The sequence below is a fragment of the Canis aureus genome, chromosome 31 (genome assembly GCF_053574225.1).
Source record: "Canis aureus isolate CA01 chromosome 31, VMU_Caureus_v.1.0, whole genome shotgun sequence".
Classification (NCBI taxonomy): domain Eukaryota; kingdom Metazoa; phylum Chordata; class Mammalia; order Carnivora; family Canidae; genus Canis; species Canis aureus.
The window spans coordinates 13,342,390-13,486,568 of NC_135641.1; the positions used below are offsets into that span (position 1 = coordinate 13,342,390).

Sequence of the window (144,179 nt, forward strand, 5' to 3'; positions counted from 1 at the left end):
CTTCCCTTCATGTTGCCATACTTGTAGTCAAGAAGTTGGGAGCAGCTTGTAAGTGATGTGGTCTTTATATTTGAAGGTTCACATATTTTTCTGCATAGCTTTTAAAGTTTAACAATTGTATTAAAGGTTGTTTTAGAATTGATATTTCTGGTTCAAACTTTCCAAGTCTATGATAGGCAACTTAATATGTAGATTCAAGTTTTCTTTGATGCCAGGAAGTGGTGTGTGCGTGTGTGTGTGTGTGTGTGTGTGTGTGCATGTACTCATAATAGTTTTAAATTTAATTCAGTCCCATTTTGGGTTTTTTGTTTGTTTGTTTTTGTTTGGGTCTTCAGGAGGGGGGATAGTTTAATTAATTATACATCTATTGGATCCTCTTTGCATGTCTTCAACAGGTGTTTCTGTTTCATTTGATAACATTCTTGATTCTGTTTGATTTTCTTAGCATTTTAATTTATATTCTCTATTTTTAATACTGTAGTTCCAGTTTTACATGCCCTACCCTTGCCACATTGTAATTCAATCTTAATTTCTGACACACATTTCTCTTTTCCTCCAACAGCTTTCCTAGGGAAATAAGCTACCACTTTACATTTTCCCTAACTTTTGTCCAGTACCATAATAAGATTTAAAATTTTTGCTTTAAGATGATTTCTGCCTTTGTATAAATAATGACTATATTTTAATTTTTACATGATCTATTGTTAAGTCTTCCTCTGCTCCATGGCATGCAGTGTGTGTGTGTGTGTGTGTGTGTGTGTGTGTGAGAAATCTCACATTCTAAAAAGTACTAGGTTTCACTACCTTTTTCTTTTTTTTTTTAAGTTCTAGTTTCCTCTTCTCTTGCTGTGACTTAGGGCCATTTTAAGATGGATGGGCACAGTAATGTGTGTATTTTCTAATTCTTTGTTATTATAATTTCTTCAGGTGCTCTATTATTTCTCTTCATTGCCAAGCTTAAAGCAAAGTATCACTAGGGGCCAGAACTTACTTTATATATTGGTAAAGAACAATTGATTTGAATACAGAAAAATTTTCAACACTGATATAATTACAAGTATAACTTTCAAATTTTGAATTGAACAGAGATTAATGAAAAAATAAATCTTAAGTAATACTTTAAAAATGGAAGTTGAAAGGAAATATAAGAAACATATAAAAGATGTAAATAACAGTCTCAATAAGCTGTATCTAAAAAGATATAGAAAATTATATTCAGTAACTAAAAGATTCACATCTTTGTATATTTTTTAAGGTAGACCATGAATCAGAGAACAAAAGGAGAATCATTGCATTCTAAATGATCAGCATCATATCGGATCCTTCACTGCAAAGCCAAAACAAATGTCTTTGCATGTTTGGAAAGCATTAAACCAATTACTAACTAAGCCTGGACTTAAAGAAAAAGTAACAGAGCCATTATGAAAACATCATAGCAAAACAACAAACAACCTTGGTTGTGAGGATACGTTTTAAAAAGAAGTTCGAGACACATGTTGAATTTTGAATAAACTTTTGAGGAAAAAAATAGAGGTTTAATGAAAGAGCTAAGCATATATTTGAAAATCCAGAGAAACAAAAAAGTAAACAAATAAAAAAATAATTTTAAAGGTCATAAGCAATTTTAAAGAACAGATAATAAAGGATTATAATGAAAACAATTACTTTTAATGTTTGATATAATAGTAGTACTAGTTAAGAGCATTTGTAAAAAAAAAAAAAAAAAGAACAATTATAAAAGTAAATTAAATATTTAGTTTTTAAAAGGTATGGCCAGAGATGTAGAATGTAGAATAGATGAGGGAGTTTTGTCCTAAAATAGCAGAAAGATAGTGGCTTCTTCTCTTTTCAGCAATCCCCCAAAACTATCAAGATAAATAGAAAAACAAAGCAAAAAAAAAAAAAACACACACACAATAAGGATAAAAGAATGAAATAAAACAAATTAGTCTTGTGTAATATTTCACTCTCTTCAAACAATCTCCTGTGTATGGTTTTCCTTCCCCTGTAGATGAGCTGGCAGGAAGAGAACACAGCAAAGTAGAAATAGTGCTATTGAGGAAGGGTAAGCTAGGGTTAGTTTTAATTTTTGTTTTTTAAAGCCTTTGTTTCTTAGACACATTTGGGTTCATAGCAAAATTAAGAAGAAAGTTCATACATTCCCTAACGTCACATATGCACAGCACCCCCCATGATCAACATCCCTCACAGGTGATACATTTGCCATGATTATCCTTCATAGACTCACCATCATCGCCAAAGTCTGTGGCTCCCATCAGGGTTCACTCTTGATATTGTACAGTCTATGGGTTTGGAGAAATGTATTGTGACATGAACCTACCATTATAGTAGCATGTAGAGTATTTTCTCTGCTGTATTTCTATTATGTAGGCAAATGTCCTTTTTTGGTAGAAGATATTGAAGTAAGTACTCATGTGTGATGGGGCATCTGTTCAGCAAGTTCCTCTCAGATGTTTCAATAATAAAAGTGATATGAACCATGTTTCTAACATTTCTCTAGGTTTTTAATTATTTTAATGTTAAAAAAATAGTACTGGTATTCTTTTCCTAGTAATTTAAAATGATTTCTACATTAGCTGCTCTCTCAGAATTTCCTAGCATGTTTGAGGTGGTAAGGGACTGTTTTTATTTGTTAGGTGGATAAAGTGGTCCATGCATTTGGTCCTCAGTATAACCTCCTCATAACTGAGAATTTTTACAATTCTTCATATTTTCAATAAAGTACTGAATAGGATTAGATGCCAACCGGCTGTAAAATCAAATTGTATTTCCTTGACTCTAAACACATTGAAGAAACACCTGCTGAGAGAGGACGAGCTTGTGGGATAAGGACGTAATGGAAGGGTCCATGAGTTTCCAGAAGGGGTGAGCGTTCACAGTTCTCTTGAGAACGTTAGGGCTGGATAAGCACACCGCTTACTAATTGTCCATTCTAAGGAAACACCGAAAATGCCGGGATGTAATTATTGCTTACAGCCTACCTGCTGTGAAAGCATCATTTGAGTGACTCTGTTTGTTGTTGATACCTGAGAGAGCACCCTCCAAAGAATGCGAGGCACATAATTACCAGCCTTTAGTGCAAACCCTTTTGGAGAAATTCTCAGTTAAACCCACTCTTTAGAGACAAATAGCAAAGGGGCTTGTAATTAGATGAGCTGCTCTTTAGACATGAACCAACATAGATAATGCTAGATAATTAGTAGATAATTTTCTAGGTATTCCTGGCACTGAATGCTAAAAGCAAAATTAAGTCAGGCAAAGCACTCTGAGAATTGCCTGTGGCCAGCGAGTTGTCAGTGTTAACTGGGAAGAGAGTGGAGGGGATTTTTACTCTGGAATCTGAATTCCTCTTTTCCATTGTCCAGTTAACGCACAGCCTGGTGATGGCCGACAGCCGGGGTAATTTGGTAATTGAAAGATGGTCTGTGACGAGAGTTATTTATGAAAAACACTTAGCTTTAATCACTGGCTTGAATAATATTTGCATTGTGGGTCGGAGGAGGGGGCGGTGAGGGGAATTTTAAGAAGCTTTTTAAACAACCACACACGTGTGTTATAGTTTTCAGCAGCAAACTTCATCCAGTGAACTGCTAATTGGCATATCCGTGTCCAGGTTCCGAGAAAACAATTTTGTTAGGGTGGTACCCAAACACATAGTGGTTGGGGGGTCTTTTGCATGTCTGTTTTCAGGAATTAAATCATTACCTCAAGATTCCTCCCAACATGTCACCAATAAGATGACTTAATGATGTATCTGTAATTTAAAAAACGCATAAAGACAGAAGTGGGTCAAGTTAGGAAAAGTGAAAAAAAAAAAAAACCACAAAACTCATGAGAGAAGATCAGAGGAAAGCAATTTAAGATTTTCATTTATTGAGATTTCTAAATAGGCCCATCCATTTCATTAGCAACATCCCGCTAAAGATAGAGGGTTCTGGCGAGGCTGGTGGATTGGAGCCCATCCCCATCCCACATAACATATATGTATGTTGTGAAAAGAGCATTTATGGGGCTGGTAGCTAGGACTTTGGTTCCAAGTCCAGGTTTGGCACATATTCTCTGCATGAGCAGCTATATAATTATCTTTCCTTACTCCTTTGCATCCTCATCCACAAAAAATGAATAATAGCCACGTCTGCATAAGGCATCATTCGAAGGATCAAAACAAGATTGGGTCTTCAGTGTTGAAACTTCAGAATGTTATTATGCAAATGTTGTTATTTTTTCCATTACTACCGTAGTTTAGGGAAGGGATGGGATGAGAAAATTGAATAGAAATCAACCCAGTCAGGAGAAATTACAATAAATGCATAAAGTCTTTTGAAATGCATCATCAGTTAAAAACCAAGGACAACTTTTCCCATTTTAAGAATCATTTATCCCTGTGGACCTAGTATCATCTTCAGCACCTTCCTGCTCCAACTGCAATGTCCTTGTCTCCCCTGCTCTCTCCCTGTGTCCTTTGTCCTTTGAGGAACCCGCTGCACTTCCTGGGCAGGATGTCCTGCAGTCACTACCCCCACCCTTCCCAGTCTTTGTTTGTGACTTCTCCCTTTGAGGGCCACCAGCGGTCCCTGCTGAGCTGGCCTGTCCTCCCTGCAACATTTCAAGAGGTTCACCACCTGGTTTAATTATGAAATTCCACATAATCTGAATACTGAACTTAAAATAATTGGGCCTGTGAGTTTGTGCTTGATTTGATATGAACTTGCATTTCATACCAACACAGATAATTTAGGCACCAAACAAAGATTTTTAAAAAAATATTTTATTTATTTATTCATGAGAGACAGAGAGAGAGAGAGGCAGAGGGAGAAGCAGGGTCCTCACAGGGAGCCCGGTGTAAGACTCAATCCCAGGATCCCAGGATCATGGCCTGAGCCAAAGGCAGATGCTCAATTACTGAGCCACCCAGATGCCCCCAAACAAAGATTTTAAATTATGAACAATTTCAGAATGGGACACATGGATTGCACAGGGGGCTTCAGTATGTGGGGCCCCGGGCCGCAGCTAGGGCAGGATCCGTGCTCACAGGGAGCCCACAATGAGAACCGTGGCTTGGGGGACACCCACTTCCAATCCCACTGTTGATGCCTCTTTCCATTTGGCCTCCCCATGCAGAGCTGTCTGGTGGGGCTTGTGGTCCCAGGGCTGGGGCTTCAGGAGTGCTGCAGGTGCAGACAGCCAGCCCGCAGCACGTTCACCCTGCGTGTGCATCCTTGCCCCCTACCCTGATGCCTGTGCATGGTGGGGGAGGGCGGGGATGGCTTCGGGGGTGGGCAGACTCTGGGGTCGAAGGTGGCCGCACTCACCCACTAGAGCCCTGGCAGGGCCAGGTGAGAGCATCAGCCAGTTAGGGTGGTTTATTTGAAGTGATAATCACCCTTTGTGCTTCTGAAGACATTCCCACCTCAGTTAAATTGAGAGATTAAAATGAGTTTTTAAGGTATTCCCCTCGCCCCCGCCCCATCGAAATGAAACAAAATACTTCTGTCATCATTTGTAGGTGAACTTGAGCCCCGTGGGTTTTACCAGAGCAATTCAGCGTCTGCAGAGATTATCCTGCCAGGGAAAGAAGATCCTTCTTAAGGGGGAGGTCAGGTTTGCACGCTCCTTCCCCGGGCATCCCAAACCCAGAGCTGGGCAGTTTGTTTCCAGTTACAAGGCTTGATCCATTTGCTTCCAATTATATCCTAGATTATTTGGAGGCCATGCTCACTTATCCTTAGTATTTAGCACCTTCAGGCTGGTTCAAGATCAAGGGGTCGGCTGAGTCTCCTTCCCCCAAATTCACACGCTGAAGTTCTAACCCCTGTGGAGCTGGAATTAGAGGGTGGAGCATGTGGGGGTGATGGGGTACAAATGCCATCATGAGGCTGGGGCCCTAATGATGGGATTAGTGCCCTCATCAGGGGAAGAAGAAAAACCAGTGTCCCCCTTCTTTCTCTCCAGGGGGTGAGGAGACACTGGGGAAGGGGGGCGGCTGTTTCCAAGCCAGGTAGGAGGCCTGCCTTCAGGAACCCACATCATCCTGGCATCTTGACCTGCTACCCAGCAGAACTGGGAGAAATATATATGAGTTGTTGCAGCCACCGGGAATTGTTAAACACTGTCAGTCTGCTCCAGCCACCGTAACAGAAAGCCACAGACGGGGGCATTTACTGCCCACGGCTCTGGAGGCTGGGAGTCCGAGGTCGGGGGAGGCTGACCGGGTGTCTGCGGAGGACTGGCTTCCAGGCTCACAGACAGCTACCCTGTCCCTGTGAGCTCACGTGGCTGAGACGAGGCTGATTCCTCCTCCTGTCCCTAAAGGGACGCTAAGGCCTCACAGGAGCTCCACCTTCGTAAACTCATCAGAACCTGACCACCTCCCTATGGCCTCCCTGCCTCGTGATACCATCGCACTGGGAGTGAGGGCTTCAGCACATGAATTTTGGGAGAGGGGATGCCCCAATTCAGGCCCCTATTTTAAAAATATGATTTTTGTTATCTGCAAAGACAATTTGTTAATGAGAAGCCAGTACTATTGGAGAGGCTGCTAAGGCCCTGCCTTCCACTTGCCAAGAGAGTTGGGGGAGTTGTAGGGAGTCAAGGGGATGATCACCTGGAGGATGACAGGGATGGGGTGTACTTGAGGTTGGGGAATGTGCTGCAGGGGGCCAGGGGTCCGTGACTTGTGAGCTCCCACTAGGGTGGAAATCCTAGTAGTGCTGACTGTGGCCTTCCCCACGGATGGCCTTCAGCAAGGGCTCTGGTCAGGATCTGCAGAAGATGGATCACCTGTGATCTCAGGTGAAGGGCCTGTCGGCAGCTCCACCCCTGGGCCTCCTCTCCGGAACAGCCCGCAGGTGATTGATGTCTGCTGACCTCACGGGGTTCAAGAGGAATCCGCCAGGAGGCTCCTGGTTGCCGAGGGCCTGGACTGTTCTCTCTGCTGCTGGACCCATTTCACTCAGAAGGTTAAGAGCAAGTCACACAGGAAAACAATTCTGCTGGTTTGTTGTTCTAGACGGAAAGACTGGAACCACATTTTTCAGTTGTGTCAACTTTGGAAAGCCAGACTGTTTTCTCCTTTTTTTTTTTTTTTTGTTCTTTTTTCTTTTTTTTTCTTTTCTACCTTCTTCTATCTAGTTTCTTTATTCTTTCTTTCTTCTTTCTTTCTTCTTTCTTCTTTCTTTCTTTCTTTTTTTAAGATTTTATTTATTTATTCATGAGACACAGAGAGAGAGGCAGAGACACAGGCAGAGGGAGAAGTAGGCTCCCTTCAGGGAGCCCGATGCAAGACTCGATCCCAGGACCCTGGGATCACACCTTGAGCCGAAGGCAGATGCTCAACCACTGAGCCACCCAGATGCCCCTCGTTTCTTTATTTTTAAAGCAACTGTTTTTCTTTCTGGAGTTGCCTCTTGGCTAAGCAATTTGACCAATGGCCTTCTGTGCTCCACATGCATGGACTCAGCTCTGTGACTTTGTCTGGGCCAGGCCCATGCTGTTCGGAGGGTGATCCACGATCTTTGCCCCTCCTCCCCAGTCTCTGCTGGTGGCCCTGTGTCCATGGGTTCCAGACCATGGCTCCCACACAGCTTCCTGCAGTGCGTCCAGGCCCTGGTGAGCTCCCTGACCTCTTCTGGAAGAAAGGATTTTAATAAGCCTGGTCTTTCTCATGCACACTATTTGACACAAACTGGATTCATTCGTAAAAACAGCAGATCTGCAGGTTGATCTCTGAAAATTTTGGAGCATCTGTGGAACTCTTATGGACTGAAACACAATAAAATGAAAAGGTTGTCTAGAAGCTGCTTTTCCCAGCCTTAGTTCTTAGGAGTCAACAGGTGGATCACATCTCCATGCCCCAGCCTGCCTACCAGTTGTGAGGGTGACAGCTCCTCCCAACACCCGTAACCAGGCCCTAGTTCCCAGGTTTCTGAATCCTGCAGCAGGAAAGCATCAGTGGCACTTGAAAGATAACTCTTGCTTTACTTGTTGTGTGTGCCTGTATGAAGCTCTGGACGCCACGTTGGTGATATCTGACAGTTCTTGGGTGTCCACAGTCAGTTAAAGAATGACTGGGGACATCAGAAAGAAAGGGTTGGGGGGCACAAGCCTGTGCTCTGCTGGTATCATATCCAAAGTCATCTGGTTGCTGCTCAGACACACACTGAGGACTTGAGGTCCCTATGCCTCCTCTAAAGTGGGTCTGCCCCCACCCAGCACTCACTCTGTTCTCTGCATCCTTCCCTCCAGACCCTACAGTTTACACATGCACATGTTTACTGGCCCATGCCTGGGCCCCCTTTAGGCACCCTGGGTGAGGGCAGGACTATCCCCTCAGCACCCACAGGGCTGTGGCTGTGGTCACTGGTACATGATATCATGGGGATCATGAGGGGCCAGGCAAGGATGACAAAGACAGGCATTGTCTGTGGAGTGGAATGTACCAGAACACAGTGCTGAGAACTCTTTTTCACACACCCAAAACATTTATAAACCTTTTTTTTTAAGATGCCAGTAAGTTGAGGTGCCTGAGTGGCTCAGTCGGTTGAGCATCTGACTCTTGATTTAGGTTCAGGTCATGATCTCAAGGTCATGACATTGATCCCCGTGTCTGTGCTTGGCAGGGAGTCTGATTGAAATTCTCTCTCTCTCTCCCTCTCTCTGCCCCCCCCAAATAAATAAATACTTATTTTTAAATGTGCCAATAAATTAAGATGATAGACCTAATGTTGTCAGTAAAAGCAGTGAAACCACAAATAACCAATATGCATTGAGCACAAACTATGGTCCAACGTGTGTGCTAAGCATTACATGTGCACTAACTCATGTAAGCTTCACCCTAGCTGATCGGGTAAATCCTATTTTATGCTGAGTTGTGTATGGGGAAACTGAGGCACAGAACATTTAAGTAATTAGCCCAAGCTAGTATATCTAATAAGAGCAATTCAGGCGGGACCGTCCCAGAGCCCGTGTGCCTGACCATCCCACCAGGCGACTGCCGCAATATTGAAGGTCCAAGCCAACAGTGGTAGGTGTCCATCCTTGTACTGCTGTAGTGAAAGAAGCACATAGGATTCTAGCAGGCCCTTTCCTAAGTCCGCACGCCCCTCTATCCTGTCTGTAACTATATTTATTTATTTGTTTGTTTTTTTATTTGTTTTTATTGAAGTTCAATTTGTAAGTATTTTTAGAGTCAGCAACACGGAAAAGCTCCTGAGAGGAGGAGGTGGGCGGGGGTGGGCAGTGTTGGGTTTACTGCATTGAAGTGCAGGTTCCAGGCATTCATCATTGCTTCTGGGACAGTCACGGGACACGCATGTTGGAGATGACCTACGACCCATGTCAGCACTTACATGTCAGGATGGGAATCGACCCTGCAATGCTTTCCTTTCTTCTCCGTGAATTATTCAAATATGCAAGGATGTCTCTTCCTCATCAACTGGAACCTCAATAAGAAAATTCACATAAGTAAGAAGGTCCTTCCCTGAGAACGTTCGTGTTAAGAAAAGAGTTAATGCATTTTGCATACTCATAAATGATGCTAAATGTTATTCTTAGCTGCAGGTAATTAATTTTTTGCTATTTAAAGTTAAGCATCAATATAGTCGAGTTAATTATTAATTATTAATTAAAATTAAAGTTACATGATTAATTCATTAATGTTGAGAAGCTGAAAATGATAAGAGGGACATGCACTTCAGGATCAGTTGCTTTACAGACAGAGCCCCTTCCACTGCAGCTCCGCGTGACTCAGGGAGGCGTGACGCCTGAGGGAGCAGGAAAGTTGAATGTGAGGATGAATCATCAGAGCCACAGAAGATGAAAAGTAACCCACCTACTTTGCACGCAGCGCCCATAGAACTTCCACGTGAGGGGACATTCCCGAGCTACTGCACCTGTACAAACACTGCATCTCCTTTGCTGCCCAAGTAGAAAGGCATCCATCCCTCTTAACAGTTCTGCTCCCTAGGGAGGGTCACAGTCCCTGCCCACCAAGTTTGGGGCCACCTGAGCACTCAAACTGGCTGGTGACACAGGAACAAAGGACCCGAGTCATCTTCAGGCAAGAGCACCAACAACCAGTGATGGCTCCAACAGGCTCTCTTCCCTTTGCCAAGGCAATGGGCAGAGGCCCCCTTACCAGCTGCTCCATCATTTTGTGTCCTGGGATGGTAATGACAATGACTCAGGAAGAAGAACCCCATGCTGGTGGTGGAGTGTGTATGGAAAATCAGCCCTGGTGGCATAGCCACCGGGATTCTGTGTGGTGGTTGTTGCTACTGCAACATGATTTTGCCTGTTGTGGCTGATATGATCATCAATTTTCTCTGATACTGCAGGTTCCCCTCCTCGAGTGAAATCTCCTCTTCCCCCTTGGCCTCAAAGTAGAATTCTTTCTTCCCAGCCAAGTCTTGATTTTTCTAGGCTCTCTCCCCAGCAGACTCACTTTATGGTGTAAATCAAAGTACCCTTGCTGGCTCAGCCCTCACCCCAGCCCTTCCTCTGCCTGCTTCCCCCCTGAACCCCTTCTCTTGAACCCAAGTGCCCAAATACCCAGGCACTGCTGGTTATCACTGGGCTCTCATCAAGGGAGAAGCTATATGTGCAAAATGACCTTCTCTCTGAGAGGTGATGGTAAACTCCTGCTTACTAATTGTCTGCATGTTTAAACTGCAAGCATATCAACATATGTGTCTGAGTGATAGAACAGTAAAATATGTTGTATGCTCCTAAAATGAAAATTAAAGTCTGTTTCTCTTTTGCAGGAAAAGCTCCCTATAAGTTGGCATGACACATGTGGCCCAGTAAGTGGTGGTCGCAGTCTCTGGACTAGCATCGCTGGCCTCAGGACCTCCTCATGATTCCCTTGTCAGCAAGGGACACCCCATCCATTCATTGTGGGGTCCCAGACCTTCAGGGCCACTCAACACCCAGCTCCTACCTCCACATTTTGTCTGTCCTTCTGTCTCAAGGACTCTTCCTCTGGAATATGGTTTCTCTGTGTCACCTGCCAACCCCCCAGCACCCACATACTGTCTTTTTCTCATGGTGACCATCATTCTTTTCATGGCAGCATCGCAAGATAGTCATGGGATATTCATTGCCTGAACTGGCCCCAGATGGCTGCACCGCCCACAAGGCCCATTCTGGGTAGAAAGAGCACAGGACATCAGAGCACTGTAACAGTATATGACAATAAATGACAATGCATGGTTCAGCTGAGAGTAGAAAGTCTTCCCTGAAGAACAACCATTAGAAACCTGTGGGTTGAGGATAACCTTCTTGACGACTTGTCAGTAATTAATCTGGGAAATGCCACTAGAAGGTCATTGTGTCCTGGGATACCAGCAAGCAGCGAGAAGCCCTCCAGCTGAGTTAGCACAGAGCACAGAGGCACCAGGTCAAGAATGGATGACATAGAGCCTCAGGGATGAGATGAAACCTCTTGAGTTGCTATTATGTTTTAAATTGTTATTGTGACTTGAACAATGAAGTGTTTGGATGTGTGTGGGGGTGACTAAACAACCTTTAGAGTTTTCCAGGAGCTTCTATAACCAATTTAATTGGTTAATTCTATAACCAATTTTGGTTATAACCAAAATAACCAATTTTCCCAGAAAAATGGACCCAGATTGGATTATCAAGTGGAGTCACTGCAGTAACTAAACTGCCTGAATTAAATAACTATCCAAAGTTACTTATATCAGCATGTTAAAAATAGCTCACATACAAAATGTGTAAGTGAGCCTTCCCTCCTTTTCTGGTTTCTGTTGGAAGCACCTCCATTGGAGCACATCGCTGGGACCGTGCTGTGCCTGTTAATGTCAAAGCCATCCCGATGTGCTGTTTAGAACCCCTTGTGACTACGTTTTTCCCTGGAAACTCAGGGCCCATGAGACTCACTAATCTCCCACGTTTCTGGAAGCACTTCCTCCTATATATGAAACCCACCCATGGTAATCCGGGCTTGTGAAAGGAGATCACCCCTCCCCTGATTTACTCTCTTATTTCCAGGTATTCTAATCTCCAGGGACATTGAGATTTAGAGCATCAGGGGTACAGTGAACCACCTCCTTTTTGGGTTGGACCACATTTCCCCAAAACCCAACCCAAAGCTGCCTCTGGATTTTGACCCCCTTGCACTGCACTTGGGTCATATACACACATGCCCATGTGTCCTTGTGGGTGGCAGCCTATCGTTCCTCTTGAATTGTATGAGTTTACCCACTCAGTAATAGATCCTGTGCACCCCTTAGAACCTAGCATCCTGCTGTGATAGGAAAGCAAGTCTTGAACACACAGCAGTGCAGAGACAGTGAAGTGCAGAGACCCAAAGATACGGCAAGGTCACATCCTGCCCCCCCCCCCCCAAACACCTGGAAATAGCAGCATTTCTCTTTTCTGTTGCCATCAACAGCTACTTTTACCTACCACATAAGTCCAGAATATGAATTGGAAAGAACTGATAAGAGAGCCTGAAAATGAACAGTGAAGCTAATGCATGAAGGGGAGCCAAGCACAGTTGTCCACCGCTAGTAAACATTTAACTCGTCCAAGTACGTTGACTCCTGCTCCAGTGACTTTCCTATTGAAAAGAAGAATCCAGATGGATGTCAGTATGCGAGGGCCTTGTGGGGGCTTCTCCACCTGCAGAAGTGGATGAACGACAATAAAGCTCACGACGGTGCTTGCTAATAAGATGAGTTTTCTCGTAGACAAGACAAGAAAGGGCGATGGTTATTATCCAGGATGGTAGAGCGCTGGTCTTCAGAAAGTACTCGAGTCTTAGGTTTTTCAGAAAGGAAGACGGAGGGAGGAGGGGAGGCATGGAGGGCAAACTACTCCCTCCTGGCCACCAGCACATGAAAAACAAAATGTCCACTCCCAGCGAGTTCTTTAAAACAAAGGGTGCCCTGATTTCAGCAGCACCTCTCAAAGAAAGGAGAGGCACAGCATTTGTTGGCATTTCCTACTCACTGTCACCACCCAGGCCTGCACTTTCGGGTGAGCGTCTTGGCCCGACCCCAGGAAGATGCTTCCAGAGAGGTTGTGACAGCCGTTGACTGATGGTTTGTTTTGCTAGCCTGTCAGAGTAATCCAATAGCTTGCTAATTTAAGGCAAGGTCTTTATTTGAAAACATCAAATGTGTTTTATTGTACACATCTGTGTCAGGGACTACCCGGCCAACATATAAGCTTTTGCTCATTTCAATAAATCAGCCATGTGAGTATCAAGAGGAAAATATGCTTGAGGGTTTGGGGAGCGGCGGGTTCCCTAACATGCAGGGGCACGGGAGAGGCTCAGGGCACTACCCGGCATTCCTGGGAGGTGTTAATGACTGTAAGCCTGTGAAGAATGTCTCCAGTTTATACAGAAAAGACAATTCATGGGGTTGATAAAAAGGTGTAACATTTCCTACAGGTGAGCTTCACTGATCAAGAGATAAAAAGGCCTTTGGTTGCCACTTTGGAAAGATGCATTGTCCATTTAGCCAGTGCTTTTGATGTGAGCTTTGAAGGCTTCCAGAGGCTTGGGGCGGGGGTGTCATGTGTTGTTGGAGGCCCGGCTGCTCTTTACTGAGGAGATGACAGAGTCCTGCGCGTTGACACAACACGTTCATTAAAATGTCAGAGAGAAGAGTAGCACAGGGCTTCCAGGGGTCAACATAGGCCAAGAAAGCTCCAGAGCGATCATTCATCTTCTCCCCTCTACACCGTACCAACAACAGAATCTAAACTCTTTATGAAGAAGCCCATTGAATCTAGGAGCACTTTGCAAAGGGAGCAACACGATATTTACGGAGGCCTGGCACTTGGCATCTGCTTTAGGGGCCAATCCAGGGCACCCCACACTTCACATGTGGGATTTGACGATGAAATCTTTCAGAACCTTCTTAGAAATACCAACTTATCCCAAGAGAGATCATGGCATCACTGCTGCACGGTAGCACTTTTTCCTCATCTGGGGCACCCGGGAAGGTGAGAATTGAGAAGTGGGGTGGAGAAGTCAGAAGACAAAGCTCTCCTCTTCATTTATCTGGGATATTGATGATGAGCTCCTCTCCCCATTCCTGCCGACAACCCCCCCCACCCAGCTCCTTCCCCAGTCACAAACTCCAGACCCCATTCTGCTGGTCGTGGGTGGCTAACTTCATATTATCAAAAGATTTTATCCCCTCGCAGAATGATACAGGTGCTGTGCCTTCCTAATGTCAGCTCGGGGTGATCTGTCTTAAACAGAAGGCTTGCACTGTGCTTGTTTCTCTTTCGTTTTAATTTCCCACAAGTTAAGCAAGAAAGTTACCAGATTTGGAGTCCTATTCGGTGTCACAAATCACTGCATAGCATTTTGAGAAAGTAGGAAGCCGTGAACAGGGCTGGCTGTTCAAAGATCTACGGCCTGAGCAGTGGCCGTGCTTTTTTTAGAACAGATGTTGGTTCAGTACAATAGAGGCAGCGAGGAGGTCACATGGACACCACATTGTGGGAAATTCACAGAAATTGGAACAGGAAACAGACAAATTATGTATTACAATACATCCAGGCATTTCCATCTTTTAAAATGCACCATTAACTAGAAGGCCGTATAGGGTTTCCTCCAAGGGCACTATATCATCAGCAATATGTAAATGTTGTCTTTGTCAGTTTATTTTTCCAGGTGAAAACCCTTCCTGTCTGTGAAAGAAGCCTTTTGTGGCCACAGCTCCCTAGTTTGCCATAAAGTCAGAAGGGATCCTGTTCTTGTGGAAAATGTGCTGTCTTAACTTTAAATCTAAAATCAAGTCATCAGAACACTGGGCGACACACAGACGCGTGTGTTCTTACTGGATTCTAGTAAGGGATGGTCAGGTGGCCATCCCCTGAGAGCAGGGTCGAAGCTGAGAGAATGTTCCTCTGTCTGCTAACGTGAGCCTGTGCTCCTTCGTTGGAAGGCAAACACAGACTCCTGATTTGGAGTAAAGAGGACAGTTTTGTTTCTCTCTTGCAAAAATTATATTTATGGCGATACTCTCCCATCAAGCCAGCCACAATCTTTCCAGCGGATCCCTTTCTATCAGAGTTAATTTTTTTATTGGAGGATACCAAAATGGGGGGGGGGAACCTTCCGATGGCATTTCACAGACACCCTGGCCACACAGTGTCACAGAGCAGAGCTTTGCTGGAGGAAGTGCATTCTGAGAAATAGTGACAAAACAGAGTTTATGGCCAGATGGCCTCTCTCGTTGGACATGTTTTAACTGTATTATTTTAGATAAGTCAGCATCTAGGAAAAAGGCTCTGAGGCTGATGTCACATGCTTGCTTTGTGGGACATGTTGGCGATGCATGGACCCCTGAAGCATGTACTCCTCCTGCACGCCTGTTGTTTAGGCCTCAATGACTGTGAGCTGAGGACACAACAGCCTTTGACAGAGGGGAATGAGAATACATGGTAATCAAATGCAGGTTTTCAGCTTAAAAAGAATGTCAGAGGGTAGATAATGAGTGATAGAAGGCTTGAGCTTCCACTTGCACTGTTTTGTATAGAAAGAGTCAAAAGTGCCTTTTACGGGGCTGCCCACATAGAATTTATTATAACATTCTATACTATAATATTTTGAAACTACAGTCATGGGGCATGCACAACAGGCTGTGCCTGAGCATGAGATGCACAAGGGCTTGTTCTTTAACCTCACAAAACTCTGTGAGATTATTGTCAGAAGCTTCCAGATGGAGTTGAAATTTAAATAATTTGCTCCAAGTCTCCCTAATAGCAAATGAAGCGCTGGGATGGGAGCTGCAAAGGTGAGCAAACCCTTAGCCTGGACTCTGGAGCTGTGTGTGCAGAGAGATACGTGGGGTTCCCACACTCCTCTGGCTGAGGATGCTACACCCTGAAGCCCATTTTATTTTATTTAAAAATTGTTATTTAGGGCAGCCCCGGTGGCTTAGCGGTTTAGCATTGCCTTCGGCCTGGGGTATGATCTTGGAGACCCGGGATCTAGTCCCACGTCGGGCTCCCAGCGTGGAGTCTGCTTCTCCCTCTACCTCTCTCTCTCTCTCTCTGATAAATAAATAAAAAAAAAATCTTTAAAAAAATAAATAAAAAATAAAACTTGTTATTTAAATTCAATTCAATTAACATACAGTGTATTATCAGTTTCACGGGTAGAGTTTAGTGACTCATCAGTTGTGTACAACACCCAGTGCTCGTCCCACCATGTGCCCTCCTTCATGCCTGTCACCCAGGTACCCCAAGCCCCAACCCCCCTCCCCTCCAGCGACCCTCAGTGTGTTTCCTAGAGTTTAAAGTCTCTGATTTTTTTTTTTTTAAATCAAACACATGCTCCAGCTCAGCTGAAATGGGGGTCGGTGTGGGTTTGAGCAGAGGCTCAGCAACAGACAGCCTGGGGCCAGATCCTGGCCCTCTGCTGCTCAGTGTGACTTCCAGGGACCTTCCTCCTCTCCTCATACTTTCACTTCCTCCACCATCAGCTGTGGATTAATCAAAATCCCCACCATGGAGCTTTGTGCTCCTGGGAAGAGAACATGGACAACTCTGGCTGAGCCTGGTCAGCACTCAGAAGACTCAGCCATGATCACATCTACATGATCACATCTACAATACAGTGGCACAGCCACATGGTGCTTTGTTATGTAGAAAATACCTCTAGTCAACTGTATGGGTCCACATACTACTTTCAATTTTAAGAATCATTGTGCAAATTACATCAAGGGTCCACCTAATGATCCATGTACATTTACTCAGTGCTTAGGCTTTATGCTGGGATTAGGACAGTAAGTCCAGTTTTCTGTTAAAAGCGATGTTCAGAGAGTGTGTGAAAGTAGACTAGCCACCGCCGAGTTTGGTGAGTCTAGGGTGGAGGCATAAAGCACAGAGGCATAAAGCACAACCTGGAGTGGTCCACTGAGCTCTGAGCCTGGTGGTTGAGGTGGAAACACAGAGAGACTTTCTGGGGGGAGGACTCCACGCTGTGTCCTGTGGTGTTAGAGGAGCCAGACAGGTCACCACTGCAGCAGCTGGGTTATCTGGAGGCAGACATGGAGATGGACCTTGAGCTAGATGTTCATGGGGTCAACATCTGTGAGAAGTGGGAAGAGGGAGGGTTGGTCAAAGACAGAAGTCAACCTGGGGTGCAGACTCCCAAATCCCCATCAACTCAGGGATCTCTGGGAGCACATTTCTCATCAGAGACTCTGGTATGGGGATGGAATCCTACATCGCTTGAGGAGAAGATGAAGGCTACCCAGGGAGCAAGGGCATGACCTCTCAGCTGAGGAGACCCTGAAGCTGTTGACACCATGTCTCAGCAACATATTCTTCCCTGCAGGAGTATCTGAGAAGTCAGCACTTCTCTGAGTTGACCACAGTCCACCCAATACATGTACCTGGGGCCACATGCACCTGCTCTAGCCAGTGTACTGTATCTGATAGCATAACCAGATTTTGGTTAACTGCTTGGTTGGGCTTGTGGCAGTTTGTGTCATTCTTGAGATCCACCCATTTTTCTACATAGATCAGACTGGTCAATCAAATGGGTATACACAAGGGAACTACCACCCTTATGCCCTTTTGGTCCTTAATGTTGGCACTGCTTTCCATCATGATGTCTGGAATGGAAATATTTGTGATTTCCTACCAAGATCAGGGTTGGTGAGGAGTGGTTTTTGCTATGATAGTGCTTATACTGCACAAAATGAGGGCCTTTTTGAGGGTTGTCCAACTGCCATGTTTGTCAATCCAACTATACGTTTGGTCACCAGGGAAAGGAGCACCAAGTGAGTTCATTGGCCTAACAGATTTATTGTAAGTTGAACTTTGGACAGGACTCCATATTATTATGGTGTCTACCACACATACCCAGCCTTATGTAGGGGAAACATAGTGACCCTTCGGATCTCTTCATCTCAGGTGATCTCAGACACTGGATCCAACCATTTCCAAAAAGCTCGATCTTTCCCTTTCCTTAAAATAGTTACCCAGGTAAATGATTGTCGGTTTCTTGAGAAAAAACAGGGAGAATTATTATAAGCAGGTCTTCACTCCTGGAACTTGATCACTTCTGCAGTCACTGGGCTCTGGGTCTGACTCTGGCTCAGGTGTGGAATGTGGGCAAGGGATTAGGACTTTTTTTTTGCGTTATTTTTAGTCTTCCGATCATGTCTCCCTGTACATTCTGCTGTTACAACCTGATCAGCTAGGGAAGCTGTGTTCCATTGACTGGCTCAATAACACTCCTGGGTCAGTCTTGTAGGATACCACTTCATCGGCTACTCAGTAAGCAAAGTGCTACCCCTTGGCAGCAGTGCCTGGACCCTGTTGTTTCAGGGTCCTATCATCTTCATCACCATTGCCATCCTCCCTGTCATTACATCACATCCCTGTAGATGAAAGGTACCACCAAACATTTTAGTGATATTTGTTTATTCTCACCAGAACATTCCTTATAGCTCTGGGAAACGGCGAGTCCTCTGGGCCTTCTTGGAAAAGGCGGTGGGCCCTCTGGCATCTGTAGTAGAGCTGTTCCAACATGCCCCCTTCTCAAACTTTCCACAACACCTCCATAGTCACCATAGCAATTCAGGCATCTCAGCTAATTGCAGACTGGTCCATCCTCCTGCCCCGGTTTCAGTGATTCTTTCTAGCCGTAGGCAGGCCCCATCCAGTGGGGTCCTTGCAAAGGTGGCAAATTCTGTGTGTAGGAAGAGCGCTCAAGCCAATATACTCTTCCCCATCAGCTGTATGTTACAACATCCCCTTGATCAGGCATCTTCAAAATCCAATCCTATATGTACTTGCTGTGCTTGCTGGTACAAGCTGCTGAGATTTTGAAGATCCCTGGGGGGTTAATCTCTCTCTTCCTGTATTGGTTTCCTGTGGCTGCTGTAACAAATTTCCACAAATTGGACAGTTTAAAGCAACAGAGATCATTCTGTCACAGTTCCGGTGGTTAGAAGTCTGAGATCAAGATGTCAGGAGGGCCATGCTCCCTGGGAGATGCCAAGAAGACCCTTCCTTGCCTTTTTTCAGGTTCTGATGATGGCCATAAGCAGTATTGGTGATTCTCAGCTTGCACTGCAGCTCTGCAACCCCTGCCTGTGTGCATACGTGGCTTTCTCCCTGTGGGTCCTTGTTTCATTTGGTGTTTTCTCTTCTTATCAGGACATGGATCATATTGGCTTGGGGATTATCCTAATGGCTTTGCTTTAACTTTTTGTATCTGCAGAGATTCTATTTCCAAATAAGGTCAGGTCCACAGGCATGGGGGTTAAGATCCCAGCCTATCTTTCTGTGGGACACAGTTGAACCCATGGCTCCTCCTTTAAACATCCCCGGCTGAGTTATGTTGCAACTTAACTGAGTCACAGACCTAGATGGAGTGTACAGTGGAGGCAGGTCCTGAGGGAGCACCATTCACCTTTCAGGGGAGATACTTCTGCATTGTTCTCCAGCAAAGGGAGATGTCCTGCCTCATGTTTGGGAAAGAAGGGACAAGTCTACAGATTTTTAAGTTTCTGAGGCATCTGAGGACTCAAAGTGTTTGGGAGTATTTTCCAAGGTACATCCAGCCCATGGGTCAGTGTCGTGGACTGAGTGCTTATGCCCCCTCCCATTCATCTGTCAAAGCCTGAGCCCCCAATATGACAGAATTTGGAGATGCAGCCTTGACAAGGTGAAAAAATTTAGGAATAGTTATGAGGATGGGGCCCCCATGATGAGATTAGGGTCCTTTTGAAAAGAGGGAGGCACCAGAACTAGCTCTCCCTCTTAATCCCCATTTACACTCACACCGAGGAAAGATCCCGTGATGACATAGCAAGAAGGTGGCTGACTGATGCTGGGGAGAGAGTCCTCACCAGCTACCAAATAGGCCAGCACCTTGATCTGGACAGCCAGCCTCCAGATCCATGAGAAAGAAATGTGAGTTGTTTTGGTCACCCAGGCTGTGGCGTTTTGCTCCTCCAGGAAACGATAGATTCATTGTATGTGACCAGAGTCTGTCCCTTTTCTCCCAGCACCCCATCCTGGGCACTTGGCCATGGTGTCCCAATCCCATATGCTTGCACCTAGTGATTCCACCACACCTCACTAGTGCCTAAGCTGCATGGGCAAGTTGACTTCCTCCACGGGCACATCCTCCAACTCATATCAGTGCCAGTGTAACAATTAGACTCCACCTGCAGTGAAGGTGGGTATTGTCGGCATAGGGGTTATATCACTTCAGTAACAATCTTGTCTTACACATTTTGCACTCTTAGCTGACTTCATATGAAATCAAATATTCAGTACCATTCTATGCTAGTCATTCATCAAGGATGAATTACTGCATGAGCAATTCAAATGCAGAGCTTAATTTTTAAGCATTACTGAAAATGTCTTTTTCTGTCTTAAACATGCTCTAATATTAAATTAATACCTGATACCCAAGGAGTCAGCTTCTTTGCCCAACCTCTCAAATTCAATGTGTAGATTATCTCTTCATTCAACTACTGAAGAACTTGTCTCACCAGCTTTGGGAATCCAAGAGTGAAAGAATCGACTCTTCGTGTCTGAGACTTTTAACCGAGGGAATTACCCCAGTGGATGTCTGCCATCTGGTAAACGAGGCAAGTGTGGAGATCTTCGTATGAGTTTTCAGTGATTTTAAGGGATGGAGGCTCCTAACCTTTTGAAAAGGATAATTACCTTCAAAGGAGAAATAAATACTCACCCAAGGATAAATAGCATTCGTGCTTTCCCTCTGTGGGGAGATTTGCTTGGAAATTTGGAGGCGCCAAAACTATTCCAGAGGAGCCTGGGGAATTCCCAGAGAAAGCTGGGATGTGGCTGGAGGCTGTGCTATTACTAAAGCAGCTACACCCTCCTGCAAGCTGGAACTGAACTTGACCGCTCTGTGTTTCTGAAGGGTATTGGCTCTTTTTGATGAATCCTGGCAAATGTTCTCCCTCTCAGTTCACATTTAAAGTCTCTTCAGCAGACAGGAAAGAGCAGAGTAAAAGAATTGATGAAATTCATCCTTGTAGTTTTGAGTAGTGACCCCCATAACCTCCAGATTGAGTGTGTGTATATGGTTATAAGCGTGCGCACACACATACACGTTCCCTTACTGTATGACAGATGTTGTGGGGAGAAGGGGGGGGGAATTTAGAAGGGGAATGTCTAAGAGTGGTGGTCTTATAATCCATTCTAGAGCCAGGAGAGAGCCAATCAAGTGACTGAGCTCACCACTCAGCTGTGATTCTTCTGCTCACACGTTTCTTCACTTGCTATAAGGTGCCCCAACAATACCCTAAAAGATTTGGGTCTGAGAAGATGGAGAAAGCAGGAAGAATTTCTCTTGCAGGGGATTTTCTGTAGGGTTGTGCATCACTCTAAGTAGAATGACACTCGTAGTACAGACCTGAATCACACAGGAGCCCAGGTGCTTCACACCTATCAGCCTGGGCTCGGTAGATACTGCCCCACTACCATTATGCAGAAGAAAGAAGAGAGTGCAATGAGGTGATGGATTAGCCCCAAATTCCAAGGCCTCTGACTGCTGGAGGAAGGATCCACATAGAAGCCAGGGAGAGGTCACCGAATGCTTTCCGTACCCACATACCCAGAGGACACCCTCTGGGTGGAGGAGGCACCTGCACACATCAAATCCAAGTGGATGTGCTCCCCAACACTAGTGTCTCTTGAGATGCAGTCCGCCCTCCCTCTCTCCTGGCCAAGGCATGAGGACCTTTCTGTGTGAGGACAGCAAGGCGATGTATGCAGACCAGCCCCTGACCCAGGCATGGCAGGTGAAGCCTGGATATGCCAGGAGCTGGGCCCAGGAACTGGGGGACAACCTGTTCTCACAGCCTTGCTCAAAGAAAGCCCACTCCCTCCCTGGCTTCTGTTCTGAGCTAGAAGATTCCAAGACCCATTACGCATTTTGTTCTCCATCAGCACCACTCCCAAGTAGCTGTCCCAGAGCATGTGCTCCATTCCTTGAAGCACTGATGCTTCAAGGTGGGGAGATTGGAGCAGCACTGATTCTGGGGAGCACTCACCTGGTGGCTGGGTGACCGGTAACCAGGACAGGGCGAACCAATTCCTTCTAGCAGTTCTCCTGAGGGAGTCTTCAATAAAGGAAAGGGAAGAATTTTGAAGTTGCTTTCTCTGCCCCTACCTGTGAACTACCAGGAGCTTCCAGAAAGATCCCCTGTTGTCTTTCTTAGAGAGAGAGTGGAAGCTCAGGCTGTCTCCTTTCCTCTGGGCTCCGTGTGAATTCAGGGCTCGTCCAGCCCCTTCTCATTGCAGGACAACTCTTACATCCCTCCAGGAGGTGCTCCCCTTCCCGACTGAACCAGACTGCCGTGGCTCTTCATGTCTGGACCATGTGGCTTCCTTTTGGGTTTAAAGCCACAGTTTTCACTTTGCTCACAGTGAGCCCTCATAGTAACAGAAGAGAGGAGGGCATCATCCAGAGTTGGATTCCAAGGAGGGACGTACTGCTCCTATAACAATGGAAATGGACCAGACGGTGGGGAGAAGAGTAGATTTTGTGTAAGGCATTGCATTATTGTGTGCATGTTTGAGAGAGACCCCACACTATGTGGGGTCAAAGCCTGGATGGTTATGCTGGTGACTAGGTACAGGTTTGTTGTAAGGGCAAGGCTGCACGTGCGCGCACACACACACACAAACCAAATCAACGCTAGTGGACACCTAAGAACAAAACAGCTGGCTGGTTTTAATGTTTACATAAACCTCATGGTCAGAATACATTTTCCTGATTATCTATTTTCTTGATGAGATGATTGTTTAGTGTCTAAATGTTAGCGTCACACTAGTAATGTCTTTGATGTAACCTGTTATTCTCAGAGTTTGGTACCATTTTGATATTTGCTATCACATTTAGAGGACCTCCTTTCGGAACTATTCATTTTCAGTGTATCTTAAAAATAGATTACAAAATGATTTCTTTAAATATATTTTCTCCCCCTTTTCTTTGCCTTTTTCTTCTTTTTTTTCCTCAACCTTCTAAAAGTGGCCAATTGAGCCTCCCAATAGAAATCAAATGCATCTCTGAACATCTAAATTTACTTTACACCGACTCTGCAGAAGGAAGGTCTCCATAACCCTTATAGAAGCAATATTCCACTGCTTTTTTTTTTTGATTCCTTAAAAGTGCTTATCAAGATGAATGAGAACAGTGGTGTGTAATTTCAAAGATGAAATTGCTTTTCTCTCCAGCTTTCCCTCAGCGTTTCAAGGTCACCCGTAAAAGGCAAGTCAGCCTATAGTGGCGACCTCCTCCTGGGTCCGTGTGGCACGTTACCCTCTCTGCAAAGGAGCATGCCTTTAGATGCTCTGTTTTATTTTTCCTCTCCAAAAAGGGTGTGAAATTCCGACTCATTCACACATTGTTGGGTAAGCTGAAGTGTTAAGAAGAGTAAATCACATTCTCTGTCCCCTGTCTGCAACACTGTTTTCATGGCACCAATACTCACCCGCTGTCCTCTGAAACCGAGAGAAGCCTGCAACGTGCATCCCAACGATGAGTCTCCTCGAAAGAGTGACAGTGTACAGATGGGTAACGCTAGATGGGGCACAGAAATCACACCAGGACTGTGCCTCTTTTGATTTAATGTCTAACAAAATATCAAAACAACGTGTTCTGCTTTCTTCTCTCCAATCCCCGGAAGCTCACCACTACTTGAAGCTTTAATCTGACAATACACTGATGCCCAAATATTCTCAAGCATCCAGGATGGCTAGCAGCTCAAAAATTACCGAGAGATCCTGTTCCTTTATAGAAAAATATGCCTTGGTGACCACTTGTATTGGGGAGATCTGTAACTCAACACTTGATTTTTCTTGGATTAAAATGATGACTGTATTCTTACAGGTAATGTGGCCTTAAAAAACTTTAAAGCTATCTAAAATATCTTAAGAAGTATTATCTGTCGAATAGTAATTGTATAAAAATTAGGAGAACTATAGCTCAGATTGACAATTATTTTGCTTATGTCTATAAAACGCCCATTTCTACAGGAAAGTAACAAGACTTATGAAAGTTTAAAGGACAATCATCAACAATGAGGGGACTGAAATAAAAACACTCTGAATACTTGAACCCAAAACAAGAAAGAGCCCTTTAGGGACACCCCAGGGAATGACATCACAGTAGAGGATACTGCCCAGTGGTCAGTCTGCTATAAGGCGACACAGGCACAGCATTTGGCAGGACTTCCCCAGTGCTCAGATTCCTGGGCCCCAGAGGTGGTTTCAATCTCACAAAGTTCTGTCAAGGGTGAAAAGCATGATGCGAGTAACTGCCAGGCCATGCCCTCTTGGTAGTAAGTACCTGCTTTATTAACAATAGTCAATATTATGATGAGAGCACTTAGGAGAACTACCTAAGTAGTCCCTTGATGATAAAACAAGCACCTTAAAGGGAAAGACAAACCCTAATACATAGTTTAGCAGCATCTGCCTTGGGTCTGGTTGTACGTAATTTTTTTCACAGTGTGACTTGGTTCGATTTTTTTGACTCCTATTCCCATCCCCCAAATTTTCGATAAGTTTTGGGACATCGAGGAGAAATGTCATTTAGCACGAAACCCAAAAATGAGAAGCACATCAAGACACAACCTAGGATGTGGGGTGTGGCTTTCTATCAAGGTCCAGCCGTCACAGGGGAGGCTCTAGCAGTAGCCTTCCCTCCTCTGTGCCCTCTGGTGATCTAGCAAATCGCCACTGGGAAGCCCAGGAGGATTTGACCAGAATCTTGCCTGCAGTTACATTTTTTGGAGCAAGGTAGTCAAGAGCTGTGGTTTAGTAATTATCTCTTTAAAAAGGTTAATGCCACTTTAGATGACAACATGCTTTTACCTATAATAGTTACCGTTTAAGGAAGTTCGTCAGACTTGTCATCTCTGCACGCCCTCCCCACTGTCCCTAAGGTAAACAGTATGACAATAATAGTAACAATAATTACAATAAGAGTAACTATTATTATTATGACGACTATTATTGTTTTATTGATAAGAAAACTGAAGAATGAACAGTCTAAGTGATATGCAGGGAGAAGTTAAATAACTTGCTCCAGAACAAGAGTCTACCATGTGATCCGAAGCAGGAGCAACGAAGGGCGTGTGAGGTAGCACGTGTGCACTTACTCCCACCTGGTGCCTTGCACACTGAGGTTTGGGACCTCTGAAGCATCTAATCCATGAGTCTATTACATTATTTAAATGAACCTGAGTATAATCGTGAATAAATTTACAATCTAGAAATGTTATATAGTAAAAAGAACACCAATTTAAAACAGGAATCTGATCTGAAGGTAATTGCAAAGCATTTAAGATGCCCTGTTGCTCTTCCCAAGTTCATGATATGGCTTCTAAGTGCTGTAATCTGTTTTTATACGAATATGTTTCCTAACGTGATTCCATGTGCTCATCAAATTCCTATTTCAAATATGCCAGCAACCTAAGTTAGTTTCTCTTCTGCTTCTCATCAGTGGCTTCTCATTAGTGGACACTTTCTAACTTGTCACTAAGGTTTGTTTCTGTGAAGCGGCGACTGTGTGAGCACCTGTGGCTGAGATCAGGGTCCATGCAGAAATCTCTCCCAGAAGCTCCTCTTCATGGAACTCTCTCGCATATGCCTCAGTTCCTGAGTGAGAGTCTCAGATGAGGACAGGTGGACCCAACCCAGTTCTCATGGCATATCTTACAGTCAATTATAGAGACTGGAAGATTCTCCCAAGTGGAAAAATATCTTCTTTCTATCCTCAAACCTTCTACCTCAAGACTTCCGTGCGACTGTGCTCTGCCTTCCAGAGTTCAGGATATTTTTTTTTCTCCCAGATTTGAAAACTTACATTCAGAAGATTAGAAGAAGGTAATTTTAATCAGAATGGAATTCTGCTCCCCTTGGGAAGGCTGGCATTACACAGTCCAAGGAGGATGTTTGGGTCCCACCTACAGACCCCCACGTGCCCCCACCCACACCCTCAGGAGTGTGGGATACACACACACACACACACACACACACACACACACACAGGACTGTAATGAGCTTATCCTGACAAAGCCAAGCTACTGAAAGGAAAACTTCACTTTCTGACTTTCTTATTTTGTGTCTTCTAAGTGAAAGCATGTTGTTCTTATCTGTGACGTTCCTGTTTCCCTGTTCAAGATTAGGGGAAGTCCAGCAAGGTCTGTTATTAACGTCAGTTGCATGTTCCACTGAATGGTTTATCGACACTGACACCCACCTAGAGGGCTGTGCCAACCATGCTCCTTTCTAACAAATTCATTTCTTTATAATGCAGCACATGTTATCTTTCTTTCAATGGTTAAAAACAAAACTTTGACTTCGTTGCATTTTAAGAACGTCACCTAATTCAATTTAGCTAACAAATCACTTACGGATACATAATCATCATGATTACCATTCTTTCCTTTTTTTTTTTTTTTTTTTACTTTCTTCTTTTATTTTTTATATTTTAACTAATGTTGTGACAAAATTTCTTGTGTACATTTTGTGAGAATACATTCCCCAAAGGTCACTTCCTCAGGGCTAGGTAGTCCATACTTGAGATCTCTGAAACTTGGTTTCAGAAGCTTCCACAGACATGTGACCCTGCAGGGAATGCACAAGTGCTCATTTCCAATGGAAGAGCAGTTTTCACAGGTATCTTTAGCAGTATCCAACACATATTGACATTTAATAAATTCCTTTGGATGAATGAATTTATTTTTAACATTACTAATGTGGTGTTCACCATTTTTTAACCTTTGCTAACATGAGATGTAAAACATATTTCTTTGTTTTCATTTGCATTTGTTCGATTACTTCTGGGGCCAGATGTATTTCCACCAAGGCCTTGTCTGTTGGCGCGTTTACTTGCTCTCTCGTGAATTATTTTAGGGTGTCCTCTCTCATTTTCTTCTGATGTTATTGACACATTGGTTTCTTCGCATTGAAATCAAGGAGAATAATTCAGAAACTTGTCAGTAAGTCTTTGTTGGTGGTGCTTCAAATCTCTTTTCAGCTACCTGCTTGTCTCTTAACTTTGGTTGAGTTGTTTTTACCATACATACATATTGTGTTTTCCCATGTATGTTTATTTTTTCAAAGGAGAAAATAATTCTGGGTCTTTACCAGAGTATTTACCCCTATTCTATGAGCATGTTTTTGAAATTATTCCAACAAACATTGATGGAGCTATAATATGTGCCTGACTCATAATTTTCAGAATATAGGACATAAAATTTTAGAATACCATATACAAAGTTTGCATGTTTTCATTTGGAATTTGTTTTCCATGCAAGGGATGGGGAGCTTTCTAAATTTCCTTCTTTTTAAAAATACTTGTCAGCTGAATGAACACCATTCATTCAAAGTTCAACGTTTCCCCAGAGTTGAAAGGCCATCTCTGTCAAATATTAGATTTGCATATAAAACTGGATCTATTTTTAGACTCTCAATTCTGTTCCTCTAATCTCGCCCATAAATCGCTATGCCCATACTATTCCATCACATTTCAATTATTTAGCTGAAAACTGCATTTTATTATCTGGGATATCATGTGGTGGTCTTTGCACTTCCTTTCATAATTCCCAACCTTATTTGTGCATATTTACTTCCTGGATTAGCTTTAGAATTATTTCTGTTGTGTTCTTAAAATTCCAGTGGAATTCTCTTAGGATGCCATTACATGTGCCAATTAGATTGGGAAGACTTGCTGTCTTCATGAAATGTAACCTTCATGCCCAAGAAGCCGGCTTGTTTTTCAATATATACATCATATGTTTATGTACGTAACATAACTTTTAAATTCTATTTTAGCAACATATAGCACAATAAACATGATATATAAATCTATTTTCCATGAATAGAAAAATAAGGTCATCTAGGTTCAGCCCAGACACGAGCCTCTCTGCATCCCCTGGAATGTTAAGTTGTAAAATCGAACAAAGGACTCAGAGACTCCCTTCTTTTCTCTTAAGAATATTCCATTTTAACCCATCATTTACGAATTAATGGAATGAATTGCCACATTTTCTGATCTTGAGAGTTTGGAACCCTGAAAACCTCTTGGGAAGCATGGAGTTTAATCTACCTATTGCCTGCTGGTCACAGTGGCGTTTCTTTTCATTTGTTGGAAAATAGTCTTTCTTGCTTCAAGGGCTGCCCTTGCTCACTGGCGTTCCTTTATCCTCTTGTCTCTTAGCATCATCATTGTGTGGCTTTGATGATATCATGTCTCAGTCATTACATTTAATATAAAAGATCCCTAATATATTGAGCTTGGACTCATGTACAACCTTGCCATTTGATTCTCCTGTGGACCAGCAGCTTTATGTCTTGGGTAGTGCCATTGTCTGCCATTTACAAAGGAAGACTTGAGGCGGTTAAATGACAGAGTTTCCATCCCACAGTATCTGCAACGGAGCCTAGAAGCAAACCCAGGTGGCAGGACCCAGAAGCCTCCCCACCCCCACCCCCACCCCGTGTAACTCCTCATCCTGAAGTCTATAGTATTTCATTTTCTGTCCACTGACAGAAGAGCCCACCAAGCCTAGACATCACGTGTGGAAGGTGAGTCGTTCCTGCATCACTGCTTAGAACATAGCTGCTGCCAGTTGAATTTTGGAGTTGAATTGAAAAAGAATCTTTTATTGTGTTTGGCCCATCATACATTTTGGGTTTATTACATCATCTAGTTGTAATATACTTAGCAAGCCCTGTTAAATATATGGTTAAAAAATACATCCTTACTGCATGTTTAAATAAATTTCAATAATTGAGCAACTATAAGGAGGATAACATTAGGGAATAGGATGAAACTAGAAATGAGGTTAATTCTCAATATGAAGAACATGAAAGCCCTTCTTCTGTCTCAGGGGATAAGTTTGGTTCTAGGGCAGAAGCTGGAAAAAAGGAAAAGAAACAGAATACATGACTGAGGAGAAACACAAGTGTTGGTAATGCCAATGACGGTGTTCTTTCTGCCAATCAGACTGAAGCATTTATCCATGTGAGGGAAAAAATTAGGAATCCATCTGCAATTAAAATATTGATGTAGGTGTCCATGTACATATAGATGATATGTAGATATGCAGATGTACATGTAGATGATATGTAGATATAGACATACATGCAACATATAGATATAGAGGTACATGCAGATGATACGTAGGTATATGTGTACATGTAGATGATATGTAGATGTACATGTAGGTGATATGTGGATGCAGATGTAGACATATGTGTAGATGATACACAACTGTAGACGTACATGTAGATCTAGGCATAGGTACACATGATGTTGATATAGACCAGACATCAGTGATGCAGGTATGATTTTAAGCATAGGCACAGACTTAGGTAGAGATTATAAATGCTTTTATCTCTCATTCACTTGTCCATCTCCAGCAGTTCATGGACTGTTCAATCAGTGACTTGTTTGGAGTACTCTATGACCTCTTCTTACTCCTTCACTCATCTGGCTTCTCAGCTGCCTTTGATATGGTCAGCCATTCCTTACTTCTTCAAACATCTTCTTCCCTTCTTCTCTGTGACTGTCTTGTGCCTCAGATTAGTTCAACCGATACAGCCGCTGCCTTGAGTGCCTGCTGCTCTGATTCCTGCTGTCCTATGAAAGTCCATGTCCCTCAGGTCCTGCCCTGGGTGGCCCCTGTTTCCTACTCCCACACTGTTTCTGAGTGTGCCTACTCACCTCTATGGCTTCAACTCCTTCCTTTGATGCTTCCTCACTAACCTCTGTCACTACCCCAGGCCCTCCTTATATAGCCCACATCCTGCACTGCCCCCAGTGATGCCTGCCTGACCTGATAACCTGATGAGTCCCATGCCCAGAACCAAAGCTATCCCCTTCTCCAAATCTCACCACTGGGGTTTCCTGCATTGTCCTGCCTCATGGGGGCAGCTGCCCAAACCAGAGATTTATGATCTATCTCCCCTTCCCGTAGATTCCTTACACTCCCCACTCATCTCCATCACAACCCCAGTAGTGATGGATGTCAACCATTACTTTGTACACTGAAACTAATAGAATGCTGTATGCCAGTATATCTCAATAAAATAAAAGTGTGAGTCAAGGATTTCAAGGTTTTTTATTTTAAAGATTTATTTATTTATTTGAGAGAGGGAGGGCGAGGGAGGGAGAGGATGTGAGTGGGGGGAAGGGTAGAGGGAGAGGGAGAGAGAGAATCTCAAGCAGACCCCTGCTGAGCAGGGACCCCCCCCCCCAATATTGGGCTTGATCACACAACCCTGAGATCATGACCTGAGCTGAAATCAAGAGTCAGAGGCTCAACTGACTGAGCCATCCAAGTACCCCAAGGATTTCAGTTCTAAACTTCCTAGAACTTGAGAAATTTTGTAGTCAAAAAATTTTTTGAGTATTCTAGTAGGGGTCAAGCTTCATCCAACTAAAACAAAATTTTGGAAAAATAAGAGATAATGAGTACTGAATGGCTTTAATTGGAAAATCAAAAAATTTTCCAATTAAAATTTGGAAAACTTTGGCAAAATAAGAGATAATGAGAATTGAATGGCTTTAATTATAAATCTAAGATTAAAATAAGCATAATAAACCTTTAAGGACATTATCTAACAAAGTAGAAATACAACTCAAAATGGGAGTGAAAGAGAAATGCAGACCCAGTTTAATGATCACGGCAAAGGTTGTAGGTGGGAGTGAGAGACACCAGTGAAACTAGCAAACCAAAGTCTCACAGATGTAGGTGGTAAGGAAAACAGGAGTTATGAGCTGAGAGCCTTAGTTATTGAAGGACACACTACCTAATTTGCCCATGTTGAGGGCTTCCCCTGAGGCTCCTTCACCTCTGACCCTTGTGGTATCTTCTAAATACTTCAAAAAAAAAGGGGGCACCTAGCGGGCTCAGTCGGTGCAGTGTGCAACTCTTGATCTCAGGATTCTAAGTTCGAGTCCATGTTGGGTGTGGACATTACTCAAAAATAAAATCTTTAAAAAATATTATTTTTAAAAATGCTAGGAGAGAAAGAAGACCACGTAAAAACGGGTCTCAGTCAACACAGGGATATATATTTTGTGACATTTTGCAAATATATGAACATTTAAGACTATTTTTTATTCATTAATAGCCATGAAGTTGCACATAATGTATTAAAGCAGAAGTACATAGCTTTGTAAGATTATGAAAGAGAACACTGTGAAAACACCTCATTTATGAATTTTTAATTCTCATGAACAGGAATTCAAGCTTTATGAATTGGCACTTCTATTGAAGATTTATAAAGTATTATTAATCTGTAAATTTTATCATTTTAAAATCTCAATGATTATCTTGACTGATTTTCATTCTATTTAGATGTTTAAAAATTAGATAACAAGCTCAGATAAGTTCAATGATCTACTTCAATCTGAATATTAATATAGAAATAACCAGCACATTTTTCTCATTCTATTCACACCAAACACATATATAAAACTATATTTACACATCTTAGTCATCTATCTAAATATGTTTTGTGTTTGGACATAGTCACAGAAATACAGGAACTAAAATTATTTTGTTGTTACATAACAAAAATATATAATTCTTTGGAGAAAATTTAAAAATTATAGAACAGTTTAATGAAAAAAATTACCCATAATTCTAGAAGAATTACCCATAATATCTAGAGGAAACTTCTGTAACTATTTTGAGATTTTTTTATGCCAGACTTTTATTTTTAATATCTTATTGTAATGACATTTTTGCAATTCAAATCCAAATTTTTCACTTAATGCTATGGTAAACATTTCCCAGTATATTAAATATTGTTTGTAAACCAAATTTTGATGGTTATATATTATTCCACCACATGAACACCTGGTTATTTCATTAACAAATTCTATATCATTTTAAATGTGCATCAAAGTTCATAAGAGTTATTGTTGCTATTATATTTAACTTCCTTAGGATCAATTCATGAAGTGGAAGCATGAGGTCAAAGTTCCTAAATATTTTGAGTTTTTTTGTCCAGATGTCCAATGACTTCCCTACATAATTGTACCAATTTATATGAGCAAGGTTTCAGAGGACTCTTAAGCCACGCCTTCAGTGGAATATATTTCACATGTTCTAAAATGTTATTTTGGCAAAATAAAATATAGGTTAACTATCATCCATACCCTAAGTCCTGGTTATTGCTTTGTTTTTGTTTTGTTGGGTTTTGTTTAATCAGTTTTAGTAAATGATATGGAATATTTTGGAAAGAAATTATAATCCAAAACATGAGCTTCTGATTACCGAGGTGTTGGGGCAACAGGCTCCAAGGTCTCTCTTCTCCCTCCTCTTTACTAAGATAAAAGAAAAACCTATTTTTATTCAGACAAGTTTTCGAATACTCAAACACATGTGGTTCCATATTGATGATAAAACCTGCTTAGGGCCAGCTACCAACTGATTTTTTATACTTCCTATTTTCGGAGATGTTCAAATTCAAGATTAAGGATTCAAGAAATTATTACTAATTTTCTGTCTCTCCCTTTTTAAGGTTAGAATGTTGAGCATCTTCAGAACTAAAGTATCATAATATTACCCTGCCACCTAGGGGTATTGCCAAAGAAATTTATACATGCACAGTAGACAGAAAGGTGTAGTATGTTGGTCAATATACAAAAATTCTGTTAATACTATAAATAATTTAGGCATTAAATTCTGTCACTAATACAAATAGCATCCACCTTATGCTTTTATGTTTTAACTCTTCCAAAATAATCTATGTCATTAAAACCATAGTGAAATGGAAATGATTAAGATGCTCCTTATGTCTGCCATAGTCTTCATGGAAATGTAAAAGTCAACACAATGAAGACTGCACATTGATATGTCCTGGCCCCATAAATAACATATATGTTTTCCCCAAGCCCTCCATGTCCTTTATTATTCCTCATTTAAGGCAGTGCTGTGTGCTTGGGAGACAAATCTCTGTTTGGGGCTTGGCCAGTTGTCCACTGCCATGGAGGTGAGCAGGGGCCCCAGATCATAGTGTGAACATACAGTCTGGCTGGCTAAACCCTTCATACCACCAAAGGCAATGAAAAACCATCATCCAAACTGTTGGTTTCCTATGGCTGTCCTCCGACAATGCCTAACAACATTTTCTAATCCCCTGAAAATAAGCTTTCCCTGATGAAATTTACTGAAGTGAGAAATCTAAATATTCAAGCTTAATAGCAGTCACTGCCTCCTCTGTGCAGAGGGGATGTCTACCCCGAGGGACCTAAGAACCCACACGCATTTGGGGAGATAGCGAGCGTCCGGACGTGCAGGCCAGATAGCGGAATCCTTCACGAAGCACACTTGGCCACTATTTAAAATTAATGGAGCATGTAAACAGAACTTCATTTTGGAAACTCACACATTCTGACCTACAGCAGGGTTGTCTGGCTCTGCAAACTGAGGAAGTGACGAGAAGCTCTGCAGAGTGGCCCCAGCCGCCCTCCGTCGCTGGCGTGGCCTGTCCCCTCTGTGCCTTGGGGTCGAGATGCCCAAACCCAGGGCACCTCCCCAGCCCATACTCTTCAGTCTGATCCTCAGGATCCCGAAGGAATGAGCAAGATGAAGGGAAACAGAGTCTGTGTCGTGTGTTAGCCTTGTCATTTCAATAGTGATGCTATTTGTCCCAGGGACTGGTGACTAGTTCCCTGACCTCAAACCTCTGTAATTAATCCCTGCAATAATATCAGCCCAGAGGGAACCTCCTCTCCTTAATATTAGGAAAATCCTCAAACCTCACCCCCATACCTGTTTTCTTATATTTCCCTCTTTCAAGGCAGGGGGATGGAAATGAAAGATGTAGGTGGCCGGGGTTCTGCTTAGCTTGGGGCTCTTCTTCATCGTGACAGGCCTTTGTTCCTGCACAGAGAGAGCTCTAATTACACCCTCTCCAAGTCAGGGCTCCATGTCGGGGCCATGCAAATGCCAGGCGCCTTTTCTCTCCTCATTATGACCTGTCTCTTCCCAGGCACATCACTTTCTCCAAGGGTGGGGGCTCTTCCTTCTGAGTTACAAACACACTTTCTTCATCTCCATCTTCTGCTTACCGGTTTTGCTCCAAATCTCCTTCCTGTGTAGAGGACTGGGAAAAAAATGCTGGTTTGGATCATTTACCATATGTGCCAGTTTTTGTACTAAGAGAGCAGCGACAATGGTGTCAGATTGCCCTTGCATTCCCTCATGCGGGCTGCGGTCCAAGCTCACGCCAAGGCCCCAGGAGTGTGGTTGGGCCTGCCACCCCCTGTATGACCACCACAAGGCCACCTTGGGCCAGTGTAATGACATCATTTAAAATGCAATCTATGCACTCCAGGATTCCAAAACCCATCTGAAAGACACTCAAAGTAGCTGAGCCCGGGCTCCACTTGCACTTGGTAAAGGGGTCTGATTTGTGCTTTTTAATTAGGAGGTTACTCAAATACCCTTGAAATGCAAACTCAGACAATAACCAGACTAGGTCTTAGTATAATGGTAATTGTTGGGCTTTTAGGAAAAAATATTGAAAGGAGTCCATAATATTTTGGCGTAATAGAAGGATCTTTACAAGCTCATCTCAATTTCATAGTTTCTACTGTTATTGTTGGCCATGTCTTTATTTCAAAGGATTGCAATTGCTCTTCCAAGTTTAAAAATCAAGTCAATACCTGATGGAACAACATGAATAGCAATTCTTTTGGTTTTATTTACATTTCTTAGCACAATTTTAAAATTCAACACCAAAAAGAATTGACATAAATTTGAAAATTTTTGTTTTGTGCAATAGTATCTTCATCTGGTAAATAAGTCTTAGTAAGAAATGCTCACTAACTTTACAGAGATAAAATGTTCCAATTATATAAAATTAATAGGAGTTATTAACTCTGCTATAATTTGATATTTGCTGGTACAGAAAAAGGTTTCCTCTTCTCAGCATCCATTTAGATAATAGATAATTCAGTACATATTTTATAAACAGTATTTAAATTATTTATGAAAATAAGATCCTGTATATTTTTACATATACATATACACAGGTTTTTGAGGAAATAACATTGAGCTATAAATTGTCAAATTATGCTATCATATGTATAACATGTGTTATTTAATATACTTAATTCCTTTTATTATACATTATATTGAAAACACTGATGTTAATTGGGCTGCTCTTGACTTTGCAGACTTTATTTTCTTGACTTGTGTTTTAACAACTAAATTATTCCTTTTTATTAGCAGTCACATCTCTAAAATATTCCTAAATGATAAAATCAAATAATTTTCCTATTACTATTATAGATAATTTCTGTATGTCTTTAAATAAATTACCACTGTTGAGTTTAAGCATTTTCATTAACAGGCGATTCTATCCCCTGCTTGAACTATCCTAATTAATTTTCCAGCTTTGATGTGAGATACTAAGATCACCTCATATAAGTAAAACGTACAGAGAGAATAGTGAGATCCTTGAATTCTTCAAATAATTGTTCAAGATTGTTTCTCATTGATAAGTATCAGATTACCTTTATATATAATTGATACCAATATATATTTTGCAGGAAGTGATTGCCTGAGCCAAAGATTTTTAGATACACAGATGCAGAATGATAATGTTTCCAATGGTATGATTTTGAACATTTGTCTGTTTCATGAAGTCACATCCAACTGCATAGTATTTATGAAAGATAGAAAAGTGTTCTCTGGTTTCCTGTTTGTAAAATTTGTGGGGCATCGTTGACAAAATCATGGGTGCTGCAAGGAATGCCTTGCAGAACCAAGGTCTGTTGGAGACACAAGTTCGTCCCCTGCACCCTCCGAGCCTGGTGCTGGTTCCCCAACATGGGCCATGCAGCCCCCAGAGCTCTGAGTGACTAACTCTGCAGGACACATGTCCCACGCTGCCCCCACGGCAAATTACTCTGAGATTTTTTTCAAAACAGATGCTTTTATTGGCCTGTTTGCCTTCATTCATGATCAGGTAAATTAGATTTTCTTCTTGAAAATCTATTCTAAAAATAATTGGGGTCATTTTAGCCATTTTTTTAAAGCAACATGAGTATTTTGGAAATCAATTGCTTTTTACTACCATCAAAATCTGGACTAGATTTGAAGATTTTCACTGCCTCACTGAATCCCTGCATGATAAAAACAGCTCCCAAAAATGAAAAATACAGCAAATGATCTACTTGGATCACTTCGATCTTAAAATTTTGTGGTTCCTCCCACTCCAGAAGGCATATGAATCGATTAAGTGAAAACTAGTGAAATAAAGAGCATATTTGTCAGTAAACTCTGGGGCTGTCAGAGGTGAATAATTATGCTCTTTGCCAATTCAAAAGAAAAAGAAGGAAGGGACAATAGCAGCAAGACGGAGCTACTAAACTAGGTTGACCAAGACAAGGATTAATTTATTGAATTCTCACCACCAACCTCTGCAGCATGAGGAAACTGAAACAGAGAGGTTGCACAACTTGCCCGATGTCACCCAGCAATCAAGTTGTGGAGCCCAGAATGGAAACTTGGGCATCTTGCTCCCAAATCTTACCCACTAACTGCTAGGAGTGGCTATGGCCTGGCCACCTCCCCCGGGTTACCCTCAGTGCTTTCTTATGTAAATAGGGGATTACAATACCTGGCTGGGGCAGGAATTAAATGAGGCAATTGTTATTGTCAAATCTCTTGGCCAGTTTGCAGAAAGGGCAGGAACCGTGCATGGGTGTACACGGATGTATGTGTTGCTCATATGTCCCTAACCCTAGAACTTTATCTCCCATCAAGGAGAAGTTCAATAAATGCTGGGAGAATAAATAAATGTATGTATAGTATAATATAGTATATGTATGTAACTGAATATTAAAAATGTTTTTAAAAGTGTTCTTGGAAAATTAGTTTTAATCTTTTTTTTTTTTTTTTTTTTTTACTTTGTCTTATACATTATGGCTTTTACTACTGTTACCTGTGAACTGATTGTTCGCTCCTCCCCTTACCAGACAGTGAGGTTATTTAGTTCAGGGGCCAAGACTTGCCAGTTTTTATACTCACACATAGTGGGCACAAAATAAATATTGGCCGAATACAATTAGGTTTGCTTTTACTCCAGGGCACTGTAATTCTTTGTCAGTTTGAAAGTGGCAATGAAGGGAAGATTTGCTTTGCAGGCTTGATATTAACAAGAATTCTGGCCTATGTGTTGTGATCCATTTAATTCATGTTCAAAATGCATTTTTCCCCAAGTGCTATATACATAACAGAGGAACAGCCAAACCCAGCTGGACATCCCTGACTGGCACTGGCCTGGTGCCCACAGGCAGGAGAAGCCAGGTTAGGTGTTGCAGAGGGGCGTGGCTAAATCTTCAGGCTTTCCTTAGAAAGGAGGGGTAAACAAAACAAAACAAAGCAAAGGAAAGAAAGAAAGAAAGAAGGAAAGAAAGAAGAAAGCAAGAAAGCAAGAAAGCAAGAAAGCAAGAAAGCAAGAAAGCAAGAAAGAAAGAAAGAAAGAAAAGAAAAAAGGGATAAACTTTGAAGGACAAGTTGTGACTTCAGGGATGAAAGAGAAATCCGAAGCAAATGTAGATGACAAAACAGGGAAAAGCATCCATTAAGAGTTTCAGTCTCACTGACTAACCTCCTCCTGCAATTGGAGTGCAGGGAACAGGTGTAAAATGTCTTACTTTCACTCTGCAGTTTTCTTGGATGCATTAGTGCACAGATTAAAATCTTCCATGTTCGCTTTCACCGTGTCAATGCTTAAGGACATAAACACAAGGAAACAGCATCTTGTCCTGTGATGTCAAAGCCTGCTATTAACTAGATAAAGCCGGTTTCAGACCTCATTAGTCCAGTCTTGTCTCTTGGTGAGCCTCCTCCCTCAGCATGAGAACACCTGACCTCGTCTCCTCTCTCTTTGATTTCCAAGCCAAGCAGGTTTGTGTGTAAAAGCCCTCTGGCAGGAAGCTACAGTGTCGAGGCCTCTCTCCCTACGGAGAGTTAAAACAAGACCTGCCTTTAAACTGATCTGCTGGGATGGGTGCATGGGTGCACGCAGGGGTGTGTGTGTGTGTGTGTGTGTGTGTGTGGCTGTGAATCCCCACATGGGGGTCCTGTGTCGTGAGGTTGCAGGGTCCCCAGAGTCTATCACCCAGATAGACCCATGCGGAGGCCGCGTGCCACATCATCAAAGTGATGTTGACAAACTCAAAAGCAAAGAAGAGAAGCAAAAATGATAAAGCAGGTGAGAGGACTGATTTATGAGGAAGAATACAAAGAACTCCAGATAAAAGTGAATTGGATTTTGTCTTTCTTGTGGAGCACTTTGGGGGAATTCTAAATAGGAAGTCAGAGGAAACATATCTGGAAAACAAAAGTGTGGAGATTCGGGGAGAAACCAAAAGGAGATAAATTAAGAAAAACAGCATTTGGTTAGCTAAAATGGGGACACACTTTGTTTGGGATCATGATCCAGAAAATAACACATTGCCGAATGAATTCATGTTAAAATGAGTGAACACCGTATATTGACGTTGCAAAAGCTGACTTAAAAACAAAAACAAAAACAGCGTTTATGTAAATGCTGGCACATATTGGAATGTAAATTATCTGAGGACTTAAAATCTTCACACATTAAATCTGATAGATGAGCTCACAGCGGACAGGCCAGGAGGGGTGTGAGGTGTCCTGGCCTGGGAAGGAATGTCAGTAGCATCTTCCTTTTCCATACACTTGGCTCCATACTTTACTCTGGAGGAGAACTATTTGACAGTCTGACCCCTGGGAATAAAGTCAATATCAATCAGGGCTTGAGATCTGCTGGCATCAGGGAACAAAGAAAAACCCTATTTATCTATGGAAGTGCAATGCCACATGAGCATAAGTGTTTATATTAAATGAAAAGTTTATGATGCTTTGCAGCAATTTATTATGATTTTCCTCCAAACAGCTGTGCCTTCACCATCTTCCCAGAACCTTTCCTAGGAGTTGAGTTGGGTGCACACTCTCCCCCCCATGAGTACTCACTGATTCTAATGGTGACTCAGGCAGTGACCAGCTCCTAACAGCAAATGGAAGGTGTTTCTGGACTGTTCCTGCAGCAACACAGAGCTATCGATTTCCAGCTAAATGCCTCAACTGCGGTTATCGTTACATTAGATTTCATGTGTTTTTGTAGTTAAAATGCATGATTAGCAGCGTGCAAAAGCATGTGTTGGGGGTCTCACATTTTTTAGAGCAGGAGAATATGGAGCTCATGTTACAACTCAGAGACTGGAGATGGGCCTAATTTTCAGAGATTAATCGTATTTTGACACACCTAATAAAATGCAAAATATCAGAGCATGATAAAGAAGACTTAGGAAAGTGTATTTTGTTCTCATGGCTAACAAACACGATCAGCAAACTTTTATCAGTTTTTTTTTTCAGGTAATAATTAAATGTTTGATTTAGAAGAAATGCAATGAATGTGAGATGCTCCCAATCAGTATCAAGTGTCCTTTTTGTACGATAGACACTTATTTATTTACGTAACTCCTTCCAGAGAGCTCATTTTCACTAGAAGCCAAACTAAAATTTCATACTTTGAAATGTCTTTTGGAAGCCGGTTTCCTAGGAGTCTTTTCTTCGCTGGACGTGAGGCTGAGCTGGCTGCGGGGCAGGCTTGGAGCCCGTGAGACACACTCACTCTCCCTGGATTATAAGGTTTCTTAGCAATTGCTTTACTTGGGTTTTTCTATTTCTTTTTTCCCCCTATTTAATATTACAAAAGTGATTACAAATATCTGCTCTGCTTTTCCATTTCCTTCACTGGGATTTCCTTATTCTTCCTTCAGAAGTCAAGTGGGGAGCCTTCCTTCCCTCTGCCCATGCTAATGTTTCCAGAATGTTCTCTTCTCCTTGCTGGTCACTGGTTCCTGCTTCAGCCTGTCCACCCACACTATCCATCCCTTGGTGTTTTCCTCACTGACAGGCCTATAACCCTGACATTAGTTCCTAAATTCACCTCTTAGGGAGCATGAGGCCATTTCCAAAATCGTGAATTTGGAAGACTATTCAAGTATTCATCTTTTACTCATCAAGTGCAAAGGGTAACCCCTTATTTTTTTCTTTACCGAGGAACAACAAAAAGAAAATATTTGAGAATCTCTTTCTAGCAGGATTCAAAAAAAAAAAAAAAAAGGCACAAAATAACCAAAGAGCATCATCCATCAGAGGAATCTGATTTTGCTGGTAGCAATTGTGTATGTTGAAGAACAAGGTGACAATGAGACAGACACTGGGCACTGGGAGTGACCCTGTGGACTTTGGGGAAAGGGGTGCCTGTGCCCCAGGAGGTGAGGAGGACACTGCAGGGGGCCCACTGCTGCGGAGGCTCAGGAGCACTAAGCCACCGGGCTTCTGTGCTCATCTGTGGGGCTCCTTCTGGCGGAAAACACACGTACGCAGTGCCCCAGTCCCTATGGCCACATTTCCTCATCGTGACCTTCCCTGGAGTGCTGCCACCATGCAGAGGGCATGCCAGAGGCCTGGTGTTTTGTTTCCAGCACATTGTGGGATCACTCTGGGGCAGAGCACAGGCTGTAGGACATGCAGCCGGGGAGCAGAAGCACACATAGCACCACAAGCCTGTCAGACCCCAACCTACCTTTGGGAGTGATGCAGATGTCTAAGGAGTGTGTGTCACGTTGGCCCCTACTGTGTGTCTGCTTCTCACCCGAGCTGGTGCACCTGCACCGAGTAGGGCTTGTCTCCAAGGGGGGCCCAGGCCACCGGCACAGAGAGCTCTGAGTTGGGCCTGGAGAAGGGCAGGGAAAAGGAAACCCAGGAAGCAGCCCGAACAAAAGGCCTGCTCTCCCAGCACCGGCTCCGAGGACGGTGCTCCTGAGCCACTCGCACCCGAGGAGCCAGGCAGCAGCAGGTGGCAGCATTGTCACAGGCCTGGCGGCCAGGCCAAGCGGGCAGGGACACTTGCGTCCTGCAGGAAGTTTCGCATGTGGAGAGGACATGGACCTTTCAAGAATTTATTGCCACCTCCTGACTGCTCCATTGTTTGCCTGTGACTGAAGCGAGTAATTAGGCACCAGCACTCGAAGCTCAAGTTATCTGAACTCTTCCCTCCACTTGCTGTTTTTCCTGTGTGACACCAACCTGCGTTCCCTCACCTGGTTTACCCGTGGGAGAGATAGCACCAATCTATCTCTTGCTAAAGAAGAACAAAACCGAACCAGAAACAACTGGCAGAGGGGGCAGGATGGGGGGCATAGGCGGTAGGAGCAGGATGGAGGGGGCATAGGCGGTAGGGGCAGGATGGAGGGGGCATTGGCAGTAGGGGCAGGATGGGGGGCATAGGCGGTAGGGGCAGGATGGGGGGCATAGGCGGTAGGAGCAGGATGGAGGGGGACATAGGCGGTAGAGGCAGGATTGAGGGGGCATAGGTGGTAGGACCAGGATGGGGGGGCATAGGTAGTAGGGGCAGGATGGGGGACATAGGCGGTAGGACCAGGATGGGGGGGCATAGGCAGTAGGGGCAGGATGGGGGGCATAGGCGGTAGGACCAGGATGGGGGGGCATAGGCAGTAGGGGCAGGATGGGGGGCATAAGCGGTAGGAAGGAATGCGGTCTCACCTTCACGTTGAAGGTGGGCTACATCCCTGGGTACGACCCTTCTTTTTTCTCGAAGTGGTGATGGAGATGAGTGACAGCTGGCCCATCCTTGTCATCGGAGTCTGCGGAGCGCTGGAAGGGACAGTCACAATGGGGAGCGGCGGGTCACAATGGGGGAGGCGCCGCCAGGACGCAGCCGGCCGGGCCTGCACTTTCCCGGGAAGGGCAACCCCGGTGCCTGTCCCCGAGCAGCCCAGCAGCCCAGCAGCCCGGCCCTTGGTCGGAGGAGCAAAGCCGGGAGAGCGGCCGAGGGCGACGCGCTGGAAGCGGGCACTCACCGGTGGGTCACGGGGCGGCGGGAGGCGGGAGGCGGCGGCAGGTGGCAGGTGGCAGGTGGCAGGTGGCAGGAGGCAGGTGGCAGGTGGCAGGTGGCAGGAGGCGGCGGCCTTGCCTCCGCGGCCCAGGCGCCCTGCTGTCCGGCCGCCGTGGTTGGGTCTCGGCTTTGCTCGGGTGCTGGTGCCCGCGCGGGGCGCCCAGGCCTGGAGCAGCGTCCCGGGAGTTAGTAAAACTCCTCCGGTGAGAAGTCCGTGGAGCTGCCACGCCGAGGCCGGGTCTGACACGGCGGAGCCGTCGATGCAAGTTGCGTGTAAATGATGCCAGAGTGAAGCGCCAGGATTCATTAAACCGGGCAGAGTTTCTCATTAAACGTGTAGATTGACAGTCGGAACTAACTGTCATTTGCGGCTTCCTGAGAGTCCCCCCTACCCAATAATAGGTATATATACATTTGCAAAGCTGATATTATATTTAGAATAAAATAGCGAAATTGGGACTATTTGGTGGCTGGTAGATGCCTGCTTTGTATAAAGACGGCAGTGCTCTTTCCTCCTCTGTCACCTCTCCGGAGGAAGCACAAACCCAGGCGGGAGGCTAGTCACCAACATTTCCAGTTTACGTCAAAATGAAAGATAAAATGGACCCGTGCTTCCTAGAATATATTTAAATATTAACCATAAACTCAAGAAACTCACAGCTTGGGCTTTCCGTTTTCTCGCCATTTAATTCATGCATTATTTCACTTTAACTACAGCCAATAAATCCTTTATGGGAAATTCCTCCTAATATGACTACGGAGGAACGGTCAAAAATTAACATCTCTTCATGCTTGGAAAAGTGACTTGATGAAGGAAAAGCACACACTCATTACAGAAATATAATTTTTCCTCAAAGATCTGAGGCCCCTAGGTGACACTGTTTTGCATCTTAACATAAAATATGTAATGCAGAACCTTCTGGTATTAACAGATAGCGCCAGAGTACTCTGCCCTGGGCAGTTTGCAAAGATGCGAGATAGTCATGCCTTGAGGTACGAAAAGAAAATATTTCTTCCATAAATGCGGGATCCCGATCATCAATGAGCAGATATTCCGGAAGGCGCTGTCAATATGAAATGTCATCTAGGGGCAAAGATGCTTTCCTGATCTTAAAAAAAAAAAAAAAAAAAAAAAAAATGAGAGAGAGAGAGAGACAATCAGTATATGCGTCTATGTTCATGTAGTTACATATTCAAAACTGTATGAGAATGATAGAAGAAGCTTTGGGGAAGAGTCTTCAAAAAAATAAATGCAATTTTCCAGAGAACAACTGGAAGGACCATGTCATTACTTGGAGATCTTTTACTAAGAATTGTCTTCCAGGAACGTAGGCTCTGTTTCTGCTCCCTCCCAATTTATTCACGTCCTTAAATGCACTTCTAGTGAGGAAAAAAAAAAAAAGTTAGGAGAAGTACACTCCTGTCTGTGAAAAGCTTCTTCCTTTTTACACCTATGTTCTAGAAGGAGCATTTCAATTGACGGTAATGTGACTTTTAGCCCACAGTCTCATTTCTTCATTCTGTCAGGAGCTGGGATCTCCCTCTTCAGGTAGACTCTCTAAAGGCCCCCTGAGCTACGACGAATTTGAAAGCATTTTCTCGGGAAAGCTTTTTCTCATTCTCTTTTCTCAGTCTTTCACAGTGAGAATTTATTTCAGAAGGTGGCTTTGTACTCTTTGTATACAGATCTAGACAGAAGTGGATATAGATATAGATGGGACAGATACGGATGCAGGTACAGGATCTCAGGGCTCAATGCTCTTCGTGTCACCTTCTGATTTGCATGCCTGCCTCTTGTCTCGCTGGTCCCCTAGGGCGAGAAGTATTCTTGTGCTTTTTTGTGCATCACTGACTACCCTTGTCAGGTGCTTTAAAAAATAAATTATCAGAAATTTTTGAAAAAAAAAAATCTTCACCTTTGTCCTTGGAGCTGAAAGTATTACTTGAACATTCTTTCTGAGGATAGCGCAAATTATAGTAACATGTGCCATCTTAAATCAACGGTATCTTCATGATCTTGACATTCATAATTCTGCAAGTCAAGCCCAGATTGAAAACAATACCCTCCTTTAATTACATAAAAGCTTTTGAATTCATATTGCAGGAAAGAGCCCAGAATATCTAAAAGTGTGCTAGAAAAGTGAACTTGGCAAAGATAAAATAATTATTTACAAGGATGTGACTAAATTCCTGAAAAATTTTTAAGCTTTATTTAAAAGAATACTGGAAAAATAACCATCCACAGAATTTCTCATAGTTTTGTGCCATAAAGATTTTCTTTGGACTATAATTCACATGCAAAAGCTAAGATACAAATTACTTTTTTTTTTCAGAGCAACATTAAACACTGCAAAATTTTTAATTTGGCAAAGATGCAGAAAATTAAGGTATATGGTAATGTTCACATTTTAAATTAGTGGAAAAAACAGAATGTTCACCAAATAGCATTAAGAAAACTAGTTGCCATCTAAAAATAAATTAACCTGACCTCAAAAAATTTAAAATAGTTGAAATTGTGCAGCATGTGTTCTTTGACTACAAGGAATCAATCTAAATCAAGATCAGGCATCTGGACAATCCTCCCCATCCAAATTTGGAAAATAAACATCACACTTCTAAATAACCTATGATACAAGGAAGCAATCACATGAAAATTTGAAATATATTTTTAAAAAAGGTACAACTAAAATACATCATATAAAAACTTGTGGGATCTTGGGTACCAGTGACTGAGTCTCTTAAGCATGTGACTCTTGATCTGAGCTCCGGTCTTGATCTCAGGGTCATGAGTTCAAGCCCTGCTTTGGGCTCCATGCTAGGTTTGGAGCCTACTTTAAAAAAAAAATGTGGGATGTAGATAAAGAAGTTCTTTGAGGGACGTTTATAGCACTAAAGGTTAAATTAAAAAAAATGTTACAAATCATTTGATAAAACTTCCACATTTAGAAATTAGAGAGGAGGAAAAGTTAAATGTAAATGAATCATAAAAAGGAAAATAAAAAAATATAACAGCAGAAATCAGTGGAATTAAAAACAGAAGGGAAAAAAAACCCAGCAAAATCAATGGAATCAAAGCAGGTTAATTTTAAAAGATCAGTGAAATTGATAAAACTTTAGCCAGACTGATCAGAAATAAAAGAGAGAGGAAACAATTTACTAATAACAAAAATAAAAGAATCCTAGAGTTCTGCAGATGTTAAAGGGAATAACTAAGTGATATTACTAAAGATATACAAAAACATGTCATAGGTTAAATTAGATTTGTTGAATGATATAAACTGCAAAAGCTCATTCCGGAAGAAATAAATACCTGAATACTGTAATATCTATTAAGGAAATTAAATTTTTAGTTAAAAATATTGCCCCAATCACGAAAACAAAAGCAGACTCTGGGCTCAGGTGTCTTTACTGGCAATTGTATCACGTGGTTGTGGAAGAAATATAGTTCACCCTTGAACAACATGGATTTGAACTATGTGAGTCCACTTATATACAGATTTTTTTTATAAATACAAGACAGTTTTGTAAATGTACTTTTTCTTCTTTACAATTTTCTGAGTAACATTTCCTTTTCTCCAGCTTACTTTATTGTAATAATACATGCAATATGCAAAATATATGTTACTCCACTGCTTATATTATCAAAAAGGCTTTTTAGTCAACCATAGGGTATTGATAGGTAAGTTTTTAGGAAGTCAAAAATTATACATGGATTTTCAACTGTTCAGAGGTGGATGCCCCAAACTTTTGTGTTAAGAGTCAACTATAATATACCTGTTCTATATAACCACTTCCCAATTTACTTATTTCCCAATTTACTTATTAGTCCAGTCGTATACTGATATTGAAATTAGACAAAGATATTTCAAGGAAAGGAAAATATAGATTAGTAGACCTAATGAATACAGTCAAAAAAGTATTTAACAGAACATAAGCAAATCAAATCCTGGATAATAAATCATGATCAAGTAGAGCTTATCTCAGTGACGCAAGGCTAGTTCAACCTTCATAAAATGATCCATGTCAATTAGTCAACATATCATACATACACATTTATATCATATATCAATATGAGGAGAAAAAAACACGTCATCATCTTCATAGGTGCAGAAAAAGCATTAGTGAATTCCAATAGCCATTCCTGAGAAAAACTTCCTTAACCTGAGAAGTCCCACCTACAGAGAACCACAGCTAATATCCTACTTAGTGGTGAAAGACTTGCTCCTAAGACTGACATGAATAAGCAAGGATGTTCCTTATCACCATTCCTAGTCAATATCTATATTAGTTCTCTATTGCTATCGCAACAAATTACCAAAAACTTAGTGGCTTAACACAACCTGCATTTATTATTTTACATATCAGTGAGTCAGAAATCTGACACAGATCTACTAAGTTAAAATCAAGGTGTCAGTGGGGCTTCATTCCTTCCCAGACACCATAGGAAATGATCCATTTCCTAAGCAGGAAGCTGTTGGTAGAAATCAGTTTCTTGAGATGTAGGACTGAGATCAAGGTCTACACTCTTAATCACATTTGCAAAGTCCATTTTTCTACTTAATGTAACTAATTCACAAATTTTGGAATTTAGGCTGTGGATATCTTTTTTTTTTTTTTTTTGGTCTTTTTGGTGGGGGGTGAACATTATTCTGCCTACCACAATATCACAGCAGAAGAACTGTCAAGTACAATATGACAAGAAAAGAAAAGAGTGATATTACAGGAGTTTGAAGGAAATAACTGAAATAATCGTTATTCATGGACTCTATTATTGCCCATGTGAAAAATCCCAAAGAACTTAAAAAACACTCTGAGTATAATGTCTTAGTTCAGCAATGTTGTTATACAGAAAGTCAATATGCAAAAATCAATGGTATTTTTATATGGTAGAAATGAAAATTAAATATTGAAAATTTTAAAAGAAACACAATTTGTGATAAGAACAAAAAGATATTTAAATACTTAGGGATAGATCTACTGAAAATTTGTTTGAAATTTTACAATAAAAATTAGAGACTTTGAAGAAAGAAATCAAAGAAGGACTAAATTTTAAAAACTAGCGTTCGTAAGTGGAAAGTCCTAATTCATTTTCACCTAATGGACTTATGGATTCAAAGTAATCCTAACCCAAATCTCTGCAGTGATTTGTTGAAATAAACAGTTGCTTTAAAATTTATATGGAAATACAGTGTATCCACCATTGCAATCTCCAAAAGTATAAAATACAATGAAACAGAATTTTTCTTTAAAAAAGAGAGTTTCCAGATGCCACAAATGCCAAAGGCTTTTTCATCCTTTGCTACAGAGAGAGACAGCTTCCTGCATCTATGTCTGTCTTAAGAATTTTTTTTCCTGAAACAAAGACAATTTGAATCTGTTTTTCAAGGCTACATGTTTGGTCCAGGAAAATTTCACCTAAAGAAGGAGATCTATCATGTCAAAATTACTGTCTATAGCACATGAAAACTAAGAGACCTTCCCTCATAAGCTCCATAGAAGGAAACTTAGCAGATGAATAACTTCAGCCAATCCAGCAGTGGACATGGAAACTAAACCCACGAGATTAGCTATATACCTGAAATGTATGGAATAGAACCACAAATGGATGAAGGTGACCACCAAAATGAAAGTGTGATGTTTCGCTAAGTAGGACCAACAACTAGCATAGATCACAGAAGAGAAAGGATAAGATAATTTTGTACTAATGTCTTTTTAAGTGAAACATTAAGAAAAGCAAAGATATTTAATGGAATAATTATAACACCAAGAAAGGTAACATTGACTAATACTGATGCTAATAGAAGATAGGGAAGATGATAGAAAGATGCTATCTTTATCACTGCTTACAGGAAGGGACTGATGGATGCCGCCTAAGTAATTGAAGGATGAAGGTACCGTATGAAGTTATAATTACAAAGATAACCACTAAAACAAACAAAATTAACAGCCTTCATAAATATTAGAAAATCTATTCATAAAAAAGCACAAAGGAAATTGTACACAAATTAAAGACTTTAAAAAAAATCTACAAACAGGAGCACTTTGGTGGCTCAGTGGTTGAACGTTTGCCTTCAACTCAGGTCATGATCCCAGGATCCTGAGATCAAATCCCGCATCGGGCTCCCCACAGGGAAACTGCTTCTCCCTCTGCCTGTGTCTCTGCCTCTCTCTCTGTGTCTCTCATGAATACATAAATAAAATCTTTTAAAAAATTCTCTAAACATAGAAAATACACAAGATCATATGGCAAAACTAAAATGAAACATATTTCTTATTTCAATAAATGCCAATAAACAGTTTTAAATTCAGTTAATTTACAAAGTAAAGCCCACATTTATGCTGTTTAGTGGAAAATACTTAAAACAATGTGACTTTAGAATAATAAAAAATGAAAACCAAAGGGCTGGCAAAGTCATGCCAGGAAAAGGGTGCAAAAGCAGGGGACAGGATTGTAGTATCAGACAAAAAGAGCAGTAGGTGAGATCTTTGAACAAGACAAAAAAAAAAAATACAGAGAAACCATAATACAAAGATGAACTGTTGACAAGCGAAATGCAGCAGCCATGAACATGCACACAGGAAGCAGCACAGTCTCTGTATTAATGGGGCAGAAAGTACAGCTGCAAGAAGAAATAGAAGAAACTGTGGACATTTCAGCGTATTCTTTTTGTCCACAACAGACCAAATTTAAAGTAGGAGTATACAAAAATCGAAGACCATAATTAACAAAGGAGATCTTCCTTTTCTAGAACAAATACTGCATCCTATACGTGGAGAAAATATCCTTCTTTATACACGATCATGGAATGTTCACTAAAATTGTGCAGAAACTAGGGCACAGAGGAAAGAGCAGAACTTGCAATTCTTCATGTGTTTCACTTTTGAACAAAGGTAGAAACATTTTATCAATTAGGAAATGGACATCTGTTCTTGATTTATTAATTTTTCTAAAATTATGAACGCTTGTTGAATGTTTCCAAATGCCTGTCAGCATCTATGGAGATGAGCATATTTTTTTCCTTAGATCTTTTAATATTATGGATTGAATTAATAGATTTCCTAAAATTCAACCACCACTATATCTGGAATCAGGTTCACCTAATTATATTAAATAGTTATGTTTATAAATTGCTCTTTGATTATATTTGCTCATTTTTCACTTAGGATTTTACACTAGTATGTAGAAGTGAGATTTCTGATAATACCTTTTTGTGTGAAATTATTCATTTAACTATCATTATGTTCGTGATTACCAACATCATTTAAAAATATGTGGGAGGGGGGCACCTGGGAGGCTCAGTGATTGAGCATCTGCCTTTGTCTCAGGGGATGATCCTGGGGTCCTGGGATCGAGTCCTGCCTGCATCAGGCTCCCACAGGGAAACTGCCTCTCCTTCTGCCTATGTCTCTGCTTCTCCCTGTGTCTCTCATGAATAAATAAATAAAATCTTTAAAAAAAAATGTGTGGGAGGCACTAGCCAATGTGATTGAATAAAAAAAAAAAACAAGTAGAGATGGAATAATCGGAAAAGATGAGATAATTCTTTCACTATACAATGACGCATTATGTGAAAAAACTAACAGAAATACAGAATCACTGAAATACTGAAATACTGCTGGAAACAATAGCACAATTCAGAAATTATACAATGTAGAAAATTAAGTAACATCCACCAATAACATCTATGATGGAAAAGTCCTCATTAAAAATAACAAACCCCCCAAAAAGTGGAGAAAAGTCAAGAGGAAAGAGGCAGTATCTACCTGGAGCAAACTTCGCAATATTATCAACGAACAGGAATAGAACTGAACGTAGGAAAAGACGTACCGAGTTCTTGAACAAGAATAGTCAAAACTAAAAGTATATCAAATGCTTACAATTTAATTTACAAATTTCACATAAAGCCAATACAAATATGCCAACAGATACTTTGGGATTAATAAGACCAGATGATTTCAAAGCTCATGTGGAAAGATAAGATTCAGAAATAGCAAGAGAGAAAAAGCAGTGGTAGGTGGTTAACACTACCAGATCTTAAAACACATGATAAAATCTCCATTATGAAAATAGTGCGGTGCTGGCACATAACAAGATAGACCAAAGAAAATAAACTGAAATGCACTGGGACTGTGGAATATTATTTTTGTGGCAATTAAAATATGAGGGCTAAAGATTGATAAAGATGGACTTTTCCATAAGTGGCGCTGGGACAACTAAGTTGACTTAGGAAAATATTAATGTTGGATCTGTTCTGTACACCATACCCCAGAATGCATTCCAGTGGTTCAGAGATTTAATTATAAAGTATAAACTATTAAAGCACTAGAAAAATGGCCAGATTCTTTAATAATCTTAGAGAGAGGAAGTCTCAAATAAAAATCAAGGAGCCAAAAAAGAAAAGATTGTTGACTGTAAAAATAATAATTTTATATATAAACCAAAAAAAGAAAGAAAAAATAAAAACAGTCTGAGAGAAGATGTAAAACTATAAAGACTTTCTTGCAGTACATATCACAAACCCAATATTACTCTCCCAAATACAGAGTTCCTCAAGTTGATGAGAAAAACACCAACAACCTCATAGAAAAACAGACAAAACACATAGCGAGAGGTTTCACAGGAAAGAAAATAAAAAATAAGGAAAGATATTTTACTTCACTCACACTGAAGGAAATTCACATTAAAATGATACTAAGTTCTGTCTACCATATAACAAACACCTGAAAGTTTGATAATACACTTTTTGTTGAAGTAGTAAGGAAGGAAGCATTCTATAAAGAGTGAAAATTATAGTACCACCTTTCTAGAGGGTGATTGGCATCACCCATCAGAATTACAAATACCCTTATATTTTGACCCAGCAGTACTAGCTTTGGGAATTTATCCTCGCATGACAGTCAAAACATGTTTGTATATAGTTATTTATCACAACATGACTTCTAAAAACAAAATTGAACCAGTATAAATATTCACTTGTAAGGTACAGATTAATTAAATCACTATCTACATAAGCCAATATGTACATACAAGAAAATACTCTAGAGCAAAATAAAGAAAAAGAACACGATACATGGAAATGTATTATAGATTGAAAGATTTAATTTTGTTTATTTTTATTTTTTAAAAATATTTTACTTATGTATTTATGAGAGACACACAGAGAGAGGCAGAGAATAGGCAGAGGGAGAAGCAGGCTCCCTGTAGGGAACCCAATGTGGGACTCAATCCCAGGACCCCAGGATCAGGCCCTGAGCCAAAGGCAGATGCTCAACTGCCGAGCCACCCAGGTGTCTCAGATTTAATTTTGTTTAAATGTCCATATTACCTAAATTAATCTACAGATTCAACACAATCTCTGACAAAATCCCAATTGCATTTTTTAAAAAGAAATAGAAAGAGTGGCACCTGGGTGGCTCAGTCAGTTAAGCATCTGACTCTGGATTTCAGCTCAACTCTTGATCTCAGGGTTGTGAGGTTGAGCCCCATATGGGGCTCCACACTCATCAGGGCATCTGCTTGAGATTCTCTCTACCCTTCTCCCTTCCCCCACTCCCTATAAATAAATAAATAAATAAATAAATAAATACATACATACATACATACATACATACATACATACATAAAATCTTAAAAAGAAAGAAACATGTTAAAAATCCATATGCAATATCAAGGGACACTAAATAACCCAAACATCCAAAACAATCTTGCAAAAGAACAACAAATCTGGATCCCTCATACTTCCTTATTTCCAAACAAGTTACAAGCCTACAGTCATCAAAATAGGGTGATGCTGGAATGGAGAGCAACATGCAAGCCATGGAACAGAACAGAACAGAAATTAATCCTCATGGACATGGTTAATTAATCTTCAACAAAGGTGTCAAGACCATGTAGTGGAGCAAGATAAGTTTCCTTAACAGATAACGTGGGAAAACTGTATAGTCATGTGCAAAAGAGTAAAGTTGTACCTTTAACGTTGTACACAAAAAATAACCAAAAATAGACAAAAGACTTTTTTTTGTAGGGGGAGGGGCAGATGGAGAGGGAGAGAGAGAGAATCTTAAGCAGGCTTCACTTCCAGTGGGTACTTAACTGATTGAGTCACCCAGAAGCCTCACAGGTGCAAGATTTAAACAGGAGACCCAAAACTATGAAACCCCTAGAAGAAAACAGGGGAAGTCTTCATGACATTGGATTTGGCAGTGATTTCTTGGATATGACACCAAAGCATAGGCAACAAATACAAGACTAGACAGATAGAACTACAAACTTGAAAAATTTCTGCACATTAAAAAAAGTAATAAAAAAGGAAATAATCAACAGAGTGAAAAAGCAATCTACAGAATGGGAGAAGAATTTGCAAATAATATATTTGATAAGGAATTGCCATTTAGAATATATAAAGAAGACTTACATTACAGCTCAACAACCACAAAAATACCCCAAATAACCTGATCTAAAAAATCAACAAAGAAAACATTATGGAGTTTTCTCCAGAAAAGGGGGGAAAAAAGAAATAGAATTACCATATAATCCAGCAACCCTTATAGGTGTATATCCAAAAGGATTAAAAACAGAGTTCAAGAGGGTCATTTGCACATCCATGTTCATTGTAGCATTATTCACAATAGTCAAGAAACGGGAGCAACCCGAAGATGGGTGAACAGGTGTATGGGTAAAGAATAGTGGTATTTATATATACAATAGAACATTAGTCAGCTTTAATAAAGAAGGAAATTCTATCACATGCTACAACATGGATGAGCCTTGAGGACATTATGCTAAGTACAACCAAGTCCATCCCAAATGGACGACACTCTTTGATTTGACTCTTCTGTGTTATGTCATATAGTGGAAGTCCTAGAAATACCAAGTAGAATGGTGGTTACCAGAAGCTGAGGGAAAGGGGCAAATGAAGAGCTGTTTCATGGGTACAGAGTTCCAGTTTTGCAAGATGAAAAAGTTCTTGAGATCTGTTGCAGTACAAAGCATACTGAACTGAACGCTAAAAAGTGGTGAAGATAGCTTAAAAAAAGAAAGAAAAAGCTTTCACGTTTCTTGAGGATTTATTAAGTAAAAAAAAGATGACCAATATTGTACATTGTATTCTTCCCTTTCCGTAAAAATATGGACATTAAGAACATTTGTTTGCTTTGGCCAGAGTGTGCAGAGGAATCTTGAAAGTTTACTCAGGAAACTAAACTGTTGACCTGTAAGATCCACAGGGTGCATGGCTGAGAACGGAAAGATGGAAGATAATGTAAGAGAGAAACATTTACACAGTCTAAGTGTTCATTTTTATTCATTTATAAGCCATAAGAATATAATTCATTTTAAAAATTGTATTAAAAATTAGAATCTTTTTTAAGGCATGGAATCCTTAGCTTGGAAGTCCCGGTTAAAGGAAAGCATTACTTAGAAAAATAAGTGTTCAGTAAGTCGGATATTGGGGTTTGGAATTTTAGGTGGGTTTTAGTTATCAATTATGGCATATTCCAGAAATAAGGCGACAGGAGGGCATGACTGACTGGGCTGCAGTTAATGACCACTGAGCGTGATGAGATAATGAGAGCCTAGGCTGTTGGCTCGGTCTTCAGGGATGTCCAAGTCTTCAGGAGGCTGGTGGTAGTAAAGAGAGAAAACCAGAGGCTGGACCCTTCACTGAGAGGAGTGTCCAGGAGGCCACAGTAAGGGCACAGCACAGTGAATCTGAGACACTCACCACATAGAGGAAGGTGTTTCCAAAGGGACTGAAGAGAAATGGTTCAGAAATGATCCCCAGGCTACAACAAAGAACAAGAAGCCTCTTCCTTCAATGTCCTGTTTCCTCATCTGTAAAATTGGGTTGTTGAGAGGATGAAATGTGCTCACAGATGCAAAATGTTAAGAACAGGGCTGGGCATGTAGAAGGTGTTCCACATAGCATGTGAGAGAACCAAACAGCACCCTCCTGAGAGAGCTGCAGGGTTCACATGTCTTCTGGAGTTGGCAAGTGTCTGAGCATGATGGGGCAGGCAAACGAAAAGTTGAGCATAGAAGGGATTCTTAGCCTAGTAGGAGCTTTGAAAGTGGGAAGGGGAGTCCCTAGTGGGGCCAGTAGGAGATAGAGACCCTGATGATGAGGGGAGAGGGCCTGGTGCTGAACTGATAGTAAGATGGAGGTGTGGTACATGATGGGGCTGATGTTGAGGGCCTTTGGGAAAGAGTGATGGTCACTATAGCACTTACAATGGGCCAGCCCTATCTTTGGGTGCTTGGAGTGCCTTGGGCAGAGGACTGGTGGTGGGTGGCTGACTTCGAGGCCCTGGAGGACAGAGGGTGGTGACGTATCCTTGCGGGCTGCTATGGGTCAGATCTAGTGTGCCGGGGCCACCATGCCTGTCCCTCTGAGCTGACAGATGGTGGACTTCATTTGCTTTTTGGGAGGAATGTGACCATGAAAGAGGATTTCTTTTCTTGTCACTCTGGAAGTACCATATTTTGCTCAGTTTTTTCTTGTTTCCCTGTGAGTATAGAAACGATGATGCTTCAGGTGGAGCAGCAAGTCTCTTCACAGTGTAAGTGATGGGGCCTTCTGACGTCCACACAGCTTATTTTAATGAAGAAGGAAAGAAGATAGCTCTCCCCAACATTACAAACAAGCAATTTATATATTAGGAAAGGATTTTTGTTGCTATTTCCAATGTGAGCTACATTTGTGATAAAAACTGTATAATTATTTTGTACCATAGCAGACATTGAAAGATACATAATTTATTTTTCAATGTGTCCTTATCTGCTGACATACTGTGCTTCCTCTGTAAGGGATAAACATTCTATTCTTTTGCCAACATGCTGCACGTAGTACCTGCAATGTCACCACAAACTTACTTCTAGGAGACATGCCATAAGCACGAATGGACACTTTACTTGTAATCAACACACAATTTTTAAGCCACAGTAAATTCTGAATTTTATTGAGATGTATACATTTAATTTATTCATTAGTGCTTGTATATACACAATTGAATTCTCTCCAACCCATTGTAGTTTTATGGTAGATGACAAAGTACATGGTTCAAGCATTATTAATTAAATTCAGTAATGTTTACGAGATATTTATTTCCAAAGCACTAAAAATTCCATCTGCAAATAATCCCTTTAGAGCACAGTAGAGGGAAGTTTGGAGGAAATGCAGTGCCATCCATTAATTTTAGAGCATGTGTCTTTATGGAACCTGAGTGGTCGATTATTGTCTCCTTTAACAATCTTTTTTTTTCTTTTTTTCTATAAGAGACAGAAAGAACTAGTTTCATCTGAGGCAACATGTCCAACCACTACGAGGTGATAGAAATATAAAGCTTATCTACATGTACATTTTTCAAAGTACAATGTCAGTGAGTCAATATCATGAACAATTCCTCCATCGCTTCAGCTTCTTTCGTAAGTACAGTGGCTGATTTTTAAGAGTCCCATAAAGTTCAATGAGTGCTTGCATAACATTGCCTAAATTGAATTATCTTTATCTTTGCATCAGTGAATAAAGCAGAGATTAGCTCCGGGCTAAAGGTTGCCCAAGAATGAATCAAGTGGCCCAGTGTCTGATGCTACATGTCCTAGCTCTAGGAGTTAACGCTTGTCCTCAGTAGGACTTGTATGCTGCGTAACAGAATGTGAAGCACTGACCACATTTTCCAAGGGTTGCAAAGACAAACCCATTGACATAGACACCAAACATCTAATTTCGACCTTCTCTTCACGATGTTCAATATCAAGTTTGCGTTTCTGCTCTGGTGATTTTGAGCAGCTTTCCAGGCTCTGAACTAAATGACCATCTATGCATATGCTAGTGCTGTTAATGCAGAATGGAAGCCCTCAGTGCGTGGCCAGTGGCTGAGTAAGCATCCCCAGGACTGCATCTAGCCAGACTGCATCACCGCACTGCATCATTGGTGGCTAAAGGGCATGTCAGTAAGTGCTCTCATAGTGGATGCTCGGTTGTTTACATTTTCCTCCTCCAAGAAAGTCTCCTCCTGGTAATGCCTTGTCTGGTAGCAAAGGTGTTCTCACTGACATGATGTGAGAGAAAAAGCTCTTGGTTGACACAAGGAAATCCTGTTAGTGATGGCCTTGGAGAGAAGTGCAGATGGCAAAGCAGGAGGCGGGTCAATCAGATAATGTTGCAAGAACAGTTCAATTAGCAGGTAATACAGGTTCTGAGTAATCAAGATAATAAATCTTAGGCTGCATCTTATGTTCTAGGGTTCTCCTTAATTTTTTTTTCTGTTACATTTTTGGCATGGGGGTGGCAAATTGAAATAATTATGTAGATTAGAACCAAAACGTCACCTAAAAAACAGATTCTTGGGGGCTGGCATTAACATTTCACGGCTAATACTCTTTTCATAAATCTTGGCATTCCTGTTAAATTATTCATACGGTGTTCTATGAGAACATATGACAATTTTTTGAAATGTATTCTTCACAGCATCTTGCAATCAGCCAGAATGCCACTCCATGGGTTATTTTTCTGAATCTTGCCATCTGAATGTTCTGAATAAATTTCACTTTATTCAATAAGTTTCACTGTTGTTTCCAAGCATTTCTTTTATGATTTCTACAGCGTCACTTCTATTGTATTACCCTTCCATTTTATTTCTTTCCCATCGTCTTGATTTCCCTTTATATCTGCCGTGTGCTTCACTTTACCACTTTTGCAATCTATCATTTCAGCTTTGAAAAAAGAGATTTCCTATTATCTGATCTTCTCTAGATGTACTTAACTTTGTGACACTCGTATTTCTCTGAGTGACCTTTGTGATATAATTCTTTGGTGCTACATCTTGAAAGTGCCTTCTGACAGATTTAGCGGGTGCCCTTTTAATTCCCAGAGTGGAACCGCCTTGCCTGCCTAGAATATACTTTCTGCCAGTCCCATATTGTCTTCACTTCTTCAGTCCGAGACAGTTCAATAATAACTCTTGCATGTGCCACTCCCTTGCTTCCTCTCACATTTTTCTTTTTGGAATTGTCAGTTGACTTTTTCATAGTTATTTGCCTAAAGAAATCTAAAGTCAGTGTAATGGAAACATATAGACATTCTCACGGAGCCCCTCTCTGGGGTGGGTGGATTGATGGATACCTTGCAAACCACCATTTTCAAACCTGTGGTTTCAGGGTCACATCCTCCTCCGTGTATATGTGGTTCCTCTCTCTCACTCCCAAAGTCCTGCCTGGAACTAGTATGAAGGGTCTTCAGTTGATTGTGGACCATCCTGTTATTCTGCTAAGGTTGTCCCAAGTCAGAATCTATTCTTCAAGGTGATGACAACCCTGCCCTGCCGTACTGGGTGATCTAAGGGTGAACCGCCTCCATCCTTGGTTAGTGGATTAAAAACCTCTGTATAGCAAAACCAAGTCTGAGAGAATGACGGAATCCCATCAAGAGCTGCCTCCACACCCCCACTTCCTGTAACTAATATTGTCTCCTTCTAATAATTTCATACTCTAGGCTGTGATGTTCACGTTTTCAATAAATTAGAATAAATTGTTTGCTTAATAAATAAGAAATCATGAAGTCCCTAGTATTATTGTTAAGAAAGTCACATTCAAATGAGCTCCTTGCCTTTAACAAAAGGGATTCTGTTTTGAACTTCATTCCACAGGATACTTGGTTTTTCTTTCAAGTAGTTATATAACACTGGCATGTCTGGCAGCTTTTAACGGGAAGAAGTAATGAAATGGGTGAGGCAGGCATGTCTGCTGGTGCATATTGGGAGGATTGTGGAGAGCTTACAGAGATCTTCCTCCACAACCAGAAAGAACTCCTGAGCAGGATCCTAATGCTAGCCTGGAGGGTGAAAGAATTAGGTGTTTGATTATGTTAATCCTATTGAGATGATATGAAGAGTTTGTTATTCGAATGGAATAAATGAATAAATTTCTTCCAGCTCTGAAAATGGGTATAAACAAAGTGACTTTTCTGTGTTGACCTTGGGGAGGATGCAAGCAGCTCTTCTGGCAGCCTGGATTCAGACTCCTCTTAGTTCACTGAGCTTCCATGCTTGTCCTACTCACCACCGTGGCTGCACCTGGAACCTCAACTAGTAGAGTCCTAGCTGTCGGATAACTCAACTTCTCCACCGTGTCAATTTTCATGCCCCCCACACCTGGCGCCATCATCACCATGGCCACTGGAAATTGCTTTAAGCTTTCAAGAAGCTCAAACATTGATTCCTGACCATGTTGTTGTCTCTCCTATAACTCCATTTCAATTAGCATACTTTTCCTACTCTCTTTGCCTCTATTAATATTCATTTTATACCTAGTCCCTCTAGTGTTCCCAATATCTGGTCACAGAGCCAATGAAATGACCTTTCAACTCCTCACTGATGCGGGGTCAGCCATTATCACAATGCCTCCCATCAGAGCCTGGAATTCTCTCCTCATCCTTCAAACATTGCCTTTCTGATCCTCAAGGCTCTTGCTTGCTTCCTCTCTCATACCTCCACTTGCAGACATCATGGCAGTGTTTTAAATTAGGCTCACTAGAGATTCATAAATGTGATTCATGTAAACTGAGTCTTTGTGGAGGAGGCAATTCCTGATCTTTATTATCAAAGATGATGGAGAATATCCAGGTGAAAGTGAAGAATGTAGAGGGGGACACAGACGAGAGGACATCCAGTCCGATGGAGCGGCAGCTCATGAGAACATCCCATCAGCAACCCAGGTATGAAGATCATGTAAACAGTTAGTTGGCACAACATGGTTCAGAAGCCAGCAATGAGAGTGCTGTGGATGACTCCAAGAGTGTTGATTGGGTTTGCCAGGCCAGGTGATGATTCAATGTACAGAGAGAAACAGAACAACAAGGATAAAATGTGGGCGGAAAGATGATGAGTTTAATCTGACAGAGTAAAGCTGAGAAAAACACGGGTTGTGCTTGTCGGACTCTCCAGAGGTATGTTGGCATAGATCTATCAGGATCTTAAGAGAGAAAAAGGCACTGAAAAAATAGATCTGAGACTGCTGAAGCATGCATTTACGTAGACTTTAGTTTCAAGTTGCATAAGCCATTTTTTTAAAACTATGTGAGAATGGAAACTGGACCACAGGGCAGGAGGGACAGGAAAATAATGGGTCCTGTGGAAGACACTAGCGCTAAAACTAGAGACTCCTCAGGCACCCAGACACTCTCATTCTGCTTCTCTGTCCACTGGGCAGGGTGTGGTCACCCATAAGCCCTGCATCCAGTTCTAGCCCAACAGGCTGTAGGAGGGGAATGGAGTCATAGAGTATGAGTAACCTGCCCCCGGGCCATCCTTATTAGTGAGAAAGTGTTTCTCAGAGAAAGGACAGAGGCTCCTGGGTTGGGCCGACCTCCACAAAGGCATTATTACCACACAATGGAGAGGAACCCACTGACCTTGAAAAGGGATCCAAGAATGAAGCTGGGCCCAATGGCAACACACCGAGAAGCTCCATGACTTCTTCCTCTGTATAAGTCTTTTCCCTCTGAGAAAAATGGGATTCTCGTTTGTCCACCCACTAAATTGGGCCTCATTCTTTAGCCATCAACTTAAAATCTTCCTTCAGGAAGAGTCTCTTTGTTCCTCTTAGCCAAAGTGATCCTGGATTTTTCTGTATCCTGAGCACAATTTTCTCAGTGTGTGCATTATATCATTCCTTTGTGTCAATGCACCTGCTCTACATGCTCCATTTCTTATGTGAAAGGTTTTATTCATCTTTTTACCTTATCTTTCTTCTCAGCCACTAGACCAGCACACAGGCTCCTGCACTAGAGTGTAAGCCTCTTGACAAGAATACTTTTTGGCATATTGTTTAGCCCTAGCCGTTATAAAAGCACAGGCCAGAATAGGCAGTCAATAAATATTCTCTGAAAGAGTGAGTGAGACTGCAGTCCCTACTGTGTTACCAATACCTCTGGAGGGCTCTGAATTTATGCTAAGTTAATTATAGAATGGCAGTTGTAGAAAGAAGAAAAATCTATTGTTTCTTGAAGATGATTTTAAATTTCCCTGAAAACTAGGGTTCTTTTACTTTATTTTTCTCCCTGGGTGCTAGATGGTGGCATATATAATTAATTCTTCCTTGAAATGTCAGCTCATAAGAGTAGATCTAGGACATAGCATACCAACTAAAATATGAAGTTGCTTTTTAAGTAAAACACACACACATACAAATATGCAGAAAGAGAGAGAGATTGGTCTGCTAAATATGTATTGAGTGCCTCTCATTTCCAGGAACCTACTATTGCTGTGTCCATAATTTAAACCAATCTACACCTACTGTGGGAGACACCTTTGTTGCCATAATATAGACCTGAGGCAGGAATGGAGCAGCACAGGCTGCCTCATTCTGGAGGGTTAAGAGAAGCCCCAGAGGGGAGTGATAAGAAAGCAGCGGGACAATCTGCCCAGTGGACCAAGAAACAGGATTCTAGTCAGAGAAAAAAAGCACATACAAAGGCATGCAGATGTGAACCTGTTTGGGTGGCACATAAGAACAAGGCTGTCCTCAGAAACACGTAATGTAAAAACATCAGCCCCTGACCCTGAGTTCAGGCTCCTGGGTCCTTTGGAGCGTCTTCTTATCTACACTGTGATTTGATGCCTCTTGGAAGGTCTCTTGACATCAAATATAAAGAAATAGAAACTTTTGTTTTCCACAATTACAAAGAATAGGAAATATGATCTCAAAAAACTCGGAAAAGTAATACTTAGATGTGTATTTACATCAAATCTTTTTATCTCCCAGTAGAGTTTACCATGAACTGTGTTCCACAAATCAGGTAGACAGCAGTAAACAGGACAGACAGGGTTCCTGCCCTCATAAAAATCAAGGCTCACACAGAAAAGCAGCCCAGACACAGTGTCATCAGGGAAGAGGAATGCAGAGCCATGTGAACTACTTTTAATTGCTGCCATAACAATTTATTATGAATTTAGCAGTGTAATACAATACAAATACACTATCTCATGGTTTTGTACATCAAAGGGACTCTGACACAGGTTTAACTGGGCCCAAATCAAACTGTCAGTATGGCCAGGTTCCTTTTCTGAAGCTCTAGAGGAGAATCTGTTTTCTCACCTTGTCCAGCTTCCAAAGGCTGCTCGTGTTCCTTGGCTTGTGGCTCCCCCACACCTTCAAGCCAGCAACAGCAAGGTGAGAACACATGCCATCTCCTCTTCTCCTACCTCTTCCTCTGCTTTCAGACCCTTGTGATTGCGCTGTGCCCACCTGGATAATCCAAGACAATCTGCATATTTTAAACTCAGCTGGCCAGCAACATGAATTCCATCTACAACACAATTCCTATTTTTAAATTAGCATAAAATATTCACAGATTTCGGGCGCTGGGATGCGGATATTGTTGGGAGTCATTATTCTTCCTTTTGCCAGAGTGATAGAAAAGAAGGTCTGGCAGTCTGGCGTCTAAGAGACATAGAAAAGGTGATTCTGCCAAAGGAATCTTACACAAAGTGGTGGAGGAGAGGGAAGGAAGGAATTTCCTGACAGAGTCTCCACTGTCTGGCCTTATCTACAAGATCTTAAGAGGAGGTGGAGAGCACGATTTCCAAAAACAGGGAAAGTGGTAGAATGGGACTCAGTGGGAACAATCATGTGTTGAGGTACACCAGGATGACTTACTCAGGATACAGAACTAATTTAAGGGTTTGGCACCTTACTTGGGGGGTAATGAGAAGTTATTGGTGAATATTAAATAGATAGGAATACAATGAAAATGGTGTTTTTGAGATGATTGCTCAGAATTAACATGAAAACAGAGGGGGTGCATTGGGGTGTAGAGAATAACAGGGAACAGAGAGAACAAAATCTGGTGATAAAGGCAAGAGGCAGATGTTTTATCGATGGCACAATACAAGCAAGCTATGCAGAGAGTTAGACTGACTTGCCTCTGATAATGTGGTGTCACCAAGTGCATCATTCACGTTAATGTTAAAATGAGGAAATGAGGAAAAGAGTCCATTTTGACCAGATAGATCTGGATTTGGTTTGGGGGCAGATAGCATCTCAAGAGCATACCATCTTTTCTCCTCCCTGCATGTCCCACTTCAGTGGAAAGGTTGTCACTTCCTTGAAAACTACTTTCAAAATCTGTGGGCTATTTTTTTTCTTTCTAAGATTTATTTATGAGCGAGCAAAGAGAGAGAGAGAAATAGAGAGAATGCAGTAAGGAGGGGCAGCAGGAAAGGGAGAGAGAGAGAATCTCCAGCAGACTCCCCACTGAGTGCTGAGCCCCATTTGGGGCTTGATCCTATGACCCCCTTGGTTGTGACGTGAGTCAAAATCAAGAGTCATGCTTAACTGACTGAGCCACCCAGGTGCCCCCAAGATCTGTAATTTATGAACATGGTCACATTCGACCCGTGATGGCCTGTGAGCATGTGTTGGCTTATTCGTTGGACTCTGTTTCACCAGTGCATGGACCACAGCAGGGTTAATGTGTATCATTTGATAGCCAAAACATACTCTGGTTCTAAGGGATGACGTGTGATTTATTATATCACATATCTTTGAGATGAGGAGAGACCATAATTGAAAGGCAGCTTTCACTATAGAAAAATAATGAAAACTCAAAGTTTTTGAAGAAAAGAGCAGTATGAATACAAATCTATGCTAAAAATCCTGAAGCACAACAAATATGGGAAATTATGGGGCTTTGAAAGACATAAAGATAAACAAATAAAGAAAATGTCCTTGACATAACGGTTAGCAGATTTATATAGACTTTAGCATATTTACAGAATCTTACATGGGTCACTGAAACTGCATTATGCAAGTAGACTTAAGCAGACTCTGGAATAGGATCCTGAATGCAGAGATGTAATAACCGTTAAGAAGCACCGCGTATGTTTCAGGCTACAGCTGAGTCAGAGCTTCCGGGGTTTAAGAAGCTTGGGTGTAATAATAGTCAGTGTCCCAGAGGGATGGAAGTCTAGGTGTTCCACATTCCAAACTGGACCTCAAGACATGTCTCATATTTTCAAAGAGACAGTATGTTCTCCTTTCAAATCTACTTACACTCAGGGGTTGAGATGTGATGATAGGCCTGTGTGTCTGGGGAAAGGTGAGTGATGCTCAGGAAAAGCGAAAAGCCCTGCCACAAATGAAATTTAAGATTGAAGAAGACACAACTTTAGAATCTTATAGTTTAAATCTGACATTTAGGTCTATGATTCATTAGGAATTATTTTGTGTCTATGCTGCAAACTATTCACGATGGTTTTGCTAGTGGTTTTGTGTATATATATATATATTTTGTACTTTTGTACATGGATACCCACTCATTCCCACACCATTTGTTGAAAAGAAAGAAATGATGCCTCTTCCTTGGTTTGCCTTTGTACCTTTGTCAGAGCTCAATCCACATTAGGTGTGAACCTACTTCTGTTCCATTGATCTGCTTTTTAGATCGATACCTTACCGTCTTGATGATTACAGCTTTATAATAAATTAACAGAAAGTGATATCAATCCTTCAAGTTTGTTCAATCTCCAAATTGTTTGGGGGCATATTTTGAGGCAAGAGAACTATTCTAGTAGAATCTATACTAACATGACCTCTCTCATGCATGATATTCATATGTTTTGTCTATACAATTTATATGAATCTTCTCAAGACCAGCCTTTGATTTCAATGATTTTCTTCTTTATTGTTCTGGTGTTCATTCCATTTTCATCTTCTGTTCACTATCATTTACTTTTCTGTTACATAATTGTTTTTCCCTTCTTTTCCTTTTTTTTTTTTAATTGGAAAAGCTGAAGCCATTGATATGAGATTTTTATTCTTTTCTAGTATGGAAATTTGTTGCTCTAAGTCTTATTCTTTTTTCTACTGTGCATAGCCTAAGCTACCTCCCACAAATTAGGATATATTTCATTTTCTTTCCTGTTTAAGCAAAAATTCTTTCTATTATCTTAATTTGTGATGTATTCTTTGATACATGGGTATTTTAGAAGCAAGTTATCTCAATTCCCAAATATTTGTGATTTTCTAGAGATCTTTGTGTTATTGATTTCTAATTGAACCCATTGTGTATGAATCAAATTATTTTATATTTATTGAGACATGTTATATGAACCAAAATATATTCTGTTTTGCTAAATATTTTCTATTCATTGGAAAATAATTTGTATTCTCCATTTGCTGGGTAGGGTGCTCTAGATATGTCACTCAAGTAAAATTAAGTGGTAGTATTGTTTAAATATTCTGTGTCCATATTGATTTTCTCTCCACTTGGCTTATCAATTATTAAGAGAAGGGTATTAAAATCTTTAAATGTAATTATTGATTTTCCTATTTCTCCTTATAGTTCTATCATTTTTTGCTTCATATATTTTGAAGCACTGTTATTAGGATGATAAAACTTAAAGATTGTTAGTTCTTCTGAATAAATAGACTCCTTTGTGATTATGGAATGGCTTTCTTTATACATGGTAATATGATTTTTTCTGATACTTTGTTTTCTTTGGAAAGTGTCAGCATGACATACATTTTCCATCTTTTTTTTAAAACTAATTTGTGTCAAAAAAATAAACTAATTTGTGTCTTGACATCTAAGTTTGCTTATTACAGACAGAGTATAGTTTGGTATTTCTCTCTCAGTGTTTTTAAATTTGATCATCTCTGCCTCTTAATTTGGGTGTTTGAATCATTTATACTTAAAGTAATTTTTGATATTATCAGGCTTGAGTATATAATCATGCTATTTGCTTTCTAACTGCCCCCTCTATTCTTTATTCCTTTTACCATTTTTTTTGCTTCATTTAAAATAATTATTTCTCATTTTTCACTTTATTCTCTTTTTTGCTTACTAGCTATAATTTTTTTGCTAAGTTAGTGGTTGTGTTAGGATCGGCAGTATACATTTTTATTCTTATGTTATTTTTTATTTTTCTTTAAGGATTTTTTTTTTATTTATCTGAGAGAGGTAGCACAAGTTGGGCGGAGGGGCAGAGGGAGAGGGAGAAGCAGACTCCTTGCTGAGCACGGAGCCCCCCACGTGGGGCTCTATCCCAGGACCCTGAGATCATGACCTGAGCCACAGGTAGATACTTAACTGACTAAGCCACCAGGTGCCCCTACTTATGTTATTGTTTAAACTGAAGTATAGTTGACATGCAGTAGCACATATTTGGGAGTTACCACAGTCCCATTTTAAGTGAAATTGTACCATTTCATCCACAGAATAAGAATCTCATAATCATAAACTTTCAATTCTTATCATCTCTCAAATGTTGTGCTATTATTGCCTTACATTTGAAGTTTGCTTATAAACACTGTGATACAGTGTTATCTTTATACAAATCACAAATTGATTTTGAAAGAAAGAAAGAAAGAAAGAAAGAAAGAAAAGAAAAGAAAAGAAAAGAAAGAAAGAAGAAAATCTACCCATGTGCTTTTTATTTCCAGTGCTTTTGATTCTATTGTGTATAATCCCATTTTAGGGGGTATCATTTTCCTTCTGTCTCAAAGACTTCTGTTAACATTGTTCTTAGTGCAGATCTACTGGTGATAAATTATTTCAGTTTTTGAATGTATCAAAAGCCTTTATTTCACTAGTGATTTTGAAAGATATTTTCTTTGGATATTCTAGGTTGACAGTTCATTTTTTCTTTCAGTAGTTTAAAGATTTGTAATTGTTTCTTTTCTTTTTTTGTTTCTTTGAATTTTGTTTTCAAGAAGGAACGTGTAATCATTCTTATCTCTGTTCCTCTGTACATAATGTGTCTTTTTTCTTAGCTTATAAGATTTTTTTTATTTGAGTAATATGATTATGATGTGACATGGCATGGGTTTTTTTCCTTTTTCATGTTTCTTATCCTTGAAATTTGTTGATTTTCTTGAATCTACTACTTGGTAATGTTAATGGAACTTGAAAACATTCTGCCATTATTTCTTCAAAGATTTTCATTTTTCCTCCTCTAGTCTCAGAGCATCTAAGTGCATATATATTGATTCATTTCCAGTTGCCCCACAGACCGCTGATATTTTATTAATTTTATTAAATTATTTTTTCTATCTGTTTTTCATGTAATGTCATTTCTTTTGCTATGTCTTCAAGATTGCAAATGTTTTCTTCTGCAATGTCTAAACCGAAATTAAGCCCTTTCAATGAAATTTTAATTTTATAAATAGAATTTTCAGCTCTCAAAGTTCAATTTGTATCTTCTTCATCCTTTCTATGTCTCTACTTAACTTTTGAACATACAGAGTACAATTTAAGAACTTTTTAAGTGTCCTTATCTGTTAATTCTGACATCTGTGTAATTTTTGGTTGAATGGCTTTTTTCTTCAACATGAGTCATGTTTTTCTGCTTCTTTGTATGTCTGATAGTGTTTAATTGGATCATGGACATGGTGAGTTTTACATTTCTGATTGTTGGACATTTTTGTATTATTATAAATATAGTGACATTTTGTTCTTCGGCATAGTTATACTATTTGAAAGCAGTTTGTTCCTCTCAGGTCCTGCTTTTAGTTTGTTAGGTGTAATGGGAGCACTATTCAGTCTGTGGCTAGTTATTCCTCCCTAGTCAGATAAGACCCTCCTGAACATACAGCTCAATGCTCATGTATCGTGAGTTCTGGTCTGTTTGGTCAAATAGGCACCCTCCGTGACCTGGATGAGTGCCCAGGACTGTTGCCTTTCATCCTTTCTGATGGTTCTTTCTCAGCTTTGGGAGTTTCTTCACATGTAATTTTGATCAGAGTTGAGCTAAATTCTTTGAAGAATCTTATGAAACTCCCCAGAAGATCATCTCTATTCAGCTCTGTCTTCTTTGGTGCCCTGTTCTGTAATAATCTAGCCACCATTATCTCCCTGGATGCTCAGTTGCATCTGTTTGTTGAGCAAGAGGAGTCCACTAGGACCCACCAGGATTGCCTCCCTGCATTATTGTTTTGAGCCTCTCTCAAGGCTATAAGCTTTAGGATGACTATAAGCCATCACAGGGCTTTCCAGGTTTATTTCCTGGATCTTAAATATTCAGTGCCTGGTATCCAGTATCTTGAAAACCACATACCATAGTGTTTGTCTGTTTAAGTTGTTTCAAATAAAGCTAATCTGGCCCCTGTGACTCTGGCTTGGTTTGAGGTGGAATTCCTTACAACACATGTATTTTAATGACCAGAATCCTGGCATTCTATTTGGCTCTTTGAGCTCAATTAAAAAATTATTAAAAATAACAAATAATTTATTTTGTTTCCTATAATGTAATCTATCCTAAGAATGAGGAATGTAAAATTCCTAAAAGTAATTGAAAATTTCAAAGTTCATCCTTCAGTGACCAATAGACTTGAGATCTTGTATTGCATGTCTATTACATCAAAACTATTACTATACTTGTTCTATGTTTTAAATTTTATTTTTTAAAATAATCTCTGCACCCAGTGCTGTGCTCCCAAATCCCAACTCCAAGATCAAGAATTACATACTCTACCAACTGAGCCAGTCAGGCACCCTTATACTTATTCTAATATAGTGAAGCCACACCCTTGTTTTTCATTACTATTTTATCACCTGTCATGTTCATATCATGTTCATAAAATTTCATTTGGTACCTCTTCACTGATATTTCCTTCTAACAGTTTTCTTAGCCAGACCTTTAAAAAAAAAAAAATTCCTGCTAAGTCCTACATTTTCCTCTGTTCCCGACATAGACATACATTGTAAATATATGTGAAATACGTATTTTCCTAGCTACTGGTTTTTATATTGACCGATAAGTTGATTTAAAATAAGGAACTACTCTAGAGAATCAAATTATATGCAAACCAAGCACTTCCTGCCCATAATATTTAGTGTTTAGGTCGTTTGGTTTGTGATCCATTTAATTAACATCTTTAATTAAAAAAAATAAATTAAAGGTAAATGGAGAGCCATAGTTGCTAAATTCCCAGCGAGGATTTTCTTTCAGCACCTAAGTCATTGGAATTCTGTTCTGCTTCGTTGCACTGCCGGCTGTTGTGGAAATTTTAATGGCGCTGACTTATGCAAAGGGTGTGCTCTACAAGTAAAACAAATAAAAATGGGGAAATGTACACTTTGTACCTTTGAAAGGTTGCATGCAGCGGCCCCTGGGACTTGGGTTACAAAAACATCTGAAATGAGCTGGGCAGTGGGAACGTGGTGGGACCAGCTTGGGAGGAGAGACAGTTGACTAAGCACTGAATGATTTAGTGCGTCATCCATTATTCCCTGCCTGTCATTTAAACAGGCTATCTATATGCATGGTAGGACCAGGAGCGCGGAGAGGAGGTGGACACATGATTGATGGATGAGGGCAAACACCTGTGGGTTAACCAGCTCAGAAATTAGCCACAAGTAGCATATTAGTGCAGCTAATCAGGCACGGTTCAGTATTTCGGTTTCTTGATTTGCCCATAAATAAGCTTCTATGTGGCTGCCCCGAGGCCTTCTGGTGATTAACTGCCTTGACCTACAGTAAAATACACAGATTGAGCAGCACAATGGGGTTTGCAGGTGTACACTGTAATCATATGACTCTAAACTTGTACCTTTGTGGGCAGAAGGTCTATGAGTTTTGAGAATCATGTTAAGAAGGCTTATCAGAGTACTTAACAATCAATTTACTTTTCATTTGCCTACTCCTGTTATTATGTTGACAACTTGTAGATTCAACTGCCCTGTGACCAGTCACTGGCCATAAAATATTTTCTCCCCTAGTTTCTAATGCAGAGCCAGGAGGGGGATGCATATGTGTTAATGTAGCCATTTTTAGTAAGATTCCAATCCTCTGCATTACATTTTTTGTATTCCTTTTTTTATACACATAGAGAACCTCTATCACTAGCTGGTATATGTTAGTTATAACTGGAAAGGTCCCTGAAATCATCTTCCATTAGTAATGACTAGGCTGGATGGTTATATGTTTGAAATGAAAGGCAACGCAAGCCAATAGCAGTGGAGCTAGGAGAAACTCACTTTAGCCAGTCTGTTAAAAATGTCTTATACATTATTGACTAGGTATTGCCTCTTTCTTTGATCTTAGAAAAGAGACAAGAGGATTAATAAAAACCAAGCAGTCAGGACCCTGGGGCAAATGGTCTCTGCACTTGAGTGCAGGGGTAGAAGTTAATTATAAGGACAAGATAATTGATCTAGATGACTTAGGTATGTCCAATCTCACAGGTAAACATAGGCACTCTAAAGCAAGTAGGACAGTGAACATTCCCCCTCTTATTTAGAAGTGTTTTCTGAATCTCCTAATCTAATTTGTGCAGGTTGTACAGCTCCTGAAATTCTGCTAGCTCATGTAAAAACTCTGGTTATGTTGGGAGGGTCAGTACAATGATATGTTCCAAGGTCTTTGCCTGGTTGACCTCAGATCATCCTAAACTTGGGAAGAAAAAAAATAGCATGACCAAGCTGCTTGTATTATTTTTAGTTGCAGTGAGGAGGACAGTAATGGGTAGTTACAGAGTGCTTAGGAGTGTTGCAATGTGGACGGGCAACAGTAAGGACTCAGAGCCCTGTTGTGAACAACAGCCCTGCTGTTTGCAGGATGGACAGGCAGGTGGTACCCTGAGTGCCCAAGGGGAGAGAAGGAAGACATCCTCTAGGATTTCAAGCCCCATAGTGGTGCTGCTTTTAGAAAAGACAGTAAGAAGAGGTGACTGAGAGACAGTAAACTATTTTAAGTGTGTTTCCTTTTGAAAGTTAATGAATTCAAGAGAAACCCAGCTGAGATCTGACTGCTCCACCTCTTCTGCCCTGAGAGTTACATTTTAAACCAAACAGGGCCCTGTGGACACTATTCCTCAAGGCAAGCCCAGCGTCACATGAATTGCAAATGGGACCTGCTAAAAGCTTTCCCAGGCTTTTGCTTCCTGTTGGGAACCCCTTCAATGATTCCATCCAAAAAAAAGAAAAAAAAAAAAAAAGATTCCATCCACTTACATGTGGAAGAACATAGCAGTTGCTAGGCTAAGCCCCTGCCACAGGATGTTTCCATGGTATTAGCGATGTGTGAAGGCCACAGGCTTGGCACTACTGGTTTTCTGTCGTATTTTTCATGAAGAAAACAGGGACAGGCAGCCTCTCCCCCCCATCCTTACCCAAAAGATGCTGTCGCTTCTGTAGGCAGAGAACTTCTTAGAGTCCAGTCCTCTGCCTTCTCGAAGTGCCATGTATATTCCTCTCAGCTGAGAGGTCCAAATACCAATGCTCCATGACAGAGGTAGTCAGGGAGGTGACAAATAGATGTTCATCTCCTTGAACTTATCACTGGCATCCCTCATGAATGGCGTAATTTTCTAGATTTCATTATTATGGAAGAACCAATAGTCCCTTCCAATAGCCATGTGGCTCTTTCTATCTTGGCACCTCTAAACATTGGAAAAGGGGTCATATCAGTAATTCTTGCCTATGGACCTTGTGTAGAAATGATGGATCACTTCCAGGTCAATGTGATTGAGAGTATGCATGGCTTATTTACACTTCACCCCCTGTATCCCCCACCTCAATCTTCCAGGTTGGAAGCAAACAATTCCAACATATGAGATTTCCATTGTGATAGCCTGAGACCATGAGTCCCCATTTGAAAGCAACCTGCTTATCTCATCAGCAGGTGCACAGTGGACTGGTATTTCAGTTAAAGATATAGTTTTGTTCTGTAAATCCAGCCTTACCCTTACCTATCCTTGTTAATGTAATCATTTCTGATGTGTAACATCAGTCAATGCCCCATTTCAAAAATGTATAGAATAATACCACTGGATTTAATTGAATGAACGCATGGAAAGCACTATAAAAATACATGGTGATGTCTAGTAAGTATTAGCCGTTATAATTGTTATCAATAGAATTTGGCTTCTCCACAAGTTTACTAAGAACAGAGTAGACAAGAAAGCATTCTTCATTTCTCTAGTGAACAAAATAAGTGGTCTTCTCAACATGACTTTTTCAAAAAAAAAAATGACTTTTTCAATATCACTTTTTGAAGTAGAAAATATCAGGATGACTCCCATTCAGTCTTTCTATTCTCTTCTCATAATTATTATTCTCTTATGATCAACTAACATAAACCTATTTCAGTTGTGCAGTATTTTATATTCTCTGATTTGTGAGAACATTCTTTTCCCCTCAAAGTCATTAAAAAAAAAAATCTACTCTGCCAGGAATAGCAAGTCTGAAATTTATTTGAGAGAGAAGGAACAAAAAGCCTCAGGTCTGTTGTCAACTCCATGTATCCTGGGAAGTCAACTTCAGCTCACAGTAGTTTCAATTAATTCCTAATTACTTTTGTGTCATCTTTATATATGAGGAGACACATTCAAAGTGGAGAATAATAGTTTGTAGTACTGTTTCTTTCAGAGTTGAATGAAGGCCGTGTTTATTATGAGCACTAAGTAATGAGCATGATCATTAGTAATTCTTTACATCTGTGTTTACCTCTGAGGAGTTTTGAGCTAATGAGTTCCACACATATATAAATAACAGGAAAATCAAGGAAAAGATCTCATTTTTTCCATAGACATTACATATTTAATGTATTTGGCAAGACGTTATGATATAGCATAATTGAGAAAATCCTCTTGGGTAAGTATTTACCATTTTCTGACTTTGCAAGTGGTCTATAAGACATTCTAGCATATTAGTAATATTATAAAGAATTGGCAATACTTTCAGTTTAGGCAGCCACCAGCTCTAAAAAAGAAAGGCTTTTCAAACTTTTCCTTTTTTAGAGATTTTAAGTAATCTCTATACTCAACATGGGGCTCAAACTTACAACCCCAAGATAAAGATTCGCATGCTCTACCTATTGAGCCAGCCAGATACCTCCAAATGTTCAATGATAAGATGAAGAAGGTCTGAGGATTTCATGTGAAACTTACATGGCAGAAGGGGCACTGGGGTGACTCAGTCGGTTAAGCATCTGACTTGGGCTCAGGTCATGATCTCAGGATCCTGGGGTCAAGCCCCACATTGGGCTCCATGATCAGTGGGAAGTCTGCCTTTTCCCTCTTCCCCTTCCTCTGCTCATCTGTGTGGTCTCACAAGTAAATTAAAAAAAAAAAAAAAAGAGACTGAGCTACTTGTTCATTTTTCTAAATAAAATAAAATAAAATAAATAACATAAATAAAATAAAATATGTGGTTACTATAGTTGACACCTCTATATTGTACAATTAAAATCTAAGAGAGTAGAGCTTAAGTATTCTTTCTCACATACAAAGGGAAAATATGCATAGGGATGGATGCATGAATTAGCTCAATGGGGAAACCCTTTCACAATATATATGGATAGCAAATCATCACACTGTATACTTTAGATATCTTTCAATTTTATTTGTCACTGATATGTCAATAAAAAAAAGAGTATCTGCCTTGTGTAAGGCCGTGGGGTATCAACTAGAAGATGTAGGTCTAGCAAGCAACTTGTAAGCATGCAGGTCCAGAGCAGTGACTAGCACATTTACTCTCTAAGTCCCAATGGATTGTCTGGTGACAATATCAACCTTGCAAGATTTCAGTGAGGACTGACTAAGTCAGGGTCTACCAGGCATCCAGCACAGCACTTGAGATGTGTAAGTGTTGCCTTTCACTCCCTCCTTCTCACTAAAATGCACCAATCTAATTGATCCATCTGCTCATCACAGATGGTAACTGGTGTCTGTGCTGGGTGAGGGGAGGCTCTTGGTTCGAGAACCTTTCTAATTTTACTCTAGAATTTGACTTGAGCTATTAAAAAACATTTTATAATGTAATTTGTTTCTTGAAAGTGAAATCTGTCGTTGCCTCTCTTTGTGGTAGGTATCTCCAGCTCCTTGTAGTCATCCTCTTGTGGAATCTCCTCCCCCTAAATGTATGAATATCTTCATGGTTCACTTCTTATGAATTTATACAACAACAGAAGTGATGGATATCACTTCTGAGATCAGACACAAAAAGAGCTGTGGCTTCCATCTTGGGTCCTCTTTGGAATTCTGTCTTGTACCACCTACTACGGTGCTCTGAGGACTTACGCCCATTTTGGAGGGGCAGGGAAGTAGACTATCCAGTCCTAAGAGAGCCCTGGCTGCAGCCTGAATAGCAGCTTGCCTATGGCCTCACTTGGGACCCCAAACAAAGGACCCCCACAAGCTATACCCAGTGTCCAGACACACAGAAACTGTTAGATAATAAATTTTTGGTGTTTGGGAGACAACACATATTGGGGTAATAGGTACACAGCTCTAAATAGCTAATAAACACCTTTACAGAAAACTAGAGACCTATGGATTGGATGACCATCTTTCTCTAGGTTGTTCTCAATTATTTTTTTTCATTTTAGAATTAACGCTCAATTTCAGTACATATGGTGCTGAATGACAAGACCAAAAATGTCCATTCTCAAGAAATGAAACCTTAGAATACTGATACAAAAGAAACAGCTTAAGTCATGATCTTAGCTTGATAAAACTGATATCAGCTATTATGGTTTATAAAATATCACTACGTTAATATCATTAGGATATTTTTAAGCATCATGATTGTGATTAATCATACAACCATTCTGCCATTTATTTTATAGGTATTTGTGGAACATCCACTAACTGTAAGACACCCCATCCATGGAGAATTAGGACCCAGAACCTACTCTCACGGAGATCAGAATTCTTTTTACTTTTCCATGTTAAAGCCGTTCCAGCAGAACAGAAAAATCTTCCAATAAGTCTGATGGAAAATACAAGGGGAGGATTAGTGCCTCAAATTATGAAACTATCTAGATTAACCAATAGCAAACATCTTTCAACGAATCCTTTCTTTTAGCCAAAGGGAGGTTTATATCTCAGGTACAACAGACAACTCAAAATGGCTACATGAAATCAAGAACTGTTTGGAAAGAGAAAAGAAAAAAGAGAAAAAGGAATTTATTGTAAGAACCCTGAACTGATGTCTGATGATTCTGGGAACAGCCCTTGAGATGTCAAAGATGATAATACAGTAACAGCATTTGGGAAGTATTTCTAGTCTTACACTTAGCCTTTTGGCAGGAATTTATTAAGACAGAATAAGCCTGTGACTTTTCAATTCCGAGTACAATTTGTTTCTCTAATACATCCGCAGGAGTAATGTGTGATGGAATATTTCCTTCTGCAGCCCCTCCACTGTGGGTGATGATATGCTATAATAGGTTCTCACAGGCCATATCTCAGTAATATAAAACACAACACATGTACATCTGTGGCCCAGTGTCAGTGCCTTAAATGTACATCAGAAATGCATTAAATCTCCTGATTGCTATTCTGTTTGTACAGCTTGTTGGTTCAGATTTTCCCCTGTAATGTACTCTGTTGATTACCTTGAATTATCAGTATATCCTTGGTAGAACAAGCACACCTTATTCAGGAAAACAGGCATACAGACGTGGCTTGAGCCCTTTTGGTGTGAAGAAAAACAACAGAAATATTTCTTGGAAGGTAACACAGGTAACTACATGCTTACTTACAATCACATCTCACAAGCATTTTTGCTTCCAGGTAATCTGGTCAGCACAGTCCTCCTAGAATGCTCTCAGGATTCTCTGCATTTGATGGTGTGCAGGTGATGCGCATGTATGCAAATCTCCCTCCTGCAAGGAGAGGAAAAAGGGACAAGGCTTCTAGGCTGGTCTCTGCTCTAAGCAAGGGGGATGCCCTTTGCCCTTTGTTTCTTCTTGCTTGACTTGAAGGATGTGTAAATAATGTCAATATACATAAAGTCAAAAATAAAAGTTGGAAATGCTTTTTAGGGTCTAGCTGGCTCATATTAGCAACAGCTACATTTCTGAAACAGACAATTCAAATAATTGTGAATAATGTTGAATATCTTTGCTGATATCAGAAAATGTGTGTTGCAGTTGACTCTGTCAATGCATATTAAAACCATCTCCTGAATTGGTGAGATATTTTAATATTACTGTCACAGATTGTGTGTGTGTGTGTCTCTGTGTGTGTATACAAGAAGTCATCACACCACATCCTTTAGGTTGGTTTTTGAATAGTGAAAATGTAACTGCTAATCTGTTCCTTTTCTCTTTTGACAAACGGCATGATTTGTAAAGTTTAGAAACATACTCAGTGGTCAAACAACAAAAAAATAAGGTAGTATTCACAAACCAAGAAGGTAATCTAAAATATTACCATCTTTTGTTACTTATAGGAATAAAAAGAAAGAAAGAAAGAAAGAAAGAAAGAAAGAAAGAAAGAAAGAAAGAAAGAAAGAAAGAAAAGGAAAGGATATTAATCCTCATCCACTTGTGCCTTAAGTGCAATTTGTGATTTTCAAATGCTACTGACATTATTATTACCATCCCAACACTAAAAATTTTAGAGAATTGATGATTCACAAAAAGAACAATTATTCATTGAATGGCCCCAGTGATGCAGCTCTGTGCTGGACACTGGAGAGAGAAGTAGGAGCAAGGCATAGTCTTTGTGCTCTGAAACTAGACAGCTATTGGGGAAACAGCAAATAAGCAAAGCCCCCAAAGCAATAGTGTGTTATGAGAGAAGCATGGAGACCCAAGCTCACAGGAGGGTCAAAGTGAGCCTTTACCAGGATGAAGTGGTGATGGGTAAGAGTTGCACAGGATGTGGATGTGGCCATGGGTTGGGGCCGGAGAGGGTGCAAAAACAGGTGTCCTTAGGGATCATGCCTTTATCTGTAAATACAGGGTAAGGAAACAAAGATCCAGGGTCTTTTCAAACTTACTGTCTCACACACACACATGCATACTCGTACATGCACATACACACGATAACTCTGGTTCCTGATTCATGATTGCACTTACACTGATTTTACTGATATGCACACCTGATTTTTCCCACTATTTCCAATTCAGTAAAGAAGATCTTATACTTAAAATTTCTATCCAATCCAAATATAAAACTATGGATTAACATTTAGTATTACTCTATGCCTTTCTGTCAGCGAAGAGCTGAATAACAACACCATCGATTATCTTTTCTTTCCTTTAATTATATTAATTTTTTAATAGTTTGGTTCCATAAAAGTTTTTCCCATTTAAAGAAGAATCTATTTCCTTTTCCTTTTCTTTCTTTCTCTTTCTTTTTCTATCTTTTTTTCTTCTTTCTTTTCTTTTCTTTGAGAGAGAAAGAGCAAGGAGAGGCAGAGGGAGAAGGAGAGAGAAAATCTCAAGCAGGCTCCATGTGCCACATGGAGCCCGACGTGGGGCTCAATCTCACAACCCCGAGATCATGACCTAAGCTAAAATCAAGAATTGCATGCTGCCCAGGTGCCCCAGAAGAATATGTTTCTAGTTATAATGAATGACGAGTATAGAACTCCTGGTCAAGTATTAAATCACATTTATATAATCTATTTCAAGAACTTGTTAATACCAGGAGATTTTAGCTTACATTATTAAGAAAAGAGTAAGAACCTACAGATTCCATTGAGGATATTATTTTTGTATTAAACAAATATTCATTTGTATGTAGCAATTATTAAAATACAATATTCAAATTAAATAATTTCTTATCAAATCAGAAGGAATGTTTTCCCCAATTATAAATAAGAAGTGGAACTGACTGCCCATAGTATATACACTAAAGTACAGTCACTTGGTTCTGGAGGCACGTAGGAATTAATAGGTGTCTTATCCTACAGCCAAATTGAAGCTCTTGGAATTTGTGATAGTACTGTGAGAAGTAAGGGATCTTCTTTCTTTCTTTCTTTCTTTCTTTCTTTCTTTCTTTCTTTCTTTCTTTCTTTCTTTCTTTCTTTCTTTCTTTTTTTTTTTTTTGTAAGGGATCTTCTTAACTGACTTCCTCACTCTGGTTGCCTGGCCCAGAGACAAGACTTGGCTCAGCTTTCCTGTTTGGCTAGCTCAAATATTGAAACAGCAACATTCCAAGCATAGACTCTCAAATACTACTTGTTAGTAAAATTTTTACTATTGCCTGTAGGTGATTACCTATAGGTAGGATATATTTTTAAAAGATTTTATTTATTTATTCATGAGAGACACACAGAGAGAGAGAGAGAGAGAGAGAGAGAAAGAGGCAGAGACACAGGCAGAGGGAAAAGCAGGCTCCATGCAGGGAGCCTGATGTGGAACTCGATCCCGGGACTCCCGGATCACATCCTGGGCCAAAGGCAGGTGCTAAACCACTGAGCCACCAGGGATCCCCAGGAAATATTTTTAAATTATGAAATATTACTTGCACTTAGGAAAACATTTCATAATAAGAAGAAAAATCTAGAATACCCTGTCATATGAACTTAGTTAAGGAAACTTTTGTGTTAAGTTTTCTGGAAGAATTTTAGATTAATCTAGAGCCTTGTTTATTTACCTTCAATACACTGAAAACTCCATTTGCTCTGTACTTAACCACTTGACCTCATGGACATGGAGTCCACATAATAAAATTATCACTTTCTATTAAACTAAACACCTGTTCGGGCTAATCAATCCAAGGGTGTTTCCTCACATGACAGTCCTGACATTGGTTGGGAATAGTATTAAAAAATCAGATGTACTTATCGGGATCCCTGGGTGGCGCAGCAGTTTAGCGCCTGCCTTTGGCCCAGGGCGTGATCTGGAGACCGGGGATCGAATCCCACGTCAGGATTCTGGTGCATGGAACCTGCTTCTCCCTCTGCCTATGTCTCTGCCTCTCTCTTTCTCTCTGTGTGACTATCACAAATAAATAAAAATTAAAAAAAATCAGATGTACATATCAATACATAATTACAAGTGTGATTATAGATAAGTAAACTGAGCTATCACGTGTGCATATGTTTATAAGTATGAGGGAGAGAGAGAGAGATAGAGAGAGAAACTGAATTGTATCCACTGAACTTAAATGATCTAATCTTACTAAAGTCTCTCCCTAATACTTCTTTCTTTGTCGAACTCTTTACATGCTAATCTATTTTTTAACATAAATCATTATCTGTCGAATAATGAAATCATTATCTGTTGAATAAGGTTCTAACCTGGTCATAGCTTGAGATTAAGCAATCTCAAGTATCTGCCATGAACATCAGGATTACGCTAACTAGGTAAGCAAAAGAAAGCAATGAGAGATTATCTTTGCATCACTTTCTGCAAGAGCTGGCAAGGTATGAGGTGGAGAATCAGAGGGTGAGAAGTGTTGGATCTTTGCATGGAACCTTTTAGGGCTGGTAGCTGGGGAAAATGATCTGGACAACATCCAGAATCTTAAAGTACAGGAGGGAGCCACTTGCACCTAACACTTCCATGCATTTGCTGATATGACTTTGTTGTAACACTGCACTTGGAAGGTAAAGGTCCTTCTTTGTTTCATTTTCTATAACTACAGACCAAACTTGCTGTGAAAGGCTGCATCCATACTGAGCATCGCATTTATATCCAATGCCTGTTTTCTTGAAAGTAGCAAAAACATTGTCCAAAGCAAAAGAGCATTAATTTTAGAGATGAAGGAAATTGCTTAATTCATTGGTCCGATCTCCCTGGTCCATGTAATTCAAGGTCCCTGGGAACAGGGCCTGGGGCAGTAGGTTAGTAGCTACTGAAGTGTTCACACAGACATTGATTCTGTCTAAAAGCTGCTTTGCTCAGTTTTAACCATTAACTGTTCAACTGTCTTTCACAGGGTGGCCAGGCAGGGCAAACTTTTCATCCATGTTTGCTCAAATGAACTGAACCTAAAGCTGTTAGGGACATAATACTTGGTCAAAATTTTAATTGAGGGTATGTTTAGGATTTGTTTACAATCATCTGTTTTTTTATATTTCTTATTTTTGTAATGTGTTGGGACATTATTATAAACTCACCAAAATATTATTTATTGATAAAGGTTTGATGAGTTTAAAATTAGAATTACTTATATGATAGGATTTTAATCAGATCTTTAAACTCTAAATAGTGATCTTCTTGGGAGTTCTAATGTTAATATAAAAGAAATAATAAAAATAAGAAGAAGGAGCAGGGAAAGGAAGAAAAAAAACAGCATAAACTAGGAGCAATTGCAAGGTCTTTTGGGACTCAAAATCTGAATTGTTAGATTTTCTGCTCTCAGCTACACTACCCTGAACAAGACAATCAATGGTTTATAGCTGCAGATTCATCTTCTTTAAAAATGAAGAAAATTATAGTTTCCCGGCTGCCCTCACAAGCTACTAGGTTGTATCAAGTGGTTGCAAAAGCTTGGAAGACTCTTTAGGTAAAACATCTAATCTGGTTAATCTCCACATAATGAAGATTATAAAAATAATGACTTGATGGACATAGTGAGTAAGAAACCAACAAAATCAGGACAGCAATGTGAAGGATGCAAGAAAAGAAATAAAGACATAGTGTAGTCCTTGCCTTACTGTTTATTTCTGAAGTAATAATGCAAGCAACATGGAAAAGTGCAAAAGGCAGCTTTCTCCAAAAGCTGTTCATGGGCTGGTCTGTTGCAGCTGCTGAAGTGCCCCAGTAGACACACAAAAAGGGTCCATGTCATAGGAAATTTCATATGTGCGGTATCTTAATGTTATAGTTAGCAAGCCGAAGACCTTGGCACTGCTACTGACATCAAACATAGAGACACTTGAAAGAGGTCTACTACATATGGAGTTGTATTTCCATAGTTTCTATCAGACATGTCATTTCTTCCTTTTGGTGACTTCTAATCATCTCCTATAAAATTCTTTTTCAAGATGTGGACATTTTGAGAAAAGTATCATTACCAACCACAGTATCTCCATGTCTTAAAGTCTTTGCAATTTGTAAATACCATTTTGTGTGTGTGTGTGTGTGTGTGTGTGTGTGTGTGTGTAGGGGCAAGCCTATCTGCTTGGCATGTGTATTTAGGCAAGCATCCTCTCAAATGCTTCTTCACACGCATCTGTATTGCCATCAGGTGGCTCTGTTCCTTCCACTTTCAAGGAAACTCCTAAGATAATGCCAAACCTTCATTTCCAAGCATCCATTAGCCTGTGGGTATACACTTGTGAGTTCTTGCATGATGCTTTTTAATATGTAACTATAATAGTGGACCAGCCTGAGACACTGCAGCCCTGGAGGCCCGGACTATCTCCTTCAAATGTACTCATTCTGAAAACAGTCTTGTTCTTATTTGTCCCTTGCTTCTGTCAGTTGGGACTTTAGCCATGCTGACCATGTGTGTCGGTCAGCTCTGGACTCAACACATCCTTCTCTTGAAAACTCCTGGAGGAATATTTGATTTGGGTCTATGATCCAAGTGTAACTCCTCCGTGTAATTTAAGGAAGGAAATTAATGGCTAAGAATAAGCAAGAGGCTTTAAGCTTGTTCATTTTGACTCTCGAAGGCCATCAGATGCTCAGGAACTTCTATACTCCCACAGGAACAAAGACATTGTAGCTGTCAAGTTAAGGACTGGAGAGGAATTTCTGTACTTCTCAGCCTTACTAAGGCATTCAGGCTTCTAACACACAGCCTTAGGAGGGTTGGGCAATGGTCAGAAATCTGTGAGAGTTAGGAACATGTTCCACCTTGTGTTTACTAAGCATGTGCTTGGCGCTGGGTGCTAACACTTTCAGCAGATTATTTCACTTAACTCATAGAAATAAGTAACTTCATAGAATAATTCTGGAGAAAGGACTGGGCTGCCCTCCCACCATCGCAACTTTGTTCAGGAGAAGTGAATAAGCTAAAGATGGGGTCATGTATGGCTATATACATGCACAACACCTACCAGGGGGGAAGGGGGGGACAGGAGCAGTTTAGGGAAATGAGGGCTGGGAGTAGAAGGGTAATGGTAATTTTCCAATTAGGCTTTTGCAATGGGACCTGCATATCTATGTACAGACCTGGAATACATTGGTGCTTTCCTTTGGAACATACCTTTGTCTTCATCCATGTCTGTATCTAAATAACTTTCAACACCTACATCTTCATGTATATCTCATCTCTCTATGTCAATAGCCATAGTGATACAGATGCGAATATTGGCATTTGTCTGTCTCTCATCTATGCTGACAACAGCATCAGCATCTAACACTGACATCTACATCTACTCTTGTATCTAGTCTAAGCCTGTGTCTATCTGTACTGATGTCAATGTAACACGCATGAAGCTTCTGTGTCTATTTCTGTACCTAATCAACGACTTTCTCTCCCTGCATAGATACAGCTATTAATATCTATGAACATGTGCATCCATATCTAATGTAAGCCCATAGGCTGTATCTCCACATCAATGCTGGCAGCAACATCAACTCTCATTTCTACACATCTCTAATGCACATTTCCACCAACGTTGATATCATGACCTGCATCTACATATATGCGTAATCTCCGTCTTTGTCTATATCTATAGTTACATAAACAAATACTTATGTTAATATGTATTGACACATTGACAGGCTAGATTGACTTCTGTCAATGTGTTCTTGTCTATATACAAATATGTAACTATAGATATTGGTATTAACATCAACATCTATATCCAGCCCAACTCTGTGTCTTTATCAATGTGTGTCTCTCTAGAGATATTGGCATCAGTGTTGGCAACTATATCAGTAGCTACATCTCTATCCATCTCTATTTTCTTGTGTCTAATCTGTGTCCGTGACTATGTTAATGCCTGTGTCAATGTCATCATGGACATGACATCCACATCAATTTCTGTATTTCATCTATTCCTGTGTCTATGGCTATTTTTACATCTGCATCTCTTTACAACATTCTATGTCTACATCTGCATCTCATCTTCCTTTATCCCTATCTATGTATTTATATAACATAAGTGTCAGCATCAACAATGACATGGACAACCACATTGACAATCATATCTAACCTATGTCTATATTTACACTGATCTTGACATTTTCACATATGTTTTTACATCTACAAATACATGGAAATCCACACCTACATCTGCATATATATCTCCATGTGTTGTATGTCTTTAGCTGATCTCTATCTCCATCTCTAGTCTATGCCTTTGTAACTGTTTCTACATCTCTATGACACAGACCTCTGCGAAGTAGAGGCACAGAGACACACAGTATATCTGTGTCTACTTCTGTATCTAACCTGTGTATCTATATATACATGTGTACATCCAATTCTTGGCTGCATCAATTTCATTTGTTTCTGTATTATTTATCTCTATATGTCTACATATCCATGTGCATCTGTGTATGCATATGCATATCTCTATAGTGTCATTGAGATCCATAATCTCTATCAACATAGCAAGTTTTGTGGGAACTTTACACATTTCCTTCCATCCTTAATGAGCACATAGTCGGGGGAGTGTAACTCCTCCCTCTTTTCCTCACAAATCTACTTTTCCTGATTCTGAGCTAGGGAAAGATTACAAGGAGCTGTGGTCAGACTTTACCACAAGAATGTGATAAAATTTGGTCACAGAGTTATTGAAATATAGTCAAACACCCACACTGCATTCGCCTTCAGCCTTTCTATATACAGCAACACAGAGTTAATGGCTATTACAGAGATTGTTACTCACTCCATAGTTACAAAATAAACATTTGGTGGACATTGTTAAATGATAGAAGTCTGATTTTTGTGTAGCAAGCAAATCCCTCCCCCAGGACAGACCAACTTGGTATGTGTCCTGGGCCAGGCTAGTCTGGCTTCTGTAAACATACTCTTGCCTTTTGCCCTTGCATGTTCGTGGGGCCACTGCTCTGTGCTAAGGTCAAGGAGGTTCTGATGCACGTTTGTTAGAGAGGGGAAGAAAGGAGATAAAGAAGCTCTCCCCTCAATACCAATGCTAATACAAAGATTGCACATTTTTCTCAATTTATCTGTAATTTTTAAAAATGCTAATCTTTAATGTACAAATGTCATTTTTAACTACACGGAATGTTACATGGTATGGTTCTTATTGAATTGCTTTAGACATTCTCTTGAAATCCAATGGGAATATGTTTTTATACCCAATCTCTCACAAAACATTTGTATAAAGAAGCACCATAACTTTTGTCAGGGAGACAGAATTTTCAAGCTTTAGAGAAGCAAGAGCTACATTCTAGAATGAAGGCTGTTTTCTGGGGCCTGTTCTCCATCTCACTCTTGTCTTTCTTGGTGTTCTAACCTTCTAATTCTATGCTTTGAATATTTAACTTCGACAGCCATTTCTGAGATGCTCCCAGATGCTGGGATCTGGATGATCAAGTGAACAGCCACACTTTCTTCTAGGGGCCGGTAAAGGGAGGGTTAGTCTGTCTGACAATAAGCATCTGGGTTCTTGAACTCCCTCCATGTGTCTATCCTGGGTTTGCCTTCGGCTCAGAGTTTGCCTGTGCCTGGTCCCTGACTTGTGCTCCAGGTGGACTCTGGCTCAATATTCCAGTCTCTGGGAGAGATGTGGTTAAGTCTCAGGAGAGCCTGACTTGCAGTTGACAGAGGCTCTCCTTTGACCCTAGTCTCCTTGCACATGGTATGGAAAATAGGGCTACATTGCAGGCATCTCTCCAGTATATCCCAAGCCTTCCACTTTCCTAAAAAGTGGCAATCTCATTGTGTGCACAGTATCCAGAATGAGTCTGGAAATCTGGAGTGGGGTAGGAGTCCCAGAAACATGCTACTTCCACTTCTGGGCACCTCACTGTCCCATTCCCCTGGGATTTCACATATCTCTTGGGAAATCCAAAGCTTGTACAGCAAGTGGGATACTCAGTACTGCTCTTCCAAGTAGCTCCTTCTCTTAATTTTTTTCCTTTAAAATTTTCCCCCATTCTAATGTCATCTAGCCTTGATCCATCTTTGCCTGTTTAAGACATAGTCACATGGCTGCTGTATATCTTCCTGTTGTTGCTCCCATCTGCTGTCTGCACCATGCTAGCTTGCCCTGGGCTTTAACACTCTGAGAAGTTTGGCTTCATCAAGGAGTTCTCTTACTCTGTAGATTCTTGTGAATCCAGCCTGGGGCAAGAGAACCAACAGAGATTCAGAGGGACATCAGATAGCAAGATTGGAGTATCCTTCCTTGTGGTATTTCTGGAGTTAGATCTATCCCTGAAGTGCAGGGCACATGTCTAGATAGTTGGCCCATTACACATCATCCGGTGTCTGGTTTCTGACCTCCTGGTGGTTCTTCAGGTCTTGTAGTTGGGGACTAAGCTCAGCAGTTGCCAGATTTAAGAATTGTGTCATCTCTGTGATTCTGGGACATCATCCCACTCCATCATAAATACCCTTAATTAAAGTCTTCCCAAATCATGTCATTCTGAGTGCAACTTCAGGTTCCGACGGGGGCTCTGAGTAATACACTGGCCCTTGAGGTTGGCCCTCATTAATCATCAGAATTTTCAATTTTGTGCTTGATCTCAGCTAGTCATCAATCTCAACTAAACTTTGAATAAATGACATAATTAATTTAACCTGAAGTTCATTCACTTCTTCATTTGTTCATTTATTCTCTCAACAGTGTTGACCGAGCTCTAGTCACTCTTCCAACAATGAACCAAACAGACCCTGATTCTACCTTTTGGGGCTCATGTTTTTGTGGAACAAACACACAAAGACAAATCAAAACATACATACTATCAGATAGTGAGAAGTTCTTTGACAAATATACAACAGTGTAAGGAGGACAGGGGAGTACAAATTTGGGGCAGTTACAGGGAACACCTCTCTAATGAGTTGGGAGCTGAAGAGAATGAGTGCTGATTCTTGCTTAGACTTGAAGAAACAAAAGTCCAGGGAGAGGACACAACAAAGGGATAGACCCAGAGATGGGGGCCAACTCAGCTGTCTCTACATACATAGGGAGTCAGTGAGAGGGGATGGAAAGTAGTGGGGATATTAGGTCAATGTTGGGTCATGTCAAGGAAACACTGTAGACCATCTCAATGGCTTGGTTTTTCCTTCAAGTGGTTTAGGTAGCTAGGAGGTTTACATAGGGCAGCAGAATCATATAATTTTCCTTTTGCAAAGATCCCTCTGGCTGCTGTGTGGTAAATAGATTATAGAGGAATGGAGAAGATGGAAAGAGAGAAACCACTTGGGTCCTATTGTAATAATATTTCCAGTGTAGTTGTGCCACTGCTGGGTAGATGCTCCCCAAATCCCTTCCAGAGCACACAAAACCAGCTCATCTCCCAACTACTTTACATCTGCTGAAGGGGAGAAGGAGGGCATATGGCTGGGGTTCACACTAGTGTGTGTAAGCATCATGTCAATTCTGAATTCTGGTCTGAGGTTGTTAGGAGAGAAGTCCCTCTCCATTTCTTCTTTCTCTCATCTCCTGCATGTTGTTTTGATGTTGCTGCCTAGGCAAATACTGGGACATCACAAATGCTGTAGGCTGTGTCAGATCAGATCCTGACAAGACAGTGTGGAGGAACACATTGTTCACTCCCACCTCCACCCACATCAACCCTCATGAACTGTGACATGAAAAATAACTTCCTTTATGAGCAGCTAATAATATGTGAGATTTGTTTGTTACAGATTCTAGCATTACTTACCCTGACTAATACTGAAATTGGTACCTTGAAATAGAATGCTAATGGAACCTAAAACTCATGGCTTTGGCTTAGCAGTTGGGCACTGGATACTGAGTAAAGCTGAAAGATGTTGGTCCATGTCACACAGAAGCAAATCATGAGTTAAATGCGTCAGCAACTCTGGGGGGATGCTTGAAATCAAAGCACTAGTGTGACCTTGATCAGTTTGCAAGGATAAATGGAAGAAAATAGGTAAAAAAAATATGGGGCCTTAATGGGTTGGAAAAACAGGTATTTAAGGTTCTTAAACAACTGGAAAATGGTTGAAAAAGCCCATAAACGACCAAGACCTCCATCTAGGCTCAGCTATAAATTGAAGACTACATTTAGTGTGACTTTCTGCTCAAACCACATAGTTTTAAGGTATGACCATCAGATTGGGAAGGAGGCAGGGGTGTGAGGAAGCCAAGAAATAAAACTAATTTGGGAACATTGTCTAGGAAAGCACAATGGGTTGGATTATAGGCTCCCCAGTCTCTATTGCTTTCCTTTTTCCCCGTTTGCACCCATCTGTTGCTCCTTCTCCAAACAAAACAAAACAAAACAAAACAAGACAAAGCACAGTGGTACTTCTCGATGGACACAATAAAGGGGGTTTTCAATTCTTTACCATTTTCTTTATTAACCTCCAAAGAGAATTCTTCAGAATTATAGGTTTAAAAAATGTGCCATAAGAACTTCCAGATTATCACCAGAGTGATTTTGGTATAATCAGTTAAAGATCTATTTTTGTCATAATTGGGCTAGAAGTACAAAAGCAGCCTCCTTTCCTATCTCCTGTAACATTTCATGCTTGACCTTTCCAGTCTTAAATTACTTATTTGGAAAAATGAGGATTGGGATGTCTGTGACATAATCTTGTGTTGGTGATGGAGCCCCTGAAGACACTCAAATGATACCAGTTTACTCTTCCCTTTTTTCTTTTCTTTATAAACAGAAAGTGTTATTGAAGCATACTTGACATGCAGTATGCAAGGTGATGAATTTGGACATATAGGTACTTTTGTGAAATGTCATCACAATCAAGAACATGAGTATTTCCATCACCAACAAAAAAAAATCTTGCATGCCTCTCTCTCATCTCTCCCTCTGCTCCTCCTTGCTCCATACCCGCCTCCAACCCCAGAAAACCAGGGATCTCCTTCTGTTCCTTCAGATTAGTTTGTACTTCTTAGAGTTTAATATGGATGCAATCATACAGCATTTACACTTATTTCTCTAGCTTCTTTCCCTCAGCACTTTTTGTGTGTTTGTTTTGAGATCCATTCATGCTGTAACATGTACCCATGATGCATCATGGTAGTAGTGCCAAGTTATATTCCATTATATGGGTAGACCAGAGTTCATACATTCACCTATTGCTATATATACATTGAGATGCTTCCACTTTGGGGTTATTAAATGAAATCTGCTATGAGCATTCATGTAGAAGTCACTGTGTGGATGTATGATTTTTTTAGTCCTTGGTAAATACCTAGAATTGGGGGTACATGTCCTTATGTGAATTGTATGGTTAACTTTTTAGCAAACTACCAAACTTCTTTCCAAAGTCAGTGTACATGTTACATTCCTACTAGCAGCACATGAACATTCCAGTTCTTCTGTATACCCGCCCTGAAACTCAATACGGTTAGTGATTTTAACTTTAGCCACTCTAATGTGTTTGTAATGGTATGTCACTGTGGTTTTAATTTGCATTACCATAATGATTAATGAAGCTGAGCATTTTTCATGTATTTACTTTCAATATATCTTTCTTTAATGAAATGTCTGAATCATTTACCTATTTTCAATTGGGTTACTTTTTTTCTTCATATTTGAAATTTGAGACTTCTTTACAAGTTGTGGATACTAATATACAAATTCTTAATCATATTTGTGATTTACAGTGTCTCTAAGTATGCACTTTGTCTTTTATTCTCTTAATAGTATTATCCTAAGTGCCAACATTTTTAATTTTTCTGAAATCCAATCACTGACATGTTCTTTCATAAATCATGTTTTTGGTGTTGAAAATGGGAAATTTTCAGTTTTTTGTCCTGTGTTTACTTCTGAAGGTTTAAGGTTTTAAGATTTTGCATGTATGTCTATGATCCATTTTGAGTTACTTTTTGTATGTGATTTATGATGTAAATTGCACTATGTTTGTGTGTGTCTGTGTGTGTGTGTGTGTGCACATTGGTACAAACTATTCCAACATTTGTTAAAAAGACTGTACTTTCAAAAAAAAAAAAAAGACTGTACTTTCTCCACTGAATTACTATTGCCCTTCTACTGAATATTAATTAATCATGTAGATTTTGGGTCCATTTATGGATTTTCTTTTATTTTCCATTGATCTCTTTGTCTATTCGAAGCCAATATTACATTTTAGTTAATATGTATTTATGATGCATTTTGAATTAGGTAGTCTCATGCTTTAATGTTTTTTCTCACTCTTGCTGTCACTAAGTCTTTGGTATTCCATGTGAATTTCAGAATCAGTTTGACAATTTCTACCAAAAAAAAATGCAGATTTTATTAAGTGTAAGATTGATTTGGGAAAATTTACATCTCTCTACTGTTTAGTCCTCCTTAATTACTCTCAGATGTTTTCTATAATTTTTAGTCTATAGGTCTTTCAGATATATCTGCATCTCATATACATTGTTGATACCGTACATGGTATTGCTCATTTAAATTTGTGATTGTTCACTGCTAGTATGAAGAAATGAAACTAATTTTGTAGACAGATTCTGCATCTCTTCTAAACTCACTAATTAGTCTTAGTAGTTTTTTGTTAAATTTCCTAAGATTATTTACATAACTGAGCATGTTGTCTATAAGTAAATGTGATTTTACTTCATTACAAATTTAATGTTTGTATTTCTTTATTCTTGTTTTATTACACTGGCTACAGCCTCCACTATAGTATTGAGTGAATGTCATGATGACAGACCTGTCATTATTTTGGATTTATTTTTATATGATTCCACATTATCTCTTTTGTAGTTTAATGACTATAACTCACTGGCTTTCTACCTTGGTGGTTGCATTAACTGAAGACCATTTAATCAAATGATAATAGCACTTCTCAACGGGAATAAGAATCTTAGACTAGCATAGTTCATTTTCCACCTCCCTGCCTTTTGTGCTATTGGTAACATGTTTGCCTTTACATATTGTAGACATCAACTTGCATTGTTAGCACTTTTGTTTACTCATGTAGTTACTATTTCCATGGATCTTCACACCTGTATTTTTAGTCCCAAATCTATATGGTTCCATTCTCTTTTGCCTGAAGAGCATTGTTTGCCATATCTTTTCCCGTGCAGGTATGTAGGTAACAAATTTGTTAAGGTTTATATATTGGAAAACGTTTTTTTCAGGCCTGTTTTCTTCTGGTAAAATCTTCCAGGTTTATATATTTTTTGTCTCATTTTTTCTTTATTCTTTTTCTATCAGTAATATAAAAATGTTGCTCTCTTGTCTTCCTATTTGCACTACTGTCATGAGAATGAGAGAATGAGAAAACAATTGTCATCCTTATTTGCATTTCTTTCTGTATAACCTGCCTTTTCTCTGATTGGCATTAAGATTTCTTGTTATCAATGGTTTTGAGCAATTTGAATACGATATGCCTTGGGTGTCATTTTCTTCCTATTTCTTGTGCTTGGGATTTGTTGAACTGTTGAACCCTTACATTTACTATTTTCATCAAATGTTAAAACTTTCAGCCATTATTATTTCATATTATTTCACATAAATTTTCTTCACTCACACACATATGGAAGAGGCTACTTGAAGTCTTGTGATCGACTATTATTGCTTGTCTTAAATTCTTTCATTTTGCCTTTAAGTTTTGATAGGTTAGCCACATCTTCAGGTCTACTAAATTTTTATTCTGCAAAATCTAATCTTCCATTAATCCAATCTACTATATATTTTATCTCACACATTTTAGCTTTTAGATCTTTCCTATCTCTATTTAACTTTTGAATGCACAGGATGCAGTTATAATGTTTAATGTTTTAATGGCCTCATCTGAAAATTGTAAATCATCTGCTGTGTCAGTTTTATGTGAATTTTTAATTTATTGGTTTTTCTCTTCATGATGGTTCATATTTTCCAGCTTGATTGCATGCCTGGTAATCTTTGACTGGATGCCAGACATTGTTGGATGCTATTTTTTGTATTTTTACAAATATTGTTGAGATTTATTCTCAGGTACTTTATTTGGCAAGAATTTGATCCTTTGGCATCTTGCTTTTAAGATTTGTTGGTGGAACTGGGGCAGTGCTCAGTTGAAAACAAATTATTCCCCTCTACCGATGCATAACCATTTTGTGTACTCAGCCCAATGCCCCAGGAAATATGACAGTTTCTATTTGGTTGATGGCAACAGCACTCTCCTTGGCCCTGTATGAACAAGGGTACTGGTCTATAATCCTTTCTAGTGGCTCTTTCTCTGGCCATGGGTAATTCCCTCACAAACATGAGCAGATAAGTATTCAACAGAGTACTCAAGAGTAACCTCTTCAGATCTCCAGTGTTCTCTTTCTGGGCATCTCTTTCCTGTATACTACTCCAACCAACAAAGTCACAGGTTTGGTCTTATACTTTCGGCTTTGTTTCCACTCTCAGGGAATTTACCAAGCTTTGACTAGGTTCTTCCTCTCTGTGACTTAGCCTCAAAATTTTCTCAAGGCTTTTTAGAGAAACTACAGGGTTCTTTTTATCTCTCACCTCTCAGAAATTACTGTTCTTCATTGTCTGATGATTTGTGTCTTAAAGACCATTACTTCTTAAGTTTTGCCCTTTTTTTTAACTTTATGGAGGAAGATAAACACATGCTCTACTCAACTTGGTCAAAAGTAGAAGTCACTTTTATTACTTTATTCCTTTTTAAATAGCTTTACTATGGTGTATTTGTACATTATAAAATTCACCAACTGAAAGTGTACTAATCAATGACTTTTAGTAACTATACCAGGTGGTGCTATCATCATCAATCAGTTTTGAACACACTATCCCCCTGTGAGACCCCACATGCCTGCCTGTTTACAGTGAATCTACATGTCCCCTGTAGCCCCAGGCAACAGCAAATTTATATCCTGTCCTTATAAATTTGCCTTTTCTGAACTTTTCATTTGGCTGAGTTATCCAGTATGTGTCTGACATTTTTCATTTAAAATAATGTTTTTCAGGTTCAGTCATGGCATAACATGTGTTAGTAGCTGATTCCTTTTTAATGCTGAATAATATTCCATTGTTGGATATACCACACTTTGTCTAGGTATTCACCAATTGATGGGCATTAAACCACTTACAGGTTTTGGCTATTATAAATAGTGCCACTATGAACATTCACATGTAAGTGTTTGTGTAGAAATATGGCTTTATTTCTCTAAGGTAGATACCTAGGAATGCTATTGCTGGCAAGTAGGGTAATATTATATATACTTTTTTTTTTTTTTGAGGAACTGCTGAAGTGTTTTGCAAAGTGGCTGCACTACCTTATATTTGCACCAGAGATGTATGCAGGTTTCCCTTTCTCCCCATTGTCCTCAATGTTTATTATTATCTGTCTTATCATAGCCATTCTAGTAAAAGTGAAATGTCACCTTACTGTGGTCAAATACTTTCTTTGTTGAAATATTTGTTCATATCTGTTGCCTATTATTTGATTGAACTGTCTTATTATTATTGAATTGTAAGAATTTTATGTAAACTCTGGATACTAGTTCTTTAATGAATGATAGTTTTGAAAATGTTTACTCCAAGTCTGATGCTTGTCTTTTCATTTTCTTAGTGGTATCTTTTGTAAAAAAAATGTTCTGAAATTTGATGTAGCCCAATTTATTTTTCTTTCATGGACCATGCTATTGTTATTATATCTATGGGACATTTTTTCTAACTGCAAATCTTGATTTTTTTCCTTTGTTTTCTTCTAAGGTTTATTTTATGTCTTTCATTTAGTCTATGATCCTTTTTGATTTAATCTGTTTGCATTACATAAGGTGAGGGCTTAGGTTTACCTTTTTGCATCTAGATAGCCAATTTCTCCAGGACCATTTGTTAACAAGACTTTGTCATCAAGGAATGGCCTTGGCACTTCTGTATCTGTAATTGACTGTAAATTGACTGTATTGATGGTAATTGACTGCAAATATAAGGATTTATTTCTGGACTCTCAATTCTATGTCCTTGATCTACATGTCTAATGTTATACCAGTACCACAATGTTACACCAGTACTACTGCAGCTTTATAGTAAATTTTGAAATCAGTAAACACAAGCATTGAAATTAAGATTTTTTTCCAAATATTTTGGCTCTTCCAGATGAACTTGAATTTCCATATACATTTTAATATATGCTCATCAATTTCTTTAAAATTCCTGCCAGGAATTGGACAGAGAAAATGTTTGTTCTATAGATTCCAAAGAAAAATTTGAGGAGATTTGCCATCTTGGGGACATTGACTCTTCCAATCCACAGACATGGAATTCCTTTTCATTTCATTTAGATCCACTTTAATTTTCCTCAGCAAAATATTCTAATTTTCAGGCACAAGAGTTGCATTTTAAAATAGTTTCCTAAGTGTTATATTATTTAATAGTATTTAAATAGAAATATGTTCCTCAGGGATTTTTTTTCAGACTTTTCATTGCTTGTATATAAAAACATATTTTTAGAATATTGATCTTATATCTTGTAATCTTACTATACTTGATTCTTAGTTCTAAATTTTTTATGAGTTTTTAAGGTTTCAACATTTGAGATTATGTTGTCTACAAATAAAGACTTTTTCACTCCTCCCTTCCCAATTATGATATATCATTTATTATTATTTTTGCCTGATATCATTTTGCATTATTCCTTTTTTTATTAAGTCTAACTTACTTTTCTTCAAATGTTGATTTATTCCTTCATCGTACAGGGAAAATATGTTTTTCTCTCCTGTTTTTCAAAGATATTTCCACATTCCTAGAATCTCACATATGCCTGTATACATTAAAATATAAATGTTAATTAAAAGTTAGGATATACATGCAGTTATCAGGAATCAATGTGCTTGGATAACATACCACCGTCAAGTGGGTATGTTAACTATCTCCTTCATGTCTTAATTCTGCAATGAAAATGCGCTTTGTTCTTTGTTGCCTCAAATTGTCCTCCTTCCCCAATTCCTCTACCCTTCCTTCTCTCCCTCTCTCTCTTTCCTTTTCAGCTTCTTGGTGGAGAAGTGCGATGCACTGTGACAGGAGCACCCACTTTCACGTTGTGTGAGGCGTTGACTGATTTGCATTACTGGGACTACAAAGACGTGATCCGTGTGTTGCTGTCTCACGGCGCTGAACCTCAGCCAGAGATAACAGTGTGAGCCTCTGTTGGTACTTTATTCAATAGGGTCTGTTTATAACTTCAGCGGAGGCTGTGTTTTCATTTTAAAATGGCTGGAATCTAATTTATTTGGAAGAATTAGGATACACTTTCCCCTTAGAACTGTCAGGCCACACAAGGAATAAAATGGAGCTTGACAGCAGTTTCCAGGGTACCAGGATGAGGCATAAAAGCCGCCCTGGAAATCCACTGTGCTGGCATTCATTTTCAAAGAGTGTTTCAGAAGTTTATCAATTTGTTTCTAGTTAGGTAGTACACAGATGTCAGTTTTTGCCTTTGAACAGTCTTCAGGGCTAGAATGCGGCTTTATTATGAATAATATGAATATGAGAAAAATAAATCTCATCGCTGAAATGGGACTTCGGAGCCCACATTGAGAGGAAGGTGGGAAACTAGTTTTGAAAGGACCTTCAGAACCCTGAAAGGTTGGCCATTAGAGCGACACAGGAGCGTCGGAGAGCCATTAACTGAAGAGTGGTTTCTGTCATTCCAGTTCCTTTTCGGTTTACTGCTGAAAAAAAATAAATTCTTACCTGAGGTAGTGTGTTATAAACAAGAACACACACACACACACACACACACACACACACACTTAAGAATGTGGAACAATCAGTACTTTCCAAAAGATTTCCCTAAAGGATGAGAAGACAAGAAATGTGATGAGACAGACTTGGGAAAGCGCTTAAGTGTTGCTGAAAGGGAGACTTGGGGCTTGTTTTTTTGTTTTGCCTTATTTTATTTGCTTGTTTTCCAATTTAGGAGAGGTAGGGACGTCGCAGGCGATGGCAGAGCTGTTGTTAGTTACTGTGCATGCTGCATTATGCATTTTTGTCTCACTCACAAATCTGGGACAAGACTGAAATGGTAGAAATATGGTCAAAATGAAAAAGGAAACACCACTCCGTGAGGAAGCAAAGGAGGGCAGAGGTAGGAGGGAGTGACACAAACAGCCATCACAAGAGAAAAACTCTCTGTGTAGGAAAGATGTTGACAGCAATGTCCCTTACCTTCCTCGCAAACTATATGTTTGTTTCTGTTTAATGCTTTGTCTAAAGGTTGGTTTCCATTTTCAGATCCAACGTACCACATCTGAGGGATCAGTCATATATCGTCACTCCACCCAGGAGACTTAGTGTTTAGCCTCCCATATAAAACATGTGGGTGCTCGTGGCTCTGAACCTCCGTCCACGAGGGCAGACATAGCTGCTTGCATGTGAACAACTACTTTGATGCAGATGTTGAAAGAGTAGGATTTGGTGGAACGTATTTAAGATATAATATGTTGAGTTCTCCTTCCTGCCTGGAATAAAGCCTACAGGTTCTCTCAAGGCAGACTCCTGTTCCCTGAGGAATTCTTGAGCACGACAATTCCTGAGCACATGTAGCCACACAAAGAGTGTGATGCAGGTACGTTAGCCGTACCAAAGGGATAGACTTAGATATAGTGGGAGAAGCAGACCATTGTCTCTGAATGAGGGTCCTCACAGGAGAACTATCTAATAATACAAAGAAGTCAAAATTGTTAAGCACGCTAGGGGTAGGAGCATCAGATCCCATAAGGAAATTGGTTTTGCCCCTGCAGGAAGATCATGCTGGAGCTTCTATAAAACCCTGCCCTGATACACTAGATTCGCTTAGGGGCAAAAGAGCAGAGCTCAGCTATGAGAAGCTGAGGTAGTTGGTAGTTTGCTACCCAAAACAGGGCCCCTGTGTTTTCCATCTTTGTATTTCAAACTACAGGAACCAGCTTCAGTAGCTTCCAGAATAATAGCAGTGATGTGCCGGTGCCTCTTCAGTAAGCTCTCTTTTGGTGTGTGAAAAAGGACTGGCTCCTTGTGTTTAATTTCATCAGCTATATTGAAGTACACATTTGTTCCCATTTTAAATGTTTAGTTCATTGACTTTTAAAAATTGTGTCAACAAACAAAGTAGTGGAATTCCTACCCACCCCCCCAGGTTCTCTTGCCCCCCTTTGGAATCAATCCCAGGACCGGCTCCTGGGCCCAGGCCATCAGTGACAAGCTTTCTGTCATTGAAGATTCATTTTCCCTGCTTTGCAATTTTATGTAAATGGAAGCCAGCAGTATGCATTGTGTCTTGAATATTTTCCCCAAGAGAAATTTTTGAAAATCATCCATGATGTTGCATTTATCGGTAGTACTTTTTGTTTTTATTGGTGAGGGGAGTCCTTTCATATTAATGTACCCAATTGTGTTTATTGATTTATCTCTGGATGGACCTATGGGTTGTTTATATCTGGGACTGTTACATGCCTTACTGGTAATGCACATATCACTGATGGTTAACGATGGGCAGTATCTTTTCAAGGGGATGTTTATCATGTGTGTGTCTTCATTAGAGAGGTGTCTGTCCAAATATCTTAAAAATATCCAGGAAAACAGGGGCCCAGGGATCCCCGATGTCTGGTACCTAAAGCATGGATTCCAGGGTTTGGTTTTCTGCTCTTCTTTTTTTTTATCATGTTTCAGCAAATGTCTTCCACAATCTTTTTTATCTAGCATAAAAATAAAACAGACCTTTGTTTGAAAGAAGGCTGATTTCTTCAAGACCTGTGTGAGACGAGTTAGTTGTAGGCCTTCTGTACTTCCCCCGAGTGACATATGCAGTGGCACGACTGGCTTCTGAAAGGTCGAGGAGAGATAATATCAGACCATTCGTGGTTTTCTATGGGTGTTCGGAAGAAGCGTGAAACAGAGAATGTTGTGACTGACCTCACTACCCAGGGCTTGATAGAAACAAATTGAAATATTGGCATCGATAAACCAACGCTACTTTAAATGAATATCCTCAATAAACTCTTCAGGCTTCTTTGATTTATAAAAATCAATAAGCTCAGCATTAAGTAAACCTATGTCTGTGACCATGTGCATGGACAACCTTGCTCTGTAATAGTTGAATGCTGCACACTGCATCCACTGGATATTTGAGGGAATCAATATCCTTTGAATGGAACAAAGATAGTGTAAGGAAATAACATTCCAGCAAACAAAAACATGACACATTTTATTTTTGGTTATGTTTTTATAGGTTGACCATGGGAAGTTGGTGTAAGGATTGTGAGGGACAGAAGTGAAAATTCATATGAATTGTACTCACCTGTGCCACTGACCTAAATTTCCTTTATTGGAGCAGGCTGGCAGGGAATCCTCAATGAACAGTTGTTTTTGAAAAGAGAATAGACATTTTAGCGATATTTGTTCTTCCAGTCCACGATCAGGGAATGTTTTTCCATTTCTTTGTGTCTTCCTCAATTTCTTTCATAAGTGTTCTATGGTTCTCAGAGTATGGATCCTTTACCTCTTTGTTTAGGTTTATTCCTAGGTGAGGGTGGCTGGAGGGGAGATCGTTGGGGGGATGGGGTCACTGGGTGACGGAAATGAAGGAGGGCGTAATGAGTACTGGGTGTTGTATGCAGCTGTTGAATCACTAAACTTTACCTCTGAAGATAATAACATACTATATGTTAATTAATTGAATGGAATTAAAAAATATACCTATCATTTTATATATAGTAAATATCTATATTGTTAGATATATATGTATATTTAAAGATTTCAATAGAAAGGTGTTACATGAATCAAGCTACATGTACATGTTGGAGTGTGTGAGTTAGGGGCGTCAGAGCCTGGACCTGAGCCATACAGGTAGACCCACCAGCTTGATGTGCATAGACCCTGCCACCGTAATGACACTCAGATAGCTCATCCTACGTCTCGGCCACCTAGCTTCTGCTGAGCCTAGAGTTTGTAATTTTTATTCTATCTTACATTTTCTTCAAATTTTAGTAACTACAAATTGTCCTATAGGTTCAGTTGTGATCCCAGAGAAGCGTGCGATGTCACCCCTATGGTCACACAAGCTCATGTTAATTCAGCTTGTGGAGATCCTGGCCTTTCTTCTAGCAGCTGAGGGTATCACAGATCTGTGGCAACGTCCTGCCTCCCTGCCTCTGGCCTGGATCCACACCTTTGCTTTCAGTTTCAGTCTCGCGTCCTAAAACCAGGAGCTGCTGATCTTACCTCAGCAGTGCCAAGCAATGCCATGCTTTCTTCCCCAACCTTCATTGCCCCATCATGTCACACATCTTTGCTGTTCCCTTGCCCAGTGGAAATAACCTTTAACCTGATGTCCTGTTTCCTATCTCCCTTTCCTACACCAACTGGAGCAAACACATCTCATTCCTCATTCCACCACCAAAGTGCGATAGTTAGAATAAAACCTCGATGAGGTCACACACAGGTCTTCATTCTCCTGGCTTTTCCTACTGTCACTAGGAACAAGTCCAGATCCTCCTTAACATGTCCTAAGTCCCATGTGTCTCCTGGCCTCACATGCATCCTGTCCCTCCGGCCTTGGGCCTCACGTGCAGCTTTGCTCACTTACACATTCCTAATGCACCTGCAGTGGCTCCTTTAAGGAAGGACCCCACTACTCTCTCTGAACTCCCTGAGCCTAGCACAGAGCCTGACACAGAAAGGCCTGATGAGTGTTTTCAAATCGCTTTGCTATTTCACTAAAATTGATCCCATGAAAATAGAAAACAGGGCACTTTATCCTCAGTGAACAGTAAATAACCCAGCGGGCCCACGTTTCTCGTGCCCACTCCCTGAATGAAACTCGTTATTTAAGGCTATGGGAAGGACAGAAAAGGTGTCGGCATGAAAATAAAGCTGTGGGTGGTGATATGCCAGCAGGGGGGTCTTTAGATGCACTTTTATATCACTCAAATTTTTTCTTTTTCTCTTTTGTCGGAAAGGAACCAGAGCTAGAGTTAAAAGGTCAAAACATAAAGACAAACTCCTTTGACTTGACAACATATGAATTATTCACACTGTGTATGAGCCGAGCCGAGATGTCCAGAGGTACGGTTTTCACAACCGTGATGAGGAGAAAGGGCTCCAGCCTGGGATGTGATCGGAGCTCCAGAGCAGCCGGTAGGTGGACACCACATCACTTACAGAACGTGCCCGTTGAATTCAATTAATGTCACGCGATGCATTTTTATTTTCCAGGCCCAGCCACACACCCAGACCTCCCCTCTCTCCTTCTGACACACACACATCCCATAATCCTCTATCACTGACGCAGAGATAGTTCTGTGTCCACGATTCCACCCAGAACGTCATCCAATTGCTGGTCCTTTCCCCTTCAGCACCTCTTAGCTCTGACAGTTTCTTGGGCTTTCCTTGGTTTTGATGAATTTCGAGGAGTATCCTCCTGTCAGGTATTTTGCGGCATGTCCCTTAGTTGGGACCAGTCTGATGTTTTGCTCTCAGCTGGCCAGGGGTGTTGAGTTTCAGAAGAAAGGCCACAGAGGCCGAGAACTGTTCTTACCACGGCGTACCAAAGGCACACGCTACCAACACACTTGTTGCTACTGATGTTAATTTGATTATCTCGCTTGGATAATGTTTTCAGGTCTCTCCATGGCAAAACTTCTATTTTCCCTCTTCTGTGCATCGTGCTTCTTGAATAGGAAAAGTACAATACAAAATCCAGACCTAAGTAATGTGGGAATAGGCCCCACCTCCTTGGGGGCAAAGTGGCCACATAAAGTCTTCCGCATGACATTCATCTAATCCCCCACGTGTGTTTACTTATTCATTCACTTTATTACATCAGCATCAACTTATATGGAATGTTTGTGTCCCACAGATTCATACATTGAGACCCTACCCTCCAGGTGATAGTGTTAGGCGGTGGGTCTTTGGAGGTGCTTAGAGTGAGATGGGGTCATGAGGTTGGGGCCCCAGGAATGGGATCTGCATCCTCCCGAGTAAGGAGCCCCTTGCCTCCCCTCCCACTTTCTGCCCTGCGAGGCTAGGGAAGAGGGCCGTCTGGCCCCTGAACCACAGGTCTCACCAGGACCCCCATGCTGTGAACCCCCCATGCCGCCACCCTGACAGGTTGCCAGCCTCCAGAACCAGGGGAACATGGGTATCATTCGGGACACCCAGGCTATAGGGTCTGCCCGGGAAGCTCTGGCTGAGATGCAACCCTTGAGTTTTTCTTTCACCTTTGAGGTTCGAGCCCAATTACCTTATTTATTTTGTCACTAAAATTGTTTCAGCATTGGCCAATGGGCACCGTTCACATGGGTCCTGTGTCCTTTTGACACACACCCGTCATCATGGGGTTGGTCTCTGTCTGCTTGTTAGCTCTGAGCACTGCCTCACCTTCTGATGCTCCAGTCTGTGTGTGTGAGTGTGTGTGTGCTAACACGTGTACATTCACACATCTGAGGTTTCTACATGGAGCCGTCTGTAGCTACGGTAGGCCCAGTGAGAGCTCCTGCCCACGGCCCGCTCTCCCAGCTCTGAACGTGGGCGCTTGGATCCCTTCCCTGCCCTGCCGTACCCCCTACTCAGCGGTGAGAAGCCAGCCTGCCACCGCCTGCCATCGCTACTTATTTCTTCCATCCTGGCGCATGTCTATGGCCCTGTCAGAGCTTCTAGCTCCCCTGGTGACCTGTGACCACGTCCCGGGAGTGAAATGTGTTGGGCTCACTCTGCCTGTGCTTTCACACCCGTCTCCCGTTGCCAGCCACACTGGCCACCGCTTTCCATGCAGCCCTTTGGGGAGAGGGTGCCCTACACTGTGCTGAACCCAGCCTGCTTTGTCACGCCCATGCGGGGCGCCCATCATACCTTAAATGATGGTTTCTTTAATTTTTATGCACAACAATTCACTTTTTGATTCTTTCTTTTTTTTTTTGCTGTCAAATTCTATGGGGTTTGACAAATGCATTGGATCTTCACCATGAGAACTGGTGCCACCAGGACTTTCTCATATACTTACCTCCTGGGTCTTAGCAATTCACCAGAATTACCACATAAGTGTCCTACCAGCTGATGAGACAACTGTTGTCACCCCAGGTAAAGCAGGTACAGCTGAGATGGTCTTGGATCTGCTCACCTGCAGAGCTCATGGTGGGAGCTGGATCTGCAAACTCCTCCATCCCTGTGCATACTCGTGCTGGTCAACTCTCTATGCTTATAAACTCTCTGCATGTCTGAGCTAAACCTGGAATTCTCACCTTGATTTCTGGAGGACAATCATGTACCTGTAGGATTTGTGTTTGACAAGACTTTTCTCCCTGTTTTTGCACGTGTGATCTGCCATCCCACTGCCTGCTGGTCCCTGTGGCTTTGGAGAAGTTGACTCTTAATGGTCCCCTTGGTCTCATGTGTGGGAGTCTTTCTTCTCATGCAGAGTTCAAGATTTTCTCTTGGTCTTCAGTTTTCAGCAGTGTGACTGGCTGTGTCTGGATCTGGATCTTCCCTGCCGCTTGTTGAGCTTTGTTCCCCCTGCTTTTTCAGGTCAGATGCCTGCTGTCGGCCTGGCTCACTCCTGCTGCGAATCCCTTCGTCTGCATGGTGCTGCCGGCCAGTGCCACCCAAATTCCTGAGGCTATCCATGTCCCTTCGTGCTTTTTCTTTTTGTTCTTCAAGTTAGATCATGTTTATGGATACACCATGAATTTCATGGGGATTTTTTGGGGGACATCTTAGATGTATTGTACTCTTCAACTCCACAATGTGCGTGTCATTATTTTTTACAATGTGTGCTCTCTTATTGACATTTTCTATTTGATGAGTCAGTGCCATAAATTTTTTTTAATTCCTTAAACATGGCTTTAAATTTTTTTTTAAACATATTTATAATGTGGTTTCAAGCCTGTTTCTAAGTCCAACATCTGGATATTCTCAGAGAGACATTCTGTTGGCTATAATGCTTTGCCTCTTCCTTTGCTTGTCTGGTAATATTTGTTAATTGCATAATTTGGGTAATAGTGCTGTGACCTTGGATGTTTGCCACACCCCGGGATCCTTTATTATCCTCCCTTGGAATCATTGTTGTTTCTGGCTTTTTAAGTTTCATTAATTAGTTACCTGGAGTTATTAGTGAAGCCTGTCTCTCCAGCAGTGTGAAGCCACTGATGTCTGCTGATATTTATAGTTTAATTCTTCTTCTTCTTCTTTTTTTTAAAGGTTTTATTTATCTATTCATGATAGACACAGAGAGAGAAGCAGAGACACAGGCAAAGGGAAAAACAGTCTCCCTGTGGGGAGTCCGATCTGGGACTTGATCCCAGGATCCCGGGATCACATCCTGAGCCGAAAGCGGATGCTCAACTACTCAGCCACCCAGGTGCCTCCTTGTTCTCATTTTTAATTTTGGTTTTAATTTAATTCAGGGGTTATATTATATCAGCATAGCTTATTGTTCAGCCAATTAGTTTGTCAGAGTGTTTGTTCAAATACCTCGAATCAACCAGACCTACAGGATTTACTGCTAGATCTGTGTGTGTGTGTGTGTGTATGTGTGCATGTCCCTGCAAGGGCACCTCCAGGTCGGTTGTTTGAAAGTCTCCCCTGACTTTTACTTGACCCAGGACCCTTCCGGGCCACAGAGTTACGTGGGAACTTAGAGACTTCATATCCTTATAAAGACTCCACGCCCACCCCACCATGGCTGTCCCATTACTATATTTTCCTACTGCATTCCTGGCTTGTCTGCTGGTGTGTTCCTTCTCCTACTCAGGATCACAAGCTCAGATCTTTGTTTCCCCACTCACCTGATTCAGATAGCTACTGCTTCCAGCAACTACTGAGCACCTGGGTTTTTCTGTGTTTTATTGCAGACCAAGTCACTTCCCTCTAGCAGCAAAGCTGTTGCATCCACAGCCTGCATTACTCTTAAAAAGCAATTGATGGATTGAGCATGGTTTGGGAGCATCTCTGGACAAAAATGCCAGAGTTCCACAATTCTTATTCCAAATTGGATATTCTTTCTTAAATAAATGCTTATTACTTTTTAATATATTTTATCAATATCTAGAGTTCTAAAATGATGGATTTTGACAATTTTGTCCAATATGATTATTGACTGGGGTGGAAGATTTGCTGAGCATCTCGCTGCACCATTCTGGATGACCTGATTCCATTAACAATTAAAGTTTATTAAAATTACCTCTTCTTCCCAATTCACTGCATTAAGGAGGCTCTGGGAAATAGGTTTTTGTGTGCACCAATAATTTTCAAAGATTAAGGGAAACTTACTTATTGGCTTATTCTAATTGCATCTGTGGCTAAAACAAAAACTTATATCCTTCCTCTCAAAGTTTGAAATTTATACATTTGAAAGCTTTCCTAAGTGTTGCTTAAAGTTTCCCCCACACTTCCCCCCATTGCCATATTTTAAAAAGACCAATTGAAATATAATAGAGGTGCTGAGAAGATTTACTATAATCTTTTCTTGCCCAGTTTTGCAGTCCAAGTAAAGCTACTTTAAAGTCTTTTTACATTCCTGAATGGAGATGAACTGATTAAGAAAATCCGTGGAAAAAACCACACTGATGGCTTATGTGAATGTTGGAAGACTGCATGTGTAGAATCTACAGAGAAGCTCACCCCACCAATTCCATTTGAGACCAGTGTCTGATGCCTGGAAGGATGATTTCTATTGAAAGGTCCATCATAAGCTATGAACACACCAGGGATCAGGGCATATTTTTAAATTTTTGAAAACGAATCCTCTGTGTTTCTATTCAAGATAATAAATACAGATTTTAAATTATTTAGATATGCTTTTGAAATGAAATTCTGAAGGAGATACTTACACTAAAAGGCATATTTCTGTTAATTCAATTGAAGCATTTGATAAAGTGTATATTCACTATATAGAAAAGAAGTCCTATCATGCAATATGCTTGCAAGAAAAAAAAATAATTTCCTTATGAGCCTTATTTGGAATGTCAAAACTTCAGGCATTATCTCTTTACATGTAACTTCATGGCGGAGTTCATCTGTTCGAAGGAATAGGGAAGCATCAATAAATTCCCAGGATCGAACAGAGAATATTTTCTTATATCCAGGCCCAAGTACTCAGCTGAAATAAATGTTTGTGGCATTGCCTTTCTTTGTCTCTATCATCAGTTCAGGCTTTAAAAATAGGTATTAATTAAGCATTGCCGATAAGATACTTTAGAACCTCAACTAAAAATAATTCTATCTCTATTCACAATTACATCCTCCAAAAGAACAGAATGTTCAAATTCACTACCAGGTAATCACTAGATAAAATAAAATTATAATTTCCTTCTCAAAATTTCTGTAAGAGCCAGTCCTTTAAAAATTGTTTTCACCCAAAACTCTTGCTAACAATTATTTTATCAAACTCAGTTTATGAATGATGGGTATTCCAAGGTCATTTTACTGGAATCACTCACGGGATAGGGTCTAAACTCTCAACACTGAAATTTAACTGATATTTTTATTGTTTTCCCCTTCTTGGTCATTTTTTGCCTCTTGAAAAGAAGAGGGATGTATTTTATTTTGCTTTATAAAATATAGTAAATGTAAACCATATGATTGTCGAAGAGGAAAAGCATATAAATAATCAAATTGGGCTTTTGCATTCAGACTAAGTTTTGCATTTAGACATTTGCATTCTTCTAAGTTTTGTCCTTATTTCTAAGTATGATTTTATTCACACACATGTCAACTTCAGGAAACAGAATTCATCTGACAAACTTGTCAGAATTATTTTCTCCATTAGGCAAGGTAAGCCTGTGGCATTTCAGAGAGTGTAGGGTAAATTAGGCATTTGTGATCAATTTGTTTAAAGCCCACTTAATGCCTATGTTTTAATACTGTTAGATGTGTTCACCATGTTCAGTGTTTGAGGTGGAGTAATATGTGAAACGTGAAACCTGCCCACAAGGACATCAAAATGTGGCAAGTAAAACCAAAAACAAACACAACACAAAGCAAAAACCCAAAAAGCAAAGCAGTTCTGTGGTATGTGCCACTGCTCTGTAAGTACACTGATAAAGGCAAGCTCAGGATACAAAGGGAAGGAGTGTCGCAGTATCCCAAGGGTAGAGGGATCCTGGAGGTACATAAAGGCAGTTACGAAGGGGCAAATGGTGCAGGCAGAAAAAAAAATGTGTGTGTACAAATACACAAAATTACTTCAACCTTTTGGGAAAGTTCAAGTGGTTTCTCTTAGCTGGAGATGGGGGTTGAGGGAAGACGAGTTCAGAAAGGCAGATAGATGATGGACACAGATGTGCTTTTAATACATTCAGGGTGTCTGGCCATCACCCTCAAGATAATGTGGTGTTGCTGAAGGTCTCTTTAGTGGGAGGGTAACATGATGGTAACATGGGGGTTGAAACAAGAACTCAGGCAAGGAAACTGGAGACCGGGTAGGGCAGTACTGAGTAGACATTGAAAAACAGGGTCCGACCAGCTAAAGCAGTGCAGATGGGAGTCCAGATGGGAAATGGAACTGGGAGTGCTTTTGAATTAGAACTCCTGGGTTGCTAATCATGTCAGGAGATTAAGAACGACCTACTGGTCAAGGATGATGCTCACACCTCCCTCCTGGAGACTGGCTACAAAATCACAGAAATGGTGAACACGGTGGCAGGAATGTGATCGGTGAAGTGTGGTAGCAAGGTAAAGTAAGCTGATGGCACATTCAGTCACAGGAATACTCAGTTTGAGGAGTTTCTCGCATGTATTTAGAGGAGGGCCAGAGCTCATGATGATATTTCAGTCAAGGTTAAAATTATGATTCAACAGAGAATACAGGTCATAGTTAAAGCCATCTGAATACAGCGAAGAAAGAAAAGTATTTAACCAAGAACAGCAGAAAAAAATAGTATTTGTCATAATTGGTCTCTAAAAATGGTTCCAGTGACGTCTACCTCCTGGTATTCATGGCCATGTGCATTGCCCTCCTCATGTGTCCTTTCTTCTAATCAGTAGAAGATGGTGAGGCTGAGGGGATGTCCCATCAATATCAAATAACAAAATACTGTTCCTGTCTTCTTGCGAGCAGACTAGCCTTATTATTTTCTTGGTTTGCATACTTTGATGAAGTAAGTTACCATGTTGGGAGTCCAAGGTGACAAAAAAAAACTAAGCCCTCAGTCCAACAGCCATCAAATAATTGAGTTCTAGCAACTGCTATTCCAGCTTGGAAACAGAACTCCCTCCACTTGAGTGTTCAGATGAGACCTCAGTTTCAGCCAACACCTGACTCCAGCCTTGTGGGGAACTGAGAGAGAAGGGCATGGTGAAGTCATGCCAGGAAGCCTGACCCACAACATGTAAGATAATACATGTGTCCTACTTCACACTGCAATTTATTATGCATCATTCAATAACTATGACCACATTAGACAAAAAATATATGCAATACATTTTTTTAAAGATTTTATTTATTTATTCATGAGAGACACAGAGAGATAGAGGGGCAGAGACAAAAGCAGAGGGAGAAGCAGGCTTCATGCAAGGAGCCCAATATGGGACTCGATCACAGAACTCCGGGATCACACCCTGGGCCAAAGGGAGGTGCTACACTGCTGTGCCCCCCGGGCGCCCCAGTACAATACACTTTTAAAGATCCAAAAAAGTGGGAGGGGAAATATGACAACATACTCTTTGTGACATGATAGAAGAAGGAAGTTGAATGATTACAGAATGGATACAATGCTAGAAAAGAGTCCACTGAGTGGGAACTGAAAATTCACCAAGCTTCAATTTAATAAGGGGGATGTTTTTACCTCCTTTCAAGGGGGTGACGTTCTTAGTTAAAGGAAGAACAAGATGATGGTGAAACAAGGAATGATCAAAACACCAGGATGTAAAAACAGCAAAAGGGAGAAATGCATGAGAGCTACTACTATGGATGAATTAGGATTGAGAGAGGGGGGCTTCTGGGTGGCTCAGTCAGTGAAGCATCTGCCTTCAGCTCAGTTCATGATCCTGGACTTCCAGGATCGAATCCCGCATCAGGCTCCCTGCTCAACAGGAGTCGGCTTCATCCTCTGCTTCTCACCCTGCTTATGCTCTCTCTCTCTCTCTCTCACACACACACTGCCTCTCTCTCTCTCTCCTCTCTCTCTCTGTGTCTCTCAAATAAATAAAATATTTAAAAAAGGATTGCGAGAGGGAATTATTTGGGAAATGTCAGGTTGGGAATGACGTGAGTGTATTAATCAAGAGGGTTACTACAGAGTGTTAGTGTGAAAGCATTGCTAATGTGAGAGCAAGCATTGCCAGTGTGTTTGAAAACAGTAATTTAAAAGAATTCACGATTGTTGGAGGAGACCCAAGTGGCAGAATGGAAGGAAGGGAAGTCATGTAGGGCTCTCTGGTGAATGAATCATGAGGAGTCCTAAAGAAATGGCACATGAGTCCTCAGCAGTCCATGAGCCCATGGGAGGCACCCTGTGCCTTGGTGGTATCTCTTGTCCTCCGGCCTGATTCCTACAGCCCTACACAGGGGGGCTGGGAGGGGCCTGACACTCAGTGAAGGAACAGGTTGGTACCCCTCTATGTGGACATGCTCTTCTATATTCCTTTTTTTTTTTTTTTTTAGTTTCATAGAGTTTACTGATTCATCATTTGCATATAACATCCAGTGCTCATCCCACCACATGCCTTCCTTCATGCCCATCACCCAGCCACTCTGCCCCCAGGCCCTCCCCTCCAGCAACCCTGTTGGTTTTCCACAGTTAAAAGTTTCTTATGGTTTATCTCCCTCTCTGATTTCATCTTACTTATATTCTGCTTTCTTAACCCCTTGGTTCTTTTTGGTTGTTCTTAGAAATGGTTGTTCAGTATGTCCCACATTTATATATTCATCGTTTTGGGCTGCCCTCATGTCTTTAGGTCGGATTGTCCAGCCACGACTGCTAGGGAAAGAAATTGCTTTTCATGAAATGTATGCAATTTAAAAATTGCTACCATTACATTTTAGAATTTAAAAAAATGAATCTTTTTCTACTCTGTGTTTGTGATAAAACTGGCTTTGTAGTTTCCAGTATTTTCCCAGAGATACTTATAAAATAACAAAAAACCCCTGAGATAATGATAATGCACTGAATTGATTCTGCTTTGCCTGCGACACTCTTCAGATATATTTATTTACATAGCTAACCACCTCTCTTTCTTAAAATCTGAGATAAATATCATGAGGGGATCATGGGTATGTGTGACCCACAGGGCCTGCAGTTCTCTGACATCAAGTTGATTTTTCTAAACCCACAGCGTGATATTCTAGCACTTAATTTCAGAATGCAGCTTAAATCACAGAAGCCATAATATGTCAAATGATCCCACACTCGCACGGGGAAAACAGTAAGTAATGAAAAAGCTATGATTGCTTTTCTGTCCCTCCAAATGACAGTTATCACCTCAATGACCTGCTCCGGGCGGACCGGTCTAAACCTGACACACTAAGGGATAACGTCATCTAACAGGGTAGTTACAAAAATCAATACAAAACCCATTTCAGAGATACTCTGTGTAAGAATCCTGGTGTAATGTTCATTTATTGAATAGGCCTGGGGAAAAAAACACAACAACTTTTTCTGATATATATGCCTTACCTCTCAAGCAAAGGAATTCTGTAGGTAAGCAATAATTGTATTTTTCAATCTATTACTTAGACTTGCCATGGCTCAGGCTGGAATCTAATATATGGATGACGGCTATAACTCAATTATGGGGCCTCCACAGAGTCCTAGGGTATTCAGAGAGTAAAGGAACGGAACAGGACAGCTCTCTGTGCTTCTCTGGATGAATGAGTGTATGTGTGTGTGTGTGTGTGTGTGTGTGTGTGAGCCCTTTTCTTTATAAGCTTGTCCTTTTGCCTTTTTGACTACTAAGAGATTAGAACATTTAAATAGTTATATTTCACCAGAATATGTAATTTGCTTGGATTCCTTGTCCTTGCCTGCTTATCCCATGCTAGATCCACAGTGAGAAAGGAATGTGTTTCTTTTGAATAAACAGATGCACAATCACTGCAAGAGGCACTGGCTGGTTGGGACTGTCCTCTTAAATGTTGGAGGCTGATAGCCAGCTGGCACCATGGCGCTCTCCCACATGCATGTCTGATGCCAACAACCAAGACAGAACACTGGGACTGGTAAATCTTGGGCTCAGCCAGAGTGGCAATTATTAAAAATAAATAAATAAATAAGCTATAAAGAAGGCATGTAGTGAGGTTGCCCTACACAACAATTTGCAAGGAAATATTTCGACAGCTGGTAAAAAGATTTTAGCTCAAATTAGTGCTACTCCTGGGAAATGCTAATGAAACCTGCTAAATCAACCTACACACCAGAAGTCCAATCATCTTAACCTTCACACTTGATGACCATCACACTGTTTCATTACCTGGACATTCTGATTCTAAATGAAGAGCCATCGTGACATTCTTCAAATCACAGAATATTAACACCAGCATTGCATGGGCAGAGTAATTTATTTTCAGATTGTTAATGCTGATTTCATAGGGCTAATATTCATTGACAATACTGCTTATTAAACTTTTTTTAAACTTAATAATCTACTGTATTTTAACTATTCTCTACCCCTCCATAATTTTCCAAATAAGTATTGATGAAATGACCTAGTAAGTCTTATTACTACACCTCATACTTGCCTGTTGAACAAGTTCTAAAATTTGGAAGATATTTTGGCTGCTGTCCAAACACTTACATGCTTACATGGACCAAAGGTCACATTCAAACATCTTGCGTTACTCTAATCAATCTTACTCAGGATATGTGTGTGAAGTCTGCACACTATCAATACACAGCTTCAAATATTTGTTTGCATCGAATATCTTAAGGTAAGAGCATAATCTTACTCTGTATAAAAGCCAATTTTGTATTGTTACCTCATTTGAAATAATAAGACAATTCTATTTTAAGCTTCAAAGTGCTTTCTTCATTGCCAGAGGGTTGACTACCTTTGATATCATTATTCTTCTATCGTCCATACTTGGGAGTGCAAGTACACAGATTCTGTCCCCAGATCACTCATGTTCAGATCTTGACTTCAACAGGCATTGCGTGCTTTGGGCAAATCATCTAGCTCTCTGCACTTTAGTTTTCTCTTTGGTACAGTGGGAATAGAAACAGCATGAAACCCACAGAGTTGGTATGCCTTGAATGTGTCAGCCTACAGAAGGTGTTAAGATCAGTATCTCTAATGGTTTTCTGTTTTAGGCCTGTCACTTAGGTCTTTACTTCATTTTAAGTTGATTTTTGTATATGGTGTCAGATAAGGCTCCAGTCACATTCCTATGCATGTGGATATCCGGTTTTGCCAACACCAGTTACTGAATAGACTATCCTTTCCCCATAGTACGTTCTTGGCACCCTTGTCAAGAATCAGCTGACTCTAAATGTATGGTTTCTGGACTCTCTTCTGTTCCATTTTTCTGTCTGTCTCTGCTTTTATGTTAGTATCATGGAAAACTACCTTATGAAATCAGGAAGCGTGATGCCTTCAGCTTTGTTCACTCAAGGTTGCTTAGCTGTTCGGGGATTTTTGTGGTTCCATCTGAATTTTAGGATTGTTTTTGCTATTTTTCTAAAAAATGTTATTGGAATTTTGAGAGGGATTTCACTCTATCTATAGATCATTTGTGGTGGTATGGACATTTTAACAACATTAATTCTTCTGTCCCATGAGCACAGCATGTGTTTCCATTTATCTGTGTCTTTTAAAATTCTCTTAATGTTTTATAATTTTCAGCGTACAAGTCTTTGACCTCTTTGTTTGAGTTTACTCCTAGTTGTTTTATTCTTTTTGTTGCTATTGTGAACAAAATTAGGAAAAATGTTATTGACATGGGTTTGAGAAATGATATTTTTTTTTTATTTATTTATTTATTTTTTTTATTGGTGTTCAATTTACTAACATACAGAATAACACCCAGTGCCCGTCACCCATTCACTCCCACCCCCCACCCTCCTCCCCTTCTACCACCCCTAGTTCGTTTCCCAGAGTTAGCAGTCTTTACGTTCTGTCTCCCTTTCTGATATTTTGGATATGACACCAAGATCACAGTCAATAAAGCAAAAATAGTCAAGTGGGATTGCAGAAAATTGAAAAGCTCCTGCATAGCCATACAAATAATCAATGGAGTGGAAAGGCAACTTACAGAATGAAGGGGATATTTGCTATCTATCTATCTATCTATCTATCTATCTATCTATCATCTATCTATCTATCTTTATATCTCCAAAATATATAAGGAACTCAACAATTCAAGAGCAAAAGCATCAAAAAAATTAATCTGATTAAAAATGGGCTAAGGACCCAAATAGATATTTCTCAAAGAAAGACTTACAAAAGGCCAGCAGGTATGAGATGTCTAACAGCACTAATCATCAGAGAAATACAAATCAAAACAACAATGCAATATCACCTCATATCTGTTATAATGGTTATTACCAAAAATGACCAAAGACAACAGGTGTTGGCAAGGATGTGAAGAAAAGGCCTTGTGTGCCACTGGTGGGAATACAAATTGGTGCAGCCAACTAGGGGAAATGGTATGCAGATTCCTCAAAAGTTTAAAACTAGATCCATCACATGATACAGCAATGCCACGTCTGAGTCTATGTCCAAAGAAAATGAAATAAGTATCTTAAAGAGATACCTGCACTTCCATGCTCATTGCAGCATTATTTACAACAGCCAACATGTGGAAACCTCAATGTCCATGGATGGATGAATAAATAAAGAAAATGTGGTAAATATATTTATAATGGAATATTATTCAGCCTTTAAAAAAGAAGGGAAGTCTGCTGTTTGCAAAAACATAAATAAACCTAGAGGATATTATGCTAAGTGAAATAATTCAGACACAGGAAGACAACTACTGTGTGATGTCACTTATATATAGAATCTAAATAGTTGAACTCATGGAATCAAAGAATAGAAAGGTGGTTACCAGGGATGGAGATGGGGGAAAATGGGGAGATGTTAGTCACAGGGTATAAAGTTTCAGCTGTAAGATAAAAACATTCTGGGGATCTAATGTATAGTGTGGTGACTCTAATTAACAATAATACATTGTATATTTGAAATTGCTAAGAGAGTGGTTCCTACCACATACACACACCTAAAAGGTAACTCTGTGAGATAACGGATATGTTAATTAGCAGGATTGTGGTGATCATTTCTTACTGTATACCAAAACATCTTGTTGTACACCTTCACTATACATATACACACATAATTTTATTTGAATTATATCTCAATAAAGCAATAAATAAAATTTAAAAAATCTTTACCTCGAACAGCATAAGACATTGCTGTCTCAGGGATCCCTGGGTGGCGCAGCGGTTTGGCGCCTGCCTTTGGCCCAGGGCGCGATCCTGGAGACCCGGGATCGAATCCCACGTTGGGCTCCCGGTGCATGGAGCCTGCTTCTCCCTCTGCCTGTGTCTCTGCCTCTCTCTCTCTCTCTCTCTCTGTGACTATCATAAAAAAAAAAAAAAAATTATTCAAAAAAAAAAAAAAAGACATTGCTGTCTCAGAGGAAGCATTACCTACTTTTATCTTAACGTTCCACTTATCTGAACTTCATACTGTGGACCTCTCTCTTGGTATCTGTGAGGAATTAAGGGAGTGAGACGAGCAGGACTTAGGGTGGGCAACAGGAAGGGGAGGTGGCTGTCTTGCCCAAGGACTGCACTGATACTTTACACAGACACCTCAATCACTGCTGTAGCCCGTGGCCCAATTATGTATATCCTCTATTTTGCTTCCTTTTGGCCTCCAGAAGAGGGGTAATAAAGCCCTTAATAACTGAATATTGAGCAACTGTACCTGTACAGCTGGAGCTTGGCACTGCTCATACCATTTTATTGACAATTGCTCCTATACCCAATGAGTAAAGAACTTTTTGTAGTGTGATGAAGCATATCAGAGAACAGGTAGGTCAAGATGGCTGAAAAGTAGAATGTGCCCTAACCTTACATTCAGAATCTTCTAATTGCTTGTGTATTTTGCCTTTAAAGCTACATGAAATCTGTTCTGGGGTCATTTGGTTTTACAATACAGAATTATCTTTGGAAATGAAAGGCTACAGAAGCAATCCAGGTTGCATTTCAAAGTTCGCCACATCAGATGGGATGAACAATCAAACCAAATGAACATTTTATGACACATTACAAACCCTTCTGCATTAGAAGCATGTGGATAATGTATGACAATGTTGCCAATTTGTTTGAAAACCCAGGTGACATTGTCTCTGGAGTATAGTCATAATTGTAAAAAAAAAAAAAAAAAAGACATGTACTAGTTTACTACTATAATTAATTTACATGGTTATTATTATTATTGTGTTTTAATAGGAAAAAAAGGAAAATCTAAATCTACTGGCAAGTAATTAAAAAAAAGCAAATCCTTTCTAAGGCAATATACTCACATCAAAGAATTTAAGTAAGTAATGGACTTAATTTATGTATTAACAGTTATGACAGCCAAAGTTCATCATTAAGTCATTAACAATAAGATCAGATTGTTAGAAACCAGGCATACCTTACCACAATGTTTGGTTCTTCAAGAATACAGTAGAGAAAAATGAAAATCCTATTCCAAATAACGGTTTGTGCTATTACTTACCTAACAATTCAAGCATGACATGCTTTGGTTTGAGACTATTTAAAGAGATAAATACTTATACCGTAAATACAGTAAAAGATGTTTATAGAGAACTGCAATATAGTGTGGCATTTAAAATAAATCGATCCTATGTTTAGGGTATGTTTAGGGGTTGGGCCCCAACAGCCATGTAACCTGCATGACATTCAGGCACCTAGTGTCCAGGGGATTCTGTGAAGCTGGGTCTGCTCCCTCCTTCATACCTGGAGTGAATTTTGCTTTTCTTAGGGGAATCATGATTGTTTTATGCACCATGAGTTACTGGCTTTGAAACAAGGGAGGTTAGGTATACTTCTAAGGCTCTGGCTCTGTTAGCTAAGATACTCTTTACAGGCACTCAGGCAGTTACTTGTCTGTGGAGCATAAGAATCTAAGTTACTGGGCAGCCCGGGTGGCTCAGCAGTTTAGTGCAGCCTTCGGCTCAGGGCATGACCCTGGAGACCCCAGATAGAGTCCCACATCGGGCTCCCTGCGAGGAGCCTGCTTTTCCCTTTGCCTGTGTCTCTGCCTCTCTCTCTCTGTGTATACACTCTCATGAATAAATAAATAAAATCTTAAAAAAAAAGAATCTAAGTTACTTGGCCAATACTTGAGCTTTGGAGAATTCTTAGCAGGACACTCTCAAGAGCTCCACCTGTAAGACTCCTTTGCTAAGTAGGACTGTAATTATAACAGCCCTCTCCCATCACCCACAGACCCCTGGAAATTGCGTGAAAACAAGGAAAATACACTTTATCTTATCTTTCTACTTACTGAGAGACTTATGGGAACAAAATACTTGAACAAGAATGTTATCAGGCTTAGGGCACACACACACACATGCACGTACACACACACACACAAGCTGTCATTTTAAAGATTTGCCCTGTCTTTCTATAGCTAAGAATGGTCAACAAGAGGAAGATTTTTCTTCCTTAATATGAAGCTGCAATATACTCTTTGTAATGATTGACTTTGGTCTTTGGACCATGTAAGCGTGTGCACAAGCTCCCTATGCAACGATCTTTATTGTTGAACTTAAATGATCAAGAAAGAGACAAAACATTTGCCTATCATTCTGTTTCTTGCTTTGATTAGTGTATCATACTTAGAAGTTCAAACCCCAATTGGAATCCTCTCCTTACAGCTCACTCTGGTTTTATTCCCCATTGATTAGAGCAGTTGTTAGGAAAAACAGTGCCACATTCTTCCTTATCTCAGTAAATGTTAACCACCACCCACTCGACGGCTCAAGCAGGTAGCCTGCAAATCATCCCCCATTCTGTTCTCCTCCTCCTCTCGTCCATGATCACGTCCTGTTAGCCGCTGACACACTATATTATTGAATACATGCTTCTCCAATGAAACAATTAGTTCCTAGGGATCTTCAATAGTGGAGCTAAACAAAAGATTAAAGTCAAAGACTAAGCCCCTTCCCTCAAGGAAGATGAAAACTCATGCTGTGCGAGTTTGGAGAAAGAGGTTAAAGTCAAGAAAAGTCAAGACTGGGAACCAGATGACTTGTCACGCTCGAGGCATAAAAACAGCCATGTCTGTAGACAGTTTTATATTCCAGAACTCCTCTAAACAGACTGTAGTAATTCCTGCCAGTTATACTCAGGACTTTAGCAAGTTCTCATCACCCACAATCCCTTGAAGGTGGTGCTATGAGGATTTAATAGAAACCTAGAGAAAGCGTGTCCTTCCAAATTTCTTCTTCTCCATGTCAGGAGGGGCAGGGGCAGGACACCAAGGTTACGGACAGTGCCCTGTGAGGACGGGCAGCTGCAAGTGTAGGGACTGCACATGGTGTGCAGAGTGCATGGTTCAGGAGCAGAGACAGCCCCCTGCCAACACACACATGTATGCAACCACAGATGCACACACACACCTATGCACACTTGCTCCAAGAGTCAGGGAATGCATGCTCTGTGCAGCATGGCCAGGAGGATTTGATATGACCAATTCTTTAGGAGGAATCCATCAACACTTGTATTTGATGGTAAACTGTAGCACGTGATGAGTGGCTGAAGAACACACACACACACACACACACACACACATACTTTTTGTGACAAAAATGTGGCTACTTCTCCTTGCTGCCCTTGAATTTGCAATGATCACAACCCTTCCTTCCAGTCAAAGAAGGGCCTAGAAAGGAAGATACTTCTGACCCAAGAACAAATTCACCAAGAAACCCTCTGGAACAATGTTGTTGACAAATGATTACTCTTGTAAATTTCTGTAATTTTAATCTTGATATCACTTGGATTTTTCTATTTCTGGACCCTGGAGATAGTTTATAGATATTCAAGATGGGTGGTGGGTTTGGGTCTCACCATCTGAGCTTGGGGTCTGAGCCACCAGAGTGACAGGTAGTAGGCATCAGGGAGGGCTGGAACCCTTGGATCACCAAGGGTGCTTGGGGGGTAAGAACCCACTTGAGTCAGCAGTATGCACCCTCCACAGTGAGGCTGTGTACATCCCAGCCAAACCAGGCCACCTATGCCCACCACGGTCCTCCATCGCAAAATTAGGGCATACTTCAGTAATCATGTTGAAAGCATTTTGATTTTCTGTGTTATTTATTTCCTTTAGAGTAAGTCTCAGATTGTCACTTAGTATTATTTCATTGTGACTTATAGGGAGTCAAAGTAACAAAATGAAAAGTCTCCAGAATACTATTTGTTAGGGATTTTATTTATTTGTGAAGTTTTAATCAATGATTCTATTTGTTACTCTGAAAAGAAAAAAAAAAAAAACCCTTCTGTGGTCTCTAAAACCAAAGATTACAGGAGGAAGAACATACTTCATTCTTGCAGGTTTACTGTTTCCTTTTACCTGTTTTCAGAAACTATTATAAAGTATAAGAAGTTGATTTCCATTCCCGAGGAACCATCCATATTAGAAAATACCTGTATATATTTTAAATTTTGTTTTTGTTTTGGGATTGATATCATGTGTGTTGTGTGTCCACATGTGCAGTAGTTTCACAATTAGCAAATTAGGAGCAGGCTTATTATCCATGTCAGAATCACAGAATGAAAGTAAACCTTTCCATACATCATGAAGTTTGGGGCCACATGATTCGACCTCTATCTTGATCCCTGAAGCAAGGATTCTACACTAACATATGCCAAAGGAGAGACCTACAGTGGAAACACAATTCTTTATATTTTCTAAATAGGAAGAGACATGCAAAAATATGAATAAAACAGATGATGAAAATATAACTCACTTTGATTCATGAACAGTATTGTGGTAATAGTCCAGAAAACACAGACACACATGCATGCACATGCACACACACTGAGAATGGAGACCAAGACAGGGCCAAACATGTCATTTGTTAGTATACGAGTTTGTTAAGACAATGAGATCTCCATGTTCCACCCAGATCCCACTGGGAGTCTTCAGTCCACAGAACAATCCTAATTGAATTTTCCCTGCCTAAATAGAGTTGCCCTGATGTGAACTTGCTTTGAACATGATGACAGGATGGGACGTCTCAGAGCATCCATTCCCTGAGACCTGGGGCCCTCCTTCTATTACCTCCATTATCTAAACAAATAACCTTGGACAAATCAATTTACATTAATCCAACCTTGTGGTATACAACTCCCTACTCTCCTTCACAATGTCTCAATCAAGATTCAAATGAATTTGCTTCAATATTTAACTACGAAAGAACTTAATCTCCTTACTTAAAACTCAAGTCCATTGAACATTATCTTCTTTCCAAATTAAAAAAAAAGAGTTAGAAACATAAATGGAAATGGATAGAGATATTATGGAATTATAGCTTCTTTATATTATGAACAATAGAACTGAGAACGCCTTCAAGAGTTGAAAAAAAAATAAACCAAAGGAGTAAGATTAGAGTCTACCTTTGTCAAAGACATTCTTTCTCTTGCTAATGAAAGTAGCCCTTTGGCTGACAGGAAGCTTTGCTGCATTTCCTGATGCAAAGCCTATAGGACTGAGCATTTGCACAGTTTGCTAGTCTTTGGACATGTGGTAGATTAGATTGTTATTCAGAAAGAGTCACACTTTCTACCCCTTCTAACTCTCACCTTCCATTTATAGTGGGCTTTGCCATGTGCATTGTGTTGATTTAACACAAAGGATTGATATGGTAGATGGAGGATGCTTCCCTTCTTCATGATTTGGTGCCCAGCCAGGGGACTTGCTTGGGTCAATGGATTGTTACCAAAGGTCATGCAAGACAATGACACTATCATAAGAAAAGCACCTCTGGATATTTACTACCCTCTCATCTTGTGCCCAGGATGGACACACTCAGAGCAGACTTCAGCCAAACCTGTGGGGACACAACACAACCTACTGGCCCACAGAAGATCCAGTGAGCTGAGTCTAGTCTGGGTCAGTGACTCCCAAACTCAGGAACCACAATTGGTACTGTTCAAGCCAATGAGTTTAGGAGAAGGAAGGGTGGTTACAGAGAAACAGCTCATTGAAATACTACCACGGACCAATGATTAGCCCCATTAGCTTGACGGTGCTGGGTTTCAGCTGTCCATCCTCTCGTTCCACACCCTCCTTAGCTTATCCCCATACTCATGGGTGGGATGAATGTGAGGGAGGTGGTGGTGGGGACCAAATAGGGATTCTGAATGACAATTCTGGAGCAAACAATGTAACTTCCAGAAAAAAAAAAAAGATGGGGAGGAAATATTTCAACTTATTTAGAATGCCAAAGTTTAAATTAATTTATTTTTTGTTAGATGTTGGCTGGAGTAACAAAGCTCTTATAGTCTATAGGAGTCTCCTATAGTCTATAGCATTCTCACCAGTGAACTGAACTCCTGGAACCTGCTTGGCATATTCACACTTCATGGTTTTAAATCAGGGACAAAAGTTTCTTAGAAGTGGGTGCTCAGGTCTCGATTTACCAATTTCTTCATTAAAGAAGTTCTCTTATCTTCATTTTATGCCATGTTACACATACAAACATCCATGCAAAAGGCAATGAGTGTGATCTTAGGCAGACACAAAGGTAAGCAAACCACAGGTCTTGTTTTCAAAGACTTTTTGTAGCCCAATAAAATTGGTCTGGATAGAGAAACAATTAGTTATAATTTGAATGAAAAAAATATACCACAATAATAAGGTAGCAATGATAATAAGATCATTGCTATAAGGCTTAGTATACATCAGGAAACATCTTCAATATTTTATATATCCTTCTTCATTTAATTACTATAAAATCTGTCTAAATTAGACATTGTTTTATGCAATTTACCAAGTGAGACTATAAAAGCACATGGAGTTTAGGCGAGTGGCACATCTTACCGCTGGAAAAGGGTAAGATGCAGAAGTGAATTTTAGCCATGGTCTGTCTGACCTCAAAATGCCTGCTTTAAACATCATGGGGGTGTACCACCAAGACTCTCTCAGAAGACACGATGGAGCTGAGAAGGAAGCAAGATCATATCCAGAGGGGAGAGTGCAACCAAACTTTATAGCCAATGACCCACGGAGCTTATCCCAGGAGCATGGCCTAAAATCTGACAAAAAGGGATTGAAAGAGGAAGAGATGAATTATGCTAGTTCATTAGAGATAGTTGGCTCAAAATAACTGAAGGAAGAAATCAAGTAGTGGGACTGGGCTGGGGCAAGAAGACAATTTTGATTAGAAATTTTAATTAGAAAGGTGGCAGGTGTCAAAAGTCAGTTTGGGTTTTTATTTTTCACACCTTTCCCTCGGGCTAGCCTGACAGTGCTACTTAGCAGTATGTGCCACAGACCAGGGGTCTCCGCCCTCTGTAAGGAGTACTTTCCAAGTTCAATATTTTAAATTTAATATTTTATGGCTTAATATTAATATTAATAAGTAATATTAATATTAATAAAATTAAATATTTTGCATTTTAAATTTCCTTCACAAATGTTGAGGTTTCTGTGTGTATGTGTGTGTACTCCACGATCTACTAATAAAAAAAATCAGTTTCAACTTACACTTTGTTCAGTAGTATGTTAAGCATAGTAACACTAAGAAAGAAATGCACTGGGAAAGTGGAATTTCATTTTCCAGATTTATGGTAAGTGGTGTATATATTCAATTATTTGCCCCCTCGATAATGATTTTGGACGTTTTGCACATTTTGTTATCCATTTGTTATCCATTCATTATGCCTGCAATAGAATGTGACTCCCCACGAATACAATTTACACTGGTAACTCTCAAGAGTTTGGAAAGTTCTCTGCCATTTCATTATGTTTTGATTCCGATGATCAGAATGCTGGAGAAGAGTGACAAAGCCCATGTCTGGGTTCTGCAGCAGGAAGAGAAGAAGAGCCTGCCTTTGCACCTACACCCATTATTTATAACCCCCTAAGTTCTTCTCTTTATAATGAATTTCCAAAACTATGTAAAACAAGAATTTGGCTACTGCCTGAAATGCTATTGAGGCCAAGGGGTGTGGCTCAGGAGGATATGGGGTGGTGGTCCCTGGGATGCTGCCTTGAGTGGGACCTGACAGGCAGCCCAGGGACACCGGAATGATCACATGTGCTGGGGCTGGGCTCAAGCTGGATCCCACCGAGCAGTCATGGATGGAGATATTATGACTGGGGCACATCAGCCGGCCTGGAGACAGGCTAAGCATTTCCTGCCCTGCTCAGAGGCCCGGCAGGACTTTGGACAATGCATACAAGGAGGGATATGTGCAAAGACTTTCTCTAGTTGGTTGAACGAAAAGAGAAAGAGAACAGACTGGCAGAGCTGTCGTCATCAGGCTGGGATTGATCTAGATGCAGCCTAGGATTCAGGGTCAGGCTGGAGCCAGGTTGGGATGTGCCCCAGAAGCTGATGTGGGGGCTGTCTCTCTCCTGGACAGACAGGTGCTTGGCAGTGGACAAGTGGCCAGTGGAAAGCCCAGGGCAGATGCCCGTGTCACTCAGAAAAGGAACTGCAGGGCACACTGGCAAATTTTTTAACAGTAATGTTACAAACAAAATAATAAGCATCGGTTTTTGACTCTCTATTTTTAGCTGGATGTGGTGAACAAATTCTGATAACAGTGCTATCAAATCCACAGCGAAAGCCAGCCTCACCACCTCTATTTCAAATGGAAATTTAATGATATCAGTAACCAGAGGATTAACTTATTTGGGGCAATCACACAAGACCAACACCCTATCTTTGAGGGGGAAGAACTTTTCTCATCGCTTCAAAATAAAGATAAATTCACTTGAATTGAACTCTCCTGCATATTAATACATAGGATGAGAGTAGCCGAGCACACATGCCTCTTTCTTTGGAGACACTCACAACACTTCACAGGAATTTGAGCTTCCTTTATCCTCTCAATAAACCTTCTAAGTAGGCAAATTAGATTACTTCTGAGGAGCGGCAGGAATTTCGCATGTGTGATCACTTTATCCTCTCAGGATCTCTGGCCAAGCAGAAGCGGGATGCAGATACCGCAGGGAGGCTCTGTTTTCCCTCTTTGCCAGCGATGGGATTTGAGGAAAGGAGATGCTTGTGAATTCCTGCACTTTGCACATTAATCACAGGGACATCGGAATTAGAAAAGACATTTCTGACTGCAAGTGCAGGCAAAGAGAGGGTCATTAATATCTTTTCAGTTTAAGTTAATTTGTAAAAAAGCACTGTGAAATACTCAGAGGCGAGCTCCGTATTAGATAGTGTTTTAACTAGGAGTGTAAGGAACAAAATCTGCTTTATTCTCCAACAATATTACATGAGCTTGAATTTTCGCATTGCAGTTACAGGTTTCAGATTAATTGTGCCTCATTGTAATAGAGCCATAGAAACCAATCCACCACAAGTAATTTCCAGAAAGTTTTCCCCAGCTGTCATAAATAGAGAAAATGTAGAAATTAGAAAATATCTATGATTTTAATCCAAGGACAATCCTGTTCTCCCCCATTTTCTTCTTTGCTTGTGAGATTACAGAAATCAACATTTTATGGGAGTTAGCCGACATACATATTTCTAGACTTACTTATCAAGAAAAAGATTTTTGGGGATCCCTGGGTGGCGCGCGGTTTAGCGCCTGCCTTTGGCCCAGGGCGCGATCCTGGAGACCCGGGATCGAATCCCACGTCGGGCTCCCGGTGCATGGAGCCTGCTTCTCCCTCTGCCTGTGTCTCTGCCTCTCTCTCTCTCTCTCTCTGTGACTATAATAAATAAATAAAAATTAAAAAAAAAAATAAAAAGATTTTTGTCAAGTAGGCAAGCAAATGATTTCTATCTAATGGAACCAATAAACTCCATAGATAATGGCTTCTGGTGTTGTTGCACAGTAGCTATGTTTGCAACAATCTACTGATAACATTGGCTATAGACAATCAGCTTCTTAAATGTTCAGTGGAATGTTTTTTTTATTTATCTATTTATTTATTTTAAGATTTTATTTATTTATTCATGAGACACATAGAGAGAGAGGCAGAGACACAGGCAGAGGGAGAAGCAGGCTCCCTGCGGGGAGCCCGATGTGGGACTCCATCCTAGGACCCCTGGATCATGACCTGAGCCAAAGGTGGATGCTCAACCATTGAGCCACCCAGGAGTCCCAGTGGAATGGTTTTAACATGTTACTGGAAACCTCATCACTTGGTTAAATACTACTTTTGATATGTGATCATCTCACATTCCCATTAGAGTCATAATTTTACCTTTTGCAAAGTGATGGTTTAACAAATAAAATAGTTAAATAAAAAAAAAATAGACTTATTTTCCAACCTAAAAAGAAAGCTTTGTTTTCCTTTCGTAAGTATGTGCCTGGGGGAATGCACTTGGGACCCAGGCCACCACAGAGCCCCTCCTGCAATCCGGTGTGACTGTCAGGGCAGTGAGGGTGGTGGTGCAGGACATCCTATGAGTGCTGTGACCAGTGCCATAGATGAGGCGGCTGCAGACAACAGAGCCCTAGCCACACTGTGTTAGAGACCAGAGGTCTGAAATCCAGGTGTTCAGGGTGGGTTCCTTCTGGCAGCTCTGAGGGAGATACTACCCCTTGCCCCTCCTAGCTGCTGGACTTGCTCACAGTCCTTGGCCTTCTGTGGCTCAGGGCTGCGTCCCCTCCACACGGAGTTCCTCCTGTTTGCCTGTTGTCTTCACGTGTGTCCTTGTTAGAAGGACACAGGTCTTCAGATGTAGGGCTCACCCTAATCCTTCCGGTCCTCATCTTCACTGGATTGCATCTGTGATGAGCATATTTCCAAATAAGATCCCATTCACAGGGACCAGCATATTGAACTTTATCATATTTCTTCCTGGGGCACCCTACTACCCACAACCAAAGGGGACACCCTGCCCCTTTGGAAGGAAAGCCAGCTGCTGGCTCCGAGGAGTAAAGGGAGCAAGCATCACCTGTGCTGAGCTTCATGCCTCTACAGCAGCCCTCGGGACACGGCAGCCTCTGTCACAGACAAGCAGGGGAGACGCTAAAGCAGACTCAGAGCTCTGGCCTGTGGGAGGGGAGCTAGAAGGACAGTTGTCTCCAACGCAGTTTGTCCCCGCTCATCTGCCTGTGAAGTTTTGGGAAGTAACCTCGTCTGTGATAAAATATTGCCCTGGGAAATGAAAGTGAAAGATACTGTCCCTCGGGTGTCGCTCTTACTCTGCTTTGGTTTGAGTAAATGACCAGGCATTATTTTCAAATAAGTATTACAAAACATAGCAGATTATTCATTATCTTTTAAGATCAATAATTTTCTCTGGACACCAGCAAAATGTGCATTTTGAAACTGATGGTTAGCCTGCATTATGCAAAGTTTATCTGTAATGTTTACCCCAAAATGGGGTTATGTTGGGTCTGCTCTAGACAGCACTTAAGAATAACGGAGAACAGGGATTACTGCACTTTCCTGAATGGTGACCGATCCCGTCTCTTGTCCCACAGCAGAAGCTGAGGGCTGTTCACCGCCATGGTGTGTTCTTGTCTTTGCACGTGTCCTGCGGCAGGAGCTGGACGGATGCTCACAGCCAAAGTGCAATGTGGTCTTTTCCCCACATCTCTTGAACTCCTGTCATTATCCTCACTGGGTGACATTCTGACAATGGGGACCTCAGCCATTCATGCCAATGTCTTAGTTTTCCTCTCTGCCCTGGTTTTAACTGTTTTGTATTGTTACTTTTTATTGATTTAACTGCAAAACTGAAAACATAAATATGTCTCACTCACATTACAATAATTTTGCATGCGAACAGATATTTTGCTGTGTAGTTCTTGTTTAAGCTGCCAGCCACTGGCGCAGTAACCTATTTCCATGTATCTGCTCTCTCCCCGGCAGTGATAGTTCCATATCATAGCTGTTTTCACAACTTTTTTTGCGTGAAATAGTTACTAAAGGTGTTATATTTCCACAACCCCCTTTCTGCCCATCCAAATGGAACAGACTTTTTCTTCCTTTTTTCTTTTTTAATTTTCTCACAGTGTTTGAGTTCTGTTCATTGGCAGGCAGCTCAACAGTGAGAACTCAGCAATCAGAAAATCAGACAGGGTATAATTTTTAATGACAAATAATGTTAAACATGTTCCCGATTTTCCTTCCAGGTTTTTGCTGAATACATAACCTTTACGTGAACTCGCCTCATTAATCTTACAGGAAAAATGTAGCTACTTCATATGTGCGATTGAGGAAAAAATTATTAGAGTCCGTGAGCATGCTAGGGCACTCACCTCTCAAAGAAGGGAAGAGTGCAGGGGGTCCAGATCAAACAGCCATGTTATTCTGTAAATATGTTCTGAGAAGTTTGCCCGATTTCTCTGGGCTGTGAAATGGGACTGTCAGCAAGTAACTCAGCCCCGGTGTGGCTGTAAGTGGTGCCCCTACTGTCATTTCTGCTGTAAGTGGTGCCCAAGAGGAGACAGAAGAACCTAACTTTGCTTGTAAATAAATGTGTGATCCTTGTTTCAATATGGACTTCCATCTTTAGACTGTAAAGCAGAAAGATACTAGTTTAAATATAGTTATTTAAAAATTATGTTTTGGAATCTGCAAACATTTATTTATTCCCTGGGAACTTTTTTGGGGAAAGGTACTATCAATGTTTTCCTGTGTTAGTTAGCATCACACAGTGATGCTTGGGAATGGTTCAAAGTCAAGCTCAACTGTGTTCCGTGGCAGGGACAAGGCCCTCTCACCTCCATCAGGTCCCCCAGTCAATGCAAATGCTCTCTTTAACTGATGTGATTCTCAATACAAAATTACCAAGAAAAGATTTTGTTCTCCTAACTTCTGAGATTGGCAAGCACATTTGGTACATTTCTGACCACATTCTAGTCATACCAGTAATGAGAGCAGCTAAGAATTTAAAACCCAAAGCTTTGAACCTCAACAGACATGATACAAGAGGTGAGTGGGAAAGAAGGGTATGTCATCTTCCCATTTGAAAGAAGCAGATCCTGCTCATGATCTTATCTGACAAGACTCTGCAGCTGTTAAGTAAATTTGAAGAACCTCTACTTGGGGCTTCTTGTATTAATCAAGAAAAATATGTTCAAATTGGGTAAAAATACGATTGCCGCCAAAATTGACAAGAACATCTGGGGAAAGTTTTAGCTCTCTCCTGAAGGCACATGGCTTCAATATTAGCAGGCAGATGGAGCCTGGAAGAATCAAAGGGATGTAGAAAAATTAAAGGCAGTCACACTGGACGCCTTTTCTTGAACATATTTAGACTGAACACAAAATCTGTGAGAGAAAAACCACATCTTGTTTATTTTGCATCTGCAGTGCCCAGCCTCCCGGCCCCCTCCGTGACTGAGTGGTGGGACTCATCCACCAGGGGCTCACAGGTGCCTACGTTTTCCAAAGACTGCAAATGAGAGAGCCACAGCCTTCGCTCTTTCCTTCAACAAATAGTCACTCAAGATCTGTGTCTGGCCATTCCTCCCGCACTTAGAGATCAAGCTGGGGAGAAAACATGCCACAAAACAAAACGAAACCCAGAAACCCCTGTCTTCACGGAGCTCACCTTCTAGAACAGCGGGACATAGAACGAGCGTAAGAAATCAGTAAAATATATCCCGAATCTTAGTGCTGAGTTAAAGGAAAATTTCAGCAGAGGTGAGGCTTGGGAGATCTGAAAAGAGACCGTGATATTAAAGAGGCTAAAAAGGAGAAGTGAAGGTGACAAGGTGCCATTGAAGCAGAAGCCCAGGCTGGGTTACACTGGAGGGTTCCGTGGTGCCACGAGGCAGCGTGTCTGTGCAGAGCCAGTGCGTGGGGTGGTGCAGTGGTGAGGCCCAGAGGTGCAGCGGTGAGGTGGGGCGGTGCAGAGGTGAGTCCCAGAGGTGCAGCGGTGAGGTGGGGGTGGTGCAGAGGTGAGGCCCAGAGGTGCAGCGGTGAGGTGGGGTGGTGCAGAGGTGAGGCCCAGAGGTGCAGCGGTGAGGTGGGGTGGTGCAGAGGGGGAGGCCCAGAGGTGCAGCCGTGAGGCCCAGAGGGTGCAGCCGTGAGTCCCAGAGGTGCAGCGGTGAGGTGGGGTGGTGCAGAGGGGGAGGCCCAGAGGTGCAGCCGTGAGGCCCAGAGGTGCAGCGGTAAAGTGTAAGGTGGGGTCGTGCAGAGGGAAGGCCCAGAGGTGCAGCCGTGAGGTGGGGCGGTGCAGAGGGGGAGGCCCAGAGGTGCAGCGGTGAGGTGGGGTGGTGCAGAGGTGAGGCTCGGAGGTGCAGCGGTGAGGCGGGGTGGTGCAAAGGGGAGGTCGGGAGGGGCGGCAGGGACTATGCACAGGGCTGCGCCTAAACCTGAACCCTGCGTCTGCCCCACCCAAAAAGCGCCCCGCCCCCAAGCCCACCCCCTCCTCTGCCCCCGGCTGCCCAAGTCCAAAGTCGGGCTCACCTTGCCATTTCTCAGGCCTCCCACCAGCACGCCTCAGAGATCCTGTCGGAGCGCACCCGGAGCACCCCGTGGCCGGCGCCCCCTCCCTGGCTGAGGCCCGCACCCCTCCAGCGCATCTGGCCGCTGCCCCTGAGGGCCGGCCACCTTCCACCTGCCCTGGGAGCCCCTTCAGGGGAGCTCAGGTAGGGCACGGCCCCCGAGTCCCTCAGGGGAAAATCAAAGTCCCACTTGGGGCTCGGCCACCTCATCAAGGTGCCAGCGGGACTCCCAGGCCACACTCAGATTAGAATATTTGAGGAGGGTTTAATCAAAGCCTCTTTACAAAAGGTGTGAGCAGGTGGGGACAGTGCAGGAGGCGGGGCGATGTGCTGCTCGGGGTGCAGATTCTGGGTGCACCCCGGGGAGGAAGGCAGGTGGAGAGGAGCTGGAGAGGAGACTCCAGACACCATGACCTTCAGAAAGGGAGGCCCTTCAGGGCATGAGCTGAAAGACAGGAGCCCAGAAAGAAGCCAGAGGGCAGAGGAGGAGTGCTGATGTGGCCTGTGGGGCCCCAAGCAGGAGATCTGGGTGAGCAACAAAGGATACGTCCCAAATTTTGTTTCTGAGGTCAACCCCTCCACCCTCCTTATGCACCAGCTGCACTGGGGTTCTTGATTGTCTGGGCACCTGCCTCCGGGCCTTTGCACCGGCTCATTCCCACGTCTGATCAGGCTTCCTCCTGGTGTCTTCAGGGCCTCACAGTTGACCAGGTGTGAGCTTCTCAATGAGGAGCACTTGGCCACTCTTGTGCAAGGTGCAAATTACCCTCCTTTCTCTCATTCCCAATTGTCCTTCATATGTCCTAATTTTGCTTTTTTCCCGAGCTCTCACCAACCTCTGAAATATCACCCTAAAATGTACTTACCAATTATATTGATTGTTTATCATCAGCCTCCTTACACTAGGACATTATTCCAGGGATGGGTCTGAGTGCCTGGAGCAGAACCCGCTTCGGAGCGGTGAGCCCTCCATCAGGATATGCTGAGTGAATATGTGATGGTGACAGGGACTTAGGCTCCTCCTCAGTGCACAGTAAAGCTGCCACGACACATTCTCCACTGGCTCCGTGGTGATTAAGTCTTAGATGGAATCAGAAGACAAATATCTCAGATTGCGCTATATCTGGAAGGTAGCCATGTCCCATGTATCTAAATGTGTGGATAACTTCATTAATAGATGGTGAGCTTCAGTGGAATAAAGATCCCAAGAGTTACATCGAATTCATGAGGATGAAAATAATTTAAGGAGATTTTAACAGGACAAGATGTCAATGTGTTACCTTTCATGGCAAGGGGAACACTTTGCAGATGGGATTAAGTAAAAGACACTGAGCTGAGCCAGTTATCCTGAATGGTTTTTGTAATCGCAACACAGTTACTTGTTACCACATTGATTAAATATGTATCTAATACATAATATATATTAGACAATATATACTGATTACCATGTAATCACATGGGTTCTTGTAAGAAGCCAGTAGGAGGGTCAGAGTCAGGGAAGGCCAGGAGGCTGGGCTGGGTTGGTGCGGCAAGGCAAGGGGTGCAGGCACCTAGGCAGTCAGAAAAGGCAAGGGAACTGATCCTCCCCTGCATCCTGCAGATGGGGTGTAGCCCTGCAGGCACCTGGACTTAATGCCGGGGAGACACCTTTTGGAATTCTGACCTCCACTATTGTAGGGTCAGGCGTGTGCTGTTTTTAGCCACTAAATCCGCGGTGACACATGACAGTAACAAGGAAGCAAGCAGAGGTATTATAGCCAGGGCAGTACCTGTGATTTTAGAGCACTCACGGCCTCCGTCACCGTCACCGGGCTCAGGCATCCAATTCCGCCAATTTGGCCAAATGTAGCCATTGTTTGGACACATGAAAGACTTGGTAACAATCATATTTAATCTTTGGAACTTTTATGGAGATTACAGTGGGCAAATTGTTTAAAAAATTAAATATCTTTGTAACTCTGACTCTGAAGGAAGATTAAAATACTTTTACAATTTAACAATTTAAGAATAATATGATTTTGTATGATTTTACCTTGCTCTTTCTGAAGAGAAAGTAGTCCAGAGACACAAATATAGGTGTTGCAACCACCACCAATTATTTTTGCTCAATTAATCTCTGCCATGTACTCTGTGTGTGCCATATATATATCATCATATTGAACTATTACTCATTAGTAATTAGTGCTATATGGTCATAGTAGATAATTAATTAATTAATTAAAATCAACAGTTTTTAGAAATAAAGTCACTAAAAATGCCTGTGATCTTTTTAAGGACCCAGGCACACATGTGAAATAATGCCTATATTATGTTAAATCCCAAACAATCATTTTATGTTTATATACATATTTTTATATCTTTCAATTTTACAGTGGGACAGAACTACCTACCAGAGTTAAGTTCTTGAGTGAAAGTGCCCATTCCGCATTAACTCGACTTACAAAATGATTTGGCTACTTGGGCTTGGATTTTGGCTGAGCAGAGTAGATGGCTCTGTCTTGGAGGGGGTTGTTCTGCAGCCCTTCTAGCTCATCTAGGGCCAACATCCTGAAACCTGTGTCAGAATCCGATTCCAGCAGACTTGCCTGCTTCCCATCAGAAATGTCTCCTCACCTGGTCAAATAACTTGTATCAGAATAAACTCACAATTCCATTTCGTTTGTATGTCTTTTATGGTGTTGTTCATTTTCTTCACTGTGCGTCAGAAAGACTGGCCAGATTCCCGTCAAACGTGCCTCCATGAGAACCCATCAGCTACAAGCTGGGTTCTGTACATGTGGTCACATGAGGACTTAGCTGCAGGGGGTGTGTCCACCCAGAAAATGACCAAGAAACTACTAAATATGTCATTGAATTCAAAGTGAATATGAGTCATGCATTTAAGATTGATAATTTCTGTTAGTGAATAAAATATTCCAGTTAATAATCTAGACGTTTGAAAAATAAAGTCACTGTGAAGTATAGTAGAGTGTAAAGTACATTCTTTTAGAAGATGAAAACACACCATGTGTGCAAACTCCTTTCCCTAGAGTTCAACAGTTAGGGGCTGTAGTAGAAATATGGCTCCATGACACCTGTGCTCGTGCGCACCTGTAAAGTTGGCACACCTGGTGGAGACTGCACTTCCAGCGACATGTTACTCCCCACCTTTCACTTCTAAATGTGATTAAGAGTCTTTTAGTGCCCCTCTCCCTGTCTCTCTGTCTCTCTGTCTCTCTCTCTCTCTCTCTGTATCTCTCTCTCTGTCTCGCTCCCATCTCTTCCCTCACTGGCCACGATTTGATCTTCCCAAATACTCACTGCCATGAAGACTTCATCCTGCCTCATAGCTCAAAATCCACCTGTATGCAGACAACTCCCAGATTCATATGTCTGAACTCCAAACTCTTATATCAAAACACCTTCACGTTTACACTCAAATGTCTGCTTGGCATCTCAAACTTAACAATTACGGCCCTTAGTATTACGCTGATCCTCAAGAAGGAGATTCAGGCCTGGTCTACCCCAGAGTGAGGGAAATGAGGCTCTCTCAGTGAGACAATCAGTGAGTTTGCTGCAGGGACAAAGGAGTATGAATTCATATGGTCATGAAGGATTTCAGTCTTCACCTTGTAACGGCCATCACCCCCCAAACACCAAAACAAACATAAAATCATGTGTTTCCTGTGAAAATACATCTTTAAGGAAAACCAGCTGCTCTCTAAGCAGACTCTGCCAATAAGACTTCTTCTCCCTCATGACGAAACTCCATCCTTCTGTACGACTGTTCCCCACCCAAGCGTCCATGGCATGTGCTGGTCACATTTGTGGGAGGAGAGGTGAGTGCTCTCTGGATGCTTCTTTGTGATTAAGCCAAGGACTCCTACTTCAGAAAATACTAGGCAGTGTACTAGTTTCAAAAAATGTTAAAATAACATTTGACTGTGAAGATAAAGAGCATGCAGAAATAAATTAAGAATTTTTACCTTTGAACCCTACGGAATAGAAATGTAAAGAGGAAAAAAAAATATTTCATGGACATTTGCACTTTAAATTGTCAATCATAAACATCAATATCATAGACTGTAGTCTCCCGTGTGTGTGTTTAATTCTAATGGAAATAATGTGAACTAATTTTGCCAAAAGAGCTCTTTAATTATCTCTATTGGAAAAACTTCAGCAAAAGGCAAAGTTCAAATACTAAGCTAATTTATAGTGGTTGAGAAAAGCTTAATGTCTAAAAACAGTGAAATAAATTTAGATTTATTATGGGTAATAATGGATAATCACAACCATTCCAATATATTCCATGATGGCATAACATTACATAAGCTACATTATATTTATTATGAACATCTGGCATACTGTACGCTATTCAGATAACTTTAATTAAAGCAGCCTCCGAGCTCCCATATAATGCGATGGCGGTTGTGGAGAGAACAGCCCCGCGTGTTCACGAATGACTCAGCCTTAGAGGCTCAGCTCCGAGGTTTGTAACTGTTCCCCTGCGCCAGGGGGGCTTGGATCGTAGCTTGCCGAGCACCGCGCACTCCGGACCTGGTGCTCTATTCTATAAACTGGAACACGTATTTGTGAGTCCAGCTACCTAAACATCGGTGCCCTACAAGCATTCCGTTCGTGGAGTACGGCCCCTTGAGGATTCGGGGTACGGAAGGCCGTGGGCCGGCGGCCACTTGGGGTGCGGCGGTCCCCGGTGTCCCCGCGCGGGGGGCGGGCGCGGCAGGTGCAGGGGCTGCGGGAGGCTGCGCCTGCGCAGTGCGTGAGCGCAGGGCGCCCGCGGGCCGGGGCGGGGCGGGGCGGGGCGGGGCGGGGCCGGGGGCGGGGCGGGGCCGGGCCGGGGCGGGGCCGGGGGCGGGGCGGGGCGCAGGGAGGCCCGCCCCAGAGAGCGCCAGGTCGCGAGCAGTTCTGGTCCCGCCAGGTGCCTGACGCTCCTCCCTGGGCTGCGGAAGCCGCGAGGAGCAGAAGGCAAACCGCAGCCGGGAGGCAGGCCCCGCGCGAGATAAATTAGGCAAACGTGAGCGACAGGGACAGAGGGGAGCACGGAAGGGGCCCGGGGACTGGAGCGGAGAGAGGCGGAAGGAGGACGGGGACTCGGGGCGCAGAGGGTGGCCCCTGGAGAGAGCATCCCCCGTCCCTCCAAGAGCCGCCCACGTGGACACCAAGACAGAAGAAGCAGAGGCCTGCTGCCTGCAGCAAGGCCCGAACCCACAGCCTGGACCTTGGAGTCCCCCAGTGCTCTGGGTTCTATTTTTTTTTTTTTTTTCTTAATGCAGCTTACAGATGTAGGTTTTTCTCTTCAGCTGCATTTTCCTAAACAATTTTACTTTTGTTGTTGTTGTTGTTGTTTGTTTGCTTTTAAAGAACAGACCTATTGGGTGGAATAGGGAATGGCAATCCACCCAACCGATAAAATAAATAGATTTTAAAAGATTCGGGGCAAAATGAGATTCTGATTTTATGGGCCGAGATCCAGGAATGTATCACACTGTCATTTATCTCTGGAGCAGTATAAAAGCATGGCTCACACCTTGGCCAAGTGTCAGAGGGCAAAGGTTCAAATCCAAGTGGGCAGAATTAGCTGAGTTTTCATCTAAATATGGAAGAAGAGGAAGCATAAGCCAATGGACCCATATCATCAGTAATACGACTTGCTATTAATGTAAGAAAAAACAAGATCTGATCTCCTATATTATCTTTCTCTACAAAGAAAAATAGAAAGAATTTAGAGAAAGAATAAAATCTGTATTCCAGTCTTCAGTGAAGATCACAAGAGATCTCCTAGCTGCTCAAAATTAATGCAAAGGACCAGCTTAACTCCTATGGTGAATTTTCTCTTCAAACATAGAAGTGCCAAAAGAAATTAAGATGGGCAGATTTGTCCATTTCAAGTAAGTGAATCACGGGACTTATTGACTGGTATTCTAATCATTGATTCACAGCGAGTTTCTAGAACAAATTGTTAGGTAGGTCATTTGGGGGTAATTAGAAAACTAGAAGTCACCGAAGACTGCTGTGGATTCTCCACGAATGAGTCCCACCCAGCCCGTGTTTCCATGAGGTTGCTACAGCACAGATCAGCGAATGTCATGGACACAACTGTGCTGACTTCTACAAAACGGGACATAGTCTCATGACATAATTTGGAAATGTATTAGGGATAAGAGTCAGAATTAGAAGTGAATTAGACGAATTTGTTGCTAGTCACAAAACTGTTCTCAAAGAATATTAATAGATCAACACTGATATAGATAAATACCTAGAGAATTGCTACAAGGCTCTGTTTCTGAAACAACTATATTTACAAGCTCAACCATGACTCAAAGGAGTGTGTTAAACACACTTATTAAATATGTGTATAATCAACTCCAGAAAGAGCAGACAATTCAGCAGCTGATTCAAGCAGGAGTTGGAGCTTCCTGAGGTCCTGAGGGCTGGGACCCAAAATAAAGGGCCCATCAAAGACTCTATAAATGTGAGGGAAGCTCACAAAGTGGGGCAGAGAGAATGGAGATGGCACATTCTAAGGGGCAGAGTCAAGACACCCATCCTAGCTTTAGACAGAAAGATGATTCCTGTTGAGTAAGAGTTGGAGACAAGCCTGCAGAGGCAGTTGGGCCAAAGAGGGAAGAGGTGAACTGAATGTACCAGGCAGCCCTCAATCCAGAAGCTAGTCCAGAGCCACGTGAGGTTGTGGCAAGGTGCAATCTGCTCATTTCTGCCTTCCCGGGAGAAAGCGCAGGATACCTCTCACACAAAACAAAACAAAACAAAACACCATCAGACGCCGCCGTAAGCCTTTGCCTGTTAGCAATCAAAGGGGAATTAAAAAATAGAGTCAGAAGGAAAGATGAGGGATTATGTAGCCTCGTGGCTGGGCCAGCAGCACGCAGTGTCGCATTAGATGAGATGATCCTTTCCCTCACCACACAGTTGCAAGCTGACCCAGCTCTGGCTCCTGTGGGCTTTCCTTGTCATAGCAGCTCCTGGGAAGGAAGGTCAAGAGGCAAGGACAGCACTCTGACACTTTTTTCATGGCTCTCCTCCTTATATGTACCCACCTATTGTCTTGGCGACACATGACAGCAGAGGGCTCAGATTCCTCCCAGACTGCTGGCTGGCAGGTAGCATCCTTGCCAAAGAGGACTTAAGATTATCTTTCTGTCTCAAGCAATGTAGCCTAAACCTCTGGCAGCGAGTGGCTCTTGGAAATCAAGACACGGTCCTCCATGTGTCCTTTTGATGAAAAGCCACTCTTTCTATGAATCCAGAGAGTCATGTTACTCCTTCTAAAAATAGCCACTAGCATTCCTGAGGCTTGCACTATTATGTCGTTCTAAGACCCCCCTCAAGGCCCAGGCTGCTCCTCTCAACTGGCTCTCTGACTGAGCTTCGGTGGCCACCTGACCCTTCCACCAAACCACACTTTGCCTTTGAAATGGAAGAAGCAAGCAGTGGACCTAGTGCCACTCATGCAATGTGACCCACTGGACAGAGTCCTGATGTCGGCAGAGCTAAAGGAAACACAACACAGGGATTCAGGCTTCATGAAGCACTGAGCGACCTCTGAGCTGGTTTCCACCTAAAGGGGGGAACACCTCCAAGACCCAGTGTTGCCTCTCGATCCATTTATCGGAAGGTGACAGAAGCCAGCTTGCGTGTCTAGCATCAGCTGCTCACGATTCATGGATGTTCTAGAACTCATGAAGGTGACTCTCAGAGGCATTTATCTTGTGACAAATGGGGCAAAATCCTGCCTGTTACACAGGATAGCTTCATTCCCTATCAGGAGATGACAAACAATTGTAATGCCAGTGAAATCTTCAGGTAAATAAATAAGTGTTTTAATGGTGCTTTAGGTCAGAGACTTCTAATTTTTCCTTCTGGCAGCCTCTTTCTTCAGCGGGGAATTGGACTGCACTATGTTGTATAAATTTTAGTTGAAATTAATGATTATATTTGCATTCAGGAAGCAAAAATGCATTTACCCCTGGTTCAAAGACTCAGGAAAACCTCTACTTATATTAATGGAATTTTTAAAAAAGAAAGCAAAATATGATCAAATTTATAATAGAGTCTATTGTTTTAAAAATAATTTAGATACATTTGGAAGGCATTTGGAGAGGTTATTTTGTTGGCTTTTTAAATATTTTTTGAAGGCTCTAGTTTGTTTATATATATTTAACTTTTTAACAGAATCCTCATGAATCCAATTATGGTGCTACCAAAGTGTATTTTCTCTTTATGCGTCTTTTAGAAATGTCTCAAACACTTGTGTTTTGTGCACACATGAAGAATTCTACTTTGGCCCTGGCTTCCACCATATAGACAAAGAATCCGGCTGTGCAGCTTTAGGACAAGGCTGGATACGAGTTTATAGAATTAAATTTTCTCAGAATTTTCAGCAGCCACTGCCCCCCCTCTAGGGGGCCTGAACTGACACCACTGAGGGCACCTGCACTTCACACTGGAGCAGAGCAGCGGGCAGGTGGCAGGTGCATGGACCTGAGCCCAGAGCAGCAGGCAGGTGGCAGGTGCATGGACCTGAGCCCAGACCTGCGGCCAGCCCTGCGCTGCTCTGGATCCCCTGGCTGCCCCGGGTCCCCCCCTGCTGCCCTGGTCCCTGTGCTACCCCTCGCTGCCCTGGGTCCCCTCCACAGCCCCGGGTCCTCTCTGCTGCCCCCGGTGTCTCTGCTGCCCCGGGTTCCCCTGCTGCCCTGGGTCCCCGTGCTGCCACGGGCCCCTCCCTGCTGCCCCAGTCCCCCTCTGCTGCCCCCGGTCCCCATGCTGCCCCTCGCACATGCAGAAGGGCCCATGCACCCACGGTTGGGAAAGGAGCCGATCCAGCCTGCAAGAGCCCCTGAAGCCACCCTCCTGCAAGCCCCTCACTGCCTGTGTCTCCTGCCTGTCCCCCGTCGCCGTCACCGGGTCTTGCTCTTCCCAGCTTCTGCGGCGCTGGCCAGAGCACCCCGGCCCGGAGCACCTGCTTTCTCTCAGGGCACCGAGCGGACAGCGAGCCCCTTACAACCCTGGGCCTGTGCTCACCGCCTGAGATTGCTTCTGTCTCTGCACTCAGGAAAGGGAGCTCAGTGACTCAGGCTCGGAGAACCACCCAGAGCCCCCCAGGACAGGACGCATTCTCTCCTGGGCTCCCCGTGGTCACCGGCGTGGCCAGGTCCCCCCGAGCAGTGGTGCGGGTGGCAGCGCAGGCGCGTCCTTCACAAGTACCCACTGGCGCAGTGCGCAGCTCAGAGCACGGCCCACAGATGACGTTTGGGCCCCCCTCATGTCTGTCTGGAAGACTGCACCCCTTTTGTCAGACTAGAATATGAACAGAACATTTTACTTGTGTGCAAGCTGGGTCCTCGGAGAGGCAGACGCCGGGAGGGGTGGAGGAGGAAGGTTCCCTTAGACTGCGTGTGTGAGAGAGTGGGGGGGCAGCGGGGGCGGGGTGCCAGTCCTGCTTGAGCCCCAGGGAGGCCGAGAGGGTCCCCTGCTGCAGGCCTCCCAGGTGCCTGCCCTGTGTGTCCAGGTGCTCGCCACCAGGAGGGGTGGAGCTGGGCACCTCAGCAGTGCGGCAAGGCCTGGATGTCAGGGTCCCCTGCAGCCCCTGCAGCCCCGGCTCCCTGAGGAGCCTTCTCATGGCCTCTGCAAACTGGGGTCCTTCTGTGGACCTCTCTGCAGCCTTTCCTACAACCCTCTTCTTGAAATTCTGTGCCTAGACTCCCTTGGTGTGGCTCCTTCTTGCTTCCTGTCTGTACTTTCTAGCTGATGTTTTCTCCCCCCATATCTCTGCTTATTATTTTTGGATGAGCCAGGGCTTCACCTTGCACGCAGACCCAGATCTGCAGATCCCCAGAGCCCTGTCTGTGGGTATCATTGTCAGACACACCACCAAGCTCTCTCATTTCCCAAAGCTTTTGAAGAGTAGAATTCCAAGCAGCCATCCCAACGAGAAGGACGATCACTGTGAGGCTTCCTTCCCAACACATTTCTTTCCTTTTCTGCACCGTCCTCGGGGCTACGACCCCCAGAAAACTGTTGGGTAAACGTAGGCATTGATTTCCTTGCTCTTCACTTGAACTTGAATGTCACGGGTTTTGACTTGTTGATTGTAGATAATGCTGAATTTTAATGTGCTCACCTATTCATGTAATAAAAGATTCTTTCTGCATTAGTCGTCTTTGTCATCAGAAATAAATGTTATAATTTATTAAGTATCTTTTTTCGTCTCTTAGCAGGATGATCAAGAAACTCCTGCAGAAATAGCTGGATGACTATTTCGCCAGGTTCCACGTAGACTCCTATTCAACATTGTATTGGATTTGTATTACCTTGAAGATTAATTTGAGAATAATTGTCATTTACAAATATTAGTTGTTGTTGTTGTTTTTAATTGGGAAATGCAGCTTCTCCTTATGTGGATTCATCTTCTTTTCTGTAATGTACTGGAATACTCCAATCTTGTTTCTGCAGGTCCTTCACTTCAGTGATTTCTAAGTGTATATATTTTTGTTGCTATTGTGAATGGTTTTTTTTTTTGCATAATAATAAAGTTATCTTGCAAGCAGGGATCTTAATCCTACCAGTGTTGATCCTCTTGAATTTTTCAAGCACACATTTAAATTATTCATAAATAATAATTTATTTTTATGGTTAGCATTTGTAACTTTTTTTTATTTTCTCAGAGTCTGAACTGAAACGTTCAAGATTATGTTAAATAATTTTAGTAGTAGGAATGCCTGAACATTTATCCCTAGGTATGTAGTAGCTGCTGGTTTAAGAAAGATGTTCCTAACCATATTTTAAAATTCTTATTTGCATTGCATTGCAGTGCACTGTGTTTCTACTAAGAGATTGATTTAGATTTTTTTATACTAACAAAATATATAAGGTTTTTTTTTTATAATAAATTTATTTTTTATTGGTGTTCAATTTGCCAACATACAGAGTAACACCCAGTGCTCATCCCGCCAAGTGCCTGTCACCCATTCACCCCCACCCCCTGCCCTCCTCCCCTTCCACCACCCCTAGTTGCGTCGCTAAACTGCTGAGCCACCCGGGCTGCCCTGATTTAGATTTTGAAGTGGAAGTAGAAGTTTACATTTTGGGTGTTTAATCCAAGGACTTTGTGATTATGGCAATGATTCTCATTTAACCTACCTGTGTGTTCACAAGGATCGGTCGGGTTTTTGAAGTCAACGGTTTTTGTTTTTCATTTCTGAAGAATACAATGGTTGGTTTTGAGGGTGTTTACGAAGAGTATATGGCTGTGTTTGACCTCCGGGTATTGCATCTCGTTTCCATACCTTCCCTCGAAACTGTGGGAGACAGAACGTAAAGACTGCTAACTCTGGGAAACGAACTAGGGGTGGTAGAAGGGTAGGTGGGCGGGGGGTGGGAGTGAATGGGTGACGGGCACTGGGTGTTATTCTGTATGTTAGTAAATTGAACACCAATAAAAAAAAATAAATTAAAAAAAAAAAAAAAAAAAGAAACTGTGGCTGGCTGCTTCTCTAGCGCGGCCAAACCTTGTGCTAGCTTCGGGACACTGGGTTCAGTCTGCAGATAGTGATTTATTGGTGTTCTGAAGGTGTTCAAGTAGATTGGGAGCTTACTGTTTATGGTTTAAAAGTCTGAAATAATTCACTTTTCAGTGACCGGGGGGATAGTGTCTTGTGTTGACGATAACTTCTTGGCAGCATTTTATTTTTCCACCATTTAAAATTTTAATGCTTGGTTTTGAAATCCTAACGGTTTTCTGTTGCGGTTGGAAAGCATGGGCTGCCCAGTTTTTAAAACACCTTTATCTAGGTGTAACGGACATGCAAAAACCACACATGTTTAAAGTACGTAATAGGACAAGTTTCGACCCTTGCAGACACCCTGGACAGCATCACCTGAATCCATCCTGTGAACGTATCCAGCACCTCCCAGCCGTTGTTGTGCTCACTTCCTCCCCCTTCCTCTCTCCATCCCCACATTCTCCTGTAGCAACTTCTCATCTACTTTCTGTTGACATGGATTGGTTTGCATTCTCCAGAGTTTTATAAATGGAATCGTAATCTATTTGTTGCTTTTGCTGGTTCTGTGCACTCAGCATAGTTATTTTGAAATTTATCCATATTCTTGATGCCTCAATAATTTATTCATCTCTGTCTTCTTGCTGAGCCATTGTCCATTATACAGATATACTACAACTTGTTTGTGTTCCTTATGATGGACATTCAACTTCCTTCCATTTTTTGGGCTCTCACAAATAAAACGGCTAGGAACATTCATGTACAAGTAGATTTTTCTATGGGCTCTATTGCCTTTTCCCTTGGGTCCATAGCTAAGAGTGGGATGTCGGATATAGGAAAGGTATTGGTCACTTATTAAGTAACTGACATACTGTTTTCTAAATTAGTGATATTCGTTTACATTTTTACCAAGTGTGAGTGAGAGTCCAGGTCTCACCACATCCTTGCCAACACTCGGTATGGCTGAGTGTTTACATTTTAGCCATTCCAGTGGGGGTGTAGTGGCACCTCATTGTAGTTTTCCTTTGCATTCCCTGATTCTAAGGTTGGGTGCATCTTTAGTTTTATAAAGAATATGGATATAACTTCTTACGTGAAAACAAATATGAATTGATAATATTTTTTTGTATCTGTATCATCTTATAAACCCCAACTGGAGATCCACTTACTTAAAAATTAAAATTAAATCATTTTGCTTTCTCAACAGACTGCCAAAAGATATTAACGTGGTTTATAAGGGCATCGTATTCTAAAGCAAAGCAATTTATATAAAATAGAAGGAAATTAAACTAGAAAATGTTACACTTAGGAGTTAAGAAGAAAGCAAATATAAAAATGTGTGCCATAAATGTCCATAAACTTGAAAGGGATGGGAACAGATTAATTCTGATGTTTTCAGTAGTCAGTAGAATGAGAAAAGCCTGGCCAATCCTTCCGCAGTGCTTGTGCAATAGAACACAAACAACAGTAAATACAAAGTGTTAGGGAGGCCCATGACTAATTCTGATTCTAAGATAAGTCTAGATTTCTTAGAGGTCCTTAGGATGGGAGCCCAGGGTGATGTCATGTTCCACAGTCTCGACCACACCCTGGAAGTAACAGAGTCATGCGATCTTGAGAGCTCTATCTGGTGCAGTCTCATAAGGAGGGCCAGGAACTGTCTGCAAACCAAAGTTCAAGAAAGAATATTGTTTCTCAGGAGGTCGACGTGGTCTGGTCAGAGGAATCAGCTGTGCCAACTTGCCTTAAACCAAGAGTAAGCTTTAGAACATTCAAATAATAGTTGTCCTTAGTCTTCTCAGGCACCCTCCCCAAGGGTGGATCTTCTTTCTCTTGTAACTGTGATAGACCTTCCATGGCGGGCAGGCTCAAAGGCCGTGGATGCACCATCCTCTGTGTCTGTTCAATGCAGGCTCTAACATCTCCGTAAGCAGGGCTTCAGGAGAAGAAGCACTCCAAGTGCTTCCTACCACTCCAGGGCCCAACAGGGTGAATCCTGCTTTTACTTAGAGGGGACTCTCGGGGCCGCTGCACAGGGTTGGGATACCAGGGAGTGACTGTGGGCCAGTTTGTTTTCTCCAAAAGAAGGTTGGCACACTTGACAAGTACTCAGATAGGTGCCTTTCCCTCTTTTTCTTCCCCATCCCAGTTAGACCCTTTTCTATCTCATCCTTAGATTTATTGAATCATAGGCATTTCTCTCCTGGCTGGATTTCTTGGATTGTACAATGGAAACTTCTTAAGGTTGCTCCCTTTTGTCTTCAAAGGGTGACTTACAAGGTCTAATGAAGCAAGGTTACTGTTTTATCCACTTATAATAGACTTTTTCCATAATAATCAATATATAGCAACCCATGCTCCTCAATAAATTTACCACTCTTCTTTATTCAGTGTGTAAGTTTTATTCTAAACATCAAGTTTATTTATTTACTTTTAAAAATATTTTATTTATTTATTCATGAGAGAGAGAGAGAGAGAGAGGAGCAGAGACATAGGGAGGGAGAAGCAGGCTTCCCTCAAGGAGCCCAATATGGGACTCAATCCCAGATCCTGGGATCATGCCCTGAGCTGAAGGCAGATGCCTAGCCGCTGAGCCACTCAGGCATCCCAACATCAAGTTTATTTAAAACAAGAGCTACTCATAACTGTAATGTATAATTCGATAACTAATTAGGCCTATCACTCATTTCTTACAAAACCACATGTTGTAGGCCCCCTCTAGAGTGGTCCTCAGTGGTCTACCTTCCTGATGTTCACAGCCCTTTGCAATGCCACCTCAGAGAGTGAAGACTGCTCTACAAAATTGCTGCCAAACAGAATATGGCAATATCAAGAGGAATTTTTTTTCTTTTTTTGGTGGCTGGGCTACGAATATTGTGACATCCATCTTTTTAGCAGACTCTCATGCTGGCATGTTGAGAGGACCTACATAGTGAAGAACTGGGATGGGCCTCTGGCCAACAGCAAGTTAGGAACTTACACTTTTGTCCTCAGACAGTTCATAAGACAACAAATGTGGCCAACCAACCACTATGTAAATCATCTTGAAAGCAGATCCTTCCTCAGTTGAGTCCAGATGAGGCCTGACTCCTGGCCTATACCTTGATGGGTCCTGAGGCAGGTGGCTCAGATAAAAGTACGCCCAGACCCTTGACTTTCAAAACTCTAAGACATGGATGTGGGTTGTTCTAAGCTGTGAAATTTTGTGATAGTTTGTTATGCAGCAATAGATAAGTAATATGATACCATATTTTTCATCTTAGCTTCATTTAAAATCAATGACTTTTTTCATAGAGACAACTCACATAATGTAGTGTTCTCAAAAGACTGGTAGAGATTTTAGGCAAAATTGTATCAAATTATACCATATAATAATGTTTATTCTGACCACTCTGAATTAAAAAATCTAAATGGCTTAATATCATTTGTCAACATTAAATGTTCAACATTTAGCTTCAGAGATGCCACATTTGTCCCAGAGAAAAGTTCTTGAGACTAAAGGATCTGATTGTAAGATTATCATACTGGAGTCAGATAAATAATAGGCTGCTTCAGTTAGCTAATGTAGAGCCTAATCCTGTGCCAGGCTCTCATCCTACCAGAGGGAGGTTTTCGTGTTGCCCGTGTTTCCGTCAGAATGATGTTTCTATTCAGTTATCTTGGTTTATATTGACAGTATACACTGTAGAAAAAAAATGAAGAAGTCATATCTTTATCTCTGAAAGATTTGTCACTAGCTGGCTTTCCTGCTTAATTATCATTGTGGTGAGGAGGACATCTGAGAGGGGTTATAAAAGCCTTGTATTAGAAGTATGTGCTGCAGCGGCCAGTGGCAAATCATCAAAATCTTTTCTACCTAAAAAGTGTTAATTCTTTTTTAAATAGCATGTCATAAATCTCAGAGAAGAATTTCAAAATGTGTAAATCCACCCCCTCTAGAAAGAGGACTTAATCTCCCTCCCCTTGAGTGTGGCGGACCACACTTTGTCCCAGACAGGAATCTGGAAAGGGAAACAGAGTAGCTTGCAGTGGAGAAACCTGGCAACACCACCTAAACTAGGTGGCCGAGCGGGACATACCAGTAGTGCCATGTGGCCACCATGAACCAAACCGGTAAAATCCAAATACATTTCATTGCTAGTAGTATGGTATGAATGTTATTTGTTTTGTTTTCACAGATCTGAAATCATTACGTAAAAGCTAACATTGGGAGACTCTGGGTGAGTGGAACTTGGGGACTCTGTACTTTCTTTGTAAGTTTTTTTTTCTAGATTTAAAATTATTCCACAATAAGAATTTTAAAAAATAACATGTCACCTTAGTTGCTTATACTAATTGAAATAATGAGTAAAAATCCAATGTTTTTGTTTCAGAAAAAGCATAAAAGTCTTTCTAACTGCCTTGTCTGATTTAAACCAGTTTTAGTTGTGTATTTGGTACGCTTAAAAGAGTTTTAAAAAAACAACAGACTGGAACAATTTATGTTTAGTTTAGAGATTAACACAAAGAAAAACAACATCGCAATGTTGTGTCTGCAGACGCACCTTCCTGAAAGGATCCTAGCCTTTTGGTTTTATTAAGTTGAGTGAGAAGGCAAAGGAACTGTATTATATGTTGGATAAAAGATCCAGGAAGTTAATGATTTCATTCTCTTGTGCTGTTTCATGGTGATCTTCAGAATGCTGCAGAATTAAGCATAAACCCAACAATGTTAAGAATCCCAGCTGAGGCTAACCACAAATTACATAAATGAGACAATTAATCCATTGAACACAGAATTCATTCACATTTTTTCCCCGTGCTTTTCTTTTATCAACTGCGTTAAGTCATGTATGGTTCTCATTGAAAAGGTCTAATACCTGTGGCTAGCGATCATCCATTTAGGCAGCTTTCCAGATGGCATCCTTGACCAATAGGGAAATTTAAGAAGCAGCCCACACAAACCACTTCTTGCAATTCAAAAATCCCAGCCCCTGTTTTGTTTTGAACCCAAGGCAAGTCTATCTCAGTGCCTGAATGGACTTTACTGACTGAGGTCTATGCATGCTTCACATTGGATTACAACCTTATAATACAGTTTAATCATCCTCAAACCTCTCCTTAGATTGACCATCACTATGGAGCAGGTCAAAACTGCAGGATGCCACTGTGTTTTCCTTAAATAAAAATAATTGCAATGTGTTCTTGATTCCAACTTCTATGCTGTGAGGGATAGTCAACACAAACTCTTGCAAACCACCCATCACCAAGTACTTAAGTTATATCAGGTAGTAAATATTGGGAAGAAAATCTATAATTACATTACTTTAGGCACATTTATTTATTTATTTAGCTTTAGTGAGGTATAACTGACATATAAAATGATAAGGTATTTGAAATATAAGTCATGGTAATTCGATAAATGTATACATTTTGAAAGGATCCCCATCATCTAGTTAATGAACACATTGATCACCTCACATATTTACCAGTTTTTTTTTTTTTTCTTGAAGAGAACATTTAAGTTCTACTACTCTCTTAGCAAATTTCAATTATATGATATCATGTTATCAACTCTAGGCACCATGTCTTCCATTAGCACTTCAGAACTTCATTGTTTTATACCTGAACATTCATAATGTTTTACCAAATCTTCCTATTTCTCCCACCTCCCCCAGCCTTTAGAAACTGCATTCCTATTCTCTGTTTCTAAGAGTTTGACTTTCCTTAAGATTCCACATATAAGTGAGACCATATAGTATTTTTCTTTATCTGCCTGACTTACCTCACTCAGCATAATGCCATCTATGTGGTAGCAAGTGACAAAATTCCCTTCTTTATCATGGCTGAATAATATTCCAGTGTGTGTGTGCATCACATCCTCTTTACCTTCTCATTTACTGAGAAGCTCTTAGGTCGCTTCCATACACTGGCTATTGTAAATAATGCTGCAGTGAACATGGCAGTGAGGCTATCTCCTTGATATCCTGTTTTCATTTCCTTTGCGTATATACCCAGAAATGGATTGCTAGTTCATGTAGCACTTCTATTTTCAATTTCTTTGGGAACCTCCATACAGTTTTCCATCATGGCTGCCCCAATTACATTCCTGCCAACAATTAGGCACATTTAAATTGATCAAGTTGAAAAAAAAAATACAAGCAGGTTATAATACTCAGTGATTGAAATTTTAATTGAAGTATAACTAAAAAAGTTATAGCATCTAGTAAGTAGTGTACTTGTGGAGATTAAACTTTTTGTGCTTTTTAATTCATAATTAAGTGATTGGTCTTAGAAATGCATTTTAAGGATTTTACCAGAGATTATTGGATCTAGAATCGTTGTGTAGAATAACAATAACTTTAAATGACCTATTTAACTCCCAGATAAAGGCCTTATTCTCTAGCATAGATAGTTTCAAAGCCCTTAGGCACAAAATTAAATAGACCAAGGAAATAATAGATTCAAACATATACATTGACATAACTGATGGATCCGACAGTCTTTCACATCAGTTTTTCTATATTTCTTTCAAAAGTCTTAGAGGTAAATTGAATATTTTCCTGATTGTTGAGTAAGGCTTTAGAAACTAAGTTTGTGTCCTATATTTTTAGTTAAATTTTAATGGTTCATTTCATTAGAACAATATGTGTCTATGGCTTTTAGCCCTCTGGCCCCCCCACTAAGTGAGACTCTGCATTGACTGAATCAGAGTCACTGCTGTGATGAGTGGCCTCATAGCAAGTGCCTAGACTTCATACTGTCATGCTGCAGAATACGTCCCAAGGGATGGCATAGACCTTTGCAAACACATACCTAAGGCTTTTTTGAACTATTAGTGTTACAAAATTATGATAACTTGGGTCTATGGAAATATGCCCCTTGCACAACTTTTCATAGTGTGTGTTCCTTGAGGACATCTCCTTTTGTTTTTTTGTTTTGTTTTGGACATCTCCTTTTGTTCCATCATATGAAACCCCAGACTGTCTTAAACCAGCACTGATGTGTTTGATTGACTTCTCCTGGTGAGAAGCATTTCCAGTTAAGACATGCTGCACCCTCTTTCTTTCCTGTTGAGACAGAGCATAAAAGAAAGCAAGCAAAGTCATTATATTAGAATCAAGGGAGTAGCCTTATGATACTTTAGAAATAGCTTGATTAGAATCATTTAAGCTCCTTCAGGGTGGGTTTTCCTTTTGTGCTGGTACAAAGTTAGACAAACTTTTTGAAGCAGCATCCCTAATAATTTACCTGTCAGAACAGCCTTATTGGGTTTCAGTGGAAATGCACAGATTATTGGAGCAAGTGCTCTGAGAACACCCAGGTGGGCCCCTCCTGCCCCACTCTGGGAGGCTAATAACTCTGGGAGGCTGAAAGCAAGAAGTGGGGCAGGAGGGAGGCACCGGAGATTTTTCCAGGAAGTCCTAGAGATCATCTCTCTGAATACTCTGAAGGGTCC

At 41.1% G+C, this 144,179-nt stretch overlaps 3 long non-coding RNA genes across 6 annotated transcripts; 1 reads left to right on the top strand and 2 right to left on the bottom strand.

Moving 5' to 3' along the window:
* Positions 1–32,023: 32,023 nt before the first annotated feature.
* LOC144302367 (uncharacterized) lies at positions 32,024–41,777 on the bottom strand. Its single transcript, XR_013369222.1, has 3 exons — positions 41,649–41,777; positions 40,669–40,818; positions 32,024–34,143 (listed from the first exon to the last, which is right to left on the bottom strand). It is a non-coding gene; the product is annotated as an uncharacterized LOC144302367 (long non-coding RNA).
* A 1-nt stretch (position 41,778) lies between these two features.
* LOC144302366 (uncharacterized) lies at positions 41,779–74,112 on the top strand. Of its 4 annotated transcripts, XR_013369221.1 has the most exons (5): positions 41,803–41,967; positions 53,163–53,261; positions 54,517–54,558; positions 55,275–55,423; positions 73,567–74,112. It is a non-coding gene; the product is annotated as an uncharacterized LOC144302366 (long non-coding RNA). The 4 variants fall into 4 exon arrangements; XR_013369218.1 differs by lacking the exon at positions 53,163–53,261 and having other exon boundaries at positions 41,779–41,967; XR_013369220.1 differs by lacking the exon at positions 54,517–54,558 and having other exon boundaries at positions 41,806–41,967.
* LOC144302368 (uncharacterized) lies at positions 42,668–62,945 on the bottom strand. Its single transcript, XR_013369223.1, has 2 exons — positions 62,781–62,945; positions 42,668–43,109 (listed from the first exon to the last, which is right to left on the bottom strand). It is a non-coding gene; the product is annotated as an uncharacterized LOC144302368 (long non-coding RNA).
* Positions 74,113–144,179: the final 70,067 nt, after the last annotated feature.